Raw genomic sequence first — 144,179 nt, forward strand, 5'->3', positions numbered from 1 at the left:
GCCACATCCCCAGCCCCAGAGCCCCTTCTTGTCCCTTGAGTTTTGTTCTGTTTGCAGACCGCCTGCCTGGGTAGGAAATCATGGAACGTCCACAGAACCGCTTTCCTTATCATGATGGAACATCTGCAGAGCTTCCTCATCTGTGTGGACTTGGAATGTTAGCAGAAACCCCTTCTGTGTGGAATTATGGGAGGCTGATTGAGCTCTCTCCCACATATGTGCTCCGGGAACCCTGACTGAGCCCCCAACCCTGTAGGAACTCCTGAAATGCTGACTGAGCCCCCAACCATGGAGAGACTCCCAAAATGCTGACTGGTCTCCTGGTGGTGTAGAATCACAGGCTGTTACTTAAGGACATTCTTCAGTATAAAATCTTGAAGTCCTCAGGAGGGCTGGAGGAAGAGAGCAGACATGGGCCATGGCTGTGCTCGATTACATGTTGGAGAGAAGCAGAGGATACAAAGTGTGTGGCCAGATCATGGAGGGTCTTAAAGACCAAATGAAGGTTAGGAATAGTTCTACAGACTATAAAGAGCCACCAATGTTTTGAGGTAGAAGAATGATGTGATGCAAATTATATTTGAAGAAGCTTGGGGCTGGCTAGCTCCGTTGGTAGAGTGCTAGCCTTGCATGCACAAGGCCTTGGGTTTGATCCAAAACAAAACCAAAACAAACAAATTATATTTGAAGAAGCTTAATCTGGTAAGAGAAATAGATCAAATAAACTGAAGGGTGGTAGTTTATAAAAATAATTTTAAAGACAAAACAGAAAATCGATATTTACTAAGTACAATAACCTATTGTAAATACTTTCATGAAATAAAGGCTCATCCTCTAAAGCGAGGCTCAGCAAACAATCACCTCTGGGCAAATCTGGCCCACCACTTGTCTTTGTAAATAAAATTTTATCAGAACAGCCATGCACATTTGTTCATTTACTGTCTATGGTGGCTTTTATGCTACAATAGCAGATTCAAGTAGTTGTGCCAGAGATTGTACAGCTTGTTAAAACCAACAACATTTACTATCTGCCTTTTACAAAAGAACTTGGCTACAGAGCTATAGAAAACTAAGAACAGGGCTGGGAATGTGGATCAAGCGGTAGTGCGCTTGCCTGGTATGCGTGCAGGCCCGGGTTCGATCCTCAGCACCATATACAAACAAAGATGTTGTGTCCGCCGAAAACTAAAAAATAAATATTAAAAAAATTCTCTCTCTCTCTTTAAAAAAAAGAAAACTAAGCAAAAAATTGTAAATGACTTAAATAGACCTCATCAGAAAAATGATTTTTAAAAAAGTGTGACCTAGTTATATGATAAAATATTATATAGCAGTAGAAATAAATAAACTCAATTTTCATGTATCATTATGGATACATGTTACAGAAATGATGTCAAGAGAAAGCAAGTTGCAGAAGAGTATATTTATATTCAATTAGGATAGGCTAGGTTATGCTGCAGTAACAAACAGCCCTGATATCTAAAGCTTAAAACAATGTTTTCTTTCTTGTTCATGCTATGAGTTCATCACTAGTCCAAGGCAGTTGGAGGATTCCTTTTCATTCTAGAACTCAGCTGCTCTGTAGAACATGATGGTTATTTGGTAGAGAGAAAAGAATGGCATAGGACACACTGACTTTTATAGCTGCTGACAGGAAGTGATAAGTGTCCCTTCTGTTCTGAGTCTCATTTTTCCTGAGAGTGACTGATTAGCCATAGCTCAGCTTTAGGCTACCAGGGTGAATCTCAGGGTCAACCACTGCTCAGCCTTCAGGAGTTCTTGGCACTGGGAGCCCTTGATGGCTGCAGTTATATGCATGCTTGTGCTCTTTATCTGCTGCTGCTCCTGGAGTTTGAACTGATAGTCTCTGCTCTGTGATGTTATCTTACTCCTGCATGTTTATGGATTATGCAATGGCTTCCTCAGGGCGTGGGCCTGGGACCTGCTGTAGGAGAGTCGGAAGGGGTGAGCAGGGCAAGGTGATACTTATGATTTTTACCTTTAGGCTGGATCCTACTTTTTGTGTTTGGCTTAGGCTAACCTGCAGCTGGGCGGTTAGAAGCACAGGAGGCTCAACTATGCTCTCCTGAGATCTACTCAGGGGCCTCCCTTTCTTTAGGCCATTCCCCTGCTCCAGAACCTCCAAGGGCTCTGTACAGCTCACAGGAAACAGTGTAAGAACAGCAAGGCTCTCGTGGATTGAGCACTGTTACATGCCAGGAACTGGAGGGACTCTTTCCCGAATCCTCTTGGCAACTCTAAGGCAAGGAACTATAGGACCTCCATTTTACAGTTGTGCAAATGAAGGTCCAGGAGATGAAGCAACTGGTGTGAATGAAAGAGGAAGGCCAGGAGGAGGTAGGACCAGTTGATCACCAGATATGGCTGGCTCCAGGGGCCTGCTGAGCTCCAAGGTCAAGGTCTTCCAGTCTCAGTCCTCACCTTTTCCTGTTTCTTGCAGGAACCAGCTGCTGCAGCCAGCCAGGTGCCTGCGTCACTGCCCCTTGAGCAAATCTGTCTCATGTCCCTTCAAAGTCAGTCTAGAATTTCTCAGGTTGCCTTCCCTAAGGCCAGCTACAATGAGTCCTGCCTTCACCTCCTTGTCCCAGCTTGCTCACCTCCCTGTCATCCCACAGCAGGACTACAGGAACCTTCACTTAGTCATCTCTGCCCTGTCAGGCCCAGCATGCGCTCAAAACACATCTGGTGTCTTTCCAGCATTTGTTCAACAATTATTGAGCACCTACTGGCCCTGGACACTGTGTAACATGCAAGAATATGGCAGAAAATGAAACAAAATCCCTGCCCTTGGGGAATGTAGTTTCTGATCTGGGAGACAGAAAAACGAACAAGTGAATACATGCATGGACCATACGATGCCAGGGGATGAAAAATGCCACAGACGGGCCAGGGATGGACAGAGAGGCTGGGGACAGGGAAGCTCCCTTGGAGGAAAGTATTGGGAGAGGTAACACTCGAGCAGGAAGCAGAATTCAAGTCTGTTTGACGGAGGGATTGAGCAGTCCAGGGAAGGAATGAATGAAAAACGAATACCCAGGTGAGCTGGAAACTTAACTTGGAGATGAAAAAGGAGCATGATGGGGGGAATTGAGACAGGGACCCCGATATCTTTTTTCTCCCTTCTTCCATTAAAAAAAAAAAGTAACCTGTAATCCTAGCTACTCAGGAGACAGAGGCAGGAGGATTGCAAGTTTGAGGCCAGTCAGACCCTGGCTCAAAATAAAATAAAATAAGATAAAAAGAGCTAGGGATACAGTTAAGCTCCTGGATCAGTCCCCAGTACTGCCAAACAGGAAGAAAAAGAGGGAGAGATGTAACAGAGGTTGGTCATCAGTATTTAGTCTGGATGTAGCAAGGCCTCCTTGTCAAGGCCTACAGAATAGACCAGAAATTATAAGGATATGATACGATTGCTAATTTACTTGTTCTTGCTGCCCCCCTTCTCCCACTGAAAATTGAACCCAGGGGCAGGCACTGTACCACCAAGCTTTATCCTTTTTATTTATTTATTTTTAAATTTTGAGACAGGGTCTTGCTAAATTGCCTAGGTTGGCCTCAAATTTGTGATCCTCCTGTCTCAGCCTCCAGACTTGCTGGGATTATAGGCATGTGCCATCACAGCCAGCAAGGATAACAATTGTTGAATTCAGGTGGAGAGTGTACAAATGTGTTGTATTGTTCTTTTTTTTTCTTTCTTTTTTTTTAAAGAGAGAGAGAGAGACACACACACACACACAGAGAATTTTAATATTTATTTTTTAGTTTTCGGCAGACACAACATCTTTGTTTGTATGTGGTGCTGAGGATCGAACCCGGGCCGAACGCATGCCAGGCGAGCGCGCTACCGCTTGAGCCACATCCCCAGCCCTTGTATTCTTCTTAAAAGTTAAAACTTTTCTGTGCATCTAAAAATATTTCTTAGACATGGGTGTTTAAAAGGGTTATTATATTGGCTAAAGAAAAAGTATTCAAAATCAGATTAGTTTAGAGAGTTTGGTTCAGGGCCTTTCCACAGTAACCTCACATAATCTACATCACATCCCTGTGGGGTAGGTGGCACGGGGTGGGGTGCATTTCACAAATGAACAGAAACTCAGAGAGATAAGAGGTTTTCTCAAGGTCACACAGTAAAGTTTAGGCCAAGCCGAGAGTTGAACCCACATCTATCCAAATCAAAATTCTCTGCTTCTCTTTTTAAAGCCTCTTCTCTCCCATCCCATTTCCCAGGGCTGTTGGATAAGGCGAGACCCATGTGCATTTACCATGTGTCAGGCATTGCATGTATCCGTCAAATCCTCACAACAATCTCATATGGTCATTACTAATGACATTCCCATTGTATTAAGGTACAGAGAGTTTAACTAACTTGCTTAAGGTCACAAGCTAAGAATGGAAGAGCTGGGAGTTAAAGAACCCCGGCAGTCTGGCTCTATAGCCTCCCCTTAAAAGGGTCAAGTTAACAGTGGAAAAAGTTCAAATTGCTTTAGGAATATAGAGTAGGATTAATTTTGGTTCTCACAGAATCCCTGAAAAGTTCCCCACTCCTGGCTTCTGACATATTCCAACACAGGGCTCTGGTTTCAGATGTTCCCACATGGGGGACACTTGCCTCTTGGATTCATCTGGGAGCTTCTTGAAGATGGTGGGGTGCTACTGTCACTCCCCATGGGTCTCTAGCTATTGCTCACTGCCTTCTGAGGTGCTCTGGATCAAGGCTAGTCTTTAGATATGGTCCTGTGCTAAAGTGATGGGATAGGACACCAATTTGCCTACAGAATGAGCTGCAGGGTCCAGAGAGACCACTGAGGCAGTTTACGGCTCAGTAGTCAAGGGCCTGCCTTCAGAGTCAGGCCAGTTTTGCGTGGAAGGGCGTGACTTGCTTCTCCTTATAGCAATGTCAGTTTCCTCTTTGGTTCCCTGCTCCGTGGGATGTGCACCTGTCTACAGGTCTCCTACTTCACTTGCTGGCCTTGGGTTCAACCTGGGGCCAGAGTGGGCTTTCTCCACCTCAGGGCCTTTGCCCTGCTGTTCCCCCTGGTGGCACTGTTCTGTCCTCACTTGTGGCTGGCTCTTTCTCACCCTTGGTCTCAGCTGATGTCAGCTGCTTAGGGAGACCTTCCTTGTCTACTGTAGCCTGCTGCCAACACATCCTCCTGTTTTATTTTGCTCATATCTGTTATTAGTACCAGATAATTATTGATTGACTTGCGTTTATTCTCCTCCACATGAATATAAGTTCAAATAAGACAAGAGATTTAATCTGTTTTGTTCTCAGCACCAACAACTGCATCTGGCATCCAATAAATAAATAATGAATTGATTGACTGAATAAATAAAAGAATGAATGAAAGCCGAGCCCCCCAAGCATTACAATCCCAGTTCTTCTGCTGCAGTGGGCTATCAGACCGTCAGACTTTGCAGATGGCCCCTTGGCCCCCTTCTCGAGGAGCCTGAGCGCAAGCCGGCTGGCTCTTGAGACACGCTCCCTGGAAGCCTGGGCGGTGGCCCCCCGGGGAGAGGGGCTGTCGTCATTTAGTGACGCTCCCTGCTCCCTAAAGCCGCTGCGCGGGCTACTGGGGTTGGGTGGCGAGCGCGCGGGTCTTTTGCCACGGTGCCCGGCGGCGCTGGTCCCGCCCCTCCGCCCCTGTGCGACCGCCCGCCCCGCCCCCGTCGCTGCGCTGGCTCCGCCCGCTTCATGTGGCCCGTCCAGCGGCGGCCGTTGGCTGGGATCCGCGAGGCGGCCGTTGGCTGGGATCCGCGAGGCGGCAGCGGCGGCGGCGGCCCGCGAGGCTCCGGAGACGGCGGCCGAGGCCCAGGCGGCGGCGCACGGGAGTGACAGGAGCAGGCCCGGCCCTCGACCAGCTGCCCGGCTGCAGCATGTGCGCCCGCAGGGGGCTCCTGTGGCTGCCGCGCCGCTCGCCGCTCGCTGCGCTCTTCTTCTTCTCCCTCTGGTCCTCGCTGCTCTACTCCATCTGTGTGGCCCCCGGCATAGGTAGGAGGGGGCCTCCCGGGACCCGACCCCGACCCGGGCCGGCGCGCCTGAGGCCGCCGCACCTTCCCGCGCGGTTGCGCCGGGCCCCGCGGACCCCTTCCCCTCCCCCCCCCGCCCCGCAGACCCCTTCCCCCCGCGGACCCCTTCCCCCCCCGCTGCCCCGGCGGACCCCTTCCCCCCGCCGCTCCGCGGACCCCTTCCCCCCTGCCCCGCGGACCCCTTCCCCCCTGCCCCGCGGACCCCTTCCACTCCCCCCCCCACCCCTTCCCCCCGCCCGGGCGCGGCTCCCGGCATTCCGCGCACAGACCTGGCGCCGGCGGCAGAGCCCCGCCGCCCGCGCATCCTCCCCCGGTGTCGGAGCCCCCTGCCCGCCCGAGCCGCGCTCCCGCGCCGGGTCTCCAGTCCCCAAGTCCCCGGGTCCCGCCGACCCCTGGCCCGCCCGCGCTGCCCACTCCCCCGCAGCGTCGTTCCGCCTCTGGCCCCCAGTCCGAGCCATTTCATACAGAAAAGTAAAAACTGTAAAGGTCTCATAATACCAAGGTTCTGGTAAGCAACAGAAATTCTCATACCTTGTGGGTAGGAATGCATATATTTTCCTCATAAAAGTCTTATGAATCTTTTATGAGATTTATTTCTATATATTTTTCTTATAAATGATATTTCTAAATTTTATATTATGTGTTGTTCTCTGTGAGAATGAAATTGATTTTTTGGTGATTGTTGTACTTATGTTTAGCAACTTACCTGAACTGCTATAATACAACTAATGACTTGTCTATAAATTCTTAGGATTTTCTTTATAGATAATTGTATCCCTAGTAGGTAATCCTAAGTTTGTTAGCTTTCTAATGCTTAGTCTTTTAAAAATTTTTATTTATCTTATTTTGCTGCTGGAACCTGTAGCACTATTTTGCTAGAAATAGAGATAGCAGGCATCTTTATGTTGTTGTTATTTGTTGAAATTTTTAATCTGTCCTTTATCTGATTAAAAAAAAACCAATTGTTGAGTGCTTTCCTGCATCATTTGAGATAAATACGTTTTGTTTTTCCCTAGAATTTTCAAATATCATGAATTACATGTTATTCTTTTTGTTGTAGTTTTCAATGCTGGGGATTGAAGGGCCTTGTACACGCTAGGCAATTGCTCTACCACTGAACTACATTCCCAGCACTTATGCTGATTTTTAAATATAATATATTTGCATACTGAGAATGAACTCAACTTTGACATGTTTTTATACATTATTAAATTTTCTTTAGAAAGGATATACATTTATGCTTCTCACTGGGTTCATAATTGAGATTGCCTTATGTTCTTCCTTTCTCATGCTGTCCCTGTCATATTTTATATGCATTTTTAGATTTAATTATAATATACAGTGTGCAAGTCATTACAGCTTCACAAAGTGATCACATTTGTGTAACAAGAAAGAAGCAGAACTTTTCTAGGACACCAAGGGCCCTTCATGTTCTCTTCTAATCAGCACTGTTTCCCTGACAGTAACCAAAATCCTAATTTCTAACACTTTAGTTTTACCTTTTACTTTAATGTTATAAAAATGAAATCCTATATTTGAGGCCATTTTAAAAAATAAATGTTCCTTGTTTGAGGCCATTTTAAAGAATAAATGTTCCTTGAAAAGAATGTGTTTGTTAGATTCAGGATTCCTTATAGGTTCGTTGGATCAAATTTTTTTTATTACATTGTTCTTACTAATGTCTAAAAATTATTTTTATCAATTATTATTTTATTAAATCTACTGTTTCATTTGCATATTATTACTTTCTTCTTGTAATTTTATATACAGATTTAGAATCACCATAGTTATTAACCCACAGCTAATTTTGAACTTCTTGTCCTAGGTTCATGCTTTGAATATCCTCAGAGCCTTGTTTAGAGATACACCTCTAGGAGAAAATATCATTCTGTATGTTGCCGATGGAGCTAAGGCTGCAATTCTGGGTTTTACCTCACCAGTCTGGGCAGTGAGTGCTTTTGCCATTTACTTTCATTGATTTAATTGTACCTCTGATTAAGTTTTAATAAACCTTTCACTGGATGATAAAAAAAAATATATATTGCATTTTATCAAGGAATTTCTCTAGGGAATAAATTCTTGGATCAGACTATATTTTGATTCTTGATGTTTTATGGCTTCATTTTATCTCTTTTGTTGGTTTATTAGACTTAAGTCTTTTATTTTAGTGCAGTAAGCTATAACTTTAACTTATCACAGTCTACCCTTGAGTGATATTTTGCTGTGCCACTTAAAGTATAAGAACTTAATATTTTGCTTCCCTTTTCTTCTTCCTATCTTGATGCTGCTATTGTTATACATTTTACTTTTTTTGTGTTGTAAGCCTACCCTAGGTTGTTATTACTTTTGTTTAAAGTCAGTTATCTTTTTTTTTAAATTTGCCATTTTAACCATTTAACTTGGCATAAGTGTATACAATATTCATCACATTACACATTTTCAGAACCTTTTTGTCATCCCCAACAAAAGCTCTATACTCATTAAGTTTTGACTTCCTGTATTTTCTTATCCCCGGTAACCTCTGTAATACCTTTGGATTCTATGAATTTACCTGACCTAATATCTCTTATAAGTGGAATCATAACAATATTTATTAATTTATATTTGGCTTATTTCATTTAATATAATGTCTTTAAGTTTCAACCAAGTTGTAACGTGTCAGAATTTTATTCCTTTTTAAGTTTGCATAACATTTCATTGTATGTGTGTACTTTATTTTCTTTATCCACTCATCTGTTGATAGATTGTTTCCACATTTTACTTATTATGGTAATTCAGCAGTGAGCATTAGCATACAAGTTATCTGAGTCCCTGCTTTCAGTTAATTTGGGTGTATTATAGGGTAATTCTATGTTTAACTTTTTGAGGAACCATCAAACTCTTCCATAGAGACAGTATCATTTTACGTTCATATCAGCAATGCACAAGAGTTCCAATTTGTTTAAGTCTTCACTTAGGATTTTCATTTTTTAAAATGATAGTTCTTCCTGATGGGTGTGAAAAGTGGTATCCCTTTATGATTTTGCTTTGCATTTCCCTACTGATTAGTAATATTGATCTAGAAACAGACCAACTCTTTCTTAGTATCTTATTGTATCTCTTTTTGGATGTTGTAGATTCTGTATATCATATGTTGAGTGAGTGGTACCAATATATTCTATCAAAAGTTGAAAAATCAAGCACAAAACATTAAATAGAAGTCTAAATATTGAATCACTTTTTTTTCAATATAACACTGTCCAGAAACCATTTGACTTAGAACTCTGTAAACACTGTGAGCAGTACCTAGTGTACTTCTTAGATTTAAGAAAGGAAACTTTCATATGTCTTTTTTCATGATTCCTTGGAGAAACCCTTATTTTTTTTTCTCCTATGTCATTGTGTCTTCTAGAGTAAAGGACAATAACCTATGATTCATAGGCGCTTGACATGTGGCTTTACAAAAATGCTTGGCAAAGGGGAGGGGAGGAGCAAAGAACCTAGGTCTTAAACCCACAGAGTGGTGGGGTGTGGTGGCCCATGCCTGTGATCCCAGCAGCTTCGGAGATCTGAGGCAGGAGGATTATGAGTTCAAAGCCAGCCTCAGCAACAGTGAGGCATAAGCATCTCAGTGAGACCCTGTCTCTAAATAAAATGCAAAGTAGGGCTGGGGATGTGGCTCAAGTGGTTAAGTCCCCCTGAGTTCAATTCTTTGTAACTCCCCACCCACAACTCCCACAAACAAAACAAAATCCACAGAGTGGAGTATTTACTAGACAGGCAGGCGTTCCAATTAGTAGGCTGCACAAACCATTCCGTACCAATATGATAAGCCTCTAATTGAGATTCAGTCTGTTGCAGTGGCTGCCAAAGGCACAGACTCCCAGTGTGAGGAACACTCCTCAAGGTTGCCAACATTTGCCTAGACAATTGGGCATCTTCTTGTAAGAGATGCAGACTTTTGGAATTCTGTCTAGGAGCATTGCATAACTGCCCTTGAAGGCACAGCTTTTACCTTTTACATTTATAGGAAGTAGAACAATACCCGTATACCATCAATGTAATCAGAGATGTAGGAATGTGGCTTGATCATCAGGAAAATTAGAGATGGTAAAACTGATTGCCAACAATATTAATATTGTTTTCTTCAAGTCTAATCCAGATAATACAAGAAATATTTTCTGTGAAAGGGCTTTAGCAGTGTGAAATGTGGTGATTCTTGACCTGGATAAACTATATGGGAAAGTGTGTGTGTGTGTGTGTGTGTGTGTATACGTATACATGTTCATAAGTCTCTCTTTTGAGGAAGTCCATAGTTTATATTAGGCTCCAGTGTGTTTTCATAATCCTGAAAATGTTTATAAAAAACTGAACTTATTTGGAGATTTTCCATATTCTTGTAAATGAATGTGTGTGTATGTGTTTGGGAAGGTGGATTGAACTCAGGGGCACTCGACCACTGAGTCACATCCCCAGCCCTATTTTGTATTTTATTTAGAGACAGGGTCTCACTGAGTTGCTTAGTCCCTTGCAGTTGATGAGGCTGGCTTTGAACTTGGATCCTCCTGCCTCAGCCTCCCAAGCTGCTGGGATTATAGATGAGTGCCACTGCCCCTGGCATGAGCGTGTGTTTTTATATCTGGTAGATACTTTTATGCTTCCTTAACTTCCTGTTGTGAACAACAGCTTAGGGTAGCCAAGGAACTCTCCCTTGGAGCCATGGATCACAATTCTGTCCTGGTCACTGCTGCTTACACATCCTGGCAGGGGGTCTACCTAACCTTCCTGAGTTTTATCTTATTTTTCACCTGTTAATTCCCTCTTGTCCTACAGGAATGTTGCATAGTAAAGAGATTACAGGTATACAGGCATCTCATAAACTGCCAAGAACTATACAATTGCAGAATACAAATATTGTAATTAAAAATACATCGTTTTTCTTGTCACACAATGCCAGGATAACAAATATGTGATTAAAATGAACATTGGGCCAGGTGTGGTTGCACAGGCCTGTGTTCCCGGCTAGAGGCAAGAGGATCACTTGAGCCCAGAAGGTCAAGGCCAAACTGGGCAACATAGCAAAACCACATCTTAAATAAATACATAAAGTGAACATGGAATGAATTTATTGGAGTGAGAGACTAGAAGTTGAAAGGCATTAGTATCTGCATGTCTTTTAGGCTTTGTAGATGCCCAGAACAGTCTTAGAGTACACACAGGGCTATTGAGGAAATGATTTTCAGACAATGATAAAAGTTTATAAGACCTTCAAAACCTCAATTTGTTTGCTTTACTTTACAGAAGAAGTGGAGTCTGGGAGATGGAGGGTATTCTTTTTTTCAGAAAGGCTGTAGATGGGCAGGGGATATAGCTCAGTGGTACTTGCCTGGCAGGTGTGAGGTCCTGAGTTCAACCCCCAGCAGTGCAGCACAAACAGAGGCTGGAAACTCTTCCTCATCATTGTTAATAGAGGACAAAGAAAGAACCTGTTTGTCTTCATGTCATCAGTTTATTATCATATCTTTTTAAAACAGTGTAGAATTACCCCATGATTTTAAATCTCTCTTTGGGGCTACCTAGAGGCCAGCAGTTCAGCAGTGTGAGCACTTGGCAAGCCATGGGCACAGTGCATCGAAACAACTTTGTGTTTCCAAAGCACCTTCTTGGAGCGCTTCCTGGAGAGCACATCAAAGGGCTGGATGTAGATTACTGCACGCCTCTCAACTGGACTGAGACTCAGAGGTTACTGGGACTTGCCAACTCAAAAAACTCAGTGTCCAAAGCAGAGTGAAAACCCAGATGTTCCAATTTTTTATCCTGGTAGTCACTAGGTTCTAAATTTTCTCACTACTCCAGCTCCCTCCTCTCAATAGCTTGCAAAATGGTAACCTGGAAATGTGTTTTTGCTTAGTATGTATATATATATATATATATATATATATATATACATATGTAAATCCAACTATCATCTAACCTTTCATTTAAACAATTTGTACTAGAAGGAAATTTGAAATTACATTTAATCATTGCTTTATAATTAATGTCATTTAATTAAATATTACTTTAAAAAATGGCTTCTTCTTTGGCAATTACATTACCTTTTGAGCAGTTCTCTTTTGCTTTTTAACCTGGTTATGGGGTTTAGAGAGTACCCTAGTATAGGGTATCTGAAAGCAGAAAGTTCTGGCACTTTTCCCACTTTCCATTCTTTCTCCTGTATGGATGCCAGATTCCTTTGGGAAATCATCATTTGCAAAAGGTCAGGAGCAAAAGGAGGGGCATTCTTGAGTGTAGGGTTACTGCTAATTGGAAACTAAACATCTGTAACCATGTCAGAGTTATTTGTATTTGAAAGAAAACATTTATATATAAGAGCCCTTTCGGTAACATAAAACACACTATAACACAGAGTGTGTGCATTGGAGGGGTGGCGATGGGGTGGGGAAGGACAGCCAGGGAAGCTTCTGACAAATGACTGTGCTGTGCTGAGTGAGGTCACTTGCTAAGTAAATCTCAAAGCATTTTCAAAGTATTTTCTTTTCTTTGTCAAATGAAGTTTTCTTCCCTCATATGCCAAAGCAAACATTTTACTGTGTTTGCCATTTACAAATGAAACATTTCACCATTTTAATGGAAAAATAAGGAGAAAATGGGTGTGTGTTCAGAACCTAGTCAAAGACCAGTGGGAACTCTCTAGTTTCCTTCTAGAACCTTAGCTCTCAGAGTATTCCCATGGTATGATGTGAGACTGGTTCTTCCCTTCCCTGAAACTGTGTGCCCATAGGCTTCCTGATACACCTACCCTTTCAGGAAAAAAAATCAAACTGTTTTCCACCTGTGCCTTTTTCTCCTTTCTTCCTAGTTTCTTCTTAGAATAAAATTTCTTGAGAATTCCTTTGAAGAAAGTCGAGAATCTACCCCTTTCCCCCGTAGAGTCTAATACCTTCTGTTTTTTCCCACCCTTGCCCTTGGCATCTAAGACATTTCTGTAATTTTTTTAAAATTGGATGAAAGATCACAAAGTCGAGAGAACTTACTTAAGCTAGGACCTATCATATTGTATGAGCTACAACTGCAGCCCCCAGACCTCTTATTTTTGGAGCTGTTTTCTGAAAGAACTTGTGTCCTTATTCACAGACTGTTTGAAGCAAAATCCAATCAAGGTTTTCAAACAAATATTAAATGTCTTCGTGCAATTAACTTAAGCATCCTTTTCTTCTGCTTACCTCTCATTCTGTTATATTTGATAATTAAATTTTCCCAGTTCACGCAATGAAAGGTGAGGTAGCACTTTTGACCACTGTAGGGTGGTCAAAACCTGAAGTTTGGGGCAGAAATTTCAGTTTGAAGGATGAAACCAGTCAGTTGGACTGATTTCAGATTTTCAGTAGGACCCAGTCCTGCCTTGTGTGTTTTCTAGTTCCTTATTTGTGTGTTGCTGATCATGCTCCTTTTTTGTATGGTTTTCAGGTGGAGTTGGCATGAACTTAAAAGCAGCAGATACTGTTATTTTTTCTGACAGTGATTTTAATCCTCAAAATGACTTGCGGGCAGCTGCCAGAGCTCACTGAATTGGCCAGAACAAGTGAGTGAGTTAGTCATTGGCACCTTTCTGCTCTGGTGGCTTGCAGCTGTGGATTGGGGAGGAAGGTGGACCGTGTAGTGCTAACAACAGTGCCACGTTGGAGTTAGAGTCCACTAGGTTTGAACCCTGTTGTGCTGCTGGCTTGTAGAGCAATGTTGGGGGATCAGTGGTCCCATGATCAGTTCAGACTCACTTTGTTGAAAAGAAGAGTTAAATTCCAAAATGATTAGAAGAAACTTAGAATTTATTTAGTTCATGTTTCTCACGTTAGATCCTAATTCAGTTTAAAAATGAAGTTAAAGCCAGTGGGTGCACATGCCTGTAATCATTATCAGCATGGGAGACTCAAGCAGGAAGATCAAGTTTAAAGCCAACCTTGCAACTTACCTAAACCCTGTCTCAAAACTTTTTTTTTTTTAAGGCTAGGATTATAACTTCATGGTAAAGCTCTCCTGGATTGGGTTCCCAGTATCACAAAGAGGAAACAAAGTTGTGTTCAGCTACCCTTTGACTTGAGGTAACATGCCTGCCAGGGGTTATCCTGGCTACAGATGAAGGCCCAATAGTGGTCACTTCATCTTCCTTCCTCTTTCTCTTTTGGGGAAAAGTTCAGGAAGAAGTTGAGGCCAGATTTCTCTAACAAATGCTCAGGTCCCAATGAGCAGTGTCCTTTTCATTGTTTCCTGAATGTGGCATTTGGTTTTGCTTCCTTTTGGGTGTATTTTCCTGGCATGCTTTTTTCCCCAGCTTTGCAGACTTCTAACACTGCTCTCATTTGACTCCCGTACAGGGCTGTGAAAGTGATCTGGCTGATTGGCCGAGACACTGTTTAAGAAATAGTTTATAGGAAAGCAGCCTCCAAACTGCAGCTCACCAACACGATCATAGAAAGAGACCACTTTACTCTGGGAGCCCAGAAACCTTTGGCTGATCCTGACCTCCAGGTAAAATGTGTTCCTTTTAGAGTCTCATGATTTATAACCAGTACTATCTTTGGATGAGAATGCAAATAAAAAGGACCAGCATTAACCACCCATTGTTGCAAATTACACATTTTTTTCATTGGCCTAATTCTTACCCTCTCAGTACCTAACTACATGCAAGGTGCCATACAAGCTAAAAATGAGGGTGGCATTTAAAGGCAGAGAAAATAGAATAAAGAGAATGAGCTTTTAACCATCTAACTTGGATTGAAATTCACATCTTATCCCTTACTGGATGTATGACTTTGAGCATGTAACTGAACATCAAGGATCTAATCTCTTTATGGCTTCTAAAGATGAGTGTGCCACGAGTTACCTCAGAGAGAATTTGTTTAAGTTCTTTTTTTTCTTCCTTTTTTTTTAATCAGTGATGATTAGTTCCATAGCTCCTCCTTAATCCCAGACGCTTTGAGTAGTGACTTACAGTACTCATTCCATACTCAGAGATGAGTGAACAAGATTAGGAATTCAAAATTATGCCATAGGATATAGGGATGAAAGCACTAGAGTTAATTTGTTGAAGAAGGAAAAATTAGATGGGAGTCAATTGCTGGCTTAGAATATCCTAGAGAGCTCTCTTTTGGTAGGAGGTTTAGAGTTATTCCTTAGCAGCAGCCTTTGAGATAAAATTGAACCTATATTATAATATACCCCAAGTCCTTCTGAGGGATTAGATGCAGAGAGATCAACCCCTAGTATCTAGTATTATTCAAGCATGAAGAGAGTACTAAATGTCTGAGAAAAGGTAGTAGCTGTGGGAAAGTCTGCTGTAGGAAACTGCAGAGAAATGACAGGAGTTGGCTATTGTTTTGAGGCAGGCAGTGAGAGAGAGCAAGTTCCAAGATGGCTTTAAGCCTTTAAGCCTGAAAGATGAGAGTAGAAAGTAGGAAGACAGGGATAGAAATTAGAAAGATGAAGATAATGTAGGCTTTAGTCAACAGAATTTGTAGTAAAAATCAATATACATTATTGTTAGAGGGAGACTCAGAAAAGAAAGGAATTAGAAAAATTTGCAAGAAAAACCAGGCTTTAAAAGGATCAGCTTATCAAACAAAAAATTCAAGAGGTATATGAAAGGGAAAAAATTACACAGTATTACAAGCAGAATCATCAAATTTACAACTAGCCCAAGCATGAGTTTAAAAATGGCAGTTTTCTCACATCTGTATCTTTACACATCAGCATTGCAGACAGGGAAGGCGCTGTTTTTGTTAGGGAGTCACTCACCTGCAGGAAAGGGTCACAGATTTGGGGGTACTAGAACTCGAAAGAAGAACCCTAGGTTTTGTTTGTTTGCTTGACTTTAGTTTATCTTAGAGAGTAACTGGAGTCTTTGGCCTTTTGTGTTTTGAGTCTTCTGCATGCTCATCTGTCATGGTGGCCGGGCAGGCTGTGCATTTTATTTTCACACTATTGAAGAGGCAATTTCAAATGGAAGGTGAAAGCTTGAGAGAGAGGTGCGTGTACACTGTAGGTGTCTAAATATACTTCTTCACAGGACCTTGGGAGAGGAGCTCATCATGGGCTGTTGTGAAGGCACAGGCGTCAGGAGTTAGAGGAGATGCTTCCCCAGTGGAGGGAGCTCCAGGCATTCAGTCAGGGGTTTCCCTGTGGCATTGGCTGCTAGCACATCATTGTGAAATGCACAGGCAAAAACTCTGCCATGGGACCAGATCCTGGGGCCAGTACAAACTATGGGCTGGTGGAGAGGACCTGGGTGGGACTTCCTGCCCAAGCCATGGCAAGAAATCACACTCTGGTTCTATCTTGATTCTTTCCTCCCCACCAGACTGTGAGTTATTTATGGTTGCCAGGAACAAGGGTGATAACTCACTGCCTTGTCTCAAAATACAGCAGGACATTTTTTTAAGTTATTAAAAGAATCTAATAGTAAAAGACTTGGTTCTGGTTTGATAAATCTAAGCAGTATAGAGCAGTGAAGTCCTGAAAAAGGAAAGCAGGTTCCTTGTTTTAGAAGGAGAACACAACAGAAACAGAGAACAGATAAAGATGCGGTGAACACTTATTGAATGCATACTGAGTGCTAAGCATTGTGTGACGTGCACTTTTTCCAGTTGTTTTAGAAGAAGAATAACAAAAAAATGAGATAGATGTTGTCTTTACCTCCATCTTAAGAAATTTTCCAAACATCAGATTCATGACTCTAATCCGAGCACTCTTTAACTTCCAACTACATGCTCTTAGTTACTATAATAAAGTGGTTTTCATTTAAAAAATGGGTAGTTCCTTAAAGACATGTTGTGAGTGAGCAGTAGCGAGGGAAGCCAGGAGACATAGTCCAAGGAGTGGAAGAGGGAAGGGTCCCAGTATGGACTGAGCCTCATCATAAATACTTGGCTTTCTTCTGTTTTGGGTACTAAATGCCAAAGCCATTTGGCTTGGTTATATATATGTACACCAAAGTTAAATATAAATATAACAGGTATGGTTTTGCTTAGTCTTTGTCATAGTTTTCATCTCGGGTATTTTCAAGCTAAAGTTTCCAAGTTACAGAATAGGCAATCTAGAGATAATTAACCAAATCTAAAAGGGCAAAATGAAAATGAAGTCCCATGATCTGGATCCCAATTGGTTCAGAATTCCTAAGAGATAGTACTTAGGGAGGTGGAGAGTTGCAAGTAGCAAATGAAAGCCAGGTAACACTATCTAAGATTCTGGTTCTTGTAGCCGTAGGAAGTAGGCTGAGTATATCCCCTAGGGGGAGCAAGAGGGCAGGATGGGGAGTGCCGCAGGACTATCCAGGGAGATTGAAATTGAGAAAGGGCTTTTGGGTCTGGTGATCAGGGTGGTTATGGTTTTGCCAAAGTGGGTCCCATAAACCACTGTAGTAGCAAAGCGGCTTGGCAAGGACAGGTGGCAGCTCATGGTGAGATGAGGTATTCAGTGGCACCTTCTCTTTATAAGAGTTTGGCAGTGGGAGAGGTAAGAAGGTAGCCAACAGGTTCTCTGAGTTCTCTCAGGACTGCTGGAAGTGCCTGTAAAAAATGCTGGTGAGAAGTGCTATAGAAGATGCTGGAATCATTTTATCTGCCCCCACTCCTCAAAAAAATTGGAGGCCCAAATTTTTTTTGGTATTGTAAATAATTGTCAAAGTCAACATCTCTGATCATCATTTATCACCTCTCTGCTTATTCCTCATCCAACTTCAAAACAGCCTGGCAGGTGTCATTTGTGATGGAAGAGAAGAAAGTCCATCAGGGAAAGAATTACCTGGTATCATTTAGACACTTAGCAAGTCACACATCCTCATCTGTGTTTTCATGAGAACTAACTGGATCTCTCGTTTTCTTCATTCAAGTTGAGTGACATACTGAAATTTGGCTTGGATAAACTGCTGTCCTCTGAGGGGAGCACCCTGGAGGAGGTAGACCTGGAGTCCATCCTGGGAGAGAGAGAGAATAGCCAGTGGGCCTCTGATGCCCTGCCTGCAGCTGGAGGAGGGATCAGAGAACAGGAGGAAGGAAGTGAGTTGGGGTTAGGTGAGCCAGTGACTTCATCACCTCAAGGTAGGGTGTGAGTGAGATGCGTCCCCACGGGAAGTCCTGTGTCCTGCTCTGGGACCTTTCTTTCCTACCCAGCCCTGTAGTCATCTGATGACATTCTTAAGGCTTCCTGGTCCAAGAACTACCAGAGTAATCCTTGTTCCCTTGAAGCTGGACTTTGAATCCAAGTGATGATATTAATGTTTATGGTCCTGTCAGTCTCAAGGATTAAATTTGAACCTTTTCTCCCTTGACGCAGAAATCTTCTCTGGAGTTTATTTGGTAAACCTCCTATCTTTATGGTGGTGCTTTGCACAGTGATTCCTCTTCTCAATAGTAGAATGTTTTTTAAATTGCAACTGATATTTATGGACATTTATTGTGTTCATCAACAGTACTGACTATGTCATGTGCTTTAGGTCGTTTAAGACCAATGAGGTGGGGGGCTGGGGTGGTGGCTCAGCGGTAGAGCACTCACCTCGCACGTGCAAGGGCCTGGGTTCAATCCTCAGCACCACATAAAAACAAAAGTAAAAATAAAGGCATTGTGTCCAACTTCAACTAAAAAAATACATATTAAAAAAAAAGACCCATGAGGTGTAGGAGATCATTTTGTCTTTCTTTTTTCTCAAATTTGGTGCTCCCCCCCTTCTCTCTCTCTCTCTCTCTCTCTCTCTCTCTCTCTATATATATATATATATATATATATATATATATATATATATATATAGTTGTAGATAGACAGCATGCCCTTATTTTATTTTTTTTAATGTGGTGGCTAAGGATCGAGCCCAGTGCCTCACACATGCTGAGGAAGCACTCTGCCACTGAACTACAACCCTAGCCCCAATATTTATCTTTTTGTCCATTTTCTGTTGTGAAATATTTGAATTTCAGACTTGAAAGGGTTTTTTTTTTTTTCCTCATGATTATTTTTAAAATGACTGTTCTCCTGTATCAGCAAGAGGGAGTCAATCTGAGCTGGTGTGAGAGGGTTTTACTGACCTTTTTAAAAAATTTTTATTCATATATGACAGCAGAAAGCATTATAATTCTTATACATATAGAGCACAATTTTTCATATCTCTGATTGTATACACAGTATATTCACACCCAGTTTCTGTATTCAAACCTGTACTTTGGATAATAATTATCACATTCCACCATCATTAATAACCTCATGCCTCCTCCCTTCCCCTCCAACCCCTCTGCCCTATCTAGAGCTTGTTGTTCCTCCCATCTCCCACTCTCTATCCCACTATGAATCAGCCTCCTTATATCAAATAAAACATTCAGCATTTGGTTTTTTGGGATTGGCTAACTTAGCATTATCTTTTCTAACTCCATCCATTTACCTACAAATGCCATGATTTTATTTTCTTCTATTGCTGAGTAATATTCCATTGTATGTGTGTGTGTGTATGTGTGTGTATACATACACACACACACATACACACACACACCCCACAGTTTTTAATCCATTCATCTATCGAAGGGCATCTAGGTTGGTCCCACAGTTTAGCTATTGTGAATTGTGCTGCTGTAAACATTGATGCATCTGTGTCCTGTAGTATACTGTTTTTAAGTCCTTTGGATATAGATTGAGGAGATGGACAGCTGGGTCAGATGGTGGTTCCATTCTCAATTTTCCAAGTAATCTCCATACTGCTTTCTATATTGGCTGCACCAATTTCCAGTCCTATTAGCAGTGTATGAGTGCCTTTTTCTCCCACATCCTCGCCAACACTTATTGTGGTTTGTATCCATAATAGCTGCCATTCTGACGAGTGAGATGAAATCTTAGAGTGGTTTTGATTTGCATTTCTCTAATAGCTAGTAATGATGAACATTTTTTGATGTATTTGTTGACTGATTGTATATTATCTTCTGAGAAGTGTCTGTTCAGGTCCTTGGCCCATTTATTGATTGGGTTATTTTTTTTTTGGTGTTTAGCTTTTGAGGTTTTTTATATACCCTAGAGATTAGTGCTATATCTGATGTGTGAGGGGTAAAGATTTGCTCCCAAGATGTAGGCTTTCTATTCACCTCACAGATTGTTTCTTTTGCTGAGAAGAAAGAAACTTTTTAGTTTGAGTCCATCCCATTTATTGATTCTTGATTTTAATTCTGGCACCAAAAGAGTCTTATTAAGGAAGTTGGAGCCTAATCTCACATGATGGAGATTAGGGTCTACTGTTTCTTCTATTAAACGCAGAGTCTCTGGTTTTATTCCCAGGTCCTTGATCCATTTTGAGTTGAGTTTTGTGCATGGTGAGAGATAGGGGTTTAATTTCATTTTGTTGCATATGGATTTCCAGTTCTCCCAGCACCATTTGTTGAAGATGCTATCTTTTCTCTAGTGCATGTTTTTGGTACCTTTGTCTAATATAAGATAATTGTAGTTTTGTGGGTTAGTCTCTGTATCCTCTGTTGTGTACCATTGGTCTATTAGTCTGTTTTGGTGTCAATACCATGCTGTTTTTGTTACTGTTGCTCTGTAGTATAGTTTAAGGTCTGATATAGTGATGCCCCCTGCTTCACTCTTCTTGATAAGGATTGCTTTAGCTATTCTAGATCTCTTATTTTTCCAGATGAATTTCATGATTGCTTTTTCTATTTCTATGAGGAATGCCATTGAGATTTTGATTGGAATTGCATTCAATCTATATAGCGCTTTTGGTAGTATGGTCATTTTGATAATATTAATTCTGCCTATCCAAGAACAAGGTCGATCTTTCCAGAAATAGTAAATGAATTCAGCAAAGGAGCAGGATATAAATCAATACCCATAAATCAAAGGTATTTCTGTATATCAGTGACAAAGCCTCTGAGAAGGAAATGAGGAAAACTACTCCATTCACAATAACCACAAAAAAAAAATGATACTTGAGAATCAATGAAAGAAGTCAAAGATCTATACAATGAAAACTACAGAACCCTAAAGAGAGAAATCAAAGAAGATCTTAGAAGATGGAAAGATCTACACATTCCCTTCTTAAAAGGAATTTATATTCTTCAAGAACTTTTTCTTGTTCTCAGCTTGTTGTTTTAATCGTATCCTATTCCCATTTCAAGGATATAATATCCTCCCTGAGGACATTTATTATAGCTTTTTAAAATATATCTCAGGGAGGATATTTATTATATCTTTTCAGAAAGTGTTACCCTGCCCACTGTATTATCTCTTTTTCCTCTATTTGCTTTTCCTTCTTCCTCCTCTTTTTAAAAGTTTTGTTTTGGAGTCTCTCGTTCTTGTTAGCAGTTTATCTGAAACATCTGGTGTCCTCTGATCATCCTGCTGGTGAAATTCCCCAAAGCTGACAGGCAGCTCTGTTGTAAACAAGTGGGTGGCCTTTGGGCCTCATGCCAACAGCACTGGTTGGCAAGCCAGCTTTTGCACTGAGGGAGTCAGATTTGAAGATTTCACTGGACAACTCATTGTATCCTAAGACGAGTCCTATACCATTACAGTGAAATTGGTGGTTTAAATTGGAAAGACAGGGAGCTGAGGGCACATGGTGCTCTTGGTGTTTGGTGTGCGGATCCTCTCAGTTCCTCCATACTGTGGTGCCTGTGCTTGTGCATCTGAGTTTTTGGAGAACTGAAAGGGTTTCAGTTCCTGCAGTCAGCCCCAGCTAGATACCAGTGTTTTGGTTCCACAGCTCTTTTGAATCTGTTGTCCTCTTCTTATCCACTTTTTATCTTCCAAAGAATTCGTGCACTGTTTCATCTACCATTGCCTCATATATCTTTTTAGAAATCTGTGTATTGTCCTCTAGCTGTTTTGGGTGAGAGAAAAAATAGATGTGTGTGGTCATATTTTTAAGTTGTATTTGATTACCTTAGTACCAAGTTTCCACCCTTTTCTGTACTCATCTAGATTGACTTTATTTACTAGAACAAAATAAAATTGCAGTGTTTTCAGAAAGATAATTATATATCTCAGTCTACCTACAAAAAAAAATTACATTTTTGCAGACAGTTTAACTGTTGGATTCTCTACTTGGATAAAAATTTGGAATGTTGTCTTCGATGACTGTCTTGATTCTCTTTGTGGTAGATGGTTCCTCTGGCAGGACCCAGATGAGGGTCTAGACCTGTGGGCTCCAGCTGCCTCTTCGAAACAGAGTGAAGACATAAAGCATGGTTAAAAATAACAAATGAATATGAAAGAGGAGTAGTTAGAGCAGCCCATTCACAATTAAGTATAAAGTAAGGTTGCTTTATCTTTAATGCCAAGTTTTTTAAACAGCACAGTTATATGGTAAGGTGAGCATGCCAAGAAACCTGCCTTGGGAGCATGCACAAAACCTAGCCCCGCCCAACTCCTCCTTTGAAGGTGGAAATGGAGTTGCCTGCCCCTTGAGCCTGTACTGGTTAATGGAAGTGAACCAGGAACTAACAATAGGCTGCTGCCTTTTCATTTGTTTGGCCAGCGATTTACATCATTCTGTCTCATCCAGAAGGTGTAAGATTTCCATTGCAAATAGAGATTGTGGAGAGGGGTCAGCAGCTGGACTAGGGGAGTAAGATGTTACTTTTCCTGGTGGTCCTTTGGATTTTGCTTTGCTTTCCAACGTCCTGTGCAAACAGAAGCATGGCTGATGGTTCTTAGGAGAAAAATACATGAATAGTCTTTTAATTGGTTCCTTGATCATTCTTTTCTCTTTTATTACAATTTTAGCTTTTAAGTGACTCGGCTGCCTTCTCTACTATTTGGTCATGAATTTCTTTTTTTCCTTCTCAACAAGGATTGTTCTGGGGACCCAAGTGCTGTCAGCTTTTATAAGGAATGTTGATTACTTTATATGAAATAGGATGGAAGGAGGTTGATTAAACCCTGTGAAATGAGAGACAGTTGGGGAATTCTGGGAAAGATGGCCATGGACAAAGATTCGTGGGATCACAATGTACTTCTACAATATTTGTGAGAGGGATGTGTGAGATAAGGATCAGATTTTTTTTTAAATAGCATCAGGTATCAACCAGCACTAATGAGTGAAAGCTAAAGGGAGGCAGCTTGAAAGTCTTTGCAAGAAAGGATTTTGTTCATAACTATGACTTCACAAATAATGACTCTCCCAGGATTCTCTGAATTTCCCCTCTGAGAGTGGACCATTTGAGTAGAACCAGAGTATCAAAGAAGAAATTTTAAAGTCTAGTAAAAATTTATATGTGGATTTTTCAAAATGCTACAAATAGTTGATTCTTTGCTGTCTTTAAACAATATACAGTAATCACAAGAAAAGTTCCTTCTGTTCTTTGTGTCATTAGTTCTTGGCCTTACTCAAACCTAAGTGATGATGTGGAGGAAGAAAGCACACAAGATAACATGGCTATTAGCTTCCAGTTTAGAGGCTTGTCCTGGCAAACATTTCTTCTCTTTTCATGAGGTATAAAAATATAACCAAAACCCATCAGGACAGATTTTATATGGCTAAAAATTCATGATTTCATGAAAATAGGAAAGAGTATTTCTGATTTTTCTTAAAGTTCTCAAATACATCTAAATAGTAGATAGAAAAGACAGTGGAATGAGATTACCATCATTACCCTAAGTACACATATAAAGACACAACTAGGGGCTGGGGATGTGGCTCAAGCAGTAGCGCGCTTGCCTGGCATGCATGCAGCCCGGGTTCGATGCTCAACACCACATACAAAAAAAGATGTTGTGTCGCCGAGAACTAAAAAATAAATATTTAAAAATCTCTCTCTCCCCTCCCTCCCTCCCTCCCTCCCTCCCTCCCTCCCTTCCTCCCTTCCTCTCCCTGTCCCTCTCCCCCCCCCTCTCTCTCTCTCTTCAAAAAAGACACAACTGATGTGACTCTGTATACAACCAGAGATATGAAAAATTGTGTACCATATGTGTAATATGAATTATAGTGCATTCTGCTGTCATATATAACAAATTAGAATTAAAAATAATTTTTTTAAAAAGATTTTAAAAAGTGGGAAAATCAGAAACTAATATCATTCCATGCTGTACATATCACTTCCCTTTCTCAAGTACAATCTGGCACAAAATGTGTTGAGAAGAGATTCCCCTCCAAAAAAAAAATCCACTGGGGCTGGGGATATAGCTTAGTTGGAAGAGTACTTGCCTCACATGCACAAGGCTCTGGGTTCAATCCCCAGCACCACCAAAAAAAAACCCAAAATCTGATATTACATCCGATGGCATGAACAAGATTTAAAAAGCCACATAACCATAATGAGAGCACAAAGCACACAAAAGGCTTTCTAGATTCCAATCTAGAAAAAAAAAACATATCCCAAGGAAGGAGAACAATGTTCTTGCAATTACTTTTCTCTAAGGAGTGTCTTAGTATGGTGATGAATGACCTTTTTTAACCCCCAGCACTGAGGATTGAACTGAGGAGTGCTCTACCACTGAGCTACATCTGCAGTCATTAATGTTTGTTTTGTTTTTATTTTTCTTGAGACAGAGTCTCACCAAGTTGCCCAGGCTCTCCTCAAACTTACCATTCTCCTACTTGTCAACCTCCTGAGTAGCTAGGATTATAGGCATGCACTATTGTACTGGCTACAAATTATATGTTTTTAAATCAGGAAATTGTCATTTAGAGAATATTATTCCCATAAGTTTTTTCTATATAAATTATTATAGAGCAAGCTTCACACAACCAATTGAAGAGACATTATCGTCAATAGATTATCCTATATTGTAGTTAATTGTATGGAAAAGAAACAATGTAGCAAAAATGAAATCATGAAAACAAAGACATTTCACATAGTAATGTAGATTAAAATGTCATCCAACTATAAATTCCCCCAAAATGCATGGACCAAGATCCTACCCAAGATTGAGACTTGAGGAAGGACTGACTGTATCCTTTAAAGGCACAAACTCATTTTTTCTTCTCTGTGGTACCCTGTGCCACACTGTAAAGAAGCCCAGGCTATCTTGCTGGAGGGAGAGTCCTTTTGAAGAAAGCCCCTGACATATGAAAGACTACATGGAAAGGGAGACTACATAAAGCCAACAGTCAGCACCTTAGTTCCGGACATACAAAGACATCTCAGACCTTGTAGTCTAAATCAGGCGTGTGCTGTATGGGTGAGCCTAGGTGACACTGGAGCAGAACCTTGGTTAAAGTCTTGACTTACAAAATTATGAGAAATAAAATGGTTGTTTGTTTGGTAGTGGGGATTGAACTCAGAGGCTCTCGACCACTGAGCCACATCCCTAGCCCTATTTTGTATTTTATTTAGAGACAGGGTGTCACTGAGTTGCTTAGTGCCTCGCCATTACTGAGGCTGGCTTTGAACTCTCGATCCTCCTACCTCAGCCTCCTGAGCCACTGGAATTACAGGTGTGCACCACCACTCCTGGCAAATGGTTATTTTTTAAAGCCACTAAATTTTGGAATTTTTAAAAATATAACAATAGATAACTAAAACACTGTTTATTGATGATTTGTAGGGCTTTTATTTAATGACCAGTTTTATTAAAGAATACCCCATTTATTTCTACTGTGATCAGCAAACAAACTGAAATTCAATATTTAAAATTTTTTGCCAAGAATATAACCTATCTTGCAAGTTTCCATGAGGACTAGAAAAGAATATATATTCTGGAGTTGTTGGGCATTGTCAGTCAATGTCAATAAGGTTAAGGTGGTTGATAGTTTTGTTCAGACTCTTGTGTATCATTAGTGATTTTTTTTATAGTGTTACTATCAGTTGTTAAAAGGGTGTTAAAAATTCAAAGTATAGATTTGTCTCTTCAGTTTTGTCAGCTTTCATATATTTGGGGCATATAAATGTTTGGTTGTATGGTGTCATGTTTCTGTGTTCTTAAAAACACATTATGGTATTATGAAATGTCTTTCTTATCTCTTATAAAACTCTTTATCTTGAATTAAATTCATCTGATGTTAGTATAGCCTCTGCATTCTTCTTGGCTTACTATTCATGATGTATTTTTATCTATTTCTTGTTTTCGTTCTATTCATATTTTTATTTAATGTAATTAAATAAAATTACATTAAATAAAAATTAAATTTTATTTAATTTATCCATTAGCATTTAGCTTTATTGCTTTACATTATTGTTTTAGCAATGTTTCCAGGAATTATGAAATGCATTCTTTAATTTATCACAGTTTTCATAATTTAAATTGTGATACTTTCTCACATCTCCCCAAGTCCTTTGTGCTTTGTCGTCATACATATTACAGCTGTATACTCTATGTTTTTTACCTTAGTCATGTTTCCAAGAAATTAAAAGAATAAATATGTATACATATTGCCTTTTATATTTACCTACATTTTAGTACTTCTAGTACTTTTCATTTCTGTTTATGGTGCATTGTCTTTAAAAATATCTACCCCAAATTCTCCACATTCCTGTATCATGTTGCTTCTCTCATTATGAAGTAATATCTATTTCCCACCTGCTGAGTCTGGGCTGGTCTTTTGTCTTGTTTTAATGAACAAAATATATTTTTGGTGAAAGTGATGCCATGCCAATCCTAGACCTAACACCTTGGGAAGGTATATACCTTCTACTTTTATCCTCTAGAAATCTAATCAACAAATAAAAAATTTTAGAATGACTGAATGACTAAAAGCATTTGAGGAGATAAGCTGACCCAACCAGTTGAGCTAGCAGACATGTAAACAAAGGTATTTTGTCAGTTCTACCTTTGGTTAAACAATCCCTGCTAAAGGAAACCACATAAGCACTAATAAATACCTAGAGCAAAGGACCCATCAGGTTACGTAAAGCCAAATCATAGAATAAGGAGAAATAACAAAGAATTTTTATTTTAAACCATTAAGTTTATTACACAGTAAACTAAAACACACAGTGCATCTGTTTCTACCTGATGGATCATCTCCTTTTATCCTGAAGAGGTTCTTTTAGCATTGTTAATAGTAGAGATCTATTGGTATTGAATTTTCTTACTTTTTATTTATTTGAAAATGTCTATTCTGCTTTCAGTTTTGAAGAGTACTTATCCTGGATTAGCAGTTTTTGTCTTCTAGCACCTTAAACCTTTCCATTAACTTAAATCTCTCATTTCTGATAAGAAGTCAGCTATCATTTTAGTCATTTTTACCTATGCATAACACACCACTTTTTTCTAATTGCCTTCAAGACCTTTTTCCTCCTAATTGATTATTTACAGTTGACTCTGATGCATCTAGATGTGATTTGCTTTGTAACTAACTTTAGTATTCACTGAGTTTCCTAAATCTGTTAACATCTTTTTTGTTAATTTGAGATAATTTTAGCCATCATTGTCTTAAATATTTTTTCTGTACAATTTATGCCTCTATTCTTCTAGAAATCTAATTATATGTATGTTAGGTCACTTTGTAATGATAGTAACCAAGTCTCTATTTTTTTTCTTTCTGATTTTTAGACCAGATAATTTTTATTGGTCTATCTCCAAGTTAACTTTTTGCTGTTTTTGCACTATATAATCTGATGATAGATTTGTTTCATGAATTTTTCATTTCAAATACTATACTTTTTATTTCTTTTAAAAAAATTTTTTCATTTATATGTTGACACCCATATCTACTTATTCATTATGATTAAGCTTTTCTTTAATTCCTTGAAATTAGTTATAAAAACTTTTTAAATTTTTTTTCTGCTAATCCTGTCAGTTCACGGAACTTTTTTTTATATGTGACATTTTCTCTTGTGGTTCTCATTTTTCTATCTTCTTTGCATTCTGGCAAAATTTAATGATATTCTACATGCCTATAATCCCATCGACTCAGGAGGCTAAGGCAGGAGGATCAAGAGTTCAAAGCTAATAAATTATGCATGGCACACATTGTTTAATTTTGCATGTAACTTCCTTTTAGTGTGTCAATGAGGTTTTAGTGACGTTGTCACCCAACATTTGGCCTTTGTTGTTCAGGGAATGCCTTCATGATTTTAATACTGGTTTTCCTATTCAGACTGTGGATTGGGTTTGAATATACTGTTATCAACCACCTGGTCTTTTAATTACTCGTCCCAGTAAATTTATAGTTTGTGAAGCATTTGTTTCTCAGATTCATGACACTGTTAGAACCTGAAGTAGTAGCTGATGGGTATCTGTGAATTCTTTTTTTTTTTTTACTTGAAGTAGATTGTCTGAAATAGGCATATTCTCCTCTGTGTTTATCCAAACCTCCCTGTCATGTGCACTACAAGTTACAATTTATAAGTTACTGTATTAAAATTCTGTCTGTTCATGGTTCTAGAAGAGTGATATTCTCTCCCAAACACTGGTTACTACAGCAGCATTTTTAATGTTGTAAAATAAGAATAAGGGCTCTGAAGGCCAAAGATTTTAAAAAGTCATTTTACAAATGTTACGTTAAATTAAAACTGAGCTTTGCTGTAATACTGTTTTCTCTTCAAAATGTGATGGTACAGGAAAGGTGTTATATGAAGGGGTGGTATTGCAGGGGAGCATTTTAAATTGCAGAAGTAAAAAAGTTATAATATTTATAATTTTGATGAGTTTATTTTTATAGGGAAGATTTTTCTCCCCTGAAATTTTTTCTGGAATAGCAAAATGTTTCCATTATTAAAAAATTGAAATTGTTAAAAAAAAGAGTTCAAAGCTAGCCTCAGCAACTAAGGGATGCACTTAGCAACTCAATGAGAGCCTATATCTAAATAAAATGCAAAAAAAGGGCTGAGGTTGTGGCTCAATGGTTAAGCACCCCTGGGTTCAATCCCTGGTACCAAAAAAATTTTTTTTAATTATATTCTGGTCATTTATAGATGATACATCATAGGAAGTCTGGATTATATTGTCTTCCTATAAAGGATATTCTGTTTTATGTGTCATGCAGGCTAATTACTGGTGAATTGTTTTGATCATATTAGATTCGGTATTATTATTATTATTATTATTATTATTATTATTATTATTATTATTATTATTATTTGGTACCAGAGATTGAACTCAGGGTACTCAATTACTGAGCCACATCCCCAGACCTGTTTTGTATTTTATTGAGAGACAGGGTCTTGCTGAGCTGCTTTAGCAACTCGATTTACTAAGGCTGGCTTTGAGCTCGTGATCCTCTTGCTTCATCTACCTGAGTCACTGGGATTATAAGCATATTCCACCTCACCTCACTAGGTTTGGTATTTTTCTTTATTTCCATATTTCATGGTGCATTATACTTGTACATAATGGTGGGATTTGTTGTTATGTTTTCATACATATGTACAATATAGTGATAAAACTTAGCCAATATCATTCTCGAGTATTTCTCTTTTGCCTGCTTTCCTCTCTCCCCTGATCCCTTTCCTCTATTCTACTGATCTCTCTTTGATTGTCGTCAGATTCCTTTCACACACACACACCTTTCTTTTCCTTTTTTCTTTCTGGCTGCCACATACATTTTCAGCATGAATCAATTTTGATTTCAAATTTAGGTCTACCATTTTTCCTTTACTCTTTTGTGTGTTGTTCTTTTTGGTAAGGTTTATTCCTGAACTCTTAATTAAGTACCTGATATATTAATGAAGCTGCTGCAACCTGACTCTGCTGGAAACCATTTCTTCCAACATTGCCATTTAGCATCATCTTCAGTCTCCTTTATAGTAGTCAAACTCTGCTAAGCCTTAAAGAGTCTCATCTGGTACATTCATATCAAAAATGAATTTCCTCCAGGCTTTTAGTATTCTCTCTCTAACACACACATAATTACATTGCACCCACCATAAATAGCTCAGACATTCTTGTCCACAAAATTCCAACCACTATGATAATCTTGCACTTTGATAATTTTCTCCTTAACTCAGTATGACCACCATCTTACTTGAGCTTCATCTCCCTAATTGTGTTTTGTGCAGCAGGCCTACAGTCATGTCTGAAATTAATACCTGAAAATGTTTAGTTTTTCTAGTTTTATACTCTTTTGTGTCAGGAAAACAAATCAAGTACATTAGATCTATAACAGTTTCAAGTAAAAATACTAACTTACTTATATCTTTGCCAATCAATAGTGGTAGACACTTAGGTCAACTTACATAGAAACTGCAACATCTTATATACTCAACAACAATTTCATTGTCCATGGAACGAAAAATTAATTGAAAGAGTAAACCCCAAAATGGATATCTGAAAAATAAACTGGTCAAAATTAGTAAGGCAATCAGACTTAAATAATCATATATTTTACCAATATCACTAGCTTAAAAGTATGAGTCTACAATAACTAGAAAAATACATGTTAATGGCTAGAGTCATAAAAGTTTCTATTATGATAGGCAGTCTCTTATGATGCTTTAATATTATATGATAGTTGTGAAATGATTACAAACTAATAATGAACATAATCTATTTGCAGATTAAAATGTTCTTCCCTGTATTATCTACAAAGTTTAGATAAACCTCAAAATGCCCTGGAATAGAAATTTCTTAAGTCTCATCAAAATGAACTGCCAGGTTTTTTCCTACATTTGACATGACACAGTGCCAAGATTTCTAGTCCTGAATACACACTTTCTATAGGGAAGAGACTTTTATCTTGGCATTTAATAGATCATTTATCTCATTTCATACAGCCAATTTTAGTCATAAGAAAAGAAATGTTTATGTATTTATTCTGCTGACTTTAATCTATAATCTAATCAGGGATCAACAAACTTTTCCTGAAAAGAGACTGATAATAAATATATTAGACTTTGTAGGCAAGTCTTCATTGCCACTCAAGTGCCAGTGTAGCACAAAACAGTCTAGACTGTGGGTAAATAAGTTTCTGTGTTCTAATAAAACTTTGTTTACAAAAGCAAGTGTTATTGTTGCACATCGTGGTGTGCTCCAACAGTCACAACTACTCAGAAAGCTGAGGCAGGAAGATTACTTGAGCCTAGGAGTTTAGGCCAGCCTGGGAAATAAGAGAGAGAGGGGGGGGAGGGAGGGGAGAGAAGAGAGAGGAGAGAGAGGGAGGGAGAGAGAGAGAGAGGGGAAAGAATGAAAGAAGGAAGGAAGGAAGGGAGGGAGGGAGGAAAAAAATGAATAAAGAGAACAATTAAAAAAAAAACAGTGTCAGGATCATCACTGTTCCAGAGTATTAATGTTTATGCTCACAATAGATGTTTGGCTAGGCTGTATACATACATACATACATGCATACATGAAAGCAATTCTGTTCTTTTGTTTGCTTTCTTTTATTTTCTCCATTTTTTGTTGATACATTATAGTTGTAAATCATGGCAGTATTTGTTGTTACATATTTCCACATGCACAATATAACACTCCAGTTTGGCCTATATCATTCCCTAGTATTTTCCCTTCACTCCTCCATCTCCTGGTCCCTTTCCTACGCTCTACTGATCTCCTTTTGATTTTCACTTTCTTTTCCTTTTTCCTCTCTTGCTTCCACATCCGAGAGAAAACATATGCTCCCTTGATCTTATGAGCTTAGCTTATTTTGTGTAACAGAATGTTCTCAAGTTTCATCCGTTTTCCAGCAAATGACATAATTCATCTTTATGGCTGAATAAAGCTCCATTGTGTGTATATGCCACATTTTCTTTATTTATTCATCCTTGATAAGCACCTAGTTTGGTTCCATAGTTTGGCAACTGTGAATTGTGCTGCTATAAACATGGGTATGCATGTACTACTCTAGTATTATGACTTTAATTCTTTAGAATAAACATTGATTAGTTGTATAGCTGGGTTATATGGTGGTTTCCTGCCTAGTCTTTTGAGGAACCTCCATACTGATTTCAATAGTGGTTATATTCATTTACAATCCTATCAACAGAGAAAAAAGTGTCCCTTCTTCTCCACATTTTCTCTAGCATTTATTATTGTTCATATTCTTTTTTTTTTAAGTAGTTGTACACAATACCTTTATTTTTATGTATTTATTTTTAATGTGGTGCTGAGGATCAAACCCAGGGCCTCGAACGTGCTAGACAAGCAATCTGCTGGTTTTTTTTTTTTTTAAAGGGCGGGGGGGAGAGAGAGAGAGAGAGAGAGAGAGAGAGAGAGAGAGAGAGAGAGAGAGAGAGAGAATTTTAACATTTTTTTTTTTATTTCTTAGTTTTTGGCAGACACAACATCTTTGTTTGTATGTGGTGCTGAGGATCGAACCTGCGCCGCGCGCATGCCAGACGGGCGCACTACCACCTGAGCCACATCCCCAGCCCCAGCAATCTGCTGTTGAGCCACAACCCCAGCCCCATAATATTCATATTCTTGGTGGCTGCTATTCTGAGTAGAGTGAGATGAAAGCTCACTGTAGTTTTGATTTGCATTTCCCTAATTGCTAATGATGTTGAACATTTTCATAGATTTGTTGTCCATTCTTATTTCTTCTTTTGAGAAGAATCTGTTTAATTCATTTGCCCAATTAAGCTAGGTTATTTGAGGTTTTGGTATTAAGTTTTTAAAGTTTCTTATATAGTCTGGATATTAATCCTGTGTCAAAGAGTAGTTAGCAGGGCTGGGCATGTGGCTCAAGTGGTAGCACGCTCGCCTGGCATGAATGCAGTGCAGGTTCAACCCTCAGCACCACATACAAACAAAGATGTTGTGTCCGCCGAAAACTAAAAAATAAATATTAAAAAATTGTCTCTCTCTCTTTTTTTAAAAAAAAGAGTAGTTAGCAAATATATTTTCTCCCATTCCGTAGGTTCTTTCTTCATGTTACTAATTGTTTCCTTTGCTGTGCAGAAGCTTTTTAATTTGATGCCATTCTGTTTATTAACTTTTGTCATTATTTTCTGAGCTTTAGGAGTTCTAATAAGAAAGTCATTGCCTGTACTTATATGCTGGAGTCTCAAACCTATATATTCTTCCAAGGATTTGCATAGTTTCTGGTCTAATTCCTGGGCTTTTGATCTCTTTCAAGTTTATACAGGGTCTAGTCTTATTTGTCTACATATAGATAACCAATTTTCCTGGCACCATTTGTTTAAAGCCTGTCTTTTCTCCCAATATATTTTTGGCATCTTTGTCAAGAATCAGATGACTGTTAACTGTGTTGGATCTTTTTCTGTGTCTTCTCTTCTTTCCCATTGGTCTATGTATCTGGTTTTATGACAGAGCCATGCAGTGGTTATTTCAATAGCTTTGTAGTATAATTTGAAGTCAGGTATTGTGATGATGCCTCCAGCTTGCTTATTGAATTAGAATTGTTTTGGCTATTCTGAATATTTTATTCTTCCAAATGGATTTCAGGACTGTTTTTTCTAGGTCTGGAAAAATGACATTTATTATTATTATTATTATTTTAAATTTATATATGACAACAGAATGCATTACAATATATATTACATATATAGAGCACAATTTTTCATATTTCTCTTTGTATACAAAGTATATTCACACCAATTCGTGGGTATTTTGATGGGAGTTGCATCAAATCTGTATGTTGCTCATAAAACCAATTTCAAACATATACAATCATATTAGTAGTGATTTTAGTGTCCAAAAAGAGATCTACTAAACAATAATTACTGGGCTGGTATGGTGACTTGTAGTCCTAACTACTCAGAAGGCCAAGCCAGGAGGATTGCTTGAGTCCAGGAGTTGGAGATCAGGTTAGGCAAAATATCAAGACCCCCATCTTAAAAATAATAATAATTACTGATGTCAAAACACATCTCAATTATTATGATAGTCACTAACTCTTCATTGTTTTCCTTGAAACTCTAATATACAATTAGTGAATGTCAATTTAGGACTAATTGTGCTGTTTTATAGAGGAGAAAGCTGATTATAATAGTAAATGAAATCAGCTATCATGAACTGATTTGTGTTTATTTAATTACAATTATCATGCTGATGACTCTACATATTAAGTCTCCACCTATAGTCCCCTAGGTGCTAATTTTAAAGATATGAGTTTTCATTAAAAATAAGAAAAGAAACCCCTCCATATGCATTTCAATAATTCAAATTGTATCATAATTTGACTATTAACACAAGGGAAAATCAATGCAACTAATTCAGATTTAAATTCAAGATTACACAGTGCAAAAGAGGGAATAGTCTTGGAAAGGGAAGTAGAAAAATGTAAGATCCCTCTTAGAGGTCAGAAAAAATAAATTAAAAAATGTGATTTTTTTTTAAAGGTAGTGTTAACTTGAAGTGGAAAACAAAAAGCAAAAATCCTTTGAAGCAAAGTCAGTTGTGTTTACAAGGACCTTGAGTTTCTTTGATGTTTTAGTGATTCTGGTTTTTAAAATGTTGATTTGTGGAGGATGGGCACAGGGGATTGAATCTAGGTGCTTAACCACTGATCCACATCACCAGCCCTTTTTTTATATTTTTTTTATTTTGACGTAGGAAATCCATAAATTACTTAAGGCCTTGCTAAATTGCTGAGGGTGACTTTGAACTCAATATCCTCCTGCCTCACTCTCCAGAGCCACTGGGATTACAGTGTGCATCATGAAGCCCGGCCTTAAATGTTGATTTTATAATCCTTTCTTTTTAGCTGATAAGAGAAATTACAAAATACAGAATACTTGCAAACTACAAAATATAGGATACTTACAACTAAAGGTGCTTTGTTAATTGATCAGAATTTAACTAACTCTGCAAGTGACTCTCAAACTGGGAGAGTAATACTAGTCTTATCAAGAGAAGTTTAGAAATGCCTGGGGGCATTTTGTTGTTGTTTCACTATCACTGAGGAAACTACTAACATTTTTTGGCCAGGCCCATAGATAGTATATAACCTTCAGCTAGTAGGAACAGTCCAAACCAAAGTACCAATAGAGTTCTATCAAGAAACCCTGGTGCAAAGAAGTAATCTACCAAGGAAAACACAGTTGCAGTTAAGTAAGAGAACAGAGCAGGTGCCGGGTGCAGTGCTGCATGCCTGTAATCCCAGTGGCTCTGGAGGCTGAGGCAGGAGGATCATGAGTTCAAAGCCAGCTTCAGCAAAAGTAAGGCCCTAAACAATTCAGTGAGACCTTATCTCTAAATAAAATACAAAAATAGGGCTGGAGATGTGACTCAGTGGTCTAGAGCCCTTGAGTTCAATCCCTGTTACCAAAGAAAAATAGACCACCCAGGTGACTTGTTTGTACCAGTAGGTCTACCTAAAACGAAAAGGGATTTTATGCAGTCAAATTTTTTTTATTATCCATTTAAATATAATTCTTTATTTCTTTATGTTTGTCAAGAAGTAAATATATTTAAGATAACAATGAAAAATAATAAAAGAATGACAAATGTAGGAACCTAATGATTACTTACACTTTTTGATTATAAACTTGAGATTCATCTAAAATGACAATGTAATCCCTAGCTATTGCAACAGAAATCTTAACCTCTGAGTGAAAAAAAAGGAGGGATGTTGAGATACCTTCAATCATCTTTTCTCACTTCTGCGTAAGTACCAAGAGAGGTTGGCCAAAAATATTTTAAAACCTAAAACATACTATTAAACTTGGCTTTTCTTTAAAATAAGTGCAAGTATATGATATGGCCTAGTGTTAATTTACAATTTCTACTTTCTTATGCTGCGACTGTCTTTAAATGTGCCCAGTTTGAACTGAGATGTACCATAAGTCAGATATCAAAGACTTATTATGAAGAATGTAAAATAACAGTTATATTTTTATTTTGATTACAAGTTAAAAGGATGACATTTTGAATATATTGAATTATGTAAAATGTGTTATTAAATGAAGCTCATCTGTCTTATTTTTTAAAATATGACTTCTAGAAAATTTAATTTACATGTAGAGTTAATATTATATTTCTATTGGTGGTTCTAAGGGATCAGTGAGAAATAAGAGAAAGATCATGTTCAGATTCTCTATTTCATCATTTGGGTTTGATGTCATTCACTGATCTTCTTATGTATTCCAAACCATTTCAAATTTCATGTGGATTTGGGTAAGACTGAGCTTTCATACTAATCACAGAGAACTTACTTTCCCATATATGTTTGTTCAGTGTCCCCCACTGAGTATAGTCTTCATAATAGTGTTTATGGTCCTGTTCAGTTAAAATGCTGAAGATTCAGGGGGGTTTGCTTTGCTTCAGTGTATGCTCTGGTAGACTATATGTTATCCCGAAGAACATATTTTCTCCTCCATTCTCTCTGTCTCCTCCCAGAGGTGCTTGTGATCTTCCAAGCACACTTTGGGAGGATGTTATCAGCCTTACTTTGTTTCAGTGAGAAGAGAACAGTTTCCATAGTAGGAACTATCTAAAAATGTCTCCTTAGTAATGAAAGCATTTATTGCCAAGACTTTTGTTGCTTTGTCAATTGTCTATATTGGCTGTAACCGCCAGGATTTTGCTGTTTAATTATTTAAACCACATAAATGGGCAATCTTTCATATATTATCTCTATTTCTTCTTTAAAAATGAATTATAAAATTTTAACTTTGACCCATATTTGTATAGATGAAATATCTGAGACTCAGAAAAGTTAATGATTTGCCTATAGTCACACAATTAGACTTCTGACTACAATCCTTTTGGCTGTATTCCTTACTTCTGCTGTTGTTCTGGTAAGGAAGTAATTTATATTTCTGAAAACTAAATGGATAAAGCCCAACAGTGCACTGTGGAAATTGAGATGTGCAGGCCACAAGTCCCCAATGTCTGTTCTGCATTTATTTCAACACACCAAATATTTGACCTCCGTGAAAAGAATGCCAAGGTAAATTAGGCAGAACCAGAAACAGGAACTCATATACATGCCATATATTAGTGGCAATTTCAGATGTTTGAGTTTCTTTCTTTGTACAGTTGAAAGTGGAATAATATTTGTCAGGGCTAGACAAACAGTAGGTGCTGGCAGAAGACCTTGCCTTGTATATGACTCACTTCCATTAGTACAGTACACTTCGACATGACTTTTTAATTGTGGGGAGTGCCTCAGCCCTACTCATCATGCCCAGCCTAAACCTCCATCTTCCCTGGATTTAAGGACAAGATACTTGTTTAAATTCCACTTAAGTTATATGATCCCTTTACTTAAAGTCTAATATTTTATGCATTTTTATTCTATTAAGTCTAAATCCTTATGCTTGATTTTCAAGGAATTTCATAATCTGACCTAAGCACACAAATATATCATCCTTTATAGAATCCTTTCCTCTTAGCAAAATGAGGTGTCCTTACCGTCCTTTAAACATACTTCTTTCTGCTGAGTCTTTTATGCCGTTCAATTCACTTGCCTTTTATTCTCTTTTTAGAATCTGAATCCTATTTACTTATCCAGGTCTAGCTCAAATCCCAAGACTCATCTCTTACTTTTAACTCTTTAGTGTTTACAATTTGTACCAAAATACATTTTAGCATTTATTTTGTGGCAGGGTAGGGCCCTTGCCACCCTCCCACTACACTAACTTTTACCAAGGAGGAAACTGGTGTTACCAAGAAAGACCTGTTTATAATTTAGGAGTTCCCATTCTCGAGATTATAATGAGGATCTAGAGTCACCTCCACCCTTGGAGATAGATCCAAGATTGGGGTCCTTTGGCACAGGTGTAAAGGTTGATCCATTGCCTAAATCTCTTACATTGGCACAGAAGATGATACACACACACACACACATACACACACATGCCAAAACTCAGGAAGGAAGGAAGGGAGGGAGGGAGGGAGGGAGGGAGGGGGGGAGGGAAGGAAGGAGGGAAGGAAAGGTGAGCGGGCGGGGGGGGGGGGGGAAGAAAGAAGGAGACCCTTTGAAATCCATTGAGAAATGATACTGTTCTGGTCAACCTCACAGAAAATGGATATTTCTTGTCATTTTCTGACTTACCATATTGTGACCAAGCATAGTGCTATTATTTTATTTTATTTTTTTACTAAGACCTTTACTAGGATTCACCTGGTTTATAACTTTCTACCTTTAAATATAACTGAATCTGCTGGAAGGTGGTGGCAGAGTCTGTAATCCCAGATATTCAGGAGGCTGAGGCTGGAGGATCGCAAGTTTGAGGTAAACTTGGGGAACTGAGCCAGACTTTGTTTCAAAATAAAAACTGAACTGGGCATGGTGCCACACATCTGTAATCCCAGTGGCTCAGAATGGTGAAACAGGAGAATTGGGATTTCAAAGCCAACCTTAGCAACTTAACGAGGCCCTGAGTAACTCTAAATAAAATACAAAAGAGGGCTGGGGATGTGGCTCAGTGGTTTAGTTCCCAAGAGTTTCATCTCTGATAGCAAAAAAAATTAATAATAAATGAATAAATAAAATAAAAAGGACTGGGGATGTGGCTCAGCAGTAGAGCACCCCTGGATATTTGTACTAGGGAGTACAAAAAAAAAAAGAATTTTCAATACATATTACTTTTTGTCTAGTTTATTTCATTCAGAATCTCCCTGTTTTTGCTATTATCAATAGTTCTTTATTCTTGCTAAGTATGTTTCCAAAATTTATTATCTATTTTCCTATTGATATACATTGGGGATTTTTTTTTAAGTAAACCAGGTTATATTTATACAGTCGAAAATTATTAAGCAATGAAAATAAGAAGTACATTCACATTCAACAACTTGGATAAATCTTATAAAAATACATATGGAGCTAAAAAAGCCACATACCAAAGAACACATGTGTATGATTACACTGTATAAAGTAACAAAACAGGCAAAACTAATCCTTGTTATTAGAAGTTAAAATAGTGCCTAACTCTGGGGGAGCGGAGGGAATAATTAGGGGAGCAATGAGAAAGGGCTCATGAAAGTGCATTTGATGTCCAATTTCTTGACCTGGGTTAGGGTTCAGTGGATATGTTACTTTGTGATAATTCATTTTGCTATACGTGATTTTGTTTTGTCTGTTATATTTAATAAAAGAGAAGCTCTATTAACAGTAAAAAAATCAATCTCTACATTCATGTAATATTAATCAAATGTCTACTATATGGTTAATATGAGTATAAGGGTTCTGAGGCATGTAAGACAGACATGTTCCCACAGTCCAACATTGGGGATTTTTTGACTATTACAAATAAAACCACCATGAATAGTTGTGCACAAGTCTCAGTGTGGATGTATGCTTTTATTTCTCTGGAGTAAATATCTCGACAGATTTGATTTAATTTGTAAAGCAACTGCCAAACAGTTTTCTAACAGTTTGTGCCATTGTTTATACTACATGTTATAGTCTGCAGTTCTAAGAGAGATACCATAGTCTTCATCTTTGTCAACATTTGTTATGATGAGTCTTAAATTTTGTCCATCCTACTGTATGTGTAATAACATTGCAGTTTTGTTTTACATTTCAACTTATGTTGGATATCCTTTCATGTGCACATTCACCATATTTGTGTCTACTTTGGTGAAGAAAAAAAGTCTTCTGCCCATCTTTTCAAATTGGGTGATTTTTCTTATTAATAAGTTGTAAGAATCATTTGTATATCCTAGATATCATTCTCTTGAGAGAGATATGTTTTGCCAGTACTTTTTCCTAGTCTGTCAGCTTACCTTTCCATTTCCATAACAATGAATATACAATAGACAAAGTTTGTTGTTGTTGTTGTTTTTGGTACTGGGGATGGAACTCAGGGTCATACCACCACTGAGCCACATCCCCAGTCCTATTTAGTATTTTATTTAGAGACAGGGTCTCACTGAGTTGCTTAGTGCCTCACTTTTGCTGAGGCTGGCTTTGAACTTGCAATCCCCCTGCCTCAGCCTTTTGAGCCACTGGTATTACAGGTATGCACCACCACACCCAGCATGAGACAAAGTTTTTGAGGAGAGGAAAAAAGAGAGCGTGAGGCAGAGAGAGCTAGTTAGTTTTAAAAGCCTCTGCCAAGCAGCTTTTTATATTTTCTTCCAGAAGTTGTATAGGTTTAGCTGCTACATTTATGTCTGTAGTCTATTCCTACCAGTAGTGTGTGAGGGCTCCCATTGATCCACATCCTTGCCAACTTATTATTATCTTTTTGATTATAACCATCTTGATAGATGTGAAGTAGTATCTCACTGAGGTTGTACATTTCCCTAATGGTGCTGGGTATCCTTTCATTTGCTTATTTGGTTTTGCATATTTTCTTTGGAGAAATGTCTATTCTAATTTCTTGCCATTTGTCTTTTCATATTGAACAATAAGAATTGCTTGTATATTCTAGGTAGTTATATATATTCTAACTACATGAATTGTAAATGTTTTCTTCTATGATTGTATTTTCACTTTCTTCGATGGTAGCCTTTAAAAGTTTTAAATTTGATGAAGTTCATTACTTTATTATTTTTTCTTTTGGTGCTTGGGCCTTTGGTGTCTTAAATACAAAGTCATTGTCTACCCCAAGATTTACCTATGCTTTCTTACATTTAGTTTTGGTTCTTACATATATATGTGTTGTCCATTTTGAATTCTTACATTTATGTCTGTGGTCCATTTTGAGGTAATTTTTATGTGGGGTAGGGCTTAACTTAATTCTTTTGCATTAAAGACTATATAATTTTGAAATAATATTTTCATTTGGAATGCAATTCTAGGATATCAGTTTTTTTTTTTCTTTCAGAACTTGAAAATGTTGATGTTCTGGTTTGCATGGTTCTTGAATGAATTTTGACATTTTACTTTCACTCCTTTGTACATAATGGTATCTGTTTTCTGTAGATGCTTTTCAATTTTTTTCTTAGCACTGGTTTTAAGCATTTAGTGTAAATTTGTGTCATCTTTATCATTTTTCTTATTCATTGAGCTTTTTGAATCTGAGTGTTCATCAGATATAGAACATTTTTATTTATTATTTCTTCAAATGTGTTTTTCCCACCTCTTTTAGGAACTACCATAACATATATATTGGACTGGTTGAAGCTGTGCATACTGATGCTTTGTTCAGTTCAGTCTCTTTCTCCGTGTTTGATTTTGGAGTCTTTATCACTGCATATTCAGTTTGCTGATATTGACTTCTTCAATGTTGAATCTGCTGTTAATCTCATTCAGTGTAATTTTCACCTTAGCCATTGTTTTATCTGATTTTATCTAATTTTATCTGTTTTATCTAATTCAGACATTTTTATATCTTCTTTTTCTCCTTTACATGCTTATGCTTTTCCATAGCATCTTGAACATATGGTATACAACTGTATTAATGTCTTTGTATAATAACTCTGTCACAGTGTAATTAATGATCATTTTTATTAATTTTCTTTTCAACATGGGTTATATTTTCCTCGCTCTTTGCATGCCTCATACATTTTTATTGGATTCCAAACATTGTGAATTTACCTTGTTCAGTACTGGATATTTTGTATTCTTTTAAATATTCTTGAGCTGTGTACAGCTTTTTGCTGAACTATCTTGGAAACATTTTGTATTCTTTTAAATATTCTTGAGCTGTGTACAGCTTTTTTTCTGAACTATCTTGGAAACATTTTTATCTTTTTAAGATTCTGCTAGACAGGAGTTACCTTCAATCTTGGGCTATTTTGTCCCTTTTACTGACTATGTTACTTGATGCCCTTTTATTATAGATTTTCCATTCTAGCTGGTGATTACAAAAATTGATCTGCATGCCAACAATCACCACCACCTTCCATTCTGTTCCTTTCTGAAGGTTCTTTCTCTGGCCTTACATGTGAGCCCATTGTTACATAGCCACAGACTTCAGGGGAACCCTCCATAGATGCCTAGGGAGCTAGTGCATGTACACAGTCTCCCTCCCTCTGCAGTTCTCTACTCTCTCCTTTATTCTGCTCTGGGACTTCTAGCTGCGTCAGTCTCTTCAGACTTTAAAATCCATCTCTTTAACTCAGGAGATTTTCTATTTGAGTTTTCCTTCTCTGGATGTGGCCTGAAAAATTCTTTCCAGGGAGTAAATTGGGATAATCCTAGCACTCATCTTTCATGCCTAACTTTATCTTAGAGGTCACTCTTATGCTGCTTATTATCTAATATCTGAGAACTGTTGTTTGTATTTTGTCCACTTTTTTTTCCAATGTTTCATATGCGAGGGTAAATCTGTTGCCCCTCTTGGAGAGATTTAGTCTTCCATAAATGTTTAACACTATTCTCTGGCACATCATTTACAATAGATGAGGTTCTTCCTGGTAACAGCAGCGGTAGGCCTACTGAATGCTCCTAGGCAAGTGCCTTCACAAATTTCCAATGGTATATGTTATTATGCTGCCAATTATTTGTTTCAGATATGTTTTTGTCTCATTTAGATTGTACTCTGACATTAGGAACCCTTCATATCTTAGAATTTTATGTCCCCTCCACCCAAACTGGTCACATTTACCTTTAACAATTACTCAACCCTTACCCCGTAAGAATTCCCTTTGAGGTATTAAAGAATAATTCACTTGAGATTATTTATCTCCATGCCAACAATCACCACCACATTCTATCCTGTTCCTTTTCTGAAGGTTTTTAATATAACCTTATATTAAACATGTTAAACATCAATGCCACATATTTAAATGCTATGAGTAAAAGTGAATGCTGATTCATCCACTAATTGTATGTATCCTGGTAGAAAGAACCACCACTACTTTATTGTGGCCAGTTGAGAAATTTTCTTCTCATTATCCACCAGACTAGTTAATATGTCTTTAAAGCAATAAGTTTAAAAAATAATACTGATAAATAAAAATATTGAAAACTCTACAAACTAAGCAGCTAGTTCTTCAGTAACTGGAAGCACTGACTATGCATATAAAAGTATATCTGATTATGAGTCAAAGTAAATATCAAGAAGGTAATATGCAATTAGATCATTTTGGTCTTCTGATTTTTCCACCAATGAATTATCATTAATTTCTATTCTACAATAAGAAAAAATCTACAACATACCATATTCTATAATAAGAAAAATAAGAAAAAATTAAAACTAGTTTTAAAAGATCTACTTAAATATTCCAGTATCATGTAACCAAACAACTACTCTCCACACAAGTATGTTTTTATTCAACAAACACATTCAGGGGTACATTCCTGGAGTTGAGGATGCATGCTGCTGAGAGGTGGACCTTAAATGCCTTGTTCTCATAGCTTATTTCCTCTCAGTACTATTTATATATGGGGGCTTAATAGTTAATATATGTGTTTAGGTTAATAGTGTAGTATATTTATAATATTATTGGAACCATGAGTTTATCCAACAAATCATTTGTTAACTCTCTCATACATTCTAGGCATTTCCCTAGTCACTGATGTAACAGTAGTGAACAAAACAACTAATTTCCTGCTCCTGTTGGAAATTGTGTTGGAGGTTGGGTCAGAGCATTCAAGTAGATAAACAAATGTAAGGCAAGTGGTAAGAGAAGTCTAAAGTAGTAAGGCAAGTCTGAAGAGAAAGAAAGGCAGGGTAATGGGCTTGATAGTCATGACAAGAGGCTCTATTTTGTGTAGGATGGCCAGGAAAAGTCTTTATCACATGAAATGCCACTGTTACAGAGACATGATAAAGTGGTGATAACTAGTTAGCTAGTTAGATGATTTGGGCAGTTAAGGTTGAGGCAAAGTTGCAAGTATAAATGCTCTGAAGCAGGGGTGGGATTGGTGTATTTAAATGGAACTAACAGACTAGAGAAGAATGTTAGGAAATGGGGAGAAAAGGATGAGGGGAGTCACATTGAATAAGAACAGTCCATAATAAGGCAGGGCAATCCATAATCAAGTCATGGCTTTTTTTTTCCTGATACCAGAGATTGAACCCCCAGGGGCACTTAAACACTGAGCCACACCCACAGTCCTTTTTAAAATATTTTATTTAGAGATAGGGTCTCACTGAGTTTCTTAGGGACTCACTACATTTCTGAGGCTGGCTTTGAACTCAGGATCCTCCTGACAGCCTCCTGAGCTGCTGGGATTACAGATGACTACGACCAGGCCTGGCTAAAGTCATTGCCTTTTATTTGGAAATGGGAAGCTATAGGAAGTTTTTGAGCAGAGAGACACAATCAAATTTATATTTAAGAATATCACTCTAGTTGCCATCAGGACAATAGATATTGGGGAAAATGAGGGCAGAAGCAAGGACAGAAGAAGGCTATGGGAATCATTCAGGTGACTTATGATGTGGGTTTGGCCTGTATATTGGCTTAGCAGATGCAGAGGAGTGGTCAGATTCTGGGCATGTTTCAAATGCTTATTTGGAAAGAAGGATGTCAGAAAAATAAATAAATAAAATGCTTTATAATTTATATCAAATTCTAGAAAATGCAAAACAATCTATGATGACAGGAGATGTTTGGAGTCAGCCCAGAAAAGGAGAGGGGAGGGATTACAAAGAAGGATGAAATACTTTTTTGATTTTGGTGATAGTCTCATGGGTATATTCATGTCAAAACTTATCAAATCGTACACCTTAAATGTGCAATTTATTGTAGGTCAACTATATCTCAATAAAATTATAAAAATAAAGACATAATATTGTCTAATGGACTGGAGTTGGAATGTGAGAGAAAAGAGATCAAAGGTGGTTTGTAAGTTTTGGGCTTTGAGCACCTGGATAATGGGAATTAAATTGTCATTCTTATTTCTGAGATAGGGAAGACTGAAAGCAGATTTTGAGAGAAAAATGAGTTCAGTTTTCAACATGTTGTTAGAGATGCCTACTAGATACATTTTATAACATAATAAATACATGGTAGAAAAGAAATGAAGAATGACTCAGACAGTTTCTCTGTATGATCCACTGGTTCTCCAGAAAGCACAGAAGTACACTGGACCAACGGGGACCTCTCATGGCCCCTGTAGACAAATGTTTGTGCACACCTTTTTTTCCCATCGTTTTCTTTATTTAACATTATGAACATGGTGGACTACATTCTTTTATCTAAGTTTTAAAGATTCAGTTAATTTGGAGAAACAACTGATGGGTTCATTGTTGGAGGTTGATGAATAACCTTAGCAGAGACTATAGTAACAAGCCCTTGGTCACAGACAAACGAGAATGGCTCCACCCAGGATGGGAGCATTGCAGACACTCTTCCTTGGGCTGGCTAGCTTGTGCCTTTCCCCCCTTAACTGTACATATCAGTAATTCAGCTATATTATGATTTAAATCAGATTTTGCTCCTCTTGTCAGAAAGTACAATTGCTTGTTAGTTGATAGGTTGTGATGAAAAGGAGTCTACTCCTTGGGCTTGATACTTAGCTCCATTACTCACTGGATGTGTGACTGCCTCAATTTACTCTAAAATAAGGATTGGAATAGGACCTACTACTACTGTAAAGTACTATTGTTATGAAGATTAAATGAATTGATATGTATAAAACCTTCAGAATAACAACTGGACATAAAGAAAGCATTCAAGAAATGTTAGCTACTAGCTTTCTTCTCTGACAATCGGTTTTGTCAGTTGGTTCCCACTAAGTTGTGGACTTTTTTGGACCAGGACCAGATATCTTGTCTTTTGATTTTCATCCTCTCCCACACCATGCTAGGGCTTTGTCCAGCGTCTGGCATGAATGGTAGCACAAAATGAAAGTTAAAAATATGCTTTTGAATTAAATAATTTCTTCCCTTACGGATAAAGATAAGAATCTCAAGATCTTAGCCTGAAGACTAATGTCCATCTCTCTGCCCCCACCTGTCCCCGCTTTAAAAAAAAAGCAGGCCACTGTCTCTAGTTTACACCCTCACTCACAGTTCCATTCACCTTCCCCTTTCCTAATCAGAGGGATCTTGGGGTGGGGCTTCAAGGAACCTCTAGGAGTTTGAAGGGGAGGGAGCCTGGAACCATAGACTAGCTGTGACAAGTCAGGGGTGGGATTTGGTAGTTCAGAAAAGGAGGTACCAGACCAGGAATGGGGGATGGGAGTGATGGTGGAGTGGGCTAGTTCAGGATGAACCAGAAATGAGACGTTGAGGAAAGCCAGAAAGGACCAGTTGGCAGGGGGGGGATGGGTGGGTGATGACTAGAATCATGTGGAGGGTCGCTTGTGAGGGCACAGAAGCAAAGGCAGGTGATTGGACGAGAAGGAGAGTCCTAGTTGCCAAGGCAGCGACTAGAGGAGAAGGTCTTCAGTCGAGGAGAAGGTCTGGACTAGAGAAGGACGGAGCTCCAGCTCCGTGCATTCTCCAGTAGAGTCTGTGGATCGACCCCCAGATATCCCTGCTGAAGTGTCACCCGGGAAAGGCTTAAGCCTTCCCTGGCGCCACCCCTCTGCGCTTGGCTACCCACACGCCCCCTGAGCCCCATCTCTTACGCGCCCACAGACGCCCGCCGCAGCCTACTCCACCGGCTCACCCAGGTGACCACAACATGGCTGTGGCGCAGGTGCTGGTCTTCTGGCTGTTCATGGTGCTCTTCTGGCTGTTCGTGCTGCGGCCGAACTGGCGAGTGCCAGGCCAACCGGACCCGAACACCGGCCAGCGCTGGTCGAAACACAAACTCTGTGCAGACGACAAATGCAGCAGTGAGTGCGCAGGCAGGCGGGCAGCCCAGGGTCTCCACTGTGGCTCTTTGGGGCCGCATGGGGCTCCGATCTCCCGGTGCCCAGCCCCGAGGGCTGGGTGAGGGGGTCGCAGGATGACGGGTGGGGAGCAGGAGTGACAGAGCCTCGGGACCCTGCGTGTGTCCCCTCTGGCTCTGCTGGCGCCCCAGCCAGCCCGCTCGGGTTGTGGGGGGCTTCGACTCCCACTTGTTGCCAGCGTTTTATTTTTCTCTACTGACTGAGGCGGGGGTTGGGAAACACGATTTCCCAGGGACAGGTCTCAGTTTATTCCCTTCCAGGATTCGCCTAGGATCTCAGTGGGTGATGGGGATGTGCCTACGCTGTAGCAGAGCGCTTTTCTGCCCCCTCTACAGGGACCTGGGCAGTATCAGGGCAGATGCTCTCCAGGGCTCGGTGGCCCTAATTCCCGTGGCAGGTTGATGGTGGGGCTCCTTGGGAAAGGCTCACTGGCCCCTTCGTCCTTTTGCGTCGTTAAAAGGCTGGTTTTGCCTTTTAACAGGGACTAGAGTTTAGGCTTGGGAAGAGCACCGAGTCCTGGCACGCAATGTGTTCCGAGGTCTCGGCCCCGACTCTGCTTCAATCCTGTCATTTCTGTGCATAGAAGCCTCCCTTCATATTTGAGGTAGGGTAGCAGGTGGGCCAGTAATCTTTTGCTTTTGAAAGAGGCCAAGGATCTGCACCAGCCACCTGGGAACTGCAGCCTCTTCTGTGCGCAGGAATCGGACAGAATTGCTTCCCAGTCCTGGATTGGAGGTGGGCAGTGGGGAGGATGTAGCCATTCAGATTCAGATGAAGAGGTTTGTTGCAATAACAATAATAAATACTCCAAGATTTTTATAAGCCAATTCAGTTTTAGACTCAGTCACTAGTGTTGTTGGAACCTCTTTCCTCTATATATTTACTGGCCCAGAATACTTCTTATGGACTCCCGCTTGGTTTCTAGTAACCTTGCAACTTGATGACCGTGTTGTCCATAAATTGTAAGCAGTACATATTTTAAAATATTCATGCTAAAAAGGCCAAGAAGTTTACCATTGAGCTCTTTATGCCTAAATTGGTGTTACCAAAACCAAATTTTGTAATTTGAATTGTTTGTTCCACTCCAAAAAAGAAAAAAGATGTCTCCAATATATGTTAAGAAGTTCCTAGAGGTAACCCTAAGGCTGGAATAAATAAACACTCAGAGAAGCAAAGCAGCTGCCATGATATTTTCTTTCATTTTTGCTATTCTTTGCTATTGAGCGCTATCCTACGTGGGATACCTGGACAATCTCATCACTGATGCTTCGTCAGTACTAAGACATGGTGTTGGTTAGGTTCAGTGGGGTAACATTACTTGAGAAATGGCCTGTGTCCAAACAGATGTGACCAAAAACAACAGGTGGGTCTGTGTTGTGTTGTAGGAAGTAGTGAGGTGTGTATGTAAGGTGTCCTTGTGTGCCTTCCAAATAAGTGCTCCAAAAAAAAAAAAACTTAATAGGTGCTCCATAGTATGCATTATGTTGTCACCTAATATATTACTGATTTATAAATCCTCTATGACCTAAGGGGGAACAAGAGAAACATTGCCATTTCCACTTGTGATGAGAATTCCCCACCTTAAAGTGTCTCTCACCTTCAACTTGGCCTCTTAATTATATATGAATTAGGATGCTGACAGTTCTGAAAATAGTCCTATTTTAGCTTCAAAAAAACAAGTTACCCTCTCCAAATCTGTGTTTGTTCCTCCGACATATATTTTTATAAAACAAACATTCTTGTGTATTTTACTGCTAATTGGCTTTTAGAAAAAGTGTTATTTCCATTTCTTTGTGCTTTTTACATACATCTATTGTCCATTTCATCTTAAATCAGAAACTGTCTATTTGGTCAACCAAAAGAAAAATGTTGCTTCTACCAGTTTCTAGATCAATTGTGATCCTAGTCCTGCATTTTAAGCATGAAGGTATTGCCTGACATTTTCTCATGGTTAAACTTGTTCCTTGTCAGATAGGATACCCATTTTTGATTTTGTTTATTAAAAAAAATACGAATGAGGATGTTTTGAAACAATCTTAATGTTGGATATAGTCAACAATATTTGCTCAGAGAAAATATATTTCCTGGTTATTTACCCAGATCCTGAACCCAGAGACTGCAACTCTGCTGCAAATGAAATTGACAGTGTTTACGGCTGCATGGTAGCACTTGCAGCCACTTAAAGGTGATGTCTTTTAGCAGTTAGTTCAAGTTAATTAACCCTTTGGGGGTTCCTGGATATTCTAACCTCTTCCCTATTACCTCTGCATGAAGCCATACTTAAGCCTGTCCATGTCTACACTTGGATTTACATATTTGCAAAATGAAGCTTTCTATGATTATGAAACAGAAAAAAATTGAGGCCTGCAAGAACCAAGAGTTTCACTGAAACCAGCTATGGTTGGTGGTAGCCACTTTGCTTTTTATTTCTCAGCACAGAGAAAAATAGAGAAGCTTCCTTTTCCCTCGTCTAATTGCAGGGAATATTGTATTTTATAGCAATAAAATCTCTAAGGATTTTAGATACTTTGAGCAGGTGAATTAAAAGTGATTCCAGAGAGTACTGGAAAAACTTGATTTTTGTTCATAGTGGGATTCATATTTCCTGATGAGTCAATATGGACTGTGAAAAATCAAATCCTAATGTTTGTTTTTTTCTTTTTTCAATGTTCATATACAGTGTTAATGTATCGAGGTGAAGCTGTTGAAGATTTCACAGGACCAGATTGTCGTTTTGTAAATTTTAAAAAAGGTGACCCTGTATTTGTCTACTATAAACTTGCAGAGGTATCACCAGAACTTTGGGCCGGAAGTGTAAGTAAAAGTTTGACAGGTGTTATATTCTTACTTTTGATGGGTAGCAGTGTAGATTTAAATGACTGATTTCTTGGGGTCTTTGTAGAGTTAACCTGACCTCTTTGCCAGGCCCTGTGCTCCTAACACACCTTAGGCCTGGCACAGCATAGAAAGTCAGGAGACTTTCTGAAACAGAACTCTACTGGTTGTGGTTGCTACCCCTCACATCAAGTTCCAGAAGGCTCTACACATCATGAAGGTCGTCATGGTGAAAACCTGACAATTCTTAGCTTTGCTGCTTCAAAAGGGAAGGATTCATGGACATTAGAGTTAATCCTGTAAATTAAGTCTGAGATAGTAACTCAGGCATGCATATTTAAAGTTGTTTTTTTTGTGTATTTTACCTAATCATTTGTGCTGTTTTTACTCTAAAAAAGCAGAATATTATGTTCATTGTGTGCTTCCCCCCCCCTTTTTTTTTGCAACTTCTGGGTCATCCATTTCCTGCTTTTCCTATATTCTATGCCTGAAGGTTCCCCCAGGGGTTCTACTTCCAGCCAGTTGTATGGATCTTCTGATGAAAGACATGACATTGTTTATATCATGCTTTGATATATTAAATGGGGAGATTCACTAGGAGTGACCTCATTGAGAGGCTTATGAGTATTGTCCTTTTCATTTAAAAAATGTGATAGGTGGATTGTTTACTTAAAATAGTAGCAAGGGTCTTTGATGACTGTAGGAATGTTCCAGTTTAGAGACATTCCGGGTTGCATCCTTGAAAGTTCTCACCCTAAATAAAACACCACACAGCAGAAAATAAGACAGAAAATAAGAGTAATCCCTATGGAAAACTAGTTTCATTTTGTTGCCATTTCTGACTCTTAGGGAATGATCTTGAAACATGGTGCCTCTGGGTACAAACTTTATATTTAGACAGAGTCCCAGTTGCAGTACTCCATATAAAGAACCATCTATTGTTTCTTTCAAGTATACCAAATAGGATTGGTAACCTTTAAACTTGGAACTGTTTTTCCATGTACCTAAGTGGCATTTTTCATGTAGTAGTCATCTTTCTCACCTTCTTTGGGCTTTTGGATAAATGGGCTTGATTTGCATTTTCTCCTCTCACATTATAGCCTGTTAACTCTGTTCATCCCTAGGACTCTTGCCATTCTGGGTGGCAGCACTCATCCTGTCTTCCTGAGGAGCCCTGCTTTCAGCACCTGACCAGAAAGGATCTTTGCCAACTGAATGAGTGTTTGGGTGGCACTTTGTTTGCATTGCTCCTCTGGCATTCATTTGTCTTCTTTGCCTTCAGTCAGGTTGTGTTTTATCTGAGCTCCCTATAAAGTGAAAAACTCAGTTAGGAAAGGACCCCTGTCTAATCCATCTTCCTTTTGAATATTTCCTTTCAGGGCAGTGGCACTTAAGTAAATTTGTTCTGATAGTAGCTTATGCAGAATTTGTTCTCTTGTGGCAGTTCTTGGCTCCCCACCCACAAATCAAATCAACAGCATCTTGGCAGGGATGATGTATGGAAGCAAAATTAGATATAAAAATTATTTCCAGTCATGAACCTCCATGATTCTGCATCATTTTTTTTCATATCACAAGAAATGGGATACCACCCAGTGTGTAATTATGGAGCTTTATATAATCTATGGTCTCATTTGACACAGATTAAGAAGAGATAAATGTGTTCCCTTTCTCCATACATCTCTGGTTTCTTTCCCTTTTCCAAATTTAACCTTAATAGAATTTTCATCAGAAGGGAATAGTGTATTTCCCCTCAGACTCGCCTCTCATGTCATAAGTGTTATACTTAAGAAATTAAAAACTCTTTAGTTTTCAAAATGATTCTCCTTTTGAGTTTTTAATTTTTATTCTGCAATGTTGTTGATTTTCTAGAGTCTCAGACTTTATCTGCAGTGATGAAGCTTTTAATTGCTCCGTCTTATCTAATCTTCATGGCAGTATTCTACCACTAATACTGGCTCTCAGATGGTTTCTAGATATAACAAGAACATTCATGAATAGGGATATTTTAGAGGTAGTGATAAGATGCCTTTTTTAATTTTCTTTTTTGGGCATTTGATTTGCCTATCAGTTTCCTTTAATTATTGGCAAGAATCTTCTGTTCCTTTTAGTCAGTAGTTAGTAATAGGAGTGTCTTTCTCAAGGAGAACTTTATATACCTTTTGTACACTTTATGTAACTTCATATAATTTAACTGTTGGTGCTGAAAATAAATGGGGTTCTTTTCTGCAGAGGATTTATTTTGGGTGAAACTGAAGCATGATATGTGGTTTCATATGCATTATATTGTAATTTTATTTTCTCCCCTGCTGAGGGCCATTGTCAAGTAGGAATGAAGCTTCAAAATTTCCTTGCCAGCGTACCCCATGTTAAATGGATTTCACTGTTGACATTGCATGTAAGGTGACCTTGCTCAAGGACCAAGGCAGATCCAGGTTTAGAGCTGATCAGGTTTGAGGAAGTATCCCACTCCTTAGGGTGTTCCCGGTTTAAGACAAAAGGAGTTTTAGGGAAGTTGGAGGTTGAAGATGATTGCTGCTGGGAGTAGGGCGTGCCTGCAGCCTGAGTTCCCGCTGAGTTCTCCTGGAGAAAAAGTTTTTAGGAGGTGAATTGTTCGGGAGATTGGATTGCCCCTGAACCTTGTGTGGAGGTGGTGTGAGTCGGGAATAAAGAATTGCTGTTTGAATCTACAAGGCTGTGAGTGCCTCCTGATTCTGTGCCCAGCCAAGACTGCAGCATTAATTTTCTCCCCCCTTCTGATTAATTAAACAACAAGCAATGTGGCTAAAGGATTGTGCCTGGTAGGTTGTTCAATTCAACATATGGTTCTTACCCGTCATGGGAGAACTGACCTTTAGACGTCAGTTTCCTGTCTTGGGTTGAATCCACTGCAACCAGATCAACCGTCACTGACTACCAGTCCAGCATTCATCCATGCTTGTGGATAGGCCTAAGCACCAGTGTGGGGGGGTGAGGTTCTTGCCTCACCTCTGTTGGCCCCCAAATTTAACCTTGGTGCCAGTGGGGGGGGTGAGGTTCTTGCCTCACCTCTGTTGGCCCCCAAATTTTAGACTATCACTAGTAGAAGGGAGGAGGATAGAGAAATGCCACGACATCAAGCCAATTGACGGCTCCTTTGGAAAAATTGTGTCACTGGTGACACCATCAGCAAAGATGCCAGCATTACCACAATTAACATGGGGTGTGCTGGCAAGGAAATTGCATCACTGGTGACACCATCAGCAAGGATATGCCAGCAGTACCACAATTCGCTGCACCAGACGATAGTTCACAATGCATGCAACTCATATATAGTCCAGGCAAGTTCTGCAAGCAGTTCAAATCGGAGGAGTCTATCAATATGTCCATTTCCTCCAAAAGTAAATCAAGTCCTTGATTGAGCATTACTTGTTGAGTTATATTCATTGATGCATCAGTTTATACAGTTTACTGTGATAGCTATCATAGAAGCTGTAGTTTGGTTTTCTTAGTCTTTACTGGCACTGGGATGGAGATGGGAATTCTGGCAATAATGTTAAAGAGACATTATCCTGAACAGAATTATTAAATATAATGAAAAGGAAAAGTGAAAGTAAACAAACAGATCTGTTAATCACCTTTAAAAACAATAGTAAGCAAACAGTTCTGTTAACCACCTTTGAAAACAGTCATTAACAGCTGTTTACCTAATTTAGATTAAACCACTTAAATCACGTGAATAAAAAAAAAGAAAATTCGGATCCATTTTTTCATGAGCGCTCCTCATATAAAAATATGGACATACACACATACTGACATGCAACACAAAACAGTGCACACAGAACATACAACACATAAGACAATAATAACAGTCTTGTAGCTTTACCTAGGTAAAATCTCCATTGCAATGTTTAAAAACTCCACAGTCAAAAAATAAAACAGTCAAAAAACAAAGTTGATCAGAAAAACATTAACCTAGGTTTGTATGAGCTCAAAAAATAAAATACAACTTTATGATGTGGGAAAAATGCAATAATAAAATAGATATTGAAAAAAGGCACCGTGGTTAATCACTGTCGCAGATGTAAGAATAGCCAAGCTGGAGCTCTGGATATCAGCTGTTATGGATTTGAGTCAAATTATCTTCTTTTTGGTCTGTAGAAATTGTTTTCGTTAGTGTCTCTGGAATCTAAATCGGCTGCTGTTCTCCCTGTGGAAACACAAAAACAGAACCCCGACTCCAGACAAACACTGGATCAGGAGCTTTCCAATGTCCTGTTAGAATATCTTTCCAAAGTACCTTAGGCTTATGTACATTTTTTTGGATACATATGTCTTTCCACAACATTAAGTCCTGATGAATCCAAATTTAAAAAGTTTAGAGTAAAAAAAGGGTTATTTTAAGTTTATCTTTGGGGGTATATACCCCTTTAAGATCCTTTTAAATTTAAGTCTTTCAAAAGCATTTTGCCTTAGTTTTTAGAATTACTTTAGTCCTTTTAATTTTTAGATGTGGTTTGAAACCATAGTTGTCTTAGCCTTTTGTATTTTCTATCTGAAATACCTTTACTTGACATTTTTAACCATTTTCTATCTTATTTCTATCTTCTAGTTTTCTTCTAAGGTTTTTATATTTACCCTTAGTTGCGTTCTTCTCTCCTAGTTTTCTTTTGTTTCCTATTTTGTGGGTAAAAAATTCTTGTCTTTCTACATCTTTTTATCTTCCTATATCTTTTTTACCTTTCTACATCTTCTCTCTTTTTTTTACCTTTTTGTACTTCTGTTTTTGAAGTTTTCCACTTCAAATTTTTAATCTTCTTTATCTAAATCTTTTATCTTATTATCTTCCCATTTTCATGGGTTATATTTTTTCTCCCTCCATCATGAAGGCATCTTAACCACCTTCAATTTAACCTTTTAAAGCTTTTTGCAATGTACTTAGGCATTTTATAACTTTTTACTTTAACAAAGATTATCTCATCTCCCTCTTTTTAGTTTAATAAGTACATTTTAATAGTTTGATGAGCAAAGCAATTTTTTTCCCGCCATGAAGGTATCTCAACAACCTTCAATTTAACCTTTTAAAGCATTTCATTTATCATCTATACTGTACTTTTAAATGTACTTTTTCACCACCTAAAGCTTCACTCTTTTAAACGAGGCTTAGATTTTGTTTAAATCGCTTAATATTAGTTTACATGGCTGCCCTTCAACCAAAGGCTCTTTTTTACTCCATTAAGAAGCTTTTTCTCAATCTTCCATGTACAAATACCTTTTTTTTCTTTCTACCTTTCTCAAGCTTTTAAATTAAGTCTAGTTTCCTGAAAATCTTTTTAAATGACATTTTACAACTTTTCACTTTACCACACAGAGATTATCTCAACTAGAAACATTTCTTTTTCCTTTAACCTTTTATATTAAAATATATTTCCACATCTTGAATCTTTTTATATCTCTTTTTTAACCATTAACCCTTTTTATAAATTCACATTCTAAAACAACCCTTATAAAATTACTCCACTTTAATAAGATGAAATACTTTCATGTTTTTTAAGGTACTGTTATACTGTAATTGAAACCCAGCTGAAACTTCTTATACTCTCTGTATATAAATTACACATGATAGAATCTTAACACTTAGTAACCTTGTTTCAGCAAAGACACAGACCAAAGCAATATTAAACATTTTTCCATTTGCCAATTTATGAAAACACACATAATGTTTAAATATATTACCTTATGGAACTTAATAAGTAAAGAGTACTTGATTTCATATTTACTGGTTGATATTTTAACATTTTAGCTTTGTAAATAAATCAGCTGTCTGTAAAAACCAAGACAAGTATAGTGAACAGAACTAGCCATCTCTTTCTTGTTGAAGAAAAATCCTTCTACAGGATACCATAATGGTCCCATTGATATACTTAATAACTCATCTTTATAAAGCCATGGGCTACATTTTTGTATTGTATCAACATATGCCATAGTTTTTCTTGGTCTTACTGGGGTACCTTCTTCCTCTAACAATTTTTCTTCCTCGGAGGCGAACAACTTCAAACCTTGAGTCAACCATTTTTCCCAGTTTTCCTGAGAAAGTTTTAGGAACAGGCCACTTGAAATGAAAACAAAATAAATCAAAACAAGAACACATTGTTTTTTGAAATGGTCACCCATTTTTTTGCTCTCCTTCAGGAGCGAGCAAATTCACTTACCCCCAAGCTTCAGACATCCCACGTATGGGCCACCATAATGCCGCAGTCTTGGCTGGGCACAGAATCAGGAGGCACTCACAGCCTTGTAGATTCAAACAGCAATTCTTTATTCCCGACTCACACCGCCTCCACACAGGTTCAGGGGCAATCCAATCTCCCGAACAATACATCTCCTAAAAACTTTTTCTCCAGTAGAACTCAGCGGGAACTCAGGCTGCAGGCATGCCCTACTCCCAACAGCAATCATCTTCAACCTCCAACTTCCCTAAAACTCCTTTTGTCTTAAACCGGGAACACCCTAAGGAGTGGGATACTTCCTCAAACTTGATCAGCTCTAAACCCGGATCTACCTTGGTCCTTGAGCAAGGTCACCTTACATGCAATGTCAGCAGTGAAATCCATTTAACATGGGGTACGCTGGCAAGGAAATTTTGAAGCTTCATTCCTACTTGACAATGGCCCTCAGCACTCCCCAAGTGCTTGTAAAAGTAGATTTGGACAAAGCTAGGAAAGCATATACTATCAATACATCTGCTATAGTGGTAATATATTCTAGAGATTTTTGTATTGTTTTTACTTATTAATTTTTATGACTATTGTGTATTGGTTAAGAAAGACATAAATATTGGTTTATGAGCAATGCTACAAAATGTACAGGTAAATTGTTGCTAGAGGTTATTTGGAATTGCATTTATAACCAGCTTTGATTTACATAGTTTTAACCATATAGTATCCAATAATCTTCTATGCAGATCTTTTATTTACTTCAGAAGTCTTAACTTTATATGCTCTGTGTTGAGAATTAAGCTAAATGTAAAAAAGAAAACTTCAGTGGTTGGAAATGTTGCTTTAATAGTTCTGTACTTAATTTTTATTTGGAATAATAATCTCAGTGTAATTGTTATAGCAACTTTCTTTCTTGGTTATACCATATACCTATCTATTATGTGTATATTTCCTGCCACTTCTGAGAAATCTCTTATTTATATTCCTTGTACAGAATTTATTTGATATTTGTCTCTTTTGCACTATAGGTTGGCCGTATGTTTGGATACTTTCCAAAAGATTTCATCAAGGTAGTTCGTGGATATATTAAAGAAGAGCTACAAATTCCAACAGATGTAAGTTATGGATTTCTTTTTTGTTCTCAATTGTAAACTGGCTTATAAATCCATCAGTTATATTCAGTTAACTGCTTCTGAATGTTTTATAATGTGTTTGGGGGGCAATCTAACATTTGTGTGTCAGATTTTCATTTGAAATCAGACTACCTGTAAAAAAAAAAAGTTTGAAAGGCATTCAAGGGTGATTATATTATAATCTGAGAGTTGTCTAATATATTGAAACAGATATTCTAAGAGGCAAATAATTTCATTTTACAGGCAAATCCCATTGGATAGTTATTAGACATTTTAAGTATATTTAGGTTAAATTAATAAACTCTAACTTTTATACTAGGTTAGAAATATGTACTTACAAAGGTTTTCTTATTCTTAGTCATATATGGGATCATCATAGTCATGTTATAGATTTGGAAAAGGGGACCTGAGCATTTCAGGTGATGTTCAGTCTCAGATCTTTTAAGGCCCCAACTGCTTCCTTTATACAACATTCCTGTATGGTGCTCTGACTTAAATTGATTTTGTGACTGAAAGGATTTCGTGTTCTAGAATTCTCACTTCAGCTGATTATTTTCTAGAGTTTTAAATTGTATAGTAATTGATGCCCACCAACACTGAAACATCTTTGGGCAGCTCTTTGTAGTGGCTGTAGAATATGCAAGCTGCTAGGCTAGGACAGTTCTTAGATTAGATGGACTGAATGGATAAAGTCATCCTGTTTGTTGTTGCTGTTCCTAAAATTTCTTTATAATCTCAGGGGCCATAAAATCACTTCTGTTGCTTGTTGGACTTCATTGTTGGTAAAGAGAGTTCTTGGGATTTAAGCTGTGACAGCAGTTCACTGATTACAGAGAACTCATTTGTTTTGAACTCTGCTTTCTTATTGTATTTCCCATTACATGCATCCCTCATGGCTTAGAAATGCATGTGATGAGGAGAGGAAATCACTCATCCCTACTACGTTGAACTGCCTCCCCCACCCCTGAACCCCCCGCAGAATATTATGGAGATTTAATTAGGAATGGAAATTTTTTAAAAACATGTCCATTCATACTATGGCTCCTTTTATATCAATTTGCTTACTAGTAGCAAGAAGGAAGACTAGATAATATACACATAATCCTGAGAGAGATCTTAGTGACTGTGAAACCCTGATGAAGAGAAAGGTGTATACCTTGTTGAATCTTGTTTTCAGTTTGTTCTTGTGGTAATAGTAATGTGAGGAGCCTCCTTAATATCATTCTTTATTCCATCCAATGTACTTGTATCTCAGTAAGATACTTTAAAACTGATTCATCTTTCTCAAGGCTGCAGGATCTTCCAGCTTCTCCTGAGCAAATGATTAAGAGTTAAATTTCTGAAACATAGGTGTAGATATTAAGAGCTGGAGGATCCTATAAGTGATACCTTGCCTTTCCCTACTTATGTTCAGAGCAAATTGAGAGACCCAAGAGTCAGGCAATTGGAGACCAAATTGTCACCATTTTTACTCATTATGCTTTTTAAAGAATATGACCCATGTTAAAAAAAGAAAGAAAGAAAGAATAGACTTTCTAACACTGTAGTCTAGAAAAAGACAGATTTACTCAGCCATAGATGGAGTTAGGCAGTGGGGGTTGGAAGAGGGTAATCTGGTTGACCTCAAAGATTCTTTAGAACCAATCCTGAATTTGGGAGCGTGGATGAGTTTGCTTTTGTGATACTTTGTTATTGACACATTAATGGTTTTCTTTTCCTTTTAGGAGACAGATTTTGTTTGTTTTGATGTTGGAGGAGATGATTTTGATAATTATAACGTAGAAGAACTTCTAGAATTTTGGGAATTGTATGATTCTGCAAATGAAGATTCTGAGAAAGCTATAGAAAAAGTGGGACAATTTCCTGAAGTCTCCCAGGATGTTGAACCTGAACCTAAACCAGTAGTAGCAAACTCACAAGAAATTGAAAGTGCATTCTCAGAAAACACTGTGGATCTTGAGGAACAATTTTTGGCTCAGAAGAACCATCCTCATGCAGATAGTCAAACAGGTAATGCTCAGGGTGAACAAACTTCATTTGAACTTTTTGAAGAAATACTACCAGATAAATTGAAAGTGCCAGAAAGTGAAAAAAACAAAACCAGCAACATTTCTCAGGTCTCAAACGAACAGGAGAAGACTGATGCTTATAAACTTTTGAAAAAAGAAATCAATCCTTATCTAGAAACCAAAGAAAACAAACAAGAAATGAGTATAATTTGGAAGATTTTAAAGAAAACTGAAACCACAGCCAAAAGGGTAGACATGATGGACAAGGAACGAGGTGATATGGAAATGGGAAAGGAGGAAAGTCCTCTGGCAGATGAGGCTTCTTTATAAATTTGACTGTATAGTTCAGTCATCCATTAAATGGGATGAAAACAATTAACCCTCCCGTATCCTTGCCCAGTTGTTCTCATGGGCTCATGCCAGGACATGGAGGGCAGTGTTGAGGTATCTGGAACTGTGTGCTGAGGGGGAGTGCTGATCATTGGGCTTAAGTGGGGGTAGATACTGTCATCCATCTGGCTCAATGCATTCTTCTCCCTTGTAGAGATGCAGCCACCCCATGAAGATGATTTTCCTAAAGAGAACACAAATCGTCTTAATAGAAATCTTCATGAAGAGCCAAACCTCCTGCGTCATCATTTTAATATGAACCATCCTGAAGAGCTCAGCCTCTTGAATCAACCTGTGACTGAGGACATGGGTGTTTCAGAAGTGTCTCAGATCCCAAATACTGAGAAAGTAGACCCAGGTAAAGCTTGCCAATTTTTCTCTACAAAGTAGAGGCATTACCATAATGAAGGCTTTCAAGGATATTTGTTGCCAAAGGTACGAAATAGAGCAGAGAGTGATATAGGTACATGTGAGTTCAAAAAAAAATATCTTAAGTGAGAGAAAAGCAAGAATAAAGATGACTAGAAATCAAAAATAGGCCAGAGACTGTAACTCACCTAAAAGCAAATGTTTAGGTATGACTAGCTTGTGTAAACCATTTACAACTAAAATATTTTTCTTCAAAGGCCTTATGCTCTAAAACTGTAGTTTTCAACCAGACCAACAGCACCAGAAACTCTAGGGGTGGGACCCACAATCTGTGTTTAGCAGGCCTTCCAGGAAAGTCTGGCCTAGTACAAGTTAGCTTGAATAATCACTGTTCATAGTCTCATAAATTCTGTGTTTTTCTTCCCTTTTCTTCTAAATGGAATATAATATAGCTCAAGTCCTGTTTTGACTTGCTTCCTGGACATGGTAATTAAACTTTTTCAAATGCAGTCAATGGTCCAGATCTTTATACTATATACTTACAGCAAACAGTACAGAACTGCAATCGATTTTAGATTGACACTTACAAATACTTCATCATAGTGCACAATATCCAGTGGGAGATGAGAAATAATTTTTCAAAAAAATCCCCAATAATGGCATCAACAGCATTCTACTTTTGTGTTGCTCACTCTCATTTTATCAGTAAATTAGATGATGACTAATTGTTTATTTTAATCCATCCAGTATGGTGCTATGAAGCCATAATTACTGTATTTTGTGTTTTTAAAGGTTCTGGTCTGTAAGCATAGCTATAAGCATTATCCTGCACCAGTGCAGGGCTTGGCAGCACTGATCTGAACCTCCCCCCCACCATCTGCACACACAGAGTGTAGGAGAACTCATAGCAAGGGGGGATTCAGTTAATTTGAGAAGGAATAACATATGAGTTCTCCCATTTTCCAGAAGACATTGCATCCATATATGAACACTACTGACTTCTGAACTGTCTTTAACTCTGTAAGGTTATGAAAATGAATCACGCACCATTACGATTTGTTATTTTCATGCTCCAAAACTTTCAAGAATAGGGAAAACTTGACTTACAAAATTAAGAATGAATTATTTCCCTGGCCTTTTAAGTTCCACCACAAAATGATGTCAATGACCTTTAATAGGTAAAATCTTCCCAAATGTCATTTAATGTGTCTCAGGTGCTGAGATGCTGAGCCAATGGGGCAGACTTCACCAGCAGTCAAATTCATAGACCAATAGTGAATGGAGGGCCTGGGGTTGTAGCTCAGTGGTAGAGCGCTTGTCTAACATATGAGGCACTGAGTTTGATTCTCAGCACTGCATACAAATAAATAAAATAAAGGTCCATCAAAAACTAAAAAAAAAAAAATTAGGCAAAAGCTTAAAAAAATAGTAGTGAATAGAATCTCAGGGTTGAGAAAGACCTTAGAGGCAACTGGTCCAACTTCTTAATAACTGCATGCTGGACTCCTGCTGTTTAATCAAACATACCCCAGGCTCATGTAACTCATACTGAAATTCCACCCCTACAAGCTCTCAGGTCTAACTGGAATTCTACCTCATTCACAGAGCCTCAATGCAGGTCTGTACCCAATTCCCTTTAGTCTCTCTTGGTACTACTGTGTTCTTTTTAAATGGTTGTCATCTGTCCATTCAATAAATAATTGTTGAGTATCTCTGCCAGGTGCCAGATACTGTGTTAAGCCTTGGCCCATTCCACCTGCAAATCTGCAAACCAAGACTCCCTCTCTTTCAGCTTTCCTAAAATTTTAAACACAAAGTTTCACCAGCACTAAATCCATGTTTTTTGAATGTGACCCTATCTATATATCTCTGGTTTTAAAAATTTTCCTTGAGTAAATATTGTTCTGGTAGCAGTTGTATGGCCATGGAAGTAGTGGAGAGTAGACTGGAGATTGTTCATTTTATAATTGAAGGGTTTGACAGCTCTAATTAGGATTTTGAAGTTTTCTTCTCTGTTGTGTTAATTGTCTTTAGGAGAGCCACATATTCCAGGCACTGTGACTCATATATTTAGTGAAATACTCGATGAATATTGAAACTGAAGAGAGACAATTCTTATTCTATAGCATAAAATAAAATAGCAATTTCCCCTTTCAATTTTAGAGCTACTTATAACAGAAGGTACTCCTGTTGATGCTGCTGATACAGAAAACCAACTAGAGATAAAGGTCGAAGAGCCAGCAGATGCCACCCTTTTGGACAACATACTTTTCTTGTTATATTCATTCTTGCTTTATTTGTCTAAGATGGTAAGTTTGACATAGTTTCTTCAATTAGAATGTTGATTATTTATTAGTTTTTAAGTGGCTTCTGGTCATGAAGTGAAAAACTTAAAATGTCTTTATGAAAATGACTCTTGACCCTTTGAGTAGATAGCTCCTGAAACAAAAGCCATAGGGGTGTGGCTTTAATGGCTACTTGGTTTAGCACATGAGGAAGATTTGCTGTCTACCAAGGCTGGACATTTGCACACCTGTAAAAACTTGGTTCTTCCCCTCAGAACCTTTCATTCTGGCAGGGAGATAACAGCATTCACTTGAAACACAGTAAGATAATGGCAGAAAGAGAGGTATTTATTCGATGGTAGAACATTATTGTCCATAAATGCATTTATTATGGTTGGAAGGGTGATCAGTAAGGTCAGAAAGTGGTTGAGATGTGTTTGAAGCACAGGCAAAAGGCAAACAGGAGTCTGACATGTGGTTTGTTGTTGATTAGACAGGCTGGGGTGGTGGGGGAAGCTGGCAGTCAGAAGAAATGTGTTCAGAGAAATGGAAACATGAAGAAAGGATATTTGGGGAGGGCAGGAGAATGTGAATAGTTGGTGTTGTAAAGTGTGAAGTTGGAGGGGGATGGGCCTGTTGGAGAGGCCAGCAAATCTTAAAGGAAGTCATGAGCCAAAGTAGCATTAGACCATTAATAGTGGGGATCCTTAGAAAGTTTTAAGAATGAAAGGAATTAGGTTAGATCTGTTTCTTAGAAAGAGTCACTTAAGGCTGATCTTTCTAAAGAAAATCATGATCCAAACAAGACATTTAATCTGTCTAGAAGCTTATCTAAGCATTTTAGGACTTACCTCCCCCCTATTGGTATTTGTTGATATTGGACTTTTAGATTTTAATTATAGGAATGAGAAAGCTTTTAGAGTTGGAGGATAAGATGGTCCTAGGGCCATTGTGACAGTAATCCTCCTCAACTGAAGTTGTTTCCTATAGGTTGTGTTATTTCAAGGCTTGTGTAAGAAAGATGATGTTGTTGTTTTCCTTGTAAAATGTATAGATTTTGAAGCCAGGTAGATCTGGTTTCAAATCCCAAGGTTATCATTTAGACGTTTGGGCAAATAACTAAACTTTTGAAAAAAGTTTTCCTCATCTGAAAAATGTAGATAATGCTTACTCCAATCATAAGAATTAAATGATTTGACAAGGTAAAATGTCTGGTGAGGTGTCAGGCATTTTGAAGGGTTTTACCCCTACACACGCCCTAATTCTCATGTAGACAGTCAGAAGGTGGTATAAAGACAATGAATACCTGGGGAGGAAAGACCACCAGGGTGGAAAAGATGTGGTGGGGAGAAACAAATCATTTTTCAGTTGGCTCCATGTTTGTTCATGATGGTGGCAGCCACCTGGGTAAGGGGTATATATGAGCCAGGCAGTTAGAATAATGATATTTCCAGTGATTAAAGCAGTCTTCCACAGTCATAATTTGATTATCAGAATGAATCAGCATCACTTAGAAAGTTAACAGCCTCACGATATGGGAAGGATTTCTTTATTCATATTTTTAGGTATGCACAGAGCCCTCCTCTAGGTCTAGGTCAGGGGACATGAATGTGGTGCAGGTATGGTCAGTGATTGTACGGTGATAGGTAAGACATAGACGTGAGTGGCAAAGAAGAGGCACAATGTTAGGAGACTGATTTGAAAGGAGATTTCAAAAAGGCATTTTGATGGCCCAGTATGTAAAGGACATTGTGCGAGGACTAAAAGACTCTAACAGGTGTAAGGCATGATTGTGATTTTTGAAAGCCTTAAGAAAAGGACTTAACAAATATATGCAAAAATTATGAACAAGTCAATGTAAAATCTTAAACAAGTAGTATGATATCTGATAGGACTGGAGAGTAATAGGCTCTGATGTGTTTGGGAGATGTGCACCAATCAGATTCATTGATCAATGGAATCCTAGCAGAATCTTAGTGTTAGAAGAAACCTTGGAAGGCTGTTAGTCTAGTTTCTCACTCATTGCTATTATTTTCTTTACTGTGGCCCTGACGAATAGTTATGAGGCCTGTACACCAGTATTTCCTAGCATGAGTCACTCTCTTACAAGGCTATATGTTCTTCTGTTGTCTAGTTCATCCTTGTATTGACTCCAAATTTTCCTCCACATGATTTCCTCTATAAAATTGAATTCTTTTCTACATAGAAATCCTTCAAATATTTGAAGTTATATCTTAATTTAAAAATTATTTTTAGTATTTTTATCATGGAAACTTTCAAATAAGAGCAGAGAGAATAGTAGGGGACTATAGGTAACCATAACATACTGTATATTTTAGAATACTAGAAGAAAAGATTGTGAAAGTTTTACCATAAAGAAATGATGTTTGAGGAGGTAGATATATTTAACTGATTTAAACGTTACATAGTGTATGCATGCATCAAAATGTCATGTTACCTACTTCAATAATTATAATGTTTGTTTCTATGTAATAGTTAAAAATAAATTTAATTAGAAAAGCTTTAAAGAAAAGCATAGAGAATAGTATAATGAACCCACAGGCCATCACACAACTTAACAGTAATTCCTTGATAGCCAATATCAGTGAGTTTTTTAAATTTGTTCTAATTGGTTATACATGATAGCAGAATGCATTTCAATTCATTGTATATAAATGGAACAAACTTTTCCTAGTTGTACACAACACGTGTAGTCCTACATGTACCTCGGGTAATGAGGTTCATCTCATTCCACCATCTTTCCTATCCCTCTGCCCCCTCACCTGTCCTACCTCCCCTTTGCCCAAAGTTCCTCCATTCTTTCCATGCCCCTTACCACCCACCTCACCCCCACTATGGGTCAGCATCCACTTTCAGAGAGAACATACAGCTTTTGGTTTTTGGGATTGGCTTACTTCCCTTAACCTGATATTCCCATTCACCCGCAGATGCCATAATTTTTTTCTCTTTTAATGCTATAAGAAATATTCCATTTCATATATGTACCACAGTTTCTTTATCCATTTATCTGCTGAAGGGTTGGTTCCACAAAACTATGGAATGCTTCACAAATGTGGGTGTCATCCTTGCTTGGGGACTATGCTAATTTTTTCTGTATTGTTCCAATTTTAGTATATGTGCTGCCAAAGCAAGCACACTCTGAGTTTTAACAAATGTAGATACCCATGTAAAAACTACCATAATCAAGATATAGAACAGTTTTTTATTCACTAGAAAAGGGGTTTCCTTGGGATCCTTCCCAGTGAGTGCCTTCACCACCTGTTCCAGGCAACCATTGGTAACTTTTTTTTAAAACTATAGATTCATTTTTCCTACAGTACTGTTTCATATATATGCCACTATAAGTGGACTCATATCTAGGAGTGCAATTGCCTCCTACGTTTAATGTATGTTTTTATCTTATGTGATACTGTCAAGCCATGCTAAAAAATGACCACAATCATTTTATACTTCCACCAGCAATTTAGGAGACTTCCACTTGACTTCATCTTCACTAGCACTTGGGCCATTCTAGTGGGTATGTCTTTGTGAGTTTATTTCCTGATAATTAATGATATTGAGTGAACTTTTTTTTCTCTTTTGAGATAGAGTCTCACTAACTTCCTTAGGCCCTTGATAAGTTGCCAGCCTCAAACTTGGGATCTTCCTGCCTCAACCTGGGATTGATTGCTGGGATTACAGATATGTGCCATGATGCCAGGATCAAATACTTCTTCATGAGCTTGTTGACCATACTGTTTTTGTACGTCAACTCTCTCTGGCTAGCTGGAATCCAGACTTCTCCCAGCTCAGTGCCAACTGTGGGATTGGTTAGCTTATAGTTGTTTTTGGCCCTCACAGGTACTGCTTAGAACGTAGCCCCAAACTGAAGACCACCTCCATGCAGATTTCTGGAACTCTTTTTCTTTGTGGCTCCCATGTTTCTGGTAGTTTTCTCTACATATTTTTGGCTGCTTAATCTCCTGGAACTCTGGTCTCTCTCTCCTCAGTGAGTCTCTTGTGCCCCATTTGTGTTCCCCTTTTCAAACTGAGGTCTAGAGGGTGCCTCCAGGTAGAATGCTCACCTATTTGTTCTCCTGCTCTTAGGGGTGACAGTTGCATGTTCCTTGTGGCTTTCTATCTGAAAAATAGCTCTTTAAAAATCTTTTTTGACTGGGCATGATGGCACATGCCTTAATCCTAGTGGCTTGGGAGGCTGAGACAGGAGGATCACAAGTTCAAAGCCAAAAATGAGGTGCTAAGTAACTCAGTGAGACCCTGTCTCTAAATAAAATACAAAATGGGGCTGAGACTGGGGATGTGGCTCAGTGATCAAGTGCTCATGAGTTCAATCCCTGGTACCAATATATATATTCCAACTTTCTGGTTGCTTTCAGTGGGAGAACAAGTCTCATATAAGTTACTCTCTATTGATTTCTTTTTTTTTTTGTAATTTTTTGCAATAATTGAAAAAATATGTTTCTGGGACTTCTAGGATATATTGTACTTTGGGTGAATAAATGACATCCCCCTGGTACAACAATTTAACCTGTTTTCTCTATTGCCTTTTTTTTTTTTTTTTGGTGGTGCTGGGGATTGAACCTTGGGCTTCATGCATTGTAGGCAAGTGCTGAGCTAACAACCTCAGCCTCTCTCTGTTGCTTTATATTTCTTGGAAATTGGTAGTCAGGTTTAGGTTCAATTCTGTTTCTTATGAAAACTTAATAGGAAATATTGCATTGACATCTGCATGTCCTCTCCTTTGATGTTGACTACTAGTCAACAGTGACCTTGGTGAGATTTGCTAATATATTACAGGTTGCAAAATAGCAATGGTCTGAATTGCTGGGATTTTTCTTTCTTCATTTAAAGGTTGGGATGCCTATACAAATAAAAATTTATGATTGATTATTCTTTCTTTTTTTTGGTACTGGGGATTAAACTCAGGGGCACTTGGCTAGTGAGCCATATTCTCAGCCCTATTTTGTATTTTATTTATATACAGGGTCTCACTGAGTTGCTTAGCAATTCGCTTTTGCTGAGGCTGACTTTGAACTTGCTATCTTCCCTCCTCAGCCTCCCAAGCTACTGGGATTACAAGTGTGTGCCACAGCGCCTGGCTATGATTGATTATTCTTTACACAGATATTCGGTTTGTATAGTTAAGGCAGGAGATAAACATTTGATTCTTTTTCTTCATTTAAACACTTTTCAGAATAGTAAGGTATTATTCTAGCATTATCAAATGATACCCAAAGGGGCTTTTGAAATCTTTTTAACTTTTATTTAAGAGTCAATATGATGTCATGCATTTAAAAATATTTGGTGTGTTTAATCCAGTTAGGAATAGTAATTGTTCTTACCTGATGCTCAATTTCTCCCCCTTTTGCCTTGTAGAAGCCTCTTTATCTTGGCTCCTGGGACCCTTTGCCACCACCTAGTGGTCATTTTTACCTGTTTCCCTTGCTTTTGAAGTATGAGATGTTCCAAGTTCATCTTAAACATTCCCTGTCCAGACCTTGAAGGAACTATTTCTCTAAAAGAACTTTGGTTTCTTTCAATAGGAAATGATATTTAGAGGCTACATTCCAAGTACTAGGATTGCTTATTGCTCAAATTGACTGTCATTTGTAAGCCGTTTTAGTAAGTAAAATCCCCACATATTTCTGTAAGCTCAGAAATATGTGGGGATTTTTGATCATGTCATTTAGATAATTCCCATGAAAATTCAGTATGCTAGAGAGATTTTACTTCACTTCATCTATCTTAGATCTGTGTTTTCTTTCTCTGATGTTGGAGTTCCAGTTTTCAATGACATCAATATAATTGTTTACAGTCTTGTGCCACTTAATGACATTTTGGTCATTAGTCCATAATAATGGAGCTAAAAAATTCTTGTCACCTAGTATTTTTAATCTTTTTTATGTTTTGATATATTTAGATATATAAACATTTACAATGTTACAATTGTCTACAGAATTCAGTATAATAATATCTTATAGGTTTTTATCCCCAAAGCGATGATATACCATATATGAATACCTACGTGTGGAAATGGCTATATTTTCTAGGTTTGTATAAGTATACTCAATGATGTTTACACACTGAAATTGCCTAAGATGTGTTTCTCAGAATTTATTCCCATTATTAAGCAACACACGACTATATTTATGTTGTTTAAAATACTTTCAGGAATGTATTCCTGAAATTAAATGAAATTCTCTTGTCTTTAAGCTATATCCCACTAAGGTATGTTTGAAATAATTCATTTCTGTGGTTTGTCACCAACATGATATCACAGGTTGTTTCATTTTTGCTTTCAATATTTAGGTGTTAATTTTTAAAGATTTTTTTGTTTATTTTACAATTATTTAAATATTTAGAAGAGCCAAAGTTAATTTGTGAAAATAAGTTGTTTCTGTTTTCTGGTACTGGTGATTGAACCCAGGGCTCCTATCCACTGAGCCACATACCTAGGCTCTTTATTTTTTATTTAGAGATAGTTCTCACTAAGTTGCGTAGGGACTTGCTAAGTTGCTGAGTCTAGCTTTGAACTTGTGATTCTCCTGCCTGATTTTGAAAGAACTCTAGCTTTTGTCCCAGTTCTGTCTACCCTGATGTTACTCTCTTTTATAGTTAACTTTAAAAATTTATTTCCTTATGCATTCTGCTATTAAAAAAAATAAGCAAATGAGAAAAGGGATATGCAGCTCAGTGGTAGAGCACTTGCCTACCATACATGAGGCCATGTGTTCAATCCCCAGCACCATAAAAAGAAAAAGAAAAGCAAATGATTTTTACATCTAGCTATGATAGCTTTATATATGTACTGGCTTCACCTTCCCAACTGAAACAATTAAAATAAATATGAAAAAAACCCCACAAACATATAAAATTTTAAGATCCAGTAACATTGAAGATCAAGCAACAAAGAATGATTCTGGAAACATAAAGAACAAATGCTATGAGCTCTTTAGTTGCCCCAGCTTTTACTATGTTAAGAGATTCCCAAGCCATGACAAAGAAGGGGAAGTCAGGCAGAACCAGAGGATACCATGAATTGAGAGATGGTGCTGAGATTCCAGGAAAACCAAAGTGACTAGAATTCACAGGGTGGAGTACCAAAAGAAGGTTGCTACATTGAGAGACAATTCTGGAAATCTGTGAAAGGCTCTCTGAGTGTTCAGCAGGGTATTGATCTGCACATAAGTGTGATGAAACTGCTTAGCAAGTCAGAGAAACCATCTTAAGTGATTAGAAGGAACAGGTCCTAACACAGGGACCAGAATAGCACCTGGAAAAAACTATCTAAGGAAGTTGGGTAGAATAATCAGAAGGGTGTTACCTCGGACTGACTATTACAATTTATGTCATACCTAACAAATATTCAGACCCAAGAGAATCAAATTGTTTCCAGTAATTTAATTGTATACGAAATATTAAGAATAGTAATTCGTAATGTATGGCATCGAATCAAAGCTTACCAGGCATGCAAAGAAGCAAGAAAAATACAATCCACAATGATGAGGAGAAGAATCATCCAATCAAAGCCAACTGAGAACTATCGGAGATGTTAGAATGAGGTAATGGCATTTTTTAAAAAGTCATTACTACTATATTTCGTGTGTTAAAAAGGTAAAAAGAGATATAGAAGATATATTTTAAGAAAATCAGACTTCTAGAGCTGAAAATGTATGATAAACACAGTGGATGGGATTAATGCCAGAATAAGCATTGTGATGAAATTGTTAGTGAACTTGAGGACATAGCAGGAGAAGTACCCCAAATGAAACAGGGAAAATTTCTTCTGTTAAAGAAAAGTGAACCAGAGCATCAGTGAGCTGTGGGACAGTTTCAAGTTGAGCGATGAGAGGTATTCAGAAAAATATTTTAAGAAATGATGGCCAAAAATTTGTGAAAACTGTACATCTGCAGATCCAAGATATTAAATGGGACTAGAGTACAAAAAGCATGAATAAAGCTATATCAAGGTATATTATATCATAAATAAATTGCTCAAAACCAGTGATAAAGAGCAATCTTAGCAGTTAGAGAAGACATTTATGTAGAGAAGAACTAAGGATGATATCAGATTTCTTGTCAGAAATTAGGCATAAGAGAATATAGTGGAGTGATACCTTTAATATATTTGAAGAGTAATAATGTTGGCCGATAATATCATGCCCAGTGAAATATCTTTCTAAAATGAAGACTTGTACTGACATACAAGCTGAAAGAATTCACCTACACTTGCACCAAGACAGCAGATGGAAATAATGGAATAAAGGAGTAAAGAACACTGAAAATGGTGACTGTGTGCATAAATATTTAAAATAATTTTTCTTATTTGAACATTTTAAAAAGTCATTGACTGTTTGAAGACAAATATCAGTGTAGTATGGGACTTAGAAAACACGTAAAGTAAAATACATGACAACAGTATAAATCTCAGAAGGGTAGTAACTATTGTAACGTTCTTATTGAATATGTGAAGTAATATAGTATCATCTGAAGGTAGATTGTGACAAATTAAAGATGTATATTCTAAACCCTGAAGCACTAAGATTAGAAAACAGAGTTATAGCTTAATAAGCCAATAGAGGAATCACTAAAAATACCGATAGTGGTATTTCTGCAAAAGAAGACAGAAAGAAAAGAAAAAGAACAAAGAACAGAAGGAACAAATAGAAGATTATATTAAGCTTACACCTATGCACGGCAGTAATCCTATTAAGTGGAAAGTATCTAAATACATCAGTTAAAAACAGAGATTGTCATATTGCCTAAAGAAGCAAGACCCAAATAGATGTCTAAGGGAATAACACTGTAAATAGAAAGACACAAAGAAGTCAAAATTAAAATGATTGAAAAAGATATCTCATGTTAAACACTAGTCAAAGGAAATCTGGAGTAGCTACATTAAACCAAAAGAGGTTGTGGGGCAAAATATATCATCAGGACTAAAGAAAGTTATTTCCTAATGATAAACGAATCAGTCAAGATTATATAATAAACCTAAATGCTTGTACTTTTAATATTAGACCTTCAAAATACATGAAGTATCAAAATTGATAGAATTATGAGGAAAATGATGAGTCCTATAGATTACATTTAGAGATTTCAATATCCTTTCCTCAGCAATTGGCAGAAAACGAAAAATAAAAGTAAGGTTGTAGAAAGTGTGAATGACATAATCAATCCATCCATTTGAAATTAATTGACATTTATAGAAAACCCCCAAGGAGCTTAGTGCACATGGAACATTTACCAAGATAAACTATATTCTGGATCTTAAAAAAATTATCAGTAAATATAAAAGTATTCAAAGTCAGGCAAAGTTTATTCTCTGAACACAATAAAATGAGAAATCAATAATGGAAAAATCTGGAAAATTCTCAAATATTTAAAAACTTAAGTGCCAGGCTGCTATCTGCTATCTATCTATATCTATATCTATATCTATATCTATATCTATATCTATATCTATATCTATATCTATATCTATATCTATATCTGTATCTATCTATCATATATATATATTTGGTATAAATGAACAACACAGTACATTTATTTTTATGTGGTGTTGGGGATCGAACCCAGTGCCTCACACATGTAAGGCAAGCACTTTACCACTGAGCTACAACCTTAGCCCCCACTTCTAAATAATTTTTGAGTCAAATAAATCAGAGAAGAAATTCATATTTTGAGTTGAATAAAACTGAAAACAACATATCCATTTGTGCAATGTCACTAAAGTGTTATTGGAAAATTTATAGCACTACCAGGCCCAAGATAGCTTTATTAAAAAAGAAGTCTCCAGTCATTGACTTAGTTCCTACTATGAGAAACTAGAAAAGGAAAAATAAGTTAATCTCCAAGTAAGCAAGAAAAAAAGATATAATAAAGACCATAAGTCAGTAAAATTTAAAAAAAAGGAAAATAAGAGAAAATCAATGAAACCCAAAGCTAGTTCTTTATGATGAATAAAATTGATCAACATCTAGTGAGGGAAATAAAAGAGGAGACACGGGTTACCAATATTCGCAATCAGAGAAGGGATATCACTACAGATTTCACAGATACTAGACTGATAATGGGGATATTATGAACAGTTTATGTTAATTAACTTGACAATTTAGATGAAATGAAGAAATTCTATTTAAGCCACAAATTGCAAAAGTTCACTCAAGAAAAACAATTTCATAAACCTTGTTGACTATTAAAGAAATTGAAGGTATAGGTAAAAACCTTTCTACAAAGAAAAAAATATAAGACCAAGATAGCTTTATTGGTGATCCAATTAAACCTGTAAGGAAGAAATGATACTAATTCCTAATAGTAGTAGTAATACTAAACCCTTGTAGAATATTAAAGCAAGGAAATATTTCTCGATGAATCCAGTGTTATCACTACACCAAACCAAGACAAAGATATAATAAGAAAAGAAAACCACATACCTCTCATGGGATCTCCAATGAATCTGTACAGAAATTCTAAACAAAAATTTAAGTCAAATACAACAATATGTAAAAGGAAAATACATCATAGACAAAAACTAGACGGATGATGGGGATTTATGTCAAGAATCCAAAATTTATTTAACATTTGAAAATCAATGAAATTTACCACATTGATGTACCTAAAAGCACAATCTTTGTGTTTAGCTTGAGAGATACAAAGCAAGCATTTAAAAAATATAGCAGAGGGGGGAAATGTTGGGGAGTAATATTGGCCAAATTATATTGTTATTTTGTGTGCATGTACAAGTAGGTGACAATAAATCGCATCGACATGTAAAAAAAATCAGCCCTGATTATTATTTAAAAAAATTTTTTAGATGTTGATTGACTTTTATTTTATTCACTTATTTATATGCGGTGCTGAGATTTGAACCCATTGCCTCACACATGCTAGGCAAGTGCTCTACCACTGAGTATCAACCCCAGCCCCTCAGCATTGATTATTGATGTAGAAAAACAAACAACAAACTAGGAATAGAAGGGAGCTTAAAACATCCTCTGAAAAATGCAGCTAACCTCATACTTAATGGTTGATAATTGAATACTTTTCCCCAAGATCAGAAACCAAACAGAGATGTCTACTCTCATTACATCTATTCAGCATTGTACTGGGGTGCAGTAAGGAAATAGCTAGTATACTAAGGCAAGAAAAAGAAATAAAATGCACTCAGATTGGAAAGGAAGAAATAAAATTCTCTTTCTTTTCAGATAGCATGAATATATATAGATACAATCTGGTATGATCTAGAAAAAAGCTATTGTAAGGTAGACAGATAAAATTTACATCTAAAAGCAATTATATTTTCTATATATTAACAATGAATAATTAGAAATTGAAATTTTAAAGATTTCCATGTACAATAGAATAAAAATATGAAGTATTTAAACATAAACGTGGCAAAAACTAAAATGTATATATTCAAAACTATAAAATATTGCTGATAGAATTTAAAGAGAACCTAAATGGAGAGATATACCTAATTTATGAGTCAGAAGACTAAGGTGTCCATTCATCCCAGTTTAATCACCAGAGTCAACATTATTCCAATCAAAATCCCTGCAGAGTTTTGTAGAAAATGACAAGCTGATTGCAACAGACCTAGAATATGTGGCTTCAAGACTTAATCTAGGGCTGGGGATGTAGCTCAGTGGTAGAGGACTTGCCTAGCATATGCAAGGTCCTGTGTTCAATCCCTAGTACCATACGAACAGGAAAAAAATATTCTAAAGCTACAGTAATCAGGATTGCAGACAAAACATATTGAAACAGAGCCAAGAATTCAGAGATAGATACACAATATATATGGCAACAGTCATTGACAAAGATGGAAAGACAAGTAGAGAATGGAAAGTTTTTTCAGCAAATTGTACTGAAATTACTGCATATTTATATGCAAAATATTGATCCATGCCTTGCATTAGATACCTGAATTAACTCACAGACTTAAATATTAAACTCAAAACTACAAAACCTCTAGGAAAAAAAATAAGAGAAAAATTTTTGTTGAACTTAGGTTTGGCAAAGATTTCTTAAATTTGACAACAAAAGCATTAAAAAGGATTTGACAGTGTGGGATTCATCAAACTAAAACCTCTGTAATTCAAAATACACTTTGAAGTCAATGAAATAGACAAAACACAAGCTGGGAGGAAATTACTGTAAAGCATTTATCAAGACTTGCATCAAGGATATATGAAGAACTCTTAGAACGCATTCGAAAAAATATAGTCCTGTAAAATAACACTTCATCAAAGAAGATAAACAGATAGTAAATACATTAAAAATGCTTGACATAATTATCAGGGAAATGCAATTTTGAAGCATAAGAGTTACCACTACACACTTATTAAATATCTAATATTAAAGACAATTGTGCTGAGTGGTTGGAGAAGAGATGGAGGAACTGGATGGGTACACATCTGGTGGGGATATAAAGTGGTAGAATCACCTTCTTAAAAAGGTAAACATACACCAGTCATATCCAACCATTCTTTTCCAAAGAAAAGATAAGTTATATAGCAATAGGAGGAATTTTATATCAGTGTTCTTGGCTATTTTATTTGTAAAAGCCCCAAACTGGAAAAAAATCCAAATGTCTGTCAATAGATGATAGACAAATTGTGGTATGTACATGTAATGAAATGCTACTCAGCAATAAAAATAGATGATAGATAAACTGATGTAGATGAATCTCAAATTATGCTGAATAAGAGAAGCCATAGAAAATACAATATATTATCCCATACACATAAAACTTGAGGAATACAAAGCAATCTATTAAGATAAGACATTTTGCTGGAGGAATGGGAAAGTGGGGGGCAAGAAAGAAGGGCGACAAAGGGCAAAATTACCTAGAGAATGAGAATATTTTTGGAAGTAAAGGATGTGTATATTATCTTGATTATAATGGTGATTTCATAATTTCATGTTAAAATTCATCAAATTGCACACTTTAAATACATGTAATTTATTGCATGTCAGTTTTACCTCAAAGCTATAAGAATATCATCTTTTTTCACTTTCTAAGATACAAATAGTATTCTATAAATATTTTTCTCTACTTCATTTTTAAAAAATGTATTCCGGGGCTGGGATGTAGCTCAGTGGCAAAGCGTCTGCCTTGCATTCGCAAAGCCCTGGGTTCGACCCCCAGTTCCAAAAAAGACAAAAAAAAGAACCCCACCAAAAAAAAATAAGATTAAAAAAAAAAAAAAACCCTTTAAAAAATGTATTCCGGAAACCAGCTCTTAGCAGTATTTAAAATTATTTTCTTTCTTCTTTGGTTTATTCAACAACTTTCATTGATGACGGTTGTTTCAGCCTTTTGTGACCATCTTGTATTGTTATAATTAATGCTTGAATAACATAGTTTTGTAAATACAAGTTTTAAACATTTGTTGTTGTATTCCCAGTATCTTTAGAAGTTAGGGCTGGTGGACTATATAGCTCAGCAGTAGAGCACTTGCCCAAGATACCCTTCCCCAGCACTGAAAAAGTTAAAAAAAAAGTGGGATTGTTGAGTTAATAGGTAAATATATAAGCAGTTTTGGGAGATGTTGCCAAATCTCATTCATAAGGGTTGTATCATTTTGTATACTTATTAGCAGTGTCTGAGAATTTGTATTCCCCCACATTCTCTCACCTACTGAGTATGTTGTCAAACGTTTGAATCTTGCCAATGCAAGTGAGAAATGGTGTCTTGGTGTGGTTTAATTTGTATTTTGTTCATTATGAGATAAGCAGAGCATGTTTCCATATGTTATAGCTATTTGCATTTCTTTTCCTGAGATCTGTTTATTTCTTCAGCCCATTTTTGTATAGGTTTGCTGGCCATTTTATTTATAATGTTCTTAATATTTCAGGAACATGATTCTTTGGACAATAATATGTTGCAAATATTTTTTCTCAGTTTGTCATTGTCAAACTGCGTGTGTGTGTGTGTGTGTGTGTGTGTGTGTGTGTGTGTGTGTGTGTAGCAGATTTAGATACAGCCAGGAAAGATTTTTTCAATGAGGCAGGTTTTGCCCACTCATAATACATAGAAAATTTCACTTAATATTTTCTAGTACTTGTTTATTTTCTATTTTTACATTCATGTTTCTTATCCATTTTTAGTTTATCTTTTGAATAAGTAGAGAAAAATCCAATTTTATAATTTTCCATGTGGTAACGCTACTTATTAGAAAGTCTATTTTCCCCAAACTAACTTTTATTGTACCCCAAATGTCCAGTTGGTTCTGTTTCTGGATTCTCTATTCTGTCCCACAATCTCTATGTATTCCTGGGCTTGGACGAGGGTACATGAATTAATTATATAGTCTACCCTCCCTGTACCCTTCATTGCTCTTCTTTTTCAGTGCTTTCCTGCTTATTCTTGTTCTTTTGAATTGACTATATTCAACTTGACGACAGATTTTTAAAGATCCACAGATGTTCATTTCCTCCCCAAGTTAAATGTCCCCAGTTTCTTCAATTTTTAGCACGTGCTTTTCTGGCTATTCATGATTCTGTTCTTTTCCAAAAGTCATGCAACCCTAAAATGTGGCATCCAGAAATGAAGCCACCGGCTTGGGGTGATAATGACATGATTCCTTAGGGTAAGGCTTTTTAAAAAGAGTGTCATCCACAATTGGAGAAAGTAACAAGACTAGAGTGAGCAGGGAAGGAAAGCCCAGTCCGAGCAGTAGTCTTTTAGAAGGGAGCAGGAGAAGCTTCTCCTCTTCTGTCTGCACTTTTGGGGCAGGTAGGTACCTGGTGTCTCAACACGTTGACAAAAGGGTTTTGCTCTGGGAGGGGCTGGGAGGCCTGACTTTCTCCTTTTTCCTAGTCTCTGCCTATAATCCCCTTCTGCTAGTTCCCTGGCTTCCTCCAGGGCCTTCTAAATCTCCGGTCCTCTCCCAGTTCCGGGGACAGGTGAGCCTCTTTCCTTCTGGAGTCCTTTCATTTGGACTCTTCCGCTTGGCTCTACTGGCGCTGTCCCCCGCCGGGCTCCGCAGTTGGTTCTTCCCGCTCCCAGCCACGCCCCTCGGCATCCTCTGTCTGCTCACTGCAGTCCACCCAGGGGCTTCCTCTGATGACGGGTTTCAGTGCCTTGGGCGGAAAGCACCTGTGGTGGAGGAAGGCAAAGTTAACTCCCAGTACCCGCCCCCTGCGCTGGGTCCTACTGAAGTAGGAAACGGTGAAAGAGAGTGTCCTGTGCTGTTCTGCAGGGAAGCGTCGCTTCCACTCAGCTGTCCCTACACCATGGACTCAGTACCTGCCACTGTGCCTTCTGTCACTGTTTCCCTGGGGGACCCAGAGCTCCTGGGACCCCTGTTGGGTGGCTGAGTTCTGGCGGAGTGGGTGCACTGACTGTCATGGCGACAGAGAAATGGAGTGTGTCAGGCCCAAGGCAGGCAGGACGTGACTGTATGGTTAAGCAAGGCCGGTGAGAGTGTACTTGAGCTTTCCCCACTTGCACTTTTTTTTTGACGGAATAGAGGTGACAACCTCATGGTATGTTCTGAAATGCAGCCAACAATCCAAACAGCTAATGTTACTACAGGTCTTTTCCCTAAGGAGACTGCTGGGGAATTGGGCCCAAGTGACAGTTATCTCATATTACGTGTAGAGGGCGGTGAAAACAGGGAAGAGTAGGCAGGTGTTTACTGCACTGCCTTTGAGCAACCATTTAAAATTAGGCTCTGAATTTTATAGAAAGATGTTAAATTCAGAGAAGTTTATCTAAGCCAGTTTTCAAGAGTTGTCTGAAATTACATGTCACGTATCTGTATATAAGAGTGGAATGGAAGTAAGATTTAAAATCTTATACATATATCGTCATTGTTTTTATTTGTTGCCATAAAATTAATTAGTTCTTTCATATATTTAAGTTTTGTCTTAAATGAATTTTTTAAATTATAAAAACCAGGTTATCTAAGAGAAAAGAATGATACAGAGGGATTCTAGCCAGGTGTTAGATAATGTGATGATATAGGGCCTGTTACAAACTGGAAATGTATGCTCAATTTAAAGTATTTAGATTCGGGCTGGGGTTGTGGTTCAGTAGAGGGCTTGCCTAGCATACATGAGGCACTGGGTTCGATTCTCAGCACCATATAAAAACAAAACAATGTGTCCACCCTAAAACTAAAGATACATAAATAAATATTTTTAAAAAGTATTTAGATTCATTATACTTGAAAACACTGGAAGCGAACAAAAAATATGAGACTACCAGTATTCTTTCTCTTGAAGAAGCTATTGGAAAATATTGAGGAGGTGGATTTCTGATGAGGAGGTTGGTTTAGAATTGCCATGATTCTTTGTGACTGTTTTGTTATAAATTTAAGGTTTCCCATTTCTTCTAATTTGTCTGTTTAAGCTGTTTACTACATTGCCTGATGATGATACTCAGCCTGGGCCTGATTTTTATGGACTACCATGGAAGCCTGTAGTATTCACTGTTTTCTTTGGGATTGTATCCTTTGTCATTTTCTTTTGGAGAACTGCTCTTGTGAGTAAATTAACTTACTTATACCTTAGCACATAAGCACAAGGATTATTTTATATAGTCACTGCCCCCCCCTTTCTTTTTCTTTTTCAGTTGCTAAAACACAAAATAGTGGTTTAAGTCAAACTAACATTATAAAATAATTTAGTGTGGGTGCAGTTGGTAGAACTGGTAATTCTTACAGCCATCCTGACCAGTAGTTTCATATGTATCAGAAGTCTTAAAAGTGGGATAAAAGATGGGATAGGTTAGATAAATATCCTTTCATGTAGCATATATGTCTAGTAATCTATCTTAAAGAAATAACTATGCTTTGAAGATTTTGGTAATGTTTTTCAATGGAACAGTGTATTAGATTGAAGACTTAGCACAACATAATTCATTTAGGGGTTATTGTATGTTCGATTAGTGGAATAGTAGGCAGATTTATTTATTTCAAAGCTTTGAGGTACAGAAAATGCTCACAATTAAATGTGAAGTGGGAAAAAAAAACAGAAACTAAGATTTAAATGTTGATGAACTGTATGTTAATATAAACATACAAACAGGGGGAAATGCTGCAAAGAAATACAGTAAAATGAGAAAAAGGAGATGAGATAATTTTTCCAGTCTTTTATATAAATTTTTCCCAGATTTTATGATTTGATCATATGTACAGAAAATACCTTTTTATTTGGAAGTATAGATTATGTGTTGTCCAAAAATCCATTAAATGTTTTGTTCATTAAGGTTTTTTTTTTTTCTGAGCAGAATTAGTCTATCTCTGTGTATGTGTGTACATATATGTATAAGTGTGTGTGTGTGTGTGTGTGTGTGTGTGTGTGTGTATATGCGCTTAAACATACTTATGTTTGTACTGTAGGTCATTCTGTTTCATAGTTATTTAACATAATTGGAAGAAAATTATTTTAGGTAAATGGACTTTGCATATGAAAAGCCTAACAGTTAAAGAGGCCAAAAGCATTGGATACAAATCTTTTCAAATCTGAGTGTTCTTTTTCTGATTTCTTAATTATTTCAGACATATCATTGTTAAGATAAGTTTCCTCTCCTTGTACAATTGAGTGTAAAATCTCTTAAAAAGTATTCCCTTCTTAAATAGAAGAATCGTTTGCCTGGATTCCTGTGAGGAATTTTCTAATCTCATTGAACTTTTTCTCAGCTAAAAGTAAAAAGGAAATAGAAGGATAAAGAGAAGGGAAAAACATGAAAACATTTTATATTTCTCTCTCTTGTTTCTTTCATTTCAAGAACCCTGGTACCTGTTTCTCTTTTCACTAGGTTATGTGGGATGTGGTTCCTAGCTTGTTGCTCCTCAGTTTCAGCATTTGACTTTGGAACTTTAGTCCCTACCTTAGATGACTGCTTTTATGCTACTTCCCATTTTCCTCTGTTGTCATTTTGAGTAAAAGGTTAGCAAGGCTATGACATTAAAGAAATGTTCATTTATTTCTGTGTTGGAGTTTTCTGAATGCAATTTCCTATTACGAAGATCCCATGGATGATCCATGGACACATCTGGGTATCCCATCACCATTTATAACATTTGAAAGGAAAAGTAATATGCTAAGTTACAAAGAAATTTAGTGATGTTTTAAAAAAATTTCTGCTTAGGTTTTATTATCAGGTAGTTTATTGCTGTTTTTTGGAAACGATTGTTTTTGTCCTTTCCAGAATATGTTAATTGTCATTTCTCTTATTGCTTGTGCATTTTCTTCTAGCAGTCTTTCCTTTCAGATTTCTTGCTATATATTTAGTGGTTTACAGAAATAAGATGATGTAGCCTCTTAGTTTCTAAATTCAGCCAATAGCCAAATTTAAATTGGAGTTCTAAGATGTTTTCTGGTGAGTGAAAGTGGCATATCTTAGTACAAAGATTATGCCTTTAATATTGTATCCTCAGATTTCTTTTGAATAGTCATTGTTTCTAGACTTTATCCTGGTTATTTAGAATTGTCAAGTAAATGATTTTGAGTATACACACACACACATACACACACACACACACATCTTTACTGTGAAATAAGGTACATATCTTAGTGTTTTTATGTCAGAGGCTATTTATGAAATATCACTACCAATTAAATTTAAAAGGCTTGTTAACCTTTACTTATTTTTAATCCTATAAATTATTTTCCTGAACCAGAATGTTATTAAATTCTCACTTGGTTATGATTCTGACTGTTGTTTTAGGAATGCTGTTTCTATTGAGCAGATGTTTGACATCAAATTTAATCTTTTTTCTCTCTTCTAGGTAAAAGATAGAGTATATCAAGGTAAATTTTTAGGTTTCTTAAACTTGTAATAACCCTTTGTATTGGTGTTTGATGTGTGTTTTATGTATATTAGAAGTAGATACAGTGACTTTTAATGTCTATTATCTTTTTTACCTCCTGAAAATTTTACTATTCCTAGGTTGCTAGTATGGATAATAGAGAAGATGATGATGGTTCCAACTCTGAGATAGGAGATAAAGAGGAGGAACAAATTGTGGATAGGGAGATGATGAAAAGTTTTAATTTGGGGCAGATTAACTTTGAATATTGATGTAATGCAGATGTATTACATTTGAAGAGTATTTCTATGCTAATGATTTAATCATGCATTAAGTAATTGAGTAGATAATTTGAAGAATGGTAATGTGAATCAGCATGTTTTCATTTCTGTTTTTCTTTGCAAAGAATTAAATGATTCCATTTTCGGAAAAGAAAGTGTTTTGAGAAGGGGGGAATATCAAACTACAACACTTTACTGTATTTCCCATCTGTGAAATAAGCTTAAATTGAAATATCATTTTGGATGGGAGGGGTTCCTGGGATTGAACTCTGGGGCACTCTACTGAGCCACATCGCCAACCCCCTATATTTAGAGACCAAGTCTCACTTAGTTGCTTAGTGTCTCGCTCTTGCTGAGGCTGGCTTTGAACTTGGGATCCTTCTAGCTCAGCCTCCTGAGCCACTGGGATTACAGGTGTGCACCACTGAACCCAGCAAAATATCATTGTTCTTATATTTTTCTTAAATTTTAATAATTTTTATACTCTTATTGCTAATAAGCATAGATTGCTTTTTAAAAGCATAATAGTTATGCTAAGAAGTATTTCCTCATAGTACCATATAACATGTCTTTGCTTTTAGTAGATTGAGTAATTGAATTTCATTTAGTGATTGTAATAATCTTGTGTATTTCCCCCTTTTAGTCAATGAACAGCAAATTTCCAAAAAGGTGAACAATTTCATGAAAGAAAATGAAGAACTAATGCAGAAATTGTCAAATTATGAACAGAAGGTATAATTATTTTTTTTGTTTCTTTCTCCCTTTGTTCTAGCTTGAATCATTCCTACCTGTTTTAATTTAAAAATCATATTTTAAAATTTTTGTTTCATTATTTCTTACAAATCATCCAAATTCTAAACAGTCATATGTATTAAGTACTGCTTTTTTCTGGAAAGGGTCACTTGTCTGGAAGTAACTTGTATGGTAGCACTTTAATTTGTGAATCTTAATTCTGAATGCTTTATTTACATAGATGAAGGAATCAAAGAAACAGGTCCAAGAGACCATGAAACAAAATATGATTCTTTCTGATGAAGCAACTAATTATAAGGTAAAAATCCCTTCTTTGGGGAGAATTACATTCTAAACTCAAAAGTAAATGTAATGAGTGAGTAATCTTGACACCTTTTTTTTTCCATGATAAAAAGAAGCTTCTTGAAAAAGCTAAAGAACTTCTGGATGAGAGAGCTAAAAGTCTTCATGTTATGTTAGAATCTGAGAGAGAACAGAAAGCTAAGAATCAGGACTTGGTAAGAGTTTTGCTGCTAAGTATTACTGCAATTTGGCTTTTGAAATATTTTGTAAAATTGGTTATGTTGAACTTAGTCCAGCTGTTAACTAAAGTAAGATTAGGAGTCAAGGAAGTTGAACCCACTTCTGCCCATTTTGTGGAACTTTTAAGTACTGATACAACAACTTAAAAAATTTTTACTTACATATTTCATTTTCAATTTCTATAAGTTTCTGTAATTACATAAAAGTTGCAAAAGATGGTAGAGAGTGTGTTCTGAAATATCCTACACCCAAGTAAGCTTGATCACCTAGCTGAGGTAGTATTTATCAGATTTCTCCACTGTAAAAATTCTTTCCAATCCTTTTCATATTGTATTCTTTGGAAGTTACCATGCACAGCCCACAGTTAAAGTATGAAGAGTTACAAGCTCAGGATGCAGCTCATGGTAGAGCACTTGCCTAGCATGCATGAGGCCCAGGATTCAATCCCAGGCATTGCAAACAAAGATTGCAGATTTATGTCCACTTCCTTAAGGAGCAAGTATCTTTATAATTTTTTTGGAATTCTTCTGTATGTGAGATTAGTCTATTCTTCCTTAAATTTTATCATTTTTTACTTCAGATAAGAAAATTTTAAAAATGATCTTGGGAAATTTTTTTCTCTATCACTAGAAAAAAATTACTAATTTGAACTGGTTTACTTGAAACAGTAATTAATTAGTTAATTTTCTATGCTTTAAAACATTTACTTATTGCATTATGATTTTCTATACTTTGAACTTTTTTTCTGGTTATCTCATAAACAGTAAGGTTGTGGATGCCATGAAATATTTATGACTTCATTTTCCCTCATCTCTTTCAGTTCTTGATTTTTTGCTTAGTCCAAAGCTGGATTCCCTGCATTTACCTGAAATGTAATGGGATGGCTTGACAAAAATTTTGTTGTGTTTATCTTTTTTAGTATATATATGTATGTGTACACACACACACACACACACACACACACACACACACATATATATCAATATTTCTACTGAAATCCTAATGCATATTTTGTGTTCTGTTTTCACCTGGCAGATAATGGAAAATAAGAAATCTATAGAGAAGCTTAAAGATGTCATTTCAGTAAATACTTCTGAACTTTCAGAGGTAAAGCTGCCAACTATTGCTAACGGATATTAATACTACATCTTAGTTTTGTTGCGGACCAAAAATTTGAGGTGTGCTAAAATGTGCAAAAAATGAGAACTATATGATGTCTTGTTTGGGAAAGTATAACTTTGTTTCTTCTTTGGAATTAATTCACTAACTGTAGTGTTTTTCATTAGCTTCAAATTCTCCTTAATGAAGCTAAGCTTCGTGAAGAGAAGGTGAAGTTGAAATGCTGTCAGCTTCAGAAAGAAAATACCATGCTTAAGAAGGAGAAAGAGCAGGTAAAGAAAATTTGATATCATACATAATGTAAACTAGAGAAGTGAATATCATTATCTTGTATCTTTCTTGGATCTGTTTCTGAGGTAAGGAATATTCATGTAGGACCTTTTCTAGATATGCAAAGTTTAAACAATGCTCCCCATTTTGAGTGCATATATATGGTCTCCATCTGTTTTGGATTTTTGGATTATTGCTTTTCTTATCAAATGTCAATCAGTTATTAACTTGCATAGCCTCAAAGAAACTTTTTAAACCAGAAAATTAAGTATTTTATGATCCTCTTTTGAATAGTTACTGATTCACCGGCCAAGGGAAGATTACATGATAAGGAATCTAAATTTAGGAGACAGTCATATGTGCCCAGCCATTCCTGCTGGAGATAAATTATTTGAATTGGCAGCAATTTTCTGGGGAATGCAATAAACAGGGTCAACTTCCTGATAGTTCTGATGTTCTTACTGCAGCTGTGAGAGTTGGGGCCACTCTGCCCTCTTCCTTAACCAAGGTCTCAACCCCCTCGATTGAGGCAGGCCACCGAGGAGTATGGCTCTCTATTTCTTTGTCTAAGTCTTGTAGTCCTGATATATCCAGTGCAGAAACCCCTCCCTAACCCATAGGAATTCATGTGTTTTGACTTTTCAGTTGCAGCAGGAAGTAAAAGACTGGAGTACATCACACGCTGAGCTCAGTGAACAAATGAAATCATTTGAGAAGACCCAGAAAGATTTACAAGTAGCTCTTAGTCAAAAAGATGATACTATTAATGTAAGTTTATACTCCAAATACATGTTTCATCTCATGAATTCTCCTGAAATCTTCTGAATTAAAATCGAGAGTCTTCCAACCTTTTGCTTCTTTTCTAGGCTTTGACTAATCACGTCACACAGTTGAATCGGTTTCAATGTGAATCTGAATCTGAGGATCAAAGTCGAGATGAGTCAGATGAATTAACCAATGGAGAGTTAGCAGGTAAGATCAGTCTCAGGGAGGTTGAATCCTTTTTTGCTTTCCTGTCTTTAATTAAGTATACAGATGCCACTTTTCAGCTGGCTTAATTTCTTCTTAAGCTTCAGGGTTGTAGACACATATCACTGGATCTATAGATATGTCTGTTGCATTGGCAGAGGTGGGTTGTTGGGGTATAATGTAGCAATAGGCATGTGAAGAACACTGACTTTTTCTATCCTATTGAAAACTAGTAAGTACACTGCAGCTACAATAGTCATATCCTATACCTCTAAGTATTGAACATTGTACAGTAAGAGAAATTTATTTCTTAACTTATGCAGATGATACTTGATTTTGATACTCATCATCTCTATGGCTCTGTGGTTTTAAGGTCCACGGTCAGTCCGGAGGCAGTTGGAACCATAAACTAAGGCTGTGAGAACAGAGGCTAGAGAGCTAGAGACTATCAGAAAGCTAGAGAGGGAGTGTAACAGTGTTTACTGATGAGGAAAATATTTCCAGATGTTTTCTCCCATGTTGGATATTGCTTACATAGCAAGTATTTCAAACCACACCTGGTAGTAGATTCAGGGAGAAAATAGAGGATTGAATCTTTCTAAACAAGACACTTATTGCCCAGGTGAAGATAGATCTGAGAGAGAAGAAAAGCTTTTATCTTACAAGAATAGCATAGATAACATTTTAGTTGTGCAAACTAGAAATTCACCTTTTTTTAAAGACAGACACAGTACTTTTATTTATTTTTATGCTGAGGATCAAACTCAGTGCCTCACACATGCTAGGTGAGCACTCTACCACTGAGCCACAACCCCAGTCTGAAATTCACCTCTCTCTTTTTTTTTAAATCTAAGCTTGCAATTCTCTTAAAAGTCATTAGTCTAATCAGTATAATTATTTAATTGATTTTTTTCTTCCAGTGTTTGAACACAATCATTCTTTAGTTTAGGGAAGTTAGGAGAATATAGAGATAAAAGTAAGGAAAGAAAAAGCTAAAGTCTTTTGTTTTTTAGGTGATCGGAACGAGAAGATCAAAGATCAAATTAAGCAGATGATGGATGTCTCTCGGGTATAGTTCTTTGTAAGAGTCCCATAGTACCTGTGAATTCTTCCTGTGCCTCACTTTTAAGAATACCTCTCTTTTCTGCAATTTTTAGACAAAAACTACAATATCAGTAGTTGAAGAGGATCTAAAACTTTTACAACTTAAGCTAAGAGCCTCGATGTCCACAAAATGTAATCTAGAAGGTGGGTTCTTCTTGAGAAGAAATTGCCATGTTGGAAAGACTTAAAAATTTATTGGAAAGATAAAGAATGGCTTCTTGCTTTCATGCTTTTTACTTTTCTTGGCACTACTCCCTCAAACAAGTTCTTAAGTCCTTGTACACATATAGAGATAAGCTGTTTTATCCTTTACAGACCAAATAAAGAAATTAGAAAGTGACTGCAATTCACTACGGTCTTCTAAAGTTGGACTGGAAGAGGAATGCAAAACTCTTAGGCAGAAAGTGGAGATTTTAAATGAACTCTACCAGCAAAATGAGATGGCACTAAAAAAGTAAGATTTCCATTGTTTGTTATTGTTATCATTGTGTGAACTAACAGATAATTTTATCTAGTAGAGATTTGTCTTTTTTCCTTTGTGTTTTGTTTCCTATAAGTTGCATTTTTCTTTCCATCATCAGTCTTAAGAGTCCTGAGGTAGTTGGAACCATAAACTAAGGCTGTGAGGACATCGTAATCAATTGTCAAATTCATATGAAGGCAAGAAGTGGTAAACTGGTATTAACAGTCACTGATGTGGAAATACCTCTCAAAGATCTAGACCCTTTCTATGATCCCACTATTTATTTTAATTCCCTTTCATTGTGATCAGTTATGTAATTCTAATGTTTTGAACTTGTATCTCTAACTCTGGACCTTTAAAAATACTGAGTGATTTGGAATGACATGTTTTAGTAGAATAAAAACTTCAAAAAGGAATAATATTTACTTATTGATGGTACAAGTTTTGGACTTGAATATCTCAGATGTTCACACTAAAAATTGAACTGTGGCAAGGATTTTAGGAGTTATGATTACAGAAGTACTTGTTTGTAGTATATATTTATATATTAATCTTCTCAGTGTGGAGCTAGTTATTTTTTGGAAGTTCATTTGAAGTTTTTAATCCACAAAAATACTTGAATTCTCTAAAAATAGTTTTTTTTGTGTCAGATTTTATTTGTTTGCACCTGATTTATTAACAAGATATATATATATATATATATATATCTTGTTAATGCAAAGACAGACCTTCTTATAGACCTAACTATTTTTAGGTATTTTGACTTCTGTTGCCTAATTAATGCATTAAATATTGAAACCTTTCCATTAATTTTTCTAAAATTCTGTGATCTCCAAGCGACCTTTTTAGAATCTCAAATTTTTGTTCAGGCCAGTTCTAAATGCCTGGCCTGTTTCAAAGAAACATTTCTCATTTTATCACTTTTTTTTTTCAAAAGAACACTTGTTTTCTCTGTCCCTACTAGTAATATGAATGACCTAAATGGCAATTAATTTTCTTTGTAATGCAGTTAAATTGTAGCACTATTTTCCTCAACTCCTCCAAAATTCATTCAGTCATCATCTGTAGTTTGTACTCTTTTTACTCATCCCCAGGTACTATGTTAGTTCATGCCTGTGTCATCTTTTCTGTTTCTAACCTAGGTCATCTGTCTTCATTCTCCATTATTTATATTTTTATATAATTTATTTCAAATTCTTAGTAATTTTCTCTATAGCCGCTTGAGTGGACTTTCTAAAATATAAGTCTGTTCATGTCAATATGTGCCTGTGGTTTATGAAGAATTTGCTTTCTATTTAATGACCTGTTCTTTTTTTCTTCCTTTTATCTTTTTAATAGTTTAAATATTTTTAATTATTTTCCTCATTCCCTGTATAAGCTTGATGTAATCATAAATTATAATGGAATTATAATTATATAATTATAATTTTATTCATCTTCTCATAATTTAAAGGCCTTGGTATATATTCTGGATTTAATAAAAACCTGACATAGATTAATAGGTTTATTACTTGTTTTTATGGGCTTTAAGTAGCTCCTGAATCAGATAACTGTTATGGCATCGTATGTTAGTACTTCATATACTGTGAACTCCACAAGACATTCATTCAATTTATACACATATTTAAAGTTTCTGTAGTTCTGCATTCTACACTGTTGGTTTCTTATTTGAAATTATTTTCATTCTATTTGAACATTGTCCTTTAATGATAGATTTGATTAGTGTATCAAAGTAGTACAAGGATAAACAGAGAATAGTATTTTATCCACTAAATATTGCTACCTTTATAATCTGTATTAGGTTGACATGAACTTCATGATTAGAGTTAAAACCAGTTTCCATTTTTAAAGGATCTTTCTTTTGGCTACTGAATTTTGACTGTTACTTAGTTTTAGAAATTTAAAAATATCCAATTAATTACCATCTGTTTTAATTTTTTTTCTTTAAGGAGTTCATTATCATTGTTGTTTGGTCTTATCCCTCCCCTAGTTCCTGTAGTCATTTCTCTCTTTTTTTAACAGTTGTATTGAGAAGTGCCTAGGTGTAGTTTTCCCCACCCCACCCACTTTTTCCTCTTGCAGTTATGTTGCTTGGGACCATTAAACATTTCTTGAATTTTCGAGTCTTTTTCTAAATGTTGATTTTACCTCATTCTCTCTTCTGATTATAATGATGCATATTAGAATTTGATTTCCCCTGCCTCCTACATTCTGGATTTACTTCTTCTGGATATTTTCTTCTGACCTGTCTTAAAAGCGGTAGGATTTATTTTACTTCCCAAATCTGTTGTTAAAATCATTCATTGAGTTTAGGATTTTAAAAAGTTCAGGGTTTAAAATATTATTTTAGTTGTAGATGAACATAATATTTTATTTTATTTTTTATAGGATTTTTTAAGAGAGAGAGAAAGATAATTTTAATATTTATTTTTTAGTTTTTGGCGGACACAACATCTTTGTTTGTATATGGTGCTGAGGATTGAACCCAGGCTGCACACATGCCAGACGAGCGCCTTACTGCTTGAGCCACATCCCCAGCCCGATACAATATTTTATTTATTTTATGTGGTGTTGAGGACTGATCCCAGTGCCCCACACATGTGGGGCACGTGCTTCACCACTGAGCCACAACCCCAGTCATATTTCAGTACTACAGCTCAAACCCAGGACCTTGAGCCATGTGCTCTACTATTGAGCTACCTCCCCAGACTCCTTGCTCTTTCTCATAAGGGACTAGTGTCTTACTGCTTTCCAAGCTATCTTTAATCTCATCATTCTGCCTCTGCCTCCGAGTATCTTTGACTGTGTGTAGGTCACCACACCCAACTATTTCTTGGTTTTATAGTTTCTAATCCTTAGACAAAATTTATAATTTTTTTTCCTCTTTTGTGGTGCTGGGGTTTGAACTCAGAGCCTTGTGTATGCAAGGCAGCACTCTACCAACTAAACTATATTCCCAGACCTGAAATTCATAATCTTGACTTTACTTTTTTGAAACATGTGCGGTTAACCCCATTAGGTGTTTTCCTTTTCTGTGGGATTTTTTCTCACAGAATTTTGTCTTATGGAGTGCCTGGTCAGTTTTGATTGGCTAACATTGTTGTGATAATTATACATGAAATTTGAGGACTAAGATGAAGTTATCTTGTTATAGAAAAGTGTTGAGGTTACTTGAGTAAGATTGTCACTTCAAACGTAGTCAGCAATTAAGATAATTCAAAAATGACTTGTCTTTTCAATGTTTCAGTATTGTTCCTTTTGGATTTTTTGCCTGTTCATCACTTAAGTGTGCAGTACTTTCTAATCTAAACTCAAAGGCTAGGGCTTTTATTAAGGGTCCCTTTATTTGTAGCCCCAAACACTTCTTTTTTTCTCTAAGCCCAGGAATTTGATGAAGGCTTAGTTCAGACTCATTATATCTTTGTGTTATCTTCAATATGTGGGTAAACCTAGGAGAAAGTACCTTAAAGTGCCAGCCTTACTTGTAATTCTGAGATTCCTTTTTCTAATGGATCTTGGCCACATACATATATCTTTACTGCCTTTTTAGCTTGTATCCTTTCAAACACAATTTTATATTCTTATAAAGATGTTTTGATTGTTCTTAGTGCTCTCAGACTAACTCTTTGGTAATTGGAAACAAAATTCTCTCTGTCCTTCAAGATTCAGTTTTCTCCATATTCCTTCTTAAGCCAGTGGGGAAAATTATTATATTCCTTTAGGCATCATTTATACCTGAAACAGTGAGCTCTTTTATTCTTTAGCATCTTACAAGGTAACTAGTATATTATAGCCACTCATAAAATACTTGCTGAAGAATTAAATGAGAAGCTATATAAGAATATATAATCCCCTTTTTCTATTTGGTATCAATAATCCTTTTTTACTATAGTTCTTCTGATTTATGGAAAATTAAGTTTCAAGTTAATTATCTTTTGAATTGGAACTATGGCTAAAGTAGTACAAGGATAGCAGAAAATAGTATTTTTAAAATCATTAAATGTGGCTACCTTTGTCTCAGTAGATGAACATCTTGAGTTTCATGATCAGAGTTAAAACTTGTCAGTAGATAATACTCTGATCATGGGTCAGTTTGGCTTCTTTTTCTGGTTGACAGACATTATCAAAACTCAGATTTGTCTTTTTGCTTAATTGCAATTCTTTTGAAATATATATCTAAAGTGTCAAAAATGTTCTGTGGTTAATTGCATAGCTAAAAGACATATTCTAGAAGATTTTTTCTTTGACTGACTATATCTTTATTATGGTACCAGTCTTGGATTGAGAAAAGAGTTCCTCCATGACAAAGATATACTTAGTGTCCTACCCATGGCAGAAACGAGAAAAGAATTATCCCCTGCTTTATCCTAATATGTTTAATTATGTTAGGTTGATCAGTCCTGATCTTCCACATTGAAGTAAAGTGAGTTTTTATTATCTTACACACAGGAGACTTGCCCTTGGGGCACATGTTGTTTTCACATTTATTTTATTTACTGGTAAATAGAGAATTAAGAGGAGAAATTAGAAAATGTAAGTGATTTGCCAGAGTTTGATTTACGAAATTGCAGGTTTGAATTCCTATTTTATGTGCCTAAGCATTTTATAGAATTGTGGGAAGTGATATTCACAGAGAAAAACTATTGATTTGATAACTGGCTTTATTTTAGGAAACTAAGCCAAGAAGAATATGAGAGACTAGAAAAAGAGCAGTGGCTGTCAGCTGCAGATGAAAAGGTGGTTTCCGCTGTACAGGAAGTTAAAAATTACAAGTGAGTTCAGTTTCTAAAGGAGGGTGTCAATGTCTAATGAACTAGTGTTAGCTTTCTTTTTTAATCTTTTTTTACATTATGTAGATAGAAGAAAATAGCATGGAAGTATAAATAACGAGAGGATATGAATACATTCAATTCACACAGGAGAAAAAATAAATTTCAACTTTACAAATGAAAAATGTTAACAAAAATTTACTTATAGCCAATGGGCAAGACCATAGGGAACTTGGTCAATGCAAACAGTTCTGGGGGTTTTGTATGTTGTAGTAATTCTTTAAGAAATCAATTTGCTGTGTGATGTATCAAGACCCACAAAAGTGTGGCATTTGATAGACCTTAGAAATCTTTTATGGATATAATTTGAAAAAAAGAAAAAAAGTTTTAAGGAGGAAGATATTTCTAGCAGAATTACTTGAGAACACACTGATGAACAGTTAAGGAAATTATAATTTATCATTCAGAATCTCTAGCAATTAAATGATAAATAAGTTATTAGTATTGGGTCTTTATTTTATTTATTTATTTATTTATTTTTGGTGTTTTACTACTAAGCTACATCCTTAGACCTTTTTTTTACTTTGAGACAGGGTCTCAGTTGCATAGGTTCCCACTTAATTGCTGAGACTGACCTCGAACTTGTGATCCTCCTGCCTCAGCTTCCCAATCATTGGGATTACTGGCATGTGGCATTGCACCTGGCCTGTAGTATTAGTTTTGATCACACTGGATTCATATAACTATAGAAATGTTTTTCTTATGTATGATAAAGTCTTTAAAAGTATAGCTGATGGAATAAAGGGAAAATGGTCAGAAATGTTTCAAATGTTATTCAATTGTTGTAATTCTTAGGCGGAGAATTGAAGAGATGGAAGAAGCATTACAGAAAACCAAGCACTCATTTAACAACCAGGTAGTAATTAATACTGTCCTGTAGTTGCAGAATTCTTTGATATCTAATACAGACAATTATAGGCTATTATAATGAGTCCCTAAAAACATATTTTTTAATGTGTTGTCTTTTTCAGATTGCTATGCATGAGAAGAAAGCTCATGATAATTGGGTAAGATTTTTTTCCCCCTTTTCTTTATTTTGTGCATAGCCTACTGCAACTGAATTTGAATATTTTCTCTTTAATAGCTCAAAGCTCGTTCTGCAGCAAGAGCTATAGCTGAAGAGAAAAGGGAAGCTGCTAATTTGAGACAGAAGTATGTGATTTTGGTATCTTCCTATATGTTTTATAGTGTTTTAAGGTTATGCTAGATATTATCTATGAAGGAATAGATTGCTGTTTCATAATTCAGAATATTTCTCAATATTCAAGACTATTGGAAATGACCCAAAAGATCGCAATGCGTCAAGATGAACCCGGGATTGTAAAACCTATGCTGGGAAGACCAAATTTACGAAATCCTCCTCAGAGAGGTAGGGGGCACTTTGTAAAAGGAGCTATTTTATTTCTTGGTGCAGAATGTACATAAATTACTTTTTATTTCTGTGTGTAATGGTTATGAAATAATCTGAATGATTTGCTAAAGCAGGAGGTGAGGGTTGGTGTCAGGGAGAAGGCTGCCTTAAAGTAGTAACACGGCATTGTTGTCTTTAGGTTCACTGAGCCATAATGGCTCTTTTGGTCCATCCCCCATGAATGGTGGAGAATGTTCCCCTCCACTGACAGCAGAGCCAGCTGGGAGACCTCCTTCTGCTACTCTTAATCAAAAAGATATGCCTAGAAACGGATTTGGTGAGCATTCACATGTTGCTTTATAGTAAACTGCTTCAAGGTTTTTTTTTTCCCTTTTGAATATTCTAATGAAAACATAGAATTTGGGCCTGTACAATATATAGAAGATAATTTCTTACTTTATCATAGTGAATGTTTTCTGTAAAATCTGTTCTAGAATAGAAAACATTTTTTTTTCCTGGAGGTCCCTGTATTGTTTTTTTCTTTTAAATTTTACACTGTGAAGTGTAAACCTTTATCTTTAAATTAAATCTCTATGGTGTTCCTTTCCCAAATATTATAAAAGTAGCCTTAAACTTTTTGTAGCATACATATTTCCAACATGAAATACTGAATCTTATTTCAAATTCTAAATAGGACTGTAGTCTTGGTAAGATTGGAAGTCAGGTTATACAGACTAAAGAAAAGCCAGCCTACACATACTTCAAGTCTATAGCTTAAAGTTTAGGACCAGTACTTATTAATCTCCTGTTCTATCAACCCAAGGCAGTTCTTTATTTTACTTAAGTCTCTTCATAAATTGTGATTTACGTATTGGGCAACCCATTTTTTTAAAAAAAATATTTTTTAATTGTAGATGGACAGGATATTTTTATTTATTTTTTAAATGTGTGCTGAGAATCACATCCAGTGCCTCACACATGCTAGGCAAACACTCTACAACTGAGCTATGACACCAACCCCTGGGCAACCCATTTTTCATGTTGCTTTCTAGTTATTGTTGAACTCTGACCTGTCCACCAGTGGTTTATTTCTTCTGAAAAATACATACAAGGGCTCTGATCTTTCTTTCCCAAGGTCAATGGTAAAGACCTCGTACTGGTCTTCTGAGGCATCTGGGAAACCCGTTGCCTCTGGTAAAGGGACCAAGTAATTTCAAAGAATCTGTAATTGTGGATGGAGGATTTTTATTCTTTTCATGTTAGAATAAGTCTGAATCCATTCTTTGATCTCTAACAGACTCAGGATGTGGTCCAGCTCACATGAACAGCAGCTCCAGAAGTTCTTCTCCAGCTAAGGTGACGAATGAGGGCAAGGTAAGTTCTGTAGTTACTGTGAATCATGTGGTCATGCAGGAACATGTAGCTTTCCTACAGTACTTGCTCTTTGCTTTATCCTTCTTTGTGTTCTATTTGTACTATCCCATTTGTTTTTTAAAAAGCAAACTGTTCCCCAAGAACCTGAGACCCCCTCAGTCTCCACCCTTACTTCTTTGACTGAGCATCCAGTTGGAGTAAGTACTTAGAGGTTGAGAACTGAATTGGGTTTTATTCTGTGCATTTATGGGAAGGATATTCAGAGCATGACACTGATCTTGTTTGCTTTAAACTGCATGCAATATTGAGCTTACTTTTCTCCTTAACTTGGGAATGTTGCTTAAGTGTGTACAACTATAATGAACTACAGAATGTGAAAAGTTATCACTCTAACTTTATATGGTGTTTTGTGTTGAATGTTCTAAGGCAAAGTAAATTCATTATAAATTATATAATTCATCATTTTTATTTTTGTTTGGAAGAATATTATTTAAGAATTCCTCCATTTGTGCAAACCCTATTTTGAGTGATTTGAATTAGATTGGTATCAGATATTCTGTGAAACAATGATCATCTGAAATGACCTCTTGAGCTAGTCCCAAGAAATGGTCTCATTTGTTCACATAAGTGTATTCTCTTGTAACTGTGTTGCTATTATATCTGGTAGGTCTTCTGCAGCTCTATAATAAAATAAATTTTTAATTGTTTAGTTTCAAACCCACTACTCATAGGAAATGATAAATCAATATCTCAAATGGTGTACAGTAAATGAAAGTAAATATTAAAGGCTTGTCTTCCTAATTTGTGTATATAGCACTGTGATGGAAAATACTTCTCAAGTTCCAGTGTATATATATTCCAGGAGTATACATCTCTGGAGAAATCTAAGGGCAGCTTAGATAAGACCCCAAACCCCTTTGTAGTAGAAGATTTAAAAGAGAGCAAAGACCCATTGTTAGAGAGGAATAGAGGTGGGAAAAGCATGGCTTGGAGGCAAAACTGGGATTGAGTTCTTTAATATGCAGTGTGGCCTTCAACAAATTATGATATCCCATTTGCTTTTGTTCCCTCTTATTTAAAACAAGACAGTCTACTTAAAGATCTCAGAGGTTGAATAATATATGAAAGACTTACTGAAGATATAGTAGAATAGTAGCTATTATTACATGAGTAGAGAATGGATTTTTCATTTTATTCTGTTCATTCTTAATATGGAAGTAATGAGCTATTGTGATGAAAGGGAAGTGATGGGGATGGGGGGACTCCCTTTGAAATAGATTGTAGTGAATACAGCATGACATACTGGTCAGAAATCACCTCTGTTAATAACCCCTGCCAGTTCTCTTGCCTTTCCCTTTCCTGTGCAGATATAATCAGTAACAAACTGCTCCCTCTTGTGGCATCCTTCCAACTTCTGTAAGCTGTCAGTGGGAATACACAGGAGGGGTGGGTAGAGTTTTGTTGCACTGATGGTGTTCTCTGGACAGGTTTTGGGTTTTAGCTTTTATAGGTATTGGTACTTTGTCTTAATACACAGGAATTTTAAAACTTTTAACTGCTTTCAAATCTTAAATTGCAGGTTCATATGGCTATGAAAGGGCCCCCTCCTTTCTCAGGGGTACCCTTCATGGGACCCCCGATGGGACGGCCTCCACCACCTCCCATTTGGTATGGACCGCCACTTCAGCACGGTGGGCCTTTTGGGCCTTGGCCAATTCCTCCACCATTTGGTATGATGATTGACTTATAAATCACATTCATCTTCCACTTCTATTGCTTGCTAAAACAGTTGGTTGCTATCTCGGGTCTTAACAATGAAAGGATAAAGCTGAGTACATTTTAACTTTTCCTCCAGTTTTCTGGGACATATGGGACACTACATAATCTTATACTGAGATAGGCAATATCTCTCATAGACAAGGATAAGGGGCTATATACAGAAAAGCCAGAAATATTACTTCTGCAGATGTTTGTTGAAAATCTGTTGATATGCACTGCAATAGATGGAAAGGTGGATGAGACGCATGCCATAACTTAAAATTTTGTCACATATATGAAAATCCTATAACATAAAGTTTGTAATCACCCATAATGGAAGCATAAGCAGTAGGTTATAGAATATAGAAAAGGAAAAGTCAAACCCTCCTTACCTTGAAAAATGTCAGAGGGAAGTGTTAAAGAGGATTTAACTGTGACCTAATAAATGTTCCTGGTTTAATTAGGTGGCTGTGGAAGGCCTTTTCCGAGGGCATGCATGCACCTTGATTCTGATGGCATGTGTAAAGTCCATGCTGAAATACTTCATGAATTTTTAATGGATACAGTAATAAATAGTGAGATTTCCTTTTATCAAAATTTCTTTGATGTAGTAAAGTTCTTATTTCATAATCTATCATCTTGTCATGGTAATACTTCCAAATATAAATGGAGCTCTTGTGAGATAGAAATAATTCTGCAATTATATAGTAGGGAAAGAAAAAAGACAAGCCTGGAGCTAGGTAGAGCCATGTTAAATCCTTAATATGTTACTTCATGGCTGGTTGGTCAAAGGCTATAACCTAAACTTGTTCCATCTCAGTTTGCCTCATCTGGCAAGTCAGGATGTTCACCAGCTGATGTTCTAGGCTTGGGAGAAATTAAAGACTATATTAACATACTTGAAATCACCCTAATTCAGAAATTTCTGGGTATTTACATAACTTCCTTTTTTATTTTCCAGGTCCTGGTATGCGTCCACCAATAGGCTTCAGAGAATATGCACCAGGTGTTACACCTGGAAAATGGGATTTGCCTTTTGACCCTCGTGATTTTTTTCCAGGACCTGCACCAGCACCATTCAGACCTTTAGGCTCATTTGGCCCAAGAGAGTACTTCATTCCTGGTGCCCCATTACCACCTCCAACTCATGGTCCCCAAGACTATGGGCCACCACCTGCTGCAAAAGACTTAATGCCTTCAGGCTTTAAAGATGAACCTCCACCTAATTCTCAAGAGTAGTGAGGGCTGTTCACAGGCCTTAAAACAGGGCCCATAAAATTAACCTCTGACACTTAGTCAGAGTTAAAGGATTATTGGCTTCAAAATATAAAAGTTTATTTTAAATGGTTTATGTTTTCAGAATGAAGCTGCCTTGGCGCAGTATACATTTTGAGCCAAAATATTTTCCCCCTAAATATCCCCCACTTAAGCTAGAGTATCCTTCCAATTTAAAAATGTGCAATAAGGAATACCTTTGTTTTAGTTAATGTAGCATATACAATTGCTAAATGATTTAGAATGTCATAATTATGGACATTTCCTGTGGAAATGCTTTAAGAACTTATATTTCCATTATCCTATTATTAGTGTATTCCAGTTGATAACAGAGAAATGGTGTTTTTTAAGCTTGATTTTTTTTTTTCTCTTTCAATATCTGGTCGCAGAGACTGTTGGGCTAAAAATGTTTACTCAAAGATCATAAACTTCATTTTCCTTCTTGCTGAAGTTCTTTGTTGTAATAGTTCATAAAAATTGTTTATTAATATTTCCCAAGTGTCTGTTGATTCATTGGATCGTCATGAGACTTTGTGCCATTGGGGAAGCATGTAAACGCACTCTCAGAACTGAAGATGGTGACTTGGCAGCATATCCCTGTTGCTCACTGTTAAGGAGGCTGGACCTTGGTCAACTGTGGACTTCTACAGAGGATTTCTTTTACTTGTGAGAAGTCTTGTGGCTCTATTTTTGTAGCACATTCATGTACTTTTTTCTAACCACTGTCCATGTGAGAATGCTTTTCTGAGAATGAGTTTACATTAGTAGCAAGAGCTACTGCTTTTGCCATTATTGCATTATAACAGTAAAATATAAGGTGGTATGTTGTGTCTATAAAAAATAAGGAAATTTCTTTTTAAAAATGTACACAACACACTCTTCTCTTTCCCATACCTTCCCACTGATTTTCAAGGAATATGATAAAAAAATTAGAAAAGTATAATCCTCTAAGAATAATGAAACTCTAAGGCTTATAATGTCTTTACTCAGCAACTACGGGCTGAATTAAATTCTTTTTTTTTTTTTTGATAGATACTCAAACATATTTTATTTAAAAAACAATTAAAGCAAGTCCTGGATCTGTAACTACTGTCTTTAAAACAATGTTTCTAAGAACTAGCTCTCCAGAACTGTAATTTTAATTACGGCAATTTTAACAGTACATTTTAAGAGGTTTAAGATTTAAATAAAATTATAAAAGCCTGATACTTTTGTTTACTGCTAGACCATATTCTTCCATTCTTTTAAATTCTAGAAAGTAATAGGATTGTTGAAACCTAGAACATAACATATCATTGTTTTTTTATGTCCCCTAAGTATTCTCAAAATAGGGGCAAAAGCTTCAGTGTGAAACAAAATCTCTGTGAAACAAAATCTCTAAACTACTGAAGATAACTCAGAATAAAAATGAATTCTTCCTAAAGGACTCAAATTCTATCTACATAACTTCCATTTAATATTAGAAGCAGCAGCTGTGTGTAAGAGGAAAACCATATAATAGCTTATGCCATTTTTAACCATGTAAAATAAAATTTAAGTCACAAACACATTTTGGATATATCTTTCAACCTCTACAGGACACAAGGCAATGCTGAAGTTACTTAACTTCTAATTTTAAAATAGCATTTAAATAAAGGTGATGTCAGCTAGGAAGATAGATTTTCAAGAAAAGGCAGATTTATTATTTTATTCAAAGCAACAGTAGTTTTCCCTCTAAAGCCTTTTTTGTATTTATTCTATTAGTAAGTTATAATGCGTTCTACGTAGTTTATCTGAGCAGTTCTGAACCCACCCATAGTTGCCTCTCCTTACATCCATCTGATTGATTGTACCACTTCTGTAGCAAAGCCCAAGGTAGCTGCCCATATACAGGTTGTGTAGAGAATACTGTCCCTTGATTCAAGTATACTTTTGTATCTCAAAAGTTTTAGAAGTCCTCTCCAGCAAATTGTGTTTTAGTTTAGTTACTAAAATCATTTCATTTGTGAAGCAGTAGTGTTTCAACCTGAAAGTATTATTGCTATAATTGTAATTATTGTCCAGTAACTCATCCCCTCCCACACTAGAAAGTAAATTTAAACAACTAATTTGTGAGATACAGATTGCTTTGTGTTAACTGCTTCAAGATAAAATCACCTTTTTTTGGGGGGGGGAGGTTTGGTCATTCTGGTCTGAATTAAAGCTAAGCTGATGACAATGTTCAATTTAAGTTTGTTTAATGCTGATGAAAGACATTCATACAAAGCATCCTCTTTTTTTTTTTCATATAACCCCATTCTTTGGTGGAAGCTGGGGTTGTGGCTCAGTGGTAGAGTACTTGCCTAGCACAGGCAGGACCCTGGGTTTAATCCTCAGCACCACATAAATAAATAGAGGTTAAAAAAAGCATTCTTATGTGAAGGATGCTAAATGTTTCTTCATATAAATTATCACTTTGAGGGGCTGGGGTTGCATGTGAGGCACTGGGTTTGATCCTCAGCACCACATATAAATATAAAGGTACTGTGTCCATCTACAACCAAAAAAAAAAGGTTTGTTTTTTTTAAATTATCACTTTGATATACATGTTTTATAGTATTAGAGAACAGAAAGAACAATGTATCAGTTTTGCTACATTTTAATAGTAGATTTTAAGGGAGCAACATCAAACATCAGTAACATCAAACAAAAAAGGTACTGAGTACTCCACAGAGTACAGAGTGCTGCCAAGTGCCTTGGAAAGTTTACATGACATGGAGAAGATGTGGCCCTTCTCTTGAGAAGTTTACAGTCTGGAAATTTTGACTACTCAGAGTTTCAGTTGAGTGAACATTTTATTAAGGCAAATTCTTCATTTCCTAGAACTACTGTAGACTGAACTATTTTTGCACTTTTGAAATTAACTCAATCCAGATGAAAGAAAAGACTAAATTTGGTTGATAATTCTTTCAGGCTCATATAGTTTTATGAGTCTAGTAAACAAAACTGACCTAACAGACAACTGAAAAATTAAAGACTAGATCTCTTGAAGTGCAAGGGCTAAAACAACTGTTATTTGTTTTAAAAAGCAAACGGATGGTATGATTAGGGTTTACACTAGTTTAAAAATAGGCCAAGTATTGCATTCCCTTCATGCATTGTTCATTTAAAATAGTGAATATTAAAATACGTGGGTTCTACATGTAACCCACAAAAAAGCTCCTCACAAATCTTTATGTTCTGTGTATCAAATATACACCTTGTGTACTATGAAAGATTTATGTCTCATCAAGTTAAAAGTAATGTAAATAGTGAAATTATAATAGGCTAATAACCTGCATATTTTCATATGAATGTAAATATATCTAAATAGGAAATAAATGGCAGTCATATCTACCTATATTAAAAAAAATAAAATATCTTTCCAGATGTTGCATACTCATCACTTTATGAAGACAAGGTATGCAGGTTTTAAGGTTTCACAATCAGTTGTCAGAAAAACAGCAGTTGTTCCTAAAGTATCTCATTAGCATCTGACTCAATTATTTTTAGATGACATGATTTAGAAGACGTAAACCCACCCCCAAATTTGTAATTATTCTAAGATGGTTTTAATGTTAACCCTAGAATCATTAATGTTAACCCTAAAAACAATAGCAATGTGATGTAGAACAACTAATCAACATGACTAAAAATGTGCTCACTTTCAGAAAAACAATCTGGTCATCTGGAAAAAAAAATCACAGCTACAATCTGGGGAACACTCCCATATAGGATATTGATCTGATCAAGGCACACTATTTCTAAGTAGAACTATCAGATGAGGGTGAATTTAGGCCAGCTCTAAGGAACAGCCTATAAGACAGACCATAACTGATCCAATTTCCTTTCAAAGCAATCTGGTACTATCCTAACCACTTCAATTCAAAAGTTTGAAGTTAATTCAAATCAAAAGACCATATTGGAGCAAAAGTGAGCAAATGTGTAAACTCTAGCACATTCTTATTGCTATATTAAGTTTGAAGATGAGCATACCTACCACAGCAGTATTGTTCCAGGAAGCAGGGTAGGAACAGTGGTAAATTAGGAAACAGGCTATTAATTGCACAATTAATAGGAAAGTAAAAACAAGTTTCAAAATCTACAATAAACCTGTATCCAAAGGAGTCATAACAATGAGGTGCTGGACTTTAGTTCTGTGGTACAGCTTTGCAATGGACTCACTGGCCTATAGGTACGGCTCACTTCTTGCCTCCTGAAGGATGAATATGCTACACAGAGCTATGATGGTTTCTACTGAGTGGTAAAATTCACAGAAATTAGACATTACTCATGTCAGAATAATTCCTTGTGCAAAGTTTGATGTAGATAAAGATAAAGTGGTTTCTTGGTCAATAACTGCAATTTCTTTCTTTTAAAGTCAGTGGGTTTCTTGTATCTGTAACCACAATAGATTTAAAATACTTTGATGATTGATCTACTCCAATGTTACATTCTCGATAAGAGGGACTAAGAAGAAACATGAACTAGTAACCATTAGAACAGTATGAATCCTATATGTATATCACTTACAGTTCTATTACAGTTGGCCCAGGTTTAATCTCATCCATCTCCATGAAAGCAAAACACTTGGTGCTGGTAAACCTTTTTTTTAAGCTTGTAGTGTTTGAATTCAAAGAAGATAGCTGCACCTAAGGAATTAAAACAAACAACATAAGCCAGAGACCACACATTTCTTATGTGTCACCAGAAGCCTATGATTTTACAAAGTAACATGTGTCAAACAGTCTGATGACACAACTGTTGATAACTCACTGTGGCTGTCACTCCAAGCTCTGGTACTAGCATGTCTGAGTGACATTTCTCCATATCATTTAATTCTACAAAGTACAACAAAATTGTATAGCAAGAATCTAAGTTATGTACACAGGTAGAATCATAAACTACCAAAGAATATAAAATATTAAATACCACAAGAAAAACAGAAGTTACTTAAGTATCAGCAGTACCTATAAAAATAGTTTCAATAAGCACCTATATTAGATAGAATAGAAATTTAAGAGTTCCTTTAAAAAAAATTCTACCTTATATCATTTCTCTCCCTCCTGAAACAACCACGCCCAGATTGTCCTTTCCATATTCTTACAAACTAACTGCCAGTTATAGTATCTTTTTACCCAATGCATCTTATTGAAAGAAAAAAAATAATTTAACTGTTAGAAAGTAATCATTAGGTTCCTAAAAGGACTTAAGGTAATTATTAGGGAACCTGCTTCCTTAACTCTGTATTATAAGAAAAACTTCCCTATCAAATAATATTTAACCACATTATTACACAACTAGATAATGCAACTGCTAATTCTCATATTTTAAAAAAATTGATTTGACTTTAAGTCAATATTCATAACTATGTGACATAAGATCTTGTGTTAAGTACACTATGAACACAAACCCAGATAAGTACTGTGTCCTTAAGAAGTCAGTAACTGATAATTACAAACCTTTGGTTAATTTTTCAATATGCTTCTGGAGCTCAATGTCCACATTAAAATGAACATATGTATCTTCTTTTCTTGAAGCCACAGGAGTATCTTGCACAGGAGTTAAATCTATGCCATTCAGATCTGGAGAAACAATTAAGTTTCTGCTTATGAGCATTCACATATACAGACGGAAAATATAGAAACTGCAAAGGTTACAGTTCCTAAAGAGGCATGGAAAGAGCTGAGAGGAGATTCTCAGGCTAAGAGATTCCTATTTGGTGTGAGCAAGTATGTGAGAGTTGTTGAAGTTCATGGGGTATGTGGAGAGAAATGAATATAGACTGGATAGGAGACCTCATGAAGGGGACAAGGAAGCCTTCACATGGCCAAGTGGACAGAACTTGATCTTCATAGTGAAGTGGTAAAAAGAACAAACATGTTTTTCTTAGGGAATAGCCCACTGTATTTTTCTATGCGAAAAAAAAAAAATCTGGAGTATATAATTTGCCACAATGGAGCTCTGCCACCAATTTCTAACTTTGATCAAGTATGACTTATTTAGAAAAGCCTTTAAACCTAACCTTATCATAATTTCCCTGTTAAGAACCAAAAATGGATGAGAACAGCCAACAAAAACCATTTTGTTAATGAATAATTTTTCATATATATTATCTAAATTCTGGTTATACTGTTTACAACATACCCTGAATTTACAACAACCAGATGGTACGTTATATATAGTTTTAATTTTCTGGGTTTTAAAATCTCAGTTTAGTCAAATGCAACATGGACTCATTTAATAACTCCTCAGTGTTTATGTGTTATTCATTTATGTGTCTCAAAAAGCTCAAAAACAATTTAGTACATTTAATAATTAAAAAATATTTACATAAAAATATTTCAGTTTAACATATGCAAAGGTAATTTAACATTTACAACATCGTTAAATATTTTTGTGTTTTAAGTATACTTTCTGAATGAGTATGCAGTTTTACAAATGGCCTATCAAACAATGTAAATATTTTCCAGTATACTATATATTTGATAACTGGTAACATCGGAATTTAAAAGTGTACCAGTATTAGTGCTGTGGATTATGTTCTTTAAATAAATGTTTTTCTTTGTGGTCAATTGATAAAAGTTCCTCCATTTAATTTCAGCACCAATCTGTTCCTTTGGTGCAAAACTATAGATTAAAATAAGCCGTTTGTACTAACTATAGTTATTTCTGTAAAATGGTATAATTTATTCCTTAATCACATCATCATCCCACGGGATTGCTTTCAGGGCATGGATGTTATGGTCGCACCCTATTTCCCTGTCCCCTGATTTTCATCTGCCTCTGTAGGACTCACCTAAGTAGATACCTCAGTAGCACAGGAAGAAGAAGGGGCTGAAGCAGGAGAGATGGGAAAACAGGACATGGGGCTTTGTGGAGAGAAATGAATATAGACTGGGTAGGAGAAGGTGAGGGGTGCTTTTGTTAATCTACATCCTGAAGGCTGTAGCTGCTTTTAAAGACAATGTGTATGTTTAGTCTGCACGTTAGATGGAATCTGAAGAGCAAAAATCTATACAAACTCAAAAGCAAAAGTGAGTGTATAAGTAGGAAATAGTTTTTTGTAAGTCTTTCGAACTATGTTCTGTTATGATCTCTTCTAGGATTTTGCCTCATTATAGAATGCATTAAAGTAAGTTGTCACATATACAAGATCATCCCCTGTCAAAAACTTTGTCCCATATGAGAAAAAAATAATGCAATTTGCCAGTTATTTACCCTTTAAACTAACTGTAATATAGGGATCGATGCACTGTCCAGCATCTTTCAGACCAATTTTCTCAATCCTGATAGTGAGTAATGTCATTCCCGGTTCTAATGGCAACCTTGGTAATAAAGTACCTGGCAACAGAGAAACCTCAATAAAAGTTAGCTCCACCAATAATGCAGAGTAAATACTTTGATAAACAGAAGATATAGCCTACCTCTTAGGAACTAGCTAGGCATTATGTATTTTTATTTCCAAAATTCATGAACATCTGATGTTATACTTTTTTAGAAAAATATTTAATTTTACACATAATATATCTGCATTTCCCAACCATACAATCACCTTTAAGCAGAAATAATAATTTCTATAATAATAGTATATAGTATGTATAATAAAAGTATGTTAAAAACATCACTTGAGGAAGCCCAATGATACATAATAGTATAATATGCTCACATAATATTTATATTCAATATGTACTTCTATATTATATTCAGCATCTTAATATGAAGTGGTAGAACAAAGACAAGAAAAGCTTTTAAAATACTTGTTATACTGTTCTAAAGTCTGAGACATTTAATATCACAGTTGATCAATACATTCTTCTCTTTAGTTACTCCTAATAAAGAAAATAATTTACAATTTGATATTTATGTTTTAATTTAACTATATAGTCTAACTTCTATTCTTCATTCTATTTTGTATGATTTATTCTCTCAGAAATTAGTACTATACAGACTGCCATATAAAATGGCCATTTGTATAACTGAACATTTTCCCCAAAACCAACTAAAATTTTTAAAACTAAAACCCCCCCAGAACAACATGACAACATTCACCCACCAAGAACTTATGAAGGAAGAAATCAACTGTTCAGTATGTTCCCTTTTTTGAAACTGACAATAGAGAACAGATGCAAATAAGCTGATTTTAATCAAGTATGTATACAGAACCTCAAAATACACTTAACAAAAGATTTTGGTTGATGTTTTTCAAGTTTCTATTCAACAATGTGTTATGCTACTTTTAATGAGTTATTTGAAATACATGAAGTAATCAACACACTACATTTGAAAATACACATTTGATTGATGGCAAATGTGGCTTGAGGAAATTTTGGGAGGTGATGGGAATGTTCTGAACTTGTATAGTGATGGCAGATGCAAAACTCTATAGAGGTGTCAAAAATCGATGAATTTTATACTTACATAAGGGAAATGTTATGAAATGCAAATTATACCTCAACAGTGCTGTTAAAAATGTATTACTTTCTAATTTAAACAAATATCAAGACAATATAGACAAATGCAACAATGGGAAGGCCTGGAGGCTGCATTCCACTGTTGCATTAACAAACCTAAATGGGCTCAGGCTGATATCATTAAATATACACATAATACCTTTTATGCATCTTCTTAGATTGACAAATGAGGGTACTTTTAGAAGAGGGGCTTGTACCTGGACATCTGGGATGAACTTCAGAAAGTTAAGAAACACTTCTGAAATTTTATGAAAAATGTGAATATGTATACATTTATATTTATATATATACATACATATTCATATATGAATTTTTCTGCAGAAAAGTTCATTCTATTATGTAGTACATGGCTGTATAAATATGCTACAGTTTATGTACACATTCTTGTGTTGATAGACATTTGAATTACTTCAAGTGTTTGGATATAGTTAACAGGCTCTTCTGAACATCTTCTAGTGCCCATAAGCACCCATTTCTGAAACAGAGGAATCACTAAGTCACCTGGAATGTTACCTCCATACCTACTATGTAATGACAATCCATTTCCCAAGGTGGTTGTGCCAACTTTTATTCCTAGCCCAAGTGCAGTAGTGTTCCCATTGCTCCACATCCTCATTAGGTACTGTTTTCTCAGATTCTTCATGTTAGCCAATTTTGGTATAAAGAGATCAATCATTTTAATTTGCATTCCTCTGAAGATTAATAAGGTTGAGCACCTTTTAGAATAAATCAAATATATGATTTCCTCTTTTCTGAAATGTGTTCAATTATTTTGCTCGATTTTCTATTGAGATGTCTATCTTGTTGAGCTGTAGGAGGTCTCTATTATTTTGCTGGACAAATGTTTTACAAATAGCTTCTTAGTAGTTTTCCTTTATAAAGACTTTTTGTTGAAGTAGAGCATATACATTTTAAAATGCACAAATTGTTAGTATAGTTTGCTGAACTTCCACAAAGTGAATACACCTGTATAACTAGTATCAGATCTAGGTAAGATATGATCAGCCTCCTGGGAGTGTCCTTCCCCCCACCCTATGCAATTCACTCTTCCAAAAGATAGCAACCATTGCTAACTTCTAACACCAAGTGTTAGTTTTGAATGTTAAGAATGACTTTTCTCTGCCATGGTGTCTTCTGATTATGATAAATACTTACTGCTAGTAATATTCAAATTTCTTAATATCTTCCTTTACAATCAGTGCTTTTTATATCATATTTAAGAAAACTTACCCCACTCCAAAATCATAAAGGTATTATCTTGAAAGCATTTTATAGTTTTGCCATTCACACTTAATTCTATATGTCACACAGAATTATTGACTACGGTGTATAGTAGGAGCTTTAATTTCATTCAATTTCACATAAATACTCAATTGTCTCAGCACTACTCATTAAAAAGACTGACATTTTCCACCACTGATCTGCAGTCCCACCTCAATCATAAATCATGTGGCAATCACTTTCTGAGTTTTCTATTCTGTCTTACCGGACTGTTTATCCTCTTACCACTAATATAGTATCTTAATTCTATAGCTGTATAAAAGGTCCAGGAACTGCAATAAAAATTCAGATGAGTTTCAGAAAGAGTCTATCTTTATAAACTGCTTCTTCTAATTTATGAACTAGTATATATCTTTACATTTTAAAATTCATAACAATTATTTAATAGAATTTTATTTGACCTAAAAGCCTTCAGAAATAAAGACCTACAGATCCAGGGAAAACTCCTCTGTTTTTTTGTTTATGTTCCATGAAGAATGGATGGCCATGTAGAAATGACTGGAAAAGGGGGTGTGAGCTAATGGTAAAAGGCTGCCAGGGTCCCAGAAAGCCCTGTCTGGTCAGATTCTTCTTGGCCTCTCTGTATAGCTTTCTTTCCTTCTGGACCTAAGGCAGGTCCTGTCTGGAGTGAGGGTTTCTAAGGGAGGGGTAAGGGAGGGTAGGGGGACAGTAAGGGAATAGCAGGGAGGGAAAGAAAGAGAAAGAGAAAGAGAGAGAGAGCGCTTTCTAGGTTTTATGACTGGCTTTGGGAGAGAAGGGTGAACGGACAGGAGGGCAGGAGGGCAGAAGGAGAGCAGAGGCTTTGCTGCTGAGGTTGCTTTTGGGATTCCAATCTCCTTCAGTTAGAAGTTCTCAGCAGGCCAAAACCTCACCCTTTGGGCTATCATATTCTGATCTGACCCTGCCCACCTTCCCCCTCTCCCTCCCTCCTCCTCCCTTTCTCCTTTTAAGAAGGGAATGTGTAGATCTTTCCATCTTCTAAGATCTTCTTTGATTTCTCTCTTTAGGGTTCTGTAGTTTTCATTGTATAGATCTTTGACTTCTTTCATTGATTCTCAAGTATCATTTTTTTTTGAGGTTATTGTGAATGGAGTAGTTTTCCTCATTTCCTTCTCAGAGGCTTTGTCACTGATATACAGAAATACCTTTGATTTATGGGTATTGATTTATATCCTGCTCCTTTGCTGAATTCATTTACTATTTCTGGAAAGATCGACCTTGTTCTTGGATAGGCAGAATTAATATTATCAAAATGACCATACTACCAAAAGCGCTATATAGATTGAATGCAATTCCAATCAAAATCTCAATGGCATTCCTCATAGAAATAGAAAAAGCAATCATGAAATTCATCTGGAAAAATAAGAGACCAAGAATAGCTAAAGAAATCCTTAGCAGGAAGAGTGAAGCAGGGAGTATCGCTCTATGAGACCTTAAACTATACTACACAGAAATAGTAACAAAAACAGCATGGTTTCAGCACTAAAACAGACTGGTAGACCAATGGTACAGAATAGAGGACACAGAGACTAACACACAAAATTACAATCATCTTATTTTAGACAAAGGTGCCAAAAACATGCACTGGAGAAAAGATAGCATTTTCAACAAATGGTGCTGGGGAAACTGAAAATCCATATGCTACAAAATGAAATTAAACTCATAACTCTCACCATGCACAAAACTTAACTCAAAGTGGATCAAGGACCTAGGAATTAAGCCAGAGACTCTTCGTCTAATAGAAGAAAAAAGTAGGCCCTAAACTTCATCATGTGGGTTAGGCCACAACTTCCTTAATAAGACCCCAATGGCACAAGAATTAAAACCAGGAATCAATAAATGGGATGGATTCAAACTAAAAAGTTTTTTTCTCAGCAAAAGAAAACAATCCGTGAGGTGAACAGAGAGCCTACATCCTGGGAGAAAATTTTTACCCCTCACACATCAGATAGAGCATTAATCTCTAGGGTATATAAAAACTCAAAAAGCTAAGCACTGAAAAAACAAGTAACCCAATCAAAAAATGGGCCAAGGACTTGAACAAACACTTCTCAGAAGAGGATATACAATCAATCAACAAATATATGAAAAAATTTTCAACATCTCTAGCAATCAGAGAAATGCAAATCAAAACTAAGATACAATTCCAGTCAGAATGGCAGCTATTATGAAGACAAACAACAATAAGTATTGGAGAGGATTTGGGGAAAAAGGCACACTCATACATTGCTGGTGGGACTGCAAATTGGTGCAGCCAATCTGGAAAGCGGTATGGAGATTCTTTGAAAATATGGGAATGGAACCACCATTTGACCAAGCTATTCCTCTCCTTGGACTATACCCAAAGGACTTAAAAACAACATACTACAGGGACACAGCCACATCAATGTTTATAGCAGCACAATTCACAACAGCTAAACTGTGGAGCCAACCTACATGCCCTTCAGTGGATGAATGGATTTTTAAAAATGTGGCATATATACACTATGAACATTTTTAAAACAGAATAAAATCATGGCATTTGCAGGTAAATGGATGGCATTGGAGAAGATAATTCTAAGTGAAGTTAGTCAATCCCCCAAAAACAAATGCCAAATGTTTTCTCTGATATAAGGAGGCTGACTCATAATAGGGTAGGGAGGAGGAACATGAGATGAATAGATGGATTCTAGATAGGGAAGAGGGGAGTGAGGGAAAGGAAGGAGGCAGTGGATTAGTCTCCTAATGAATGTGATGGACATCATTATCCAAAGAACATGTCTGAAGACACAAATTGGGTGTCAACCTACTTTATATAGAGAGATACCAAAAATTGTGGTGTATAAGTGTAATAAGAATTGTAATGCAAAAAAAAGCAAGTATATGAATAACGTGAATTGGCGTGAACATACTTTATACAAAGATAAAAAAAAATTGTGCTCTATATGTGTAATAAGAATTGTCCATTGTCGTGTATTAAAAAAAATAAAATCAATAAAAGAAAAACTGTGAAAACTGGGAAAAAAAACTGGGAAAAAAAAGAAAAACTGGGAAAAACTGTGGAATGAACCCAAACTAACTTTCCAATGCACATATGTGAATATACTATAATGAAACTCATCATTTTGAATATCTATAAGATACTAATTTTAAAAAATGTAAATAAATAGATCAGTAAAGTGGATGAAAGGGAACAGTGGGCGGGAGGATGGGGAGGGTGAAGGGACTAAATTGGAGCAAATTATATTTCATGCATTTATAATTAGTCCAAATGAATCTAATGTCAAGAATAACTACTATGAACAAATGAAAAAAAGAATAATGACTTCACTGTTTTTGTAAAATGCATTCTCATAAACAATTCAATTGAGAGAAATGAAAAAAGTAAGAGAATGTACAATTCAACATCTCACCAACCATAACAATTATTAAGTCACTCTTCCATCTTTTTCTCTAATTTCAAGATGGCTCCAGTTTCCTTTTCCTTTTGATATTCTTTTATTTTTTCAACAAAGGTTTATTTTCTACATAAAATTCTTATATTTCTTTTGTTGAATTTATAATAAGGTCCTTGATATTATTTAATACTACTATAAATATTATAATAGTTCATTTTCCAAGCAACTATTACTTGTTTGAGATAGAATTGATTTGTCTGTACAGATTTTATATCCAGGAACCGCATTATCTTATTAATGAGTTATGAATAGGATTTTGCATATATTCTCTATATATTCATAAATATGCAAATAAAGAACATCCCCCCTTTTATATTTCATTTTCTTGTCCTAGTGCAGTAGCTAGGGCTTCCAAAACAATGCTGATGAAAAGAAGTAATAGACACTCTTGTTTTGTTCAAATTCATCATTAAACGATTTGGGGCTGTAAATGTCATGTAGCCATGTTTTATCAAGTTAAGGATGTTTTTCTGTTCTTTGCCAAGAATTGTTTAAAATCAAGGCTGTATTTCAAATTTAACTGAAAACTTTTTCTGCATTGTTGACAACTTTATGAAATCTTTCCCCTTAATCTGCTAATGTGAACTACCTTGATAAATTCTGCTAACAATAATTTGAAAAATCACTCATTAGTTCAGGGAGATTTTCTGAATTATTTTCTACAGCATACTATGTTTATTCAGTCAATCTTCATATGGCAGTTACATTATTTCTAACTTTTTATCATTATAAAAAACACCTAAACAGAGAATCTTGTGTATATGCAAATGTTTTTCCCTCTTTTTCCTGTATTTTGGGGGTGCATCTTCAGAGTAAATTCTCAGGAATGGGATTGCTAAGGAAAAAATATATACTTATATGTTGTTAGAGAATGCTCAATTCCCCTCCAAAGGAACTGTACCATTTTTCTATTCCCACCAGTAATTAATAAGTATCTATTTCCCCTAAGACTCTCCAACAGTAGCTTTAATTTATGTTTTTATTAAAAATAAAGTTGAGTATCTTTTTATATGTTTAACGGGTATTTTTTAAATGTGTGTGTGTGTGTGTGTGTGTGTGTGTGTGTGTATGTGCACGCTCACGCGCTTGCTCATATTTTCTGTTCCTCTCATGTATTCTGCTTTGGTTATTACAATTAAAATTTTTCTTTATATATTAAAAATGTTGGGTTGGGATGTAGCTCAGTGGCAAAGTGTCTGCCTTGCATTTGCAAAATCCTGGAATCAAACCCCAGTTCTAAAAAAGACAAAAAAAGAACACACCCCACCCCACCCCCCAAAACCCCCAAGAATGTTACCTCTTTTATGTATTACCTCTTTACTACCTGTTTTGACATTCAAAAGATGATTGCTTTACAACTTTCAAAAAGTCTTTTTGATGTTAAGATTATTTTTTGCCAAGTTGATATTAAACTTGTTGTTACTTTGGGGTGAGTCAATTTTATAAGCTGTCATTATCTAGATCTTTCAGTTGAAATGGTTGGGCTGATGCTACATTCCTTACCAACAATCTTTTTGCCTGAGACTACACAGTAAGGTTTAATGTAATCATTATGCTTCAGATAATTTAATATGGAGGCAGTGATTTCAAGTCTGAATTTCTTGTTTAATTTAAGGTAGAATGTCAAACATTGTGTTCCATGATGAAGGAAGCTGACTGTAATTAAGATCATAGATTACATAGAAAGGTGCCTATTTAAGGTGTTTCAGAATGCTCTATGATGTGCTCTCTCTGCATGGTCAACTCCTACATACTTAGTGAGTCCTAAATCTGGCCAGATTTATTGAACTCCCTCAGCCCTTCTTTTTTGCCAATCTACGACATTGGTGCACATCTCTAATCATAATCATGTGCTTTTGGCTCTGTCTTGCTGACTACACAATAAGCATCCTGAAAGGTGTGGGAACTGTTCCTTTTGTAGTATGCACAAGGAATAAACAGATCTTTGTTGAAGAAATATTTTATTGAATGAATGACTGAATTTCCAGTTCTAGAGGTTATCATGCTCTAGTAAACAAATGGCTAGAGAATCTATATCAATGAGTGAAGAAATAATAAACATAAAAGAAGATCAAATACTAGAATAATACCATACCATCTATAGCTCCCAGGTAGATGAAAAAGGATGCATGTTTTTGCATCAAAGATAAAACCATGATAGTTGTAAATTGAGCCAATGCATTAAAAGGAAGATTTCTAAGTGAAGAATTAACATATCCAATTACATAGTGTAATATGAGAACAAGTCAACTACATTCATAAAATTCGAAGACTAACAAGGATAAGAAAGAAATCACTACACAAAATCCAGTGTAAACTGTGCTATTCCAGCTAGATCATCTGCTCTCAGATCTAGAGCAAAGATCAGAAGAAATGTTCTTCCACATGGAACTGCTATGTAAATAAGAAATAGCTAACACTTGTGAGTATTTGTGTTGTGCCACATACTATCCTACTCCTCTCATCTAATCCTCACAACAAAAGTTTAGTTCTATTTTTCAGAGGTGAAAAGTGAGGCATAGAAAAACAAATTATCCATAATCACACAGCAGTTTGGCTACAGAGTCCATGCTTTTAACCATCATGTCTCATTTTAACATTTTTATTTTAATTGTCCCTAAAGCCTTAAAAGGAACTGCAGGAGAACCTCCCCATCTCAAGCTTCTGCAAAGTTCCTTTTGCCATGTAAACATAACAGTTACAGGTTCCCAGGATTAGAATATAGACATTTTTGTGAGACCACTATTTGTGCCTCATACTTTTAAATATGGAAAACTCTAAATGGCTACAGCTGTCCAAACCAAGTTTTCAATAACATCCCAGGGATGTTATTGAGCTGTCACTAAGAACTCCCAAGTAAGGGATTGATTAAAAAATAGTAACATTTGAACTTTGTACACTGAGCAGTGCACATTCACAGAAATGGACAGAGACTGAGTAGCCCAGATAGCAATATGATAGGTCTTTAACACTCATATAGCAGTGAGCAGCAGGACTGTGTTCATTTGGTTAATTCCACTTTCAGTTTTTACTGCAAGACAAAGGAAGCCATTGGTAGCTGGTGAGCCCCAAGTTGTACTTAACACAGAAAGCACGTCTTTTTCTGACTTATCTGCCCCCAACCACCTCTTATGCACCAACCAGAACAAGCATGCTCTCACTGGTGTCAAAAAGAGTTGGAAGGAATTACTGAATTCAGTGTGATTTTCTGTGAGAGGAAAATTCTAAGCCTAAACCTAAAGACAACTCTGATAAAATAATGACAATGAATTGGAAGGTTTGGAACCATTTTACCACACTACTGTAATAGGGGATACCAAAAAGTCCATCTTGTTGATGGAAACTGTTTATTAACAGGTGGTACTTGGGTAAAAACTTAAGTTGCTCTATTTCATTGTGCTTCATCTGTGGAAAACAATTTATGAAGGTAGCTATGGATCCCCCAAATGGCTGTTTGTTAAACATAGACAAGTTTGCTTAAGAATGTTTTAAAAACTGTGTAAAAGCATCTGACCTAGCCAAGAATGTTACAGCAACTGCCACTGTGGAGAGGAAAGGGAATTGTGCAAGTAAGGCCTCTGCCTCTGCTGGGCACCCAACAGCACTGACACAGACCTAGCAATGAAACACCACTGTACCTGCAACAGGTACAGAAAAACAATGGGAGAACATCTGAAGCCCCTCACCCCCCCCCCCCGCCCATAACTTCTTTGTTCCAAGAGGGTGCTGAGAAAAATGAAGGTCTAAGTATCAAGTAGGATGGCCTCACATTCAATAGTCTCTGTGTAGCCATAGAGATCATGGAGAATCAGACAATAAAAGGACCACCAACCCGAGGATGAGTCTGGAGTGACATGGATATGAAGGTCAGTGGGATCCTTAAGACCCTGTCCTCACATGCAGAAGAGGAAGTCATTCTTTTCTTTCAACTTTTTATTTTTGCTTTTTAAAAATTTCAATTGTTTATATCTCATATCATACCATAAGGACAATTTCTAGTCCAAAATTGGAAATGGCATGACAGTCTTTGTTCCAAAATAGTACATTATTGTCTAGGTCAGAACATTAAAAGAGGAAAATTACCAAAGATTATATTTTTTTTAGAACACTGATTTGAATTTGCTTTTTACATGATATTGTACAAATGTTTGTCACAGGCATTTACTTCAATAAGAGGTGAGTCAGTCTTCATTTTGCCTTGGTGCTTGGTGAATTAAATGTCATGAATAAGGAGTACAAAATTTGTTGTCCATACTTTTAGGACAGAGATGGACCTGATATCTAAAATGTAAACTAAGCATTATCATATGTGTGTGATTATATATTTATGTCTTCTTTGTTTTAGATTTATCATACTTGCAATTAAATTCAGATGTTTGATACTACCAATTCAAAGTCTGTCACACACATTTTTTAAGTGCACATTTCTTTGTAATTTTAAAATCCAATAAAAAGGATATATATAAAATAATATTTTCTATTATTTTGGGATAATTTTAACATAATTTAAAATAATGGTATTGTCAAATCATTATTTGGTCATAACATTTTGTAGATGGCAAAAAAAATGAAATGGGTCTTAAAAATCTAGCAAGAGAAAAATTTTGCAATTTGTACTGCACATCTGCAATTTGTACACACATACAAATTGTGTGAAAATATGAAAACACATGCACAATTTCTTTTGGTTGGTAACTGATTAGTAGTTAAGGAACTGCTCCAACCTTTCAAGATAAAGAGTAAAATCATAAGAAGTTTATTCACTTTGAAATTATATTAAAAGTTTGATAAAAATCTTAGGGGTCATTAGCATTCAAACAATAATATTTCTAGGTCTGTCAAAAATTATACTTTATTAAAGTTGTTTGTATATAGGTTATATGAGTATATTCTTGTTTTTATTTTCTTTATTGACTGGTACTAGAAATATGCATTTTTCTGTGTTCAGAAATATGTGATTTGGATAATGGCTGAATTCTTAAGTGTCACCATCATATCTGGAAAAAAATAATAAATACTCTCACAAAACCTAAGATGAATCAGTGGGTATATGCTTCATACACAGATGCCATTTAGCATGCAATGAAGAGTTACTACAGGTGTTGGGTTAAAAGTTTGAGTGGCCAGGGGTCTTTCAAGAAAAAGCAGGCCTGGGGCTGGGGATGTGGCTCAAGCGGTAGCGCGCTCGCCTGGCATGCCTGCGGCCCGGGTTCGATCCTCAGCACCACATACAAAGATGTTGTGTCCGCCAATAACTGAAAAATAAATATTAAAATTCTCTCTCTATCCTCTCTCTCTCCCTCTCTCACTCTCTCTTAAAAAAAAAAAGAAAAAGCAGGCCAGATGTTGCTTAGAGCCTTGTTGAAGAGCCTACTCAATAGACATTTCCTATGAACCAATTTCTGCAAAGCTCTGGAGAAAACCTTTTGACTTCAAGTGACAAGATTCATGGATTAAAAAACAAAACAAACTGAGCCAGACATAGTGCTGCATGCCTGTAATCCCAACAACTTGGCAAGTTAAGGCAAGAGAGGCCAGCATGGGCAACTTAGCAAAACCCTGTTTCAAAATAAAAAAAATAAATCAAAGAGCTGGGGATGTAGCTAGGTGGTAGAGCATCCCTGACTTCAATCCCCAGTACTACAAACAAACATGTAGAAACAAATTATAAAAAAGAAATCTTAAAATGTTTTCAAAACTGCTTGAGAGTAATAGAATATTAACAAGCCTTAAAACTATTGAAAAACAGCTAGGAGAACTACCAGATAACATTGAATGGTATTTTCCTTTCCTTTCAATATAAGTACATGACTGGATGAGGGACTCTGGCTCTGACTGTTCAGCTCAGTCTGAGAATTTGAGACTTTGAGAGAAAAAATGTGCTCGGAGAGCCAGAGTCTATCTGCACACTTTGGTGGTATTTACTGTTTAACCCTAAATATATTCTGAAATTCTGTGAAATAAGGATGCCCTAATATTCATGGAACAGCAATGAATATTTTGTTGCAGTTTTCAACTTCCTATATGCATGGGTAAGTAAAAAACTGTACTTTAGCTGAAAATGAAATACATATTTGCTTAACTCTCAAGTTCAACTCAGAATTGAATATTTATGCAGGAAAGAAACAAGTACAGGTTTGATATTAAAGAAGATTCACTCTTCATTTTGAGTTTCAAAAAAAACATTTTTTGTACATATCTAAGACTATATAAAAGATGAATAACCAATACAAATCTAGAATAATGTTGAGATTGCTAGGCTTATGTTTAGGTCACTCAGAAACGTTTTTTTAAATTTTGTCTAAAATTGTGACATGGCTATTTGTGCATGTGGTACTAGGAAATGAATGTAGGGCTTCACACAGGTGAGGCAAGCACCCTACCACTGAGCTACATCCCTAGTTCTTTCTATTTTGAGACAAAGTCTCTCTAAGTTGCCCCCACTGGCCTCAAACTTGCAATCCTCCTGCCTCAATTTCTCAAGTAGCTAGGATTATAAGCATATAATCCTGGCCAGCTATTTTTTTTTAAATTTGTATTACTTTTGTTTATCATTTAGAAGCTTTAATATTCAACATGATAAATAAATTTTCAGGTAATAAATAATAGTATATAAATTTTTATCCTCTATTTAAATGAAATCTACTGAGATTACCTTAAGAAAATTAAACTACTATTTGGACTTAAGCCAGTTAGTGTTTAAAGCAGTACAAAAAAGTTACTGTCTTATGAGAATTGAAGGCTTTGAAAATGATAATAATGTCAAAGAAAGGTTTAACAATTTTTTATTCTTTTCAAGAAAGGTTGGATAAAAAATCCATTTTTGATTTTAAATGGGAATAAACTACTCTTGATCATACCATATTCATATATTATACTTCATCTCATTAGCTTAACAGTAGTAGTGTTTACCATGTGTGTTTGTCAAAACTCATAAAGCTGTACACTAAAAAAGATGTCTTTTATATATGTAAGGGACACCTTAATAAATCTTTTTTTAAAAAGATCACAATAAGCTAGATGCTATAGCACAAGCCTGGAATCCAGGTGACTTGGGAGGCTGAGGCAGGAGGATCCCAAGTTTAAGACTAATCTCAGCAACTAAGTGAGGCCCTCAGCAACTAAGTGAAATCCTGTCTCAAAATAAAAAATAAAAAGGGCTGAGGATGTGGCTCACTGGTAAAGTACCCCTGTGTTAAATCTTCAGTACCAAAAAAAAAAAAAAAGGAAAACAAACTTACAATTATATAAATTACATAAAATAAAGGTAATAAAAATGTTATAATTCTTAGAATCACCCTGCCATGATAATGTAGACACAACAGCCTTATCACGAATGAAATCTCGGATGTACACAGTATAACAATTTTTTTTCCCATTCTACAATTAAGTTAAAGGTCAAATTGTCCTTCAATGATATTTTCAATTTTATAATGACACAGGCCCTGGAAAATATGATCAAAAATCAAATATAGCCAATTGAACTATATGTACTATTTCTTACTTTGAGGAAAATAATTCAGGAAATAGAAAGGTTTAGTGAGCTTTCTGTATCTCTGAAATAAAATGCCAAAATGCTATATCAGAATAAAAAAATCTAATTACTTTGGGCTTAATCTTTCATAGCAAATAGACTTAATTTACAGAGTTTCTTTTCAACTCAGCAACCTGAACCCCATAAAGACCTGTCCATTTCATGACTTACATCATCTGCTTTAAGGATCTTGTTTGCTACAGAAGTATAACTAGTAAACAAATAACCAAACCGAGAAATTTATAGAACTGGAATCTATTTCAGTTACAGCATGTGGTTTTAAAAGGAAATAAAAAATGCAGAAAAAATTTAGCAAATTTATTTACCTCATCATCTCAGCAATCTTGAAATTTCCTACAAATATAACAAGTAAAATATAGCTCTTTCTTCATAAGGACAAGCAGATTGGAAATAATTACCTTGTACCAAAGAAACACCAACAATAACATTTTATAGTGATTGGAATTTTTCTAATAATCCTATGGTGTAAGACTGTTAGCATCATTTATAGGTGATAATGAAAATATAGTAGCCACCACTACCCCAGCAATGAAAAGTATAATGCCAAATGATTTGTATGTGGTGCCTAATTTTCATTGTAACCCTATGAATTAGACATTGTCAACATCTCCTTTTATAAAGAATTAAGTACAGTTACTTAACTACTGATTGGCAGATGTTAGACTCAAAAGTGCAGATATCTTATTGGTCTAAGCCTATACTGTTTATATTTCAAACGTCTTCTACCAAAGAGTATTTAAATTACTGGAATATGACTTTAATTATGAAGTTTTCTGGATGATATGTATATTATATTTAATTATACCATAAAGCATAGAGTCTTTTTAAAAAATGCATCACAATAGTACAGTGCTATTTCTACACTTCCAAAAATGAACTAATTCATCAGAAGTAAAAACTGTGCACTGTATAAGAACAGAAGAAAGTATAGAAGTAGAAGAGGCAAATAATTTACTCAGGGTGCTTGACTAGGGTATTTTACCACCTTGTCAAGATCTTCCAAAAATAAAAAGGACTTGCTATGTATTCTTTATTTCCCTGTTAAGGGCAACTGTTTAGTATCTATTCCTCCAGGTCCAGGTTTCACAATCATATATGATTATTTAAAGAACAGCTAGATATATAAAGAAAAGAATTAACATAGCAAACAGTTACTCTAGAAAGCCTACTTACAATGTTGGTCTATGGCTAGCATCTGGGAACCTGGATTTCAGCAGGATTCCCATCATGCCCTGTTAAGAAGATCACTGTGCCTAAACCGTCCATGCAAACAATATGGTTTGTGCTGAACACTTGCTTTCTTCCTGGAGTCTGTAGGTTTGGTTCACGCTAACCCCAATAAGTGTCTTGTGCACTGAATCTCTACAGTGCTTCCCCAATAGACAATATTTTTTCATTTCACAGGTGTGAAAGAATGTTGAGAGAATCAAGTACATATTTGACTCTGCTGGAAGAGGACTCTTAGAAGTTTGGTTTCCTCTGGAATTTGCCTGTGTGCCTTTACCCTTTGCTGATTTTGTTCTTGTGTTTTCTTGTTGTAATGACTCAGAATACAACTGTGAGTACAGCTATATGCTGAGTCCTGTGGGTCTTCCTAGCCAATCACTAAACATGGGATGTTTTGAGGATCCCTGACACAAATAGTAAGATACTTTCACTATAAACTGATAGTTACCGCTAACAGAATGGCCATGATAATTTGCTTAAGATTGGCAAACCTGGAGATGTTTTACCCGCCACTAACAAGTACAAAAGTAAGTTCCAAACACCTGACCTTGAATTATATAATGTACATTTTTTTGTACCCACCAGGCACTCTAGCAGGAAAAAAATTAGGAGACCCTGCTCCAGCACCACCTTCTTCTTCATCTTCTTCAAATTCCAAATGCTCTTCCTCACCAGGGGCTAAAATTCTCCTATATAAAAAAAGGACAGAAAAACTAGTGAGCTACTCCACTTAATACACCAGCTAACCCTCATAGCCACTAACTTCCCAGATAAGATGATGATTATTAGGTTGATGTTGATATAAATGTCAATGTCAATCATCTCATTGCTACCAATGGTAACAGTCATATCACCAATATCAAATTTGATAGGGAAAAATACAGAAATATTTGAAAAACAGGCATAAAATAGATAATAAAATCAGAAGACAAAATATGGATGCTTATTTATTTACCTTAATGGGCTAGGCTGAACATTAAATGGAAATTCTTTATTATATGTGAGAATATTTTTTAGGACTAGAATAAAGACATAGACAAACATTAGTCTTATATCTTAGTCTTACATGTTATGTAAGTCTTATATATTAGTTAGTCTTATATGTTATATCTTAAATTGATACTTTTAATCATATTTTATAGTGTATTAAGCACACATTAATATATGTATTTTAAATTCCAAGCTTCACTATCATTTTAAGACTCTGCAATTGACTACTGAGTGTCTTAGCAAAATAAAAATGTCCATAGTGGACTGCAGGTACCAGTATTTTCAGAGTACTGTAAGATCTCCAAGGAAAGTCTCAGAGCCCTCATAGAAAATGAACCATAAAATAGTTCTCCAATGTACAAAGTTCTAGGTGATATGGGGTACAGTGAAAGAGAATACCTCTTCTCCTGAAGTATTTTAATTAAAAGATTGATACTGAAGATGACTAATTAAAGAGAAATAGATAATCACATCTTATTCTTTATCCTAAATAGATTTCCCTCAATACTTATCACACTGGTAAGGTTTGTAGCAGCAAGGTTATAATTCTAATATTCCTTTTATGATGAAATTTATTGTATATGTGTGCACACATATATACATGCGCATATATATATATGTGTGTTTGTGTATATATATGTATATATATACATATATATATATATATATTTACACGTGTGTACACACACATACACATACACACACACACACACAGCAGACTTTCTCGGCAGGGAAGTCATCAAACAACATAATGCTATCACCTCTTGTGTCCTGGTTGATTACTTTCTGGCATGTAAGCCTACAGACACATGTTCTACAATTCTATCTGTATCTGGAAAAGTATTTTATGAAATTTATTGTTTCATTTCCCAATTTATGGGTTCCTAGTGACTACCTGCAATTATTTCAAGGTGAATATTTAGCATTATTAATTGGGCAACCCATGGTTTTTACTCTAATTACTCAGACTTTAATTTTGGAGTCTTGCAGATTTCAGTTAAAAGGAGTATGGCATATTGGGTTCCTAAATAAGGAAATTCAAAAAGAACAGGTTGTAATTACATAACTTATTCCAATAGGAGTCAATCATCCAGTGAGAAAGAAGTTGGAAACTTGTACCTAGATTCTCATTACTCACTCTTATTCTCTCTCCCTTTAGCTCTTCTTCATCCTTTATCTCTTTCTTCTTCTCAACAAATGCATACTGAGTACTCACAATGTTCCAATCACTGTTTTAGGTGCTAAAGATACACAGTAATCAAGAACTCATATTTGGACCTTAGACCTTACTAAGGAAAAGTAGACAATAAATATGCCAACAAATAAACAAGATAATGTAAGATGTGATTAGTGGTATGAAGGATACAAACAGGATGCTGTGTAAAAGCAGGGAGAACTTGGTAGAGTAGCTAAGGTAGACAGGGTGCCTTTCAAAACTAAACTGTAAGAAGACATTTGAGCCAAGACCTGAGATGAGAGGAATCATCCATAAGTGGCTCTAGCGTAAGGCTTCCCAGGTATTAAAGAACAGGCTGGAGCAACAACAAAGGTTCCAAGTAGGAAACAGTTTGCCTTATTCAAGGCACAGAAAGGACTGTGGGAACTTAAGTCTGACAAGCAAAGGGGAAGCAGCAGGAGATCAAAGTAGAAGGTTTAAATCAAAACCTAGCACTACAATTACAACAATAACTTGAACATTTACATAAATACTCTAATCTCCCCAGTTCTAAAATAAGAATGCTACTTCCTTTACAGGCTATTGAGAGAATTACAGCCTAAATAAATGTATACAAAATGGCAAGGGAAAATCTAAAATGGACATTCACTCTCTCCATGACCTTTTTGATCTAGTTGACTAGAATCCTAATATTTCTTATCTCACTAAGAAGTACTGTTTATTTTTTAATACAAGAACATCTTTTCTATACTTCTGCATGATCATTGTTACTAAACTATTAAATCAACTCAATATTAATAAGTAATATTAATAAATATTGATCACTTACACAACAATGGAATAGATACCAAGAATGGGGAGCAGGTAACAAAAAGATCATGTCTCACTCATATCAGAAACAAACACACAGAAATGATCATATTGTAATAAGAGTTTAATAAAATGAGCAAAAAAATCAACCATTAAAAATGTATATAACAATAATTTTTAAAAGCTGATCCTGTTATGGTGGCATGTGTCTGTAATCCCAGGTACCAAAAGCCTGAGTCAGGAGGACTAGAAGTTCATCTGCCTAAGCAACGTAGGGAGACCCTGTCTCAAAATAAAAATAAAACAATAAAAGGGCTGGGGTTGTAGTTCAGTGGTAGAGTGCTTGCCTTGCACATGTGGCAATGGGTTCAATCCTTAGCATTACATGAAATGAATAAATAAAATAAAGGTATTGTGTCCATCTACAACTAAAAATGTTTTAAAAAATAAAAATAAAAGGACTCGAAATATAGCTCAGTGGTAGAGCACCCCTGGGTTCAATCCCCAGTATGTCAAAAACAAACAAAAAAGTTGAAAAATATCTTGGTTATTAAGAATATCTTGGCTGAGTGTGGTAGTGCACACCTGTAATCCCAGAGGCTTAGGAGGATTAATAATTCAAAGCCGGCCTCAGCAAAAGTGAGGCATAAGCAACTCAGTGAGACCCTGTCTCTAAATAAAATACAAAATAGGGCTGGGGATGTGGCTCATTGGTTATCTTGCATTTGTATTGTAACAGAATAATTAAATAGTATTTTCATTTCTTTTGTATCAAAGCTCTGAAGAGGACATATTTGCTTTAGAATAATAGCTTTGTTATATTATTTTTACAAGTTAAAGTACTATGAAACATTTAATTTATGTGAATAGCTTTAGAACAAATTTAAATAGCTTTAAAACAAATTCTGTTTTACTTTCTATAACTGTATTATAGGTTTACATTTTCAACAACTATGGAATAACAGATTCTATTGTTCTTTTAAAATAGCTTAAACTTTACATAGAGTTTTCTTTCTACCAATACTAGCAATGATGTCTTAGGAGGATCTCAAGAGGAGCTTGAATTTTACAAAAGACATTATCATAAGTATGAAGCATGTCATGGGTTGGAGATTCATTGGCTGATTTGGTAGGACTTACACACTTTGGATCACTACATGGCAGGCATCTGATGCTACTCCACCATGGAAAATTCAGCACTCCCAGCCTTTCTCTTGGAGCACAGACCTACCAACCTCCTGAAGCTAACCTTCAAAAGATGACACACAGGCAAATATCAAAATGCATTTTGCTTTTGGTGACTGACGTGTTTCATTTTTGTGGTAGGAAAATGGGCAGCTGCCTCAATTTTGAAAGGTTATTTTTTAAATTATAGGAAAAGATTCCTTCAAAACATTCAAATCTATTTAACTCAACACAATCTTGCCAAGTTCATACTACACTTAAAGCATTCAATAGGCTCTGGGGTGGGGGAAGAGTCCATTCATAATCTCTTTGAGGACTAAAACAAATACAAGTGAAAATAACACATGTGAGAATCTGACAATGGATAGTTAAAATGATTCTATACAGGAGAGGAGGCAGAGTTTAATTATACCTCTATAGAGACAGCAGAGAAAGCTTTCAGGGAGAGGTGGAATTTCTGTGAAGCCTTGAAGGGTGGCTTAACAGAAGGGAATTTTGCAGGGTGGTGGTGGGGAGATATGCTTGAGTAAGCAGTAGTACATTACTGCAATTAACATAAGAAAAAATGGCTCAGACTTTCACAATCATAGTTTTAGTATTTTCAGACAGAATTTAAAAGATTTCAAAATGTTCAAGTAAAGAATACATCAGCCTAATAAACCAGCCAAGAGCTAGTGATGTAGCTCAGTGGTAGAGCATTTGCCTTATATGGGAAATGCCCTGGGTTCGATCCCCAGCACCACACACATGCATTAAATTTAAAAAAAAAAAACTTTTTTAAAAGAAAGGAAACCAGTTAAGTTCAAAATATTAAAAGTTAGAATTCACTATTTTCCTTAGAAGAGGCTTAACGTTTTAAAAAGAAAGCTTGAAGAAGTATACTTAATCTGAAATATTACTAAATACCAATTTGTAGAAAATATTTAATTCCAACTCAATAATTAACTCACAACAAGTGCCCTGCTTGGATAAATTCCAAATTACAGAGTCTACCCTACTGAAATACAGAATACTCACTTATGTTTCTTTGAGAAGCAACAGCAAATTAAAATCATCTAAAAAGATAACTATCAAGAAGGGAAAAGTACAAATGAAAAACATTATATAAAGTATAATAAAGTGAATCTCCAAAATACTCTTTCCATTTCTATTCCAAATCTTTTTTAAAAACCCAAAAAAGTAATAGATTTTAACCTGATCTTCGACTAATACATGGGTCAATAATTTCTTAGGAATTTGAACTGGAGAGCTGTACTTAGGAATGATGTAGTACAGCACCACTACAGGTATTCCTAATAGCATAGTGAAAGAACCAATCCAGGTGACCCTAAAACTCATTGCTGGGATTTACAAGCTAGTGTCGGTGTTGTCCTTAGCAGAATGTTACTGAGAGGATTCGAGTGCTTAGCATATAGATGCTATTCTAAAAAAAAAAAGGCAATTAATGAAAGATCTTGTGAGGCAATAGAAGTATTTGAGCATGCTCAGAGGAAGAGAAGAGATAATAAATATATGAAATAAACATCCACAGTCTTTACGGCCACTCTGTGTATCTATAAGATTCTTAAATTTTGTTTGGAAACAAACAACTAATAGGAAATAGTGACTGAATAAGAAGCCAAAATCCTAATAATTTTTATCATAAAAAACTGAGGGCTGGTGACATAGTTTATGGTAAAGCACTTGTCTAACATGCCCAAAGCCCTTGGTTCAATCCCCTGCATCATCTCTCTCTCTCTCTCTCTCTCTCTCTCTCTCTCTCTCTCTCTCTCTCTCTCTCTCTCTCTCTCACACACACACACACACACACACACTCACACACAAACATAATTTTCAGTAGAACCACCGTATAAACAACTGTTGCAATCTTTTATTTAAAGCCATCAATGTGTTTTTCTCAAAATAATCTTATATGTAGCCAGTCATAAAAGATCATATATCATATGAGTCCATTTAAATAAAATGTCTACAATAGGACAATTTATAGACAGAAATCAAACTAATGGTTTTCTAGGGCTGGGAATTGGAAGGGATTTTAGGGGGATGGCAAGAAGTGAATGACTGCTCATGGGAATAGGGTTTCTTCTTGTGGTGATGAAAATGTCCTAAAATTGATTGTGGTGATGTCTGCATAACTCTTCCAATTTACTAAAAAATTGAATGATATGTTAAATTGGTGAATTGTGCTTTATATAAATTATATCTCAATCTTATACAAAGTATTTATTAATGCTTTTGAGAAATAAAGTTTTAGGTACAAAAAACTCCCAAAATTTGTGAGAAATATTACATTGATTAGTATCCTTATATACATTGGATATAGGCATAAGAACTATTTATGAATATAAGTTGTGTCTCTTATAACATCTCCAACTCTTATGATCTAGGGCTGGAGATGTAGCTCAGTGGTAAAACGCTTGCCTAGCATGTGTGAGGTCATGGGTTTGATCCCCAGAACCACAAAGAAAACAAAACTTTATGATCTGGATTACATAAAGAAACCAAAACTATTAAAATGACAGAATTCTTGCCATATTCAGAAGGATGGTGTTCTGAAGAAATGAAATATGATCATCTGAAACTATGGAAAAGCCACCAGAATCACAACAAATCCGCTATGCATTCCTTTGTTGTTGTCTGTTGTTGTTGTTAACTTCTCTTTTCCAACCCAAACAACAGAAAATCAGATCCCCTTCAGTATACTCTGAGAATCCTTTTCTATCCTGGATCTGCAATACAATCACATTTCAGCTATCTCAATAATATATGTCTTTGTTAGAATTGCTATAATGAATTAGATATTGGCATTTTGTGGAATTTATAGGAACATTCTATTTAGTTCTTTTTTGGCAGGGGGTACTAGGATTAAACTCAGGGGCACTTGACCACTGAGCCACATCCCCAGCCCTATTTGGTATTTTATTTAGAGACAGGGTCTCACTAAGTTGCTTAGTGCCTTGCTTTGCTAGGGTTGGCTTTGAATTTGATATCCTTCTGCCTCAGCCTCCCGAGCAGCTGTGATTACAGGCATGCACCACTGTGCAAGGCTCTCTTTAGTTCTTAAATTAATTTTTTACCTCTTACTCAAAGCATGTTTACATTAAAAGGATTGCACTAGTGTGAAATGAGATACACTGACAAATGTTCTGAGATTTAGGCCTGGCTCAGTTACTGGAGATTGAAGTGAAAAAGGACAAACAAATCATTTCATTTCTTTCCTCAATAGAGAATGTGATCACAAGTCTGAGACTCCTTTCTGTTTGAAAATGCTTTGATTTTATGATTCCCTACTTAAAAATCTTACTTAGTTGGATAAATAAAATCTACTATTCCCTAGTCACATAAATGCACTGAGATGTGCAATCTTATCTCAATAAAAAAAGAGTACAGGAGCTGGGTTATAGTTCAGTTGGCAGAGCATTTGCCTTGCATGTGTGAGGTACTGGATTCGATCCTCAACACCACATAAAAACAAATAAATAAAATAAAGGTATTGTATCTGTCTACAACTAAAAAAGTTTTTTTAAAAAGGCTGCATTAACTTACATTCATTCAGTTATTCACACTGTGCCTTTGCCCATACTGCAGACAGTTCTAAGAGAGCAATCATTTGAAACAGCAGAAAGGCTTTATTTGGGAATATCCTAACCAACAAGATAACTGAAGGAATTGTTTACTTTTTAAAATTTTGAAGAAGGGAAAAAATGGAGACAACAAAAAAACACTTTGTAATGCATTCCCAACATTCAGACTGTAGTTTTCAATAACATGTAATGTGAATGGGCATTAATGACTGTAACCTTATATTCTCTACTGGACTCTACTGAAAATGTTTATCAAAATAATTATAATCTTATTAAAGCCATTAAGACAAATTAAAGGTTAATTTGGATATTTAGATGAAGTACAACATATATATTCTATAATAAAGATTAAATCCAAATGGTAATTAAAAATACAAATATTGTAGGAATTTTAAAAGCACCAAAAAATAAGAGAAATAAATCCAATCACTTTCTGTGCTAAACAATCTTAATATTCACAACAGATAAAACTCTCTTCCTAAAGGAATATCACTAAAAATATAAAACAAAACTTACTTGGTTCTAGCTTCTTCAGGTCCTCCAGTTTAAATTCTTCCTGGGACTTTGTGGACTAAATTTAAAATATGCATATTATATCTTTTCATTACAAAGATTTCACTGCACCCTATGTCTTTTAAATGGCAAGAATAAAATATTTAAAATAAATATATTTCTTGTTTTAAAGGTAGAAAATGAAAAGTTCCAAACTGATTTTTGGAATATTCAAGCTAATAGAAACAGAAAAAATTAGAATCATATCTTTTATTTCTACCGTTTACAAAGTATGAACTAAATCATTTAAGTGTGAGTTCAACTGATCAATTCCAATTGTTATAAAACCCTTCTGAGATAATATTGCTTTGGGCATGAATGTCTAATATCTTATCAGAACAATTTAGAATAATTCATTTTAAAAAATCCATTTATCTGTAAAGCTGCACTTCACAATTCCAAGCATGTTGCAATTTTGCCTAAGGTTTTCTGTAGGAAAAAAAAATGCTATAAATCCCAAGATAATTTTAACTGTCAGTTACTAAAATCAAGAATTTTTATTTATAAGAGATCTATAGGGACTGGGATTTTAGCTCAGTGGTTGAACACTTGCCTCACATGTGTGAGGCACTGGGCTCGATCCTCATTACCACATAAAAAAAAATAAATAAAACAAAGATATAGTGTCCATCTACAATTTAAAAAATTTACAAAAGAGATCTATACTTCTTTAAATAAATTATTATTCCTTTTCTAGCACCTTGCAGATTTTAGAGAAGAGAATCAGAAGACAAATTGCTGAGAAGTGGGAGAGAGATGAGTATATATTCTCTTCTAAACTAATATGCCACAAACAATTCTAAATCAAGTTTGGTTTGGTGATAGGTCTAGATATGATTTAATTATATATAATTTAATTATATATTATTTTAATTATATATAATTTAATTATATATAATTTAATTAGATATGGTCTGCAGTTACACCTGGTAGCCAGAAATGCCTCCTGGGCAGGTATTATAAATAATATGTTCCTCAGAAATCAGGCTTCCAGGAAAGGAGGAGGTACAGACCACTTCACAGGTAGAGGTCACTGGAGTTTTAGGAAGGAAAGACCTTTTAAAGTCACTTAAGAGTTCTCTAATCTCTCATTTCTTATATAAGGAAAACCAGGCCCAGAGCCAAAGCCAGGATGCAAGACTTAAGTCTTCTGACTCTAGGTCTCAGCTCTCTCCCCTAGGTCCTGCAGCCTCCTGGATCTTTTGGAGTACAAGATCTGGGGGTCTTTATAACCAAAGACAAGCTGGACAGCTATAAATTAAAGAATCAATAGCATTATCAACAACAACTCTAGTCTCAGAATAATAAAGAAAATGAAGAAAAAGTTAATTTTTTCCTCATCACTTAACAAGGTTCATTTTTTGATATTAACCTGTTTGTTTTGTAATTTTAAAATGTTTTAGGAGGTCAAAAGACTTTAATCTCAGGCCATGTGGCTCACAGGTTCTACTCCTGAGCAACAAATGCTGGAGAAATCTAACTAATTGAAGGCAAATAGGTGACTAAAATATGGGATCATTAAAACTTTTTTACATTTTTTATTGTCTTCATATTCATAATATACTTCATTAACTATTAATTTATGTACCTGGATATCTAAGATTCTATTCATCAAGATTTAGATATTTTAAGTCTTAATTCAATGATGCCAGCTGATCACTTCCTAATCAGTTCCTAGATAGATTTCACAAATCTTACAGAAGTGGGATAGTGTATAGTCTTTGTTCCTTTCCTTAAGCATATCAGCTATTTCCTTTGTGATAATTATTTTTCAGGACTAACATCCTAAGTCTCTTAAATCTATTGTGGATATTAGCACTTACTAAGGAAAAACGAAAAACACCCTTTCAAATTGTAGTAACATAATTTTTTAAGTAGATTTTAAATATTTTAAAAATACAAATATATTTGGGCAAGAAATACGGCTAACCCTCTGGGGGCTTTTTCTCCCCAAACTCCTGTAACTAAGAATCAATAAACACAGGCCTATGGATTAAAAACTTGCTTAAGTTTAATTAAAAAGTTATGCAAAAAATTACTCCCATTTCCCCTTGTGCAAAAAAAGAAAAGTATTAATAAGACTGAATTAGGTCACCAGGGTTTTCACACTGCCTTTTCTTAAGAGATGAGGAAAAGGGGGATAGTAGAGGATAGGAAAGGTAGCAGAATACAACAGTTACTAATAGGGCATTATGTAAAATTGTGGCTGTGTAACCAATGTGATTCTGCAATCTGTATTTGGGGTAAAAATGGGAGTTCATAACCCACTTGAATCTAATGTATGAAATATGAAATGTCAAGAGCTTTGTAATGTTTTGAACAACCAATAATAAATAAATAAATAAATAAATAAAAATAAAATAAAATTTATTCAAAAAAAAGAGATGAAGAAAAGACTAACACATATTTTTCACTATCTACAAGATTAAAAATTGACTTAACACTACTTACTCTGAGCCAGGAGAAAATGGGTGTTGTTTCCTCCCATTTCTTCTCTTCTTTTAGAATAAGTTACTTTAAAGTATCCCCTTTTACATAATCTCTATCAGGGAATCAACTTGACATACAAAAATTTTAATTCAAGGAAGAAAGAACAGTAGTGAAACATTTTGCAATCTTATATGTTTATTTAGCTGACAGGTCTGTATGCCAAGTTCTTGACTTGACCTAATTTTTTTTCCATTTGTTTTTTGGTTTGGGGGGTTTTGTGTGTGTTTTATTTTTTGCTTTGAGAGGTGATACATAAAGAGTTATAAAAATTCAGAGTTAAGCATTGAGGTGGAATGCACTTATTCCCAATCCTTCTGTTTTTCCAAGTGACTCGGAACAAACTCCAGTCTTTGGGTTACCCATGCTTTTCAACTAAAGTGTGGATGACTTCCGTTAGAGTTAAATAAGGCCTAAATAGTTAAGAAAAGAAATTCATTAAGTGATAAGTTATATATCTGTATAAATATTCACTTAATGTTAGGCAAAGCATCATCAATCTGATTTTTTTACTTAAATATAACAGTTTTTGTTTATTTTTCTGCTTAATGGACTCAAGAGCAATTTCATTTGGAACTGAATATATCTAGATATTATTTGATGGTACCTTTTGCTCTTCTGTGAATTCAGAATTGTTGTGTTGAGCTTGGGCCTTTTTTTGTAGATGTCTTGCTAATCTGTAAGAAAACATTTTTTTTAAGAACTGAAAGCAAACTATCTCAACTGCAACAAACTAAAACAAATTAAATCTCTTAAAAACAATAAAGTACATAATACTTCGTTCTGTTTTTGAAGCAATTCCACATTTTCAAGGCAAATCTACATTATCCTGAGAATCAAACTTTTTACAAAAAAAAGTTTGTACAAAATAATGATGCAATAAGATACTTTTCATACCATTTCACTGGGACAAATTTCAGAATCTTAAAGCTGCAAAGAATCTCAAAAAGCACATAATTCAAATTTCTTTATTATGCACTAATTTCTTCTATAAACAACCAAAAAATAGTTTTCTAGATTCTACTTTAACAGTTCCAGTGAGCACCAATAAGAGTATCAACCATAGATACGTTATCATTCTGTCATAATTAATTTCCCAATAAAATTTGCCCAAATCCAAATTACAGCCATGACAATAACTCCATCAAAATATGCTTTTGAAACATTTTTAATGGAAAATAAAAAAAAGCCATCCACCAATCAAAAACAGAAAATACTGCTTGCCCAGTTATCATCATATCTAAAAATGGCAGGTAGGCCTTAGAGAGTTTTTAAGGATGAATTTATGATGCTAGTCCAAGCTCAACAGTGAAGATCCAAAGCTATTTCTGAGACAGTAAAAGGCAAAAATTTACTCTTATGAAGAAAGAGGGGGAAAAAAGACCAATTTTAGACACAGTATTTGATTAGACATGTTTCTAAACAAGATATAAAAATGGCCAATAAACACATGAAAAGATATTCAATATCATTAGACATTAGGGAAATGCATATAAGAATCATAAAATAATTACTTAGCGCCCATGCAGATGGATATAATTTTAAAAAAAAGAGATGAAGAAAATAATAGGCGTAGGGAGAGTACGGATAAAAACTGGAACCCTCATGCATTGCTGATGGGAATGTAAATTGGTGCCAGCCATTGTGGAAAAGTTTAATATAGTTAAATACAGAGGAATTGTATGCTCCATCAACTCCTAGATGGATACATCCAAAAAACTAAAAATAAATGTTCGCACAAAGCACATGTACACAAATGTTTATAGCAGCATTATTTGTAATAATCAAAAAGTCATACAACCAAAATGTCCATCAATTAATGGATGAACAAAACGTGGTACATATATTCAGTAGAATATTATTCAGTCATAAAGAGGAATGAAACTCAGATAATATGCTAGCTACAGTATGAATGAACTTCAAAAAGATTATGCTATATAAAAGTAGTCAGATGTAAATGGTCATGTTATATGATGCCATTTACATGAAATGTCCAGGAAAGGTAAATTCATAGAGAAAGAAAGCAGATGAGTGGTTGCCAGGATATGGAGAAATTTAGAATGATTGACACCAGGTATGAAGTTTCTTCTGGGAGTAGGAGAAATTTTTAGGAATTACAATAGTGATGGTTATAACACACTGTGAATACATTAAAGACCACTTCACTGTACACATTAAAATAGTGAGTTTTATGGTATATGCTAAAAAATGCAAGAAAAAAGCTAGCAAAAGATTTTGAAAATAAGATTGCTATTTTGGTTGAGGTATAGGAGTAGGAATGGCAGCAAGTGCTAACTAGAAAAAGGCAATTAAAAAAGAGAGTTAGTCAAATTTTCATCCATTTACTTACTTGCTTCCAAAGCTGGAAACCACACAATATATTTTCCTAAAATGTCATTCACTTACTCACAGTCTCACAGTTTTATGAATTCTTATGCAGGAGAAGGTACAAATAAATATGGCCCATTGTCCTTTTCTGGATTTGCTTTTTTTTTTTTAAACTCTTGCTGACCTATGTGGACTCTCAAAGGAATTCATGGTCTATACACCCTTAACGATGTCAACTATACATCCCTGCGTTCAGGGAAGTTATAGTGTAATAGTTTCTTTATTTGAATATTTCTACATATAATTTGCTAAGTGTGGCTATCAACCTAAGCAGGATTCTTTTTTTTCTTTAAATAGTTTTGTTTTGTTATTTTTTTAGTTGTAGTTGGAACCAATACCTTTTATTTTATGTATTTATTTTATGTGGTGCTGAGGATGGAACCCAGTGCCTTGCACATGCTAGGCAAGTACTCTACCAATAAGCCCAAGCTCCAGCCCCAGCCCCTAAGCAGGATTCTTGTCAGGAAAAAAAAAAGTATAGCTTTCAACTCCTGTTTAAATACTAATAATCAGGGCTGGGGTTGTGGCTCAGTGGTAGAGTGCTCTCCTAGCATGCACAAGGCACTGGGTTCGATCCTCAGCACCACATAAATGTAAAGAACACCTACAACTCAATAGGTAAGAGATAATTCAATTTAAAAAATAGGTAAAAGATTTGAACAGACATTTCACAAACAAGATTTACAGAGGGAAAAATAAGCATATGAAAAGACATTCAACATTATTAGACATTAGAAAAATGTAAATTAAACCTATAGTTAAGTATACTGATAATGGCTACAATCAAAAAAATAATAATAAATGCTGCTACACAAAGAAACAGAAAACCCCTTCATACTGCTGGTAGAGATATAAAATGGTACACCCAATTTGGAAAATTTGACAGCTACTGTAAAAAGTTACAAACTGAACATATGACTCAGCAATTCTACTTATAGGTATTTATTCAAGAGAAATTAAGAATATGTCCACATAAAATATTGACATGAATGTTCAATGCAGTTTTATTGATAATAACCAAAATTCAAATATCAACCAACTAATGAGTAAATAGGCACATAAAACATGAGACAGCCATACAATTTAATACTGTAAATTCACCAATAAAAAGGAATAAAATCATAATACATGCTAACCCTAACCCTAACCCTAACCCTAAACCTAACGCTAACCCCCAACACTAACCCAAAACCCTAAACCCTAACCCTAACCCAACCCTAACCCTAACCCCAACCCCTAACCCTAAACCCTAAACCCTACCCTCACCCTAATCCTAACCCTAAACCCCAAACCCTAACCCCAACCCCAACCCTAAACCCTAACCCCCTAATCCTAACCCCCTAACCCTAACCACTCCAACTCCAATCCCAACTCTAACCCTAACCCTAACAACCCTAACCCTAACAACCCTAACCCTAACGACCCTAACCCTAACTACCCTAACCCTAACCCTAACCCTAACCCAACCTAACCCTAACCCTAAATGCCTATTCTGTCTCTAGAAGCAGGTTTCTGCTCTCAAGGTTCTTGAGACAAGATTTACTTATATAATTAACCAGAGAAGAAAATAAGGCTATGTATAATGAAATGCTGAATTAGCTAAATGAACACAAATGAAGTAAATTCAGAGTTAGGACAGGATCCAGGCTTGAAAAAATTGGCTATTTGCAGAGATAGAATGTGGATAAATAGGTACCTTAAGATAAACAATAAAGCTGGGCCTGATGGTATACACCTGTAATCCCAGTAGCTTGGGAGGCTGAGTCAGGAGGATCATGAGTTCAAAGTTAGCCTCAGCAAAAGTAAGGTGCTAAGCAACTCAGTGAGACCCTATCTCTAAATAAAATATAAAAAAGGATGGGGATGTGGCTTAGTGGTTGAGTGCCCCTGAGTTCAATCCCTGGTACCATCTCCCTCACACAAAAAAAAGATAAATAAGAAAGTTTTCAAACCCTGCTCTACAGGAATCCTCAGGATCTTGTGAAGGGCAGGGCTACTATGTAAAAGTGGAGAAAGGAAACTGCCCCATCTCCTACCCTGGACTTCAATCAAAAAAGCTCTACTTTTTCTTGAAGTCTGATACTGGGGCTGGGGATGTGGTTCAGTGGCAGCAAGCAAGCCCTGGGTTCATCCCCTGCACCACCAAAAATAAAATAAACAAATAAATAAATAGCGTGACAAGCTCCTTAATTTACAAATGCATTTTTTTAAAAATCCATAGAGAAATGTCCCAAAGCTATGCAACTAATTAATGATAAAGAACCCAGGTCTCTCAAATCCCAGTGCCCTTTTCACACCCAGGATTCCACAGGAAGGTGGATGGCGGTCCGTGCAAGTAAAGATTCTCAGAACATCCCAAACATTACAGCAGAGCCCCCAAACATTACAGCCAGGCCAAAACGTGGGTATACTGCCATGTCACAGGTCTCAAATTGGGACAAGCTTGGAGGAGCATAGGAAGAAGGACCCAAGAAAACTTCAAAATAATACACAGTCACCCTCCTGAAACAGGTCTTGAAGTTTTAGGGAATCTTCTAAGAATAAAACCTGCTCAAAGAAATGCTATATTTGAGGTGAGTCCGTGATGGGATTTCCTTAGCAGAATCATTGAGCTGTGTTCCATAAGGGAAGCAGTAAAAGGTTAAAAATGCAGGAAAAGCCTGAACTCAAGGATGAGTTTGTATTTGTTCCAAAGCAATGCTTACACTGCACAGTTTTCAGAAAAGCACTAAGAGGGTGCACCCCTTTCCCCAGGCTGCTGGCTGCAAGCAGAAATGTATAAGCTCCACCAGCCTCTAAGCTTCTACAGCAACACAAGTAATAAAACTGCTAATTTTACTCTTGTGCTCATGTAAGAAGAACTATTATGGTACTTTAAAAATGCTTCTACCATCAGTTGGCTACTCCCCACAGCATCCCTTCTACACTGGTATTGTGACCACCTTATTATTGGGGAAAATAACTGTAGAAGTTAATACCAGAGTCAAAATAAGATGTCTGGAACTTATTAAAATACTCAGTCCACACAGCAGCAGCAGCATGAACACATATCTCCCTAGCTAGTACTCATATGCTTATCACATTTAATTTACTAAAAAAATTCAATTTTCACAAGGAACTTAAAACCTAGTAAGATCCATCCAATCATGTCTCAAGCAACACATTTAAAATGAAATTCCTACCTTGCTCCCCAAAAAGCACCCATTCTCAACTTCCTTACAACTATCTGTTCACAGCACTATTCTTCTCTGGATAACCAAAGCTCAAAACTTTAATATTTTCTTTGTCTCTAACTAGCTGTTAAACACTTTAGAATAAGTGCTTTGGTCGCAGCACTGTCCAGAACAAAAACAAAAGATTTCAACACTCCCTACTGCCTAGCAAATGAAAGCAAACTCTTCCACCAGGGCAGGGTACTCAGTGCTCTCTACAGAAATGCCCCAACCTGCCTTCCTCCACTCTCCAATATACAGCCCAGGCAACAGCTAGTCCAAAAGCCTGTACTTACTTCCCAATATACTTAGTGCTTATTACAGGATAAGATCTGGGGAAAGTCACTTAATCTGAACATTATTTTACTCCACTCTAAAATGGGCATAATAATGCTTGCCTGAAAAGTCTAACTGAGGTAATGTAAAATGAGTGCTGTCATAAATTTTAGGGCACTATAAAAATACAGACATTATCATTATGTCACAGTTATGGTAATTTTATTTATAGTTCTCTTGCTCAGAAAAGAGGTAAGTTAGCCCCAATAATACACAAAATAACAAGAGTTTAAAGATGGAAGCAATAAAAAAAAATACAAAACAAATGTAAGATCATAAAATGGAACTGGGAATGAGTCTAAGAAAAATGCACACCACAACTGCATGTAGATTAGCTTCCTTTCAGGTGAAAAATTTGGCCTAAATACTGTATTTGATTTGAAAACGAAACAAAGTCAATTAGACAATTCTATGTCTACAAGATTAAAAACAAACCCAGTGGTCAGAAATAAAACAGTTCCTATGACAAAATGCTGTTCTTCCAAGTCATGTAATTGGACAGTCTCCTCACAGCCCTCACAGGGTGTCAGTGATCCTGTTGCTGTTCCATGATGTCTGCATCCCTGGCAGCACTTGTAACGCACATGTGGCTCCCAGAGACCCCTCGTTAATCCTAACACACCACTTCTATCTCCCCAGGCTTTATTTCAGGACTCTCCAGCACCCCTGCAGGGACAGCACCTGCTGGCCTCTGAGCACAATCTCTCTGCAGCAACCTTCCATTTTCCCACTCCTCTAAATTTATTTTGCTCAGCTCAAGTCTCACCTTCTACATAAGGCCACTCTGAGCAGCAGGAATGTAGGAAAGGGAGAGATGGAGGCTGGAGAGTCAGCAGGGCCCACCTGTGTGGCTCCATGGAGATACTAGGCTCTCCACACAAGAAAAAAGGAGAGGAGAAGGAGGGAGGTGGGAGCGAGCCCAAAGTCCTGTGTTCTTATCTGTTAAAACAGTTCAGCAATGAAGGCAGGTCAGGTCGGCAGGTCAGTTACCACTCCAGGGTAAGAACACGGTGCTGGGTGAAGCAAAGCTTTACAACAGATTCTATCTACACTGCCTTCAGGCCATAACAGGCTACTATGGATGCTCTGGTTGATTCTAACTCGGACATGCCTCATTTCTTCTCTGATTTTCACTTCCATGTGTTTTAATATGCAATATATACCTTGTTTTTAAATTTCCCTTGCTTAAATAAATAAACCAATCTCTTCACAGTCTTATATTTACTTGTTATCCCCAAAATGACAGACACAGGACCAGATATACAGCAGGTCATTTTTTAAGCTAAAAATTATTTAAGACACCTATTTTTTAAAGATAACACCTTGTTGCAGTATAAATCAGCAAAAAGAAGCAACTTTTTTTTCATTAAGCAGACCATTAAAATAACTGCACTAAACATGAAGACACCCAAGTCACTTTTTCAGTGCATGCACACAGCCATCAGTACAACTCCAATACTTAGACCACATCACATGTTAAAGCAAATGTGTCTGAAAACATGTAACACATTTCCTTCCCAGCCATTCCAGTTTATATTTTCTATTGCACAGACAATGCTCACTAGGGGGAAAAATAAATCCTACCATAATTTGTTATTTCATTCATTTAATTTTATACACTATTTCTACAGTTCTAACCTAAGACACAATAAAGTTACAGAGAATTATGAATTATGTGACAAATTAAACTGTACTTGATATGATTTTCAGTACTGCAGGCTATATAAAGCTGACACAAACACTCATATTAAGCTTAGTTTTATACTTTTCACATTTTTTCAATTAATATAATGTATCCTCTCTAAATATCCAGTTTCCTGGACAGAACTTCAAAAGACAAGCAAAACTAGTTTGCTGATTCTTCTTCTGCTCAATTACTAGTCCTGTCAGCAAAATTTGAGCAAAACTGAAAAATTTGTCTGCTTAAACTGGGGAAGGCCCCACAGAAAAGCTCTGTAAGATATCCTCTCACTCAATGAATTAACATCCTACAGTGAAACACACAGAACCTTGTCAACTACACACACTGCATATTAAGAGCTTCTTCAAACCACGACTTGTGAAACGAAAGAAAATTTTCATATTCCAACTTCTACACTGTGAATAGATCAGTAAGCCAGGCAATGGCTCCACACGCTATTTTTGTTGCTATTGCTATTACTGATCAAGAGTGTGTAAGAGCTCATTGTCAGTCTAGAACACAGAAATACTTCAGCACAAAATAAAATCAATTTAAACCAGTTACTCAGTCATCTTTATTCATAAAGATTATAACAACAATGTGCAAAAATATATAAGGAAACTACTCCTGTGCAGCTTGGTTGGGTGAAATGTGTACAGATGTTTCCTATATTATAGGTTATATACATAAGTCAAATTTCCTATATAAAACTAAATTTGGGAGTTGGGGAGGAGTCATTTGAATATTAATTTATTTTTAAAGATGCAGATATGACTTTGTGCAATGTATTTTTGTAAATGTTTTTCAAAATATTTGTCTTTGTTAGTGTTTCTTTTGCTGCCACCAAATTGGTAAGATGCTATTGAGATGTTTAGAGAGTTTAAATTTTTAAAAGTGCACCTGATATTTCAGATGAATAATAAACAGTATATTTCTTTTCTCAAAAAAATATATAAGGAATCTACTATCCTTTGTGAACTTTAATTATCAACTCTTTTAACCACCCCCAAAGACATTTCTACTATTTAGGCAACATAACAAAGACAAAAATTAAGCAAAATTCTGGCCCAAAGGTTCTCTCTCCCAAAAGGGAAAGATCCATTCACAAAGGATACAAAAACTCAAAGTAGATGTGTTACTGAATGAAATCCACAACTTTTAACACTAACCCTAAGATTAGATTTCCTCGAAGGAATAAATGCCTGCTCAAGCATTTGGCATTGAAGAATATATGGAAAACAAGAAATGGTGACAAGGAAGGGGCAGGTTTTGTCCATGACCCGTTTTGTTCTGTAAACAATAATTATCTGAATAATTCTAAAAGCAGAACCTCCTTTAGGAGAAACACAACTTTATACTAATCAACAAAACCATGTCACTGAACCAGCACTGATGTGTAAACGCAAGTTAAGGCAGTTGCACACCATTATTTTTAGTAGTGCTTAAAAGAAGACTAAAATGCAAAACGTAGGGCTGTTGGTTTTCAATATAAAAACAAAACAAAAAAACAGTAAGTGAGTGGTCAATTTTAAAACACACACAACTAGATTCAAAATCAAGCAATACAGATTCAAAAAACATTTCAACTCCTTTTTTTTTTAACAACAAACTTATTTAAAAATTTTTAAAAATCTAGTTTTATCATTTTAGAACTACCAACCTAAGTTATTCAAGGTTCTCTTAAATATCTTTGGAGGCTTGATGAGAGTAATTTGACACTCTGAACCCTGAAATTATTCCAAAAGCCACTAACCAGATGAGTGACATATAAACAATTACTTCAACCTAGGCAGTAATGAGTACATCTTATTTCTTCTGCTCTTTGCCATACACTGATGCAGAGAATAACAAATTAAAACTGTGACTGAACGCAACATCATTTATACCTAAGTAACAGCCACAGTTTGTGTTTTCCCTGACTACTGGTGTTTTTGACTATGACAAAATGAAAGAAATTTAAAAAGTTATTTTGGGGAAAGAGGTTAAAAAGTACTTTTAGTAGCTTGGAAGCAGGACAGTCCTTTAGAAATTAACTACATTTGATCAGCTGTCATACAAATGCTCAAGATTTGCACCATTACAGTTAACAAGGGGGGCAAGCTGACAAAGAATCACGAGTGGGCTTTCTGGTGAGACACACTCTAGATGCCTGTAAAAGAAGCCAGGCAGCCAGGCAGGAGCTCGGAAGGGTTCACCAGCAACCAAAATACCCTACCACACTTGGCCCACAAGCAGGGTGAGGAATAAAGCACAGCAATTTGATCACATTCCCACAGCAGTTTTAGTCATTACCATAAGACACACTAGTAAAAAACATGATGAAAAATGCCTGAGAATCTACTAATACATAAAAATCATAAAGTGGAACCATTACCTTGCAATAGAACTATTTAAAAAATCATCAATCAAAACAAAAGGCCCAAATTTATCCAGACTAATTAAGAGAAATTCAAAAATAATTCTAATTACGTTTTTAAAAATTTTAAAGCACATACTTTCCTGTAGGTAGTCCACCTTATTTTAAACACTAACTTCAACCTAAAACAATATACTGCTCTCATTCTCTTAAATTCAGCTCAATGCATTCAAATAGGCTCTAAAATAAATGGCACCTCCACAAATCTGATTAAGAAACACAGCTTCTTATAAAAATTTGAGGAAGCACAACAAACCCATCTGAAATAAGCATGTTATATGAAACACTTTTATAATTATCCTTATTTAAAATCCATGCTCTTCTCTTGAGAAGAAATGAATTTTTACTATAGCATGGAAAGCTAATCACAGTATAAGGCTAGTTAACAACACCCATACTTTTTCTACATTAAAAATATCTTAACAATGAAACTTAATGTGTTACCTGAAATTTGTAAAATGTAATGTGTATTTTATCATCCCGGATAAACTATCTACAGCCTCAGTAGTGGTTAAATTGCAGCTATAAAGGAAACTATCCCAAGATAAATGGTTTCCCTATGAGGAGGCTTCATTGCTACACTACACCTCAGGACAATGAATCAAAGTAACTGCACCTTGTCCTCTGTCCAATGACATCATCAGTCTGACCACATGTTGGGAATCGGGTGCAAAACATATGCTATTTAAGGCATAAAACCATATTACTCTTTTTGTTCATCAGACCTCCTGCTTCAGGTCTTTAAGGCGGTCGTTCACCTGAATATTCTCCAGAAAACTAGTTATTTCCTCCCTGATGCATTCAGGGCCTACCTACTGGAAGGGGGGCAGGATGGAGAGCACGAGTTATTTTAAGTTAGCTTGCTTTTAATCCTTTAGCCGATCAAATCTTAAGATTTTGTTACAAGTTAAACTAAAGACTACTATCCCACAAAGTATCTGGCTGCCACCACCCTTCAGTGACCTACTGTGATGGAGGGTTTGACGTTAAATACCATTCCCTGAACACTCACCTTAACAGCCCCCCCCACACACACACACACACGAAGAAAACGTGGATTGTCTGAACAGTTTACCCGGGAAGGGCCAACCATCACGACCTCGTTTCCTGTAAACAGGAAAAGTGATCTGCCCTTCCCGGGCCAACTGTCCTAAATCACCTAAACCCGAGATTCTCTGACAACTCGATGCCGCGGGGCAGGCGTGGGAGAGGAGGGTCGCTCAGGGCAGCAGAAGCGCTCCCCACCCTCCCCACCGCCGCACTCCGGCTCTGTGCCCGACCTGCGGGGGTAGAGCGCCAGCGGGCGTCGCCTCGCGGGCTCAGCGCCGCGGTGGGCACGGGAGCTCGGCCGCTGGCTCCGGGAGCTGAGCGCCGAGACCTCGGGGGCGCCGGGCTCCCCCGCTAGCAGGGGCCGGCGCTGGGTCCAGGCTCCCGGCCCGAGTCCGAGGCCTGGCGGGGCCGTCCCTGCGGCCCGCGAGGGTGTGTGTGGGGGGGTGGGCTGCCGGAGCCCGTGGGCTGCTGCACATGGGCGAAGGGAGAATATAAACACAGCGTTGGGCTGTGAGTGGCCTCCTCACCGGGCCGCGCCCCACTCCACGCCCTGGACCGGCCCGTGCCCCTCAGGCAGCGTGGGCGCCCCGCCACCCGCGTCCCCGGGCCTCGCGGCTGGCGACAATCCCGCCGAGGCCGAGGCAGGCTGGAACCTGCATGCGGACCCCGACCTGGGCACTCTGGCCCTGCCGCCCCAGTCCGCCACCGCCCTCCACGAACTGGGAGCGCCCGTCCACATTGTCCTCCAGGCAGAGCTAGGGATTGAGCCAGACTGCCTTTCCTCCCTGCTCCCTGTCTTGGTGCCTGCCCAGCTGCCTCCCACCCTGCCTTCCTCCTGCACCTGCATGTTCAGTCCTTCACTTTGTCTCCAGGTGTTGAGGTGCCCCTTTTTTTCTCTGCATTTATTGATTCCATTTCTGTTCTTCTTCTCCTTTCCTGCTGCTTCCTATCCTTCCTCATAAGCTTTTTCCAGATAAACTCTCCCTGCATTTATTCATCAACCCACGACAGTCTGACAACTGCTCTAATCATTTTCCTGAAATCACTTTATTGGAAGTCACTGATGACCTCCCAGCTGCCAGATCTGATGACATCTTCACTCTTCATCTTGGCCCATCTCTGCCTCTGTCCTCAATGACAGATTGCTCTCCAGTCTCTCCTCTTATCTCTCTAACCACTTCTTGATTTTCCTCACTGGATCCTCTTCTTCCCATCTAACATAGTACTCTCCAGGGACCTGTTCTTGCCCCTCTGTTCATGGGGCAGACAAGCTTATTTGTTGTCAGCTTCTCACTCTGAAGGTGACTCCTAAATCTGCAGCGTTAGTCTTATCTCTTCTCTGATTGTCAGATGATGCTACATTTCTCTCTCTTACTAGGGTATAAACCATGCAAGGACTGGGCTCTAACCTCATTATTTAAAAAAAACTCTATCTTTAATATTATAATACAGGGCCTGGACATAGTCTATGCTTAGTATCTCTTTTAAAACAGACTTTCTTGCATTCTTCCATCTGTGTTATAGTGACCATCCAATCCCATGTAAAAGTCTCCATTTATCCACAAGCATCAGTCACCTGTACCTGGCATTGCTCTAGGCACAACATTTTCTTTGGATTTTTGTAATATTCTAAAATCAATATACATTTAATTCAACCTTATAATCTTTCAAGCAGCATCTATAACCCTATATTTTATCTACTCTAAGATGCACTTTTCTCATATTTTGATATCTGAAATCAACATGTGTTGTACAAGAAGGTAATTGACATAGTCTATTTGGCAGTATTTTTAATAGTAAATAAAATAATGGAAGATTTTATAACCAGTGATATTTTTAATTCTATGAAATATTGTATTTTATTCTGAGAAGATTTAGAAATATCCTTCTAACATTTTCTATCAACTGGGAAATATTTAATAATTCTTAGTGTACTGGTGGTTTTTTTTTTAATTAATGCAGGAAAAGAGATATTTAAAGGCTTTTCAATATTTAGGTTAAAATGGTGATTTCCATTAGGACAGGTTCACACATCCATATAGTCTTCTGCTTCAAATACACAGCAATGATGGGTAAAATAGATAAAGAGAAAACTAAAAAGAAGAAGTCTGAAATAATAATTTCCACAAGCTAGGCAGAACACACCAATGCAAACCATGCACAGGTCTGTTGCTTTGGGGCTGCTACTCTGCAGCTCAGAGCAGGTGGTGTGCTACTAAGGAACACAAAGATGCCAGTCACTGCCCCATGTCTTTCTCTTTCACTTTCACACACACACTGCACCACACGCATCTTTTGTAATTGGTAGGTTCTCTCTATAATTTCATTTATTTTAATAGATTCATTTTTTATTGTAGTGATGTTGGGGGTTGAACCTAGGGCCTTCTATATGCTAGGCAATCACTCTACCACTGAGCTACATCCCAGCCCCTTAATAGAAATATCTTACATAAAAATCAGAACTGCAACATTTTATGGTACAGAGAAGTTTCATGTTTCATGTTCCCCACTTCCTCTCCTCTTTGGAAAATTCGTTTTATTAGCTTGTTATGTATCCTTCCAACACCTCTCCTTGCAACTTTTTTTCTTGCAAAATAAGAAAAATACATGTACATCTACATATAGACTCTCCTTTTGCTCCCTTTCTTAAAAAGCTAGTGCACCTTACACACTGCTTTGTATCTTATGTTTTCACTTAACAGTACCTGCAAGAGATTCCTCCTCATCCAGACATGGAGATCTTTATCATTCTTTTTCTGTGGCTCTGTGTGATTCCCTGTGTCCAGCATGGTTTACTCAACCAGTTATCTCTTGGTGGACAGGTGTATTTATAAACATAGCCTGGTGCAATGTGACAGTGACTGGTGTCACTGCATACTCCCAAGAGCTTTGGAAACAGAGGCTGAGTAAAGCCTCTGCCTAAGTGCTGCCTGGGGCTGCAGCTTCACAGGAAGTTGAGAGGAGAACAAGCAGCAGGTCAGAGACACAGCCTTGCAACAGCAAGTGTGTGAAACCACCTCCCCAAGCCCCTAACCTCCATCCTGAGATCTGGGAGGTAGAATGGAGGTGACCACAGAACTAGGAAAAAGCAAATGAGAGAGAGTTCAAAACATATGTATGTATGCAGGGATAACAATATATATTTAAAAGTAATGTGTGTAAATGTTAATATCACATAGTAAATATTTTATTAAAATTAAATATTAATAAATAGTAAATTATATTCAATTCATATTAAAGCAATTTATCCAATTTTAAAATTGTTTTCGTACCTAAAATCTAGACAAGGATTAGTTTCCAGTGGTTTAAAAATTAAAAATAAAAGTAAAACTTTTAGAAGAAAACATCAATGATTTCCTTTATAAGAAAGCTATTTCAGGGGCTGGGGTTGTGGTCTGTGGTAGAGCGCTTATCTAGCATGTGTGAGGCCCTGGGTTTGATCCTCACCACCACATATAAATAAATAAAATAAAGGTATTGTGTCCACCTACAACTATATATATATATATAGTTGTAGGTGTAGGTAGTTGTAGTTTATATATAGTTATATATAAAAATATATATAATTTTTAAAAGAAAGCTAGTTCAGTAATATTATTGTCAGAAAAGAAACAATTAAAGGCAAAAAGGAATAAAAATGCATTGTAACAAAAAACTGAAGCATCATGAAACTCTAACAATTTTGAATTATATGAAACTAACAACCTACCTAAAGAAATATAAAATAAAAGTTGCCCATTATGAAGAGAGATCAGTAAAATCACAAGCATAGAAGTTAATAATACAAAAGAAATTATA

General features: G+C 36.3%; 1 protein-coding gene, 1 long non-coding RNA gene and 1 other non-coding gene across 4 annotated transcripts; 1 reads left to right on the plus strand and 2 right to left on the minus strand.

Moving 5' to 3' along the window:
- The first annotated feature begins 7,879 nt into the window (after positions 1–7,879).
- Positions 7,880–97,965, plus strand: LOC144372935 (transport and Golgi organization protein 1 homolog). Its single transcript, XM_078036131.1, has 28 exons — positions 7,880–7,999; positions 13,501–13,615; positions 14,406–14,559; positions 49,149–49,282; positions 56,529–56,615; positions 58,358–58,643; positions 59,187–59,390; positions 61,565–61,710; positions 80,454–80,475; positions 81,399–81,487; positions 81,729–81,806; positions 81,904–82,005; positions 83,066–83,137; positions 83,317–83,421; positions 84,065–84,187; positions 84,286–84,391; positions 85,402–85,457; positions 85,546–85,636; positions 85,808–85,946; positions 90,626–90,727; positions 91,580–91,640; positions 91,756–91,791; positions 91,869–91,936; positions 92,053–92,153; positions 92,335–92,472; positions 93,433–93,509; positions 95,089–95,239; positions 96,229–97,965. Exons 4-28 carry the CDS (start codon positions 49,154–49,156, stop codon positions 96,504–96,506), a joined length of 2,847 nt encoding a protein of 948 aa, XP_077892257.1. The 5' UTR covers positions 7,880–7,999; positions 13,501–13,615; positions 14,406–14,559; positions 49,149–49,153; the 3' UTR covers positions 96,507–97,965.
- Positions 26,755–119,150, minus strand: LOC144372936 (uncharacterized). Of its 2 annotated transcripts, none has more exons than XR_013432758.1 (4): positions 119,096–119,150; positions 102,002–102,124; positions 101,073–101,191; positions 26,755–26,787 (listed from the first exon to the last, which is right to left on the minus strand). It is a non-coding gene; the product is annotated as an uncharacterized LOC144372936 (long non-coding RNA). The 2 variants fall into 2 exon arrangements; XR_013432757.1 differs by lacking the exon at positions 26,755–26,787 and adding an exon at positions 100,176–100,938.
- LOC144372938 (U6 spliceosomal RNA) lies at positions 64,736–64,842 on the minus strand. Its single transcript, XR_013432759.1, has one exon. It is a non-coding gene; the product is annotated as a U6 spliceosomal RNA (small nuclear RNA).
- Positions 119,151–144,179: the final 25,029 nt, after the last annotated feature.

The sequence above is a fragment of the Ictidomys tridecemlineatus genome, unplaced genomic scaffold, assembly GCF_052094955.1.
Source record: "Ictidomys tridecemlineatus isolate mIctTri1 unplaced genomic scaffold, mIctTri1.hap1 Scaffold_195, whole genome shotgun sequence".
NCBI lineage: Eukaryota > Metazoa > Chordata > Mammalia > Rodentia > Sciuridae > Ictidomys > Ictidomys tridecemlineatus.

Bases quoted from the DNA above. Each gene is read 5' to 3' on its own strand.
- LOC144372935 (XM_078036131.1), top strand. From the start codon at position 49,154: ATGTATCGAGGTGAAGCTGTTGAAGATTTCACAGGACCAGATTGTCGT. The intron at 83,138-83,316 runs GTAAAGCTGCCA...GTTTTTCATTAG, and splicing joins ATACTTCTGAACTTTCAGAG to CTTCAAATTCTCCTTAATGA. The intron at 85,947-90,625 runs GTAAGATTTCCA...GCTTTATTTTAG, and splicing joins AATGAGATGGCACTAAAAAA to GAAACTAAGCCAAGAAGAAT.